The sequence below is a fragment of the Eucalyptus grandis genome, chromosome 5 (genome assembly GCF_016545825.1).
Source record: "Eucalyptus grandis isolate ANBG69807.140 chromosome 5, ASM1654582v1, whole genome shotgun sequence".
Taxonomy (NCBI): domain Eukaryota; kingdom Viridiplantae; phylum Streptophyta; class Magnoliopsida; order Myrtales; family Myrtaceae; genus Eucalyptus; species Eucalyptus grandis.
Genome location: NC_052616.1, coordinates 36,450,500 through 36,594,678, shown reverse-complemented (window position 1 = coordinate 36,594,678; position 144,179 = coordinate 36,450,500). Strand labels below are relative to the sequence as shown.

The window sequence follows — 144,179 nt, the reverse complement described above, 5'->3', positions numbered from 1 at the left end:
TGCCTCGGGAGTGTCAGGATGCCTGGCTAGAAGGGTACGGCCGGTTGCCCGGTGGCCTGGAATGGCCGGATTCCGGAGGGTTCTCGAGAGTTTCGAGATGCCCGGAGAGTGGGGGAGCCGGAAGCTTGACTGGTATTGAGCTGGGGGATGCCTCGTGATGCCAGTTGGGGTACGAGATGCCTGGCAGGTATTGTGTCGGATGCCCGACAGGTATTGTGCCGGATGGTTCTCGCGATGCTAGGTGGGGTGCGAGTGATGAATGTGGCATGCAAACATTGGTCCTGGGAAAGAGAAATGTGGCGGTCCAAAATGAAAGGATGAAATTGAGAAATTGAAATTGAATTATGCATGATGGTATATGCATGACATAATGATGATATGTGAATGGATGCATGGTAATAATGATGGTACATGTGATATATGATGATGGTAAGTGCATGGATGTTTGTGCACCTATGACATGATGATGATATGTGTATGGATGCATGGTAATGATAATGGCACATGTGATATATGATGATGGTAAGTGCATGGATGTTTGTGCACCTATGACATGATGATGATATGTGTATGGATGCATGGTAATGATAATGGCACATGTGATATATGATGATGGTAAGTGCATGGATGTATGTGCACCTATGGCATGATGGTACATGTGATATGATGATGATGAGTGCATGGATGCATGGTAATGATGATGGTACATGCGATATGATGATGGTAAGAGTATGACATTATGATGTATGTACATGAGATATGATGACATGTGCATGATATCAAGGTAAATTGTGCATGGATGCTTTAATGACGTGTGTTATGCTATGTTTGTGATGAGTGTGGGGCATGATGCATTGAGTGGTTTATTGGTCCTTTACCTGCTGAGTGGTTGTATTCACCCATTCGGGGACCAACATTTCAGATTAGTAAGATGCCGCTCCTTGTTGTCACGCGGGGCATCTTTTACGGCCTTCCTTCGGATGTGGAGGTCGAGTGCGTGGAGATTGACTATCCTACCATTCCTGGTCTTACGTTTATTCGGGTTCATGCGATAGTGATGTACGATGTAGGCCTGGCTGAGGGCCCTGTCATTCAGGAGTTCATATTGGTTCACGTTCGACGAGATGGGGCGATGCGAGGGATGTTGCCGCCGCCACCACCGCGTGACGCACCGGGATGGGTGTGAGGGCCCATGTGTGAGAAGTAGGAGTTGCAACTTTTTGGAAAGTAGCCGACACTAGTTGATGGGGGATCTTACACGATAGACATAGTGGGTCGAGTGTTTCTTTTTGGGGTTATGGCCGAGTATAGCTACAAGTCTTGGCCTTTCTTTTGATGTACCGACCCAAGAAAATTCCATCATGAAAATATGTAAATAAAAGTGTCTGGGCTCTATTTTTTCTTATGATGTTTAGGGGTGTGCAATTGTATCATGATTGTTGGGGGGAGAGATGGCGATATAAGTTTTGCTTCCGCTAATGAGTCACGCTGGGACCATTTTAAAAATAATAATAATAATAATAATGCCTAGGAACTAAGGTACTTCTTCGGTAAGATGTGGTGACCTTGGGCGCTTCAGGGTGCCACATAATGAAGATCTCTCGAGGTGCCATGACAGTGATGAAATGGAAGAAAGTGAATACTCTATATCATCTACTAAGAGAGACTGTGACCGAAACCGCTGCAGTTTCTTCAAGTGAGTTAGACTCTAACTTGACTCAGTTATGGCATATGCATTTAGGGCACATGAGTGAGGCAAGTATGACGATGCTAAGTGAAAGGATGTTGTTGAAGGGTCGGAAGACGGGTAAGCTGGACTTATGTGAGCACTGCATCTATGGGAAGCAGCATTGAGTTAAGTTTACTATAGCTACTCATTCGACCAAACGATCAGTTGAATATATTCATTTAAACGCCTGGGGCCTGTCTTCGGTTCCTTTGAAAGGAAGTGCCCAATATATGTTGACATTTATCGATGATTATTTGAAGAAGGTGTGGGTTTGCTTTCTAAAGCACAAATATGATGTGTTTGATCGGTTTAAGAAATTCAAGGCATTGATTGAGAAGCAGTCAGATAAAAAAATTAAGTGCCTGAGAACCGATAATGGCTTGGAGTTCTGTGGTAAAGATTTTACCGAGTTTTGCGAGAAAGAAAGTATTGTGAAACATCGTACAGTACCTAGGACACCTTAGCAAAATGGAAGAATAGAACTTTGCTTGAGCGAGCTCGATGCATGCTTTCGCATGCAAGACTTGGCAAGGAATTTTGGGTCGAAGCAGTGAATACGTCATGTTACCTAGTTAATCGATCTCCATCATCTACTATCAAGTGGAACACTCCTGAGGAAGTATTATCGAGGAAACCTGTTGATTATTCTGAATTACGAATATTCGGATGTCTTGCGTATGCTCATGCGAGTGATAGTAAGCTTGAGCCGAGGGCGAAGAAGTGCATATTTCTGGGTTATGCACATGGGGTGAAAGGCTACCGACTGTGGTGCACCGATCCCAAATCACCCAGTTTTCTAATCAGCAGAGATGTGATCTTCGACGAGACTACAATGCTTTAACGGAGGAGTTCTGAGACACAATCAATAGAGAAGATAGATCATTGTGCCATTAGTGAGGTGGAGCTTCAGGTAAAGACTCTGAAGACCTCGAAGGTAATAAAAGTTGAGACTGCAGATGAAGCTAAAGTTCCTGAAGTCGGGGATAGTGAACAACTAGCAAAGCCGTAGCAGACTATAGCCGTAGATAGATAGAGAAGGCAACTAAACCACTGGTACATTATGGTTATACAGATATTGCTTATGCATTGACTATAGGTGATGAGGTGAAGACAGATGAGCCTCCGTCTTACTCTGAGGCGATGGCTAGTTCGGAGTCGTCACAGTGGCTAGGGGCTATGAGTGAAGAGATGGAATTACTCCATCGAAATCAAACATGGGAGCTGGTCAAAGTACTCAAGAACCAAAAGATTGTCGGAAGTAAATGGGTCTTTAAATGGAAATAGAGCATTCTCGGTGTCGAGGCAGCGAGGTATAACAGACGTGGATATAGTGTACCGGAGGGACATCAATAGCAGTGAGACCACTGGTTTTGTGGATTCGGATCACGTCGGTGACTTGGATAATTGCAAATCTTTAGCAGGGTATGTGTTTACGCTAGCGGGTGGTGCAGTTAGTTGGAAAGCGTCTTTACAAAGATCACATTGCTTTGTCTTCGGCGAGGCGAGTACATGGGACTAACCTTTGTAGCGAAAGAGGCGATATTGTTACAAAATTTGCTCTCGGACTTTGGGTTAGAACAGAAAAGTGTGGATCTACACTGTGATAACCAATGTGCAATATATTTGGCGTATAATCCAGTTTATCACGAGCGAACGAAGCATATCAACGTCAAGTACCATTTCATCCGAGATGTCTTAGTTAGGGGTAATGTTACTGTTAAAAAGATTGCTACAGCAGATAATCCAACAGACATGATGACTAAGTTTATTCCTTTGGCGAAGCTCAAGTTCTACTTGAGCTCTATTGGTGTCTGTGGAGAGTAAATGTCTGTCGGGGCATTGTGAGAGCAGCATGGATAATGAGCACCATAAATTGGTTTCAAACATTGAGCTAAGGTGGAGAATTGTTAAATTATGTATCGAGTTTGAATTCAGATAAATTGAATTTGTCGATAAAGTTTTTCCCAAGTATATTTCAACTTGGATAAAGACAAAAAGAAGAATTTCTTCTTTGGACATATACACATGGACGTTACACCGAAGTCTCCGGGAGGTTTCCTTTTGGGATGGCCGAATTCTTCTTATGCAGGTGGGGCCCAAATGAGCACGCGCAATTCTTCAGCGGATTCTCTTTGCTCGGCCACGGAAACAAAAGAAAGAAAGCCTGCACGTGGATGGGGGGCCCAAGTCAAGAATTTGACTTTTGGGGCACACGTATAAAAAGGAAAACAAAACCCTACATGTGAAGTAGCCATTCAACGTCCACCGAAGCCCTACGTACAACGATCCGCGAGAAGCCGCACGCTGCCGAGAGAGAGATGAGCTACACGAGAAAGCTTGAGATCTTTTTTTTTTGGCGTATGACTTGAATGTGGTATTCTTGTGCTGCGAGTTTTATTCCTAAGTGAGCTGTTTATTTATAAATACTTTGGGTTTTGGTTAAATCTAAGTGTAAAACACTGGAAATGATTGTTTATCAGAACTCGATACCCCGATTATACCTGGATTATTTCTTCCGCTCTTCTACACGTAAGTACCGATATTCAGATTGAATCATGTAAATTTCTGGTGTCCTTATTTTTTAGGTTTATTTCTCTAGCGATTTCGCGTTGATATAAATTGCAAGATCCTGTCGTTTCTGCGTATTATATCTCAACATATGATGTGCTCCACATTGCAGGACTTGCACCACACGAACTCGCTCGATGATTCGGTCTCATCCAGAAGAAGTGCGTCCAGTCCTGGCGTTTTGCCGAGTAAACCGGAGTCGATGACGAGACAGTGGGGTTCAAGAGAGGTACATCACTTGCAAAACCTCTCGAATGCGTGGTGGAGTTTTGGGTTGTTCTTGGCCATTGTGTTTTGGTTGTGGGTTTGTTTGTCGGATATGAAAAGATCCTGTAGCGTTAGTTTCGAAGGAGAAGGCCACCGTGGCCGGTCAATACTTGGAAGCGAATCGATTTACGAGAGCAAACAATAGGGAGGGCATTACTAGTCACTCGGGTAAGAACCAGCGCCATTCACCTCACAGTTATGTCCACGTCCCAGTCCAAAACCCGATCCCCGAGCTGCCTCAGTACTTGACGAATTGATCTATGGAGTTGCTCGCAGCAATTTAGGGAGAAATTTTGGTTTCGGATCGGATATGGACCACTAAATTTATATTGCGAAAAAAAAATGGACAAAAACTAAATAAATAAGTCAATTTGAGTTGGATGGACTATTTTCGATCTGGCCTACTCATTTGATGGGTCTATTAGTTTCAATTCATTAAATTGAGAAAACTTTTGAAAACTTTTCATGTGATTTTTACACAGATTCGGCCAAATTTTGACTGAGTATAGTATTTCCATTGATGTCCCGTTAACTCAATTATTAAACTTAAGGAAAGCCCGTGATAGTCAAATTGGGAAAAATATTTGTGTAAAGTTTTACAAATTTGAACAAACTTTGATTGGACATAACTTTTCCGTCCGACATCTCATCGACTACGTTAAAAGCTAGTGACTTCAATTATCAAATTTAATTTCATGGACGTAGATTTTAAAAGAATTTTCAATTTCATATCGCTGAATATTTTAAACAAAGGTATTATCGATATACTGATTATGTTCCTTAAAACATTTTTTTTTTCAATTTCTATTTAAGTTTTTTAAGATAATATAGGTTTTGAGGTAAAAGAAGTGCCGGTCATGATTTTTATAATATATCAACGTCAAGCTTTTAGAAGGATCTACTTTATTTAAAATATTTATCGTATAGTTTAAAGTGAATTGAACAAATTGCGACAATTTCCATGTTTGATTACTTGAAAAGTGGCATTAAGGATACTATTTGACCAAAAAACAAAAAGAAGCAGCATTATTTAGGAAAAAAAAATTAACGAGACTATAATTATGGATACCATCTATACTTTTAAACTAGTGAACATATATATTATAAGCTTCGCATTGAGTTACTACTGAATTTTTTAATAGAACTCAATCTTCCTAAAACTATAGGATGAACTAGTGGAAATAAATGTTTTTTTACAGTTGAAATCAAGAGTCAATACCATTAAAAATTCAGTTTTCATTATTGAAGTAATTTTAATTTAGATAATCCAGTTTTCAGTCCTATTTCAAAATTTTACATCGTAGAATCATCTTCAATTTATTAACAAAAGATAAAGCGTCCATGCAATCAGACATTCGATATGTTACAGCAAAAAGAAGTTACTAATCACTCAAGACCTTAAACACTACCTTACCAATGTATTTTACATCCCACAGCTTTGGCAGATCACTGACATTGGTGATATTTCAAGCCAACGTGAAGCAAACAAGGCTAATCTAGGAAGGCCTCATGCAGTAACAGCTCATGAGAGGTAGAGTTAGGTCTAATATAGACAATTCACAAAACGCATGTCTTCCAAATAAATCTATATTGCCCCCTTAGTCCCATAATTGGACAAAACAAATATCTAGTTTCCTAGATACTCAAAAACACCAGCCAATTATAGCCTAACGCAAGATTGACTCACATTCAAAGATAGGTCAAATAACATATCAAGTTCCAATCTCAAAACCGATAATACCAACCACAAATAGGCATCAGATCCAGGAATTTGCTCAAATTATAAATCTAATTTGTGCCTTACTCCATTTCAGCTTGAGGGGGATAAATCGACCTCCAGCGCCACGTCTGTTCACAAGTCATCATCCCTTTTCAATGTTGCATTTTTTTTTTGAGGTCTCTACTTAGGAAAAACAAATTTAGAAGCGCGATAAATCCTTTTAGAAATCCAGGCTGTCATACACAATCTTAATCCACATCGATCTCTCTCGGGTACAAGTATAAATAGGGCCTGCTTCTTTTCAAATGCCACACGGTTCGAACGCATACCGGCGAATTCTCTCCCCTTCTGGTCAATCCTGAAAAGCTGCCGTTTGCTCCTTACCTTGAATTTGCAGAAAATGGCAGATCAGACCAGTGGGAGCAATGGAGACAGTGAAGTTGTCTTGAAATAAAAGACAATTCCAGAACCAAGCAAGAGATCAAAGGCATTATGTTCTCTTTTCCTGTGTTCAAAAGGTTACTTTCGTTCTAATGGAGACTCTTTTTCCCCCAAACCCTACCTTCTCGTCTCCTTTTTTGTTTTTTACTTTCTTTTCGCGTGTTCACTTAAAATATAAATGTTCATCAAGAATCTTTTGAGGTGCACATATTGTGTACTGCACTGCCATGGCATTTAGACTCCTCAAACTTATAATAATATGCAGAGAATTTAGGACTTTCGGTACGAAAAGTTTTGATCCCAAATTTCTCAAAATGTTGCAGTTGATCGCGGAGGTCTTTGGGACGTACTTCTTGATATTCGCCGGTTGCGGGTCGGTGGCGGTGAACTTGGACAACGAAAAGGTGGTGACGCTTCCAGGGATATCGATGGTGTGGGGTTTGGCGGTGATGGTGTTGGTGTACTCGGTCGGGCACATCTCCGGCGCCCATTTCAACCCGGCCGTCACCGTTGCTTTCGCCACCTGCAGGAGGTTTCCATGGAATCAGGTGCGACCATATCTCTTCGGAAGTCCAAGCTCCTAACTATTTTTGCCTATCTTCCTTTTATAATAGGTGAACCATAATGCAAAACAATTTGGGATCAATATCTATCGGCTATTTCGACTGTTATGACAATGTCACAATCATGAAAGACATTATATTGCATTGATTATTGCAACAATTTTGTAAGGGCTCGATTTATAAATATCAAGCCGGTTGGTTTAATTTGTTTTTTACCAACCCCTCTTTCATTTGCCTAAATATAAAACCTCAAACTACAATCCATCATATATAACAAAACAAGAAATTCGCTCCTCTCCTTCCTTTCTTTGCTGTGTTTTCCATATAATTTTGTTGTATGTATTTTCTCTATTATCGAATACAAAGTAAAAATGAAGGTTTGTTCTATTCTGAAAGCTGAGCCGCTAAATAGTTTCCTTAAATAATGTTCGCGCCATTCGAAGTTTATTTTATTTTCATCCTGTGCAATAGGATTTCCAATAAAATCGTCCTGTGACCTTTTTGATCAATCCGAGTCACATGATGCTAAGCAGCCACCGGTTTTAGAGCTTGACGGATCAACTTTTTTCAATCAAAGATTTAAATAGCCCTCTTGGGGGTTCATTCGTTTGCAATCTCATTTTTTCTTGATCGGCAAAAGCATTAGTTTAGGCAATTAACGGAGGATTCTTTTTTATGTTTTTGCTAAGCTAAACTTTCCTCTTGGCTGCATTTTGTTCTTGGCGTGTAGGTGCTTCCCTATATAACGGCGCAAGTTATTGGATCGACATTGGCGTGCGGGACGCTGCGGTTGCTCTTCACCGGAAAGCTCAATCATTTCGTGGGGACACAACCGGCCGGTTCGGATGTGCAAGCGCTCGTCTTTGAGTTCATCATCACTTTTTACCTCATGTTCATCGTCTCCGGCGTTGGCACCGACAATAGAGCAGTGAGTTCTAACTTCTTTTTTGAATTACCTGCTGTTTATTGGGGAAATTTCAATGGACATTCGTGGACAAGTAAAATTTTATGCACAATCCCTTTAAGAACCAGCGGGATATGAAAATCTTATAAAAGCACATAAGATTAGTTAGAAATTGTGGGAAATTCTCATGGACATGGAAAATAATTAATGCATTTTGCGCATAGTACCTAGAGGCTAGAGGACCAAGGCCTGTACCAACAATGCTAGGCTATCCTAACAAAAAGGGTCGATCCACTTCTAAGTTCTTACAAGGGCTGGTGAGTTGTGTTCACGTGCCATATTCGAATTTTATAATCACATCGAGTCGTGTCATAGGAAAATGTAATACTTTTCTTAATTGTGCCGTAAAACTTATTATGCTAAATTCGTGTATGCATACTCGGAAAGTGTTAGACATCCTCGAAATCATCCTAAGCAAATCGGACATTATTGAATGAGGAAAAAGATTCATTTTAAATATTAATCAAAGCTAATATTAGTTAATTAATGTTTCGCGATTGATGCAGAGAGGAGAATTCGCCGGTCTTGTTGTTGGTGCAACCGTCTTGCTCAACGTGTTGTTTGCAGGGTAATGACTTCTTCTTCTTATTTGACCATGATTATTTAAATTATTATATTGCGTAAACCGTCTCAATATTGAAATTACTATTTTCGGGGGCACAAAAGAAGAAGCTTTTTGCTTTGCTATGATATTCTAACAAATAGAATAAAAGAACATTTACAATGTAAAAAATGTAAAATTTGTAACGTCCTTTCTCAAGTAAGATGAATAGTATGTGATTGACTACATCTTATAATATGTTGCTGTTCCAAATAATTATTTAAATAACATAAGATACATCTTTATCGAAAAGGCCATCCTCAACCTTTTCTCAAGTAACGCTTGGCCGTCAATTTAAAATGAAAGTTATTTGAATGACTGATATCATTTTTCCCAATAATTGGCTGTCAACCTTTTCTTTTGCTAAGAAACAAAGTACGAATTTGGGCAGAAATTAGGGATTTCGTGATGATTATTTTGTGATTTTTTTCTTTCATCTGATGGTGGCTTAGGCCAATAACGGGAGCATCAATGAACCCGGCAAGGAGCTTGGGTCCGGCGATAGTGTCTCACCATTACGCCAAGCTGTGGATCTACATAGTGGCACCAATAGTCGGGGCAATTTCCGGGGCATGGGTCTACAACCTGATGCGGTTCACCGACAAGCCCATCCGAGAAATCACCGGGTCGTTCCTCCGGAGCTCCGCTTGAACCCCCTCTCTCTTTGACTCAACATTGAAGTCAAACTCCTTTTGTTGTTCTCATTTTCTCTCTCTTGATTTTGCTTTTGATGTACGCATCCATAGTGTAAAGGGTTTAGTTTTCCAAATTCAATTGATGGTTTGTTTTGTTCCCTCTCCCTATCTCTCTTTCTCTCTCTGTCTCTCTTGTTTTTTATACTTGGAAGAGAGCTTCTTTGATTGTGAATGTTGACGGGTAGTTTTCCAGTTACGAAAATAAATATCTTTACACATGGTAAGAATGAATTAACTTTCATGTCATGTGGTAAAAAAATAATATTTTATAAGAATCTAAAATCGGTGACTTGTAGAAGACCGAAAAAATTATTCAATTAGTTCTAAATAAGGATATGCAAATATACCAAATTGAACCGAAAATCGACAGACCCAGAACAAATTGGTTCCAGGCATGAAACAACCCACCTAGACTGGACTGGTGTGTGCATATTAATTTTTATGTTTTTGATGGTTTTATTTATGTAGATGGGCCTAAGTTGGCCCGTCCGCCCATGTTGGGCCTAAGAACTTGACCCGCAAGATTAGGGCCCATGGATGAAAGGGTGTGTTGAGGGGTTGCGTCTTTTGGATGAGATGTTACGTTGAGGGGTTGCGTCCCTTGGAGGACACGCTTTGAGGGAAAGGAATAAAAAGGACGTACCTTTTGAGGGAACGTACGTCCTTTAGACGAAACGTTTTATCCCCCCTCCAAACAACGTAAGAAAAGTACACTATGTTTTTCTCCCCCTAATAGCAACAGCACGCTCCTTGGTAGAATGGGATCAAGATTCTTCCTCAAACTTCAACATTGGTGTTTAATCTGTGGACAATAAGGTACGCTCGATTCCGTGGTGTCTTTGATCGATGATACATGTTATTCTTGGGCTCGTCTTCCGCATTCGTTTTAGGGGTTCGATTTAGTGTCGAATCCATTTTTGGGAATCGGTAATTCCCAACATTGGTATCAGAGCCCTAGTTCATGTTTCCTGATCCCCTTTTATATTATTGAATAATTTTTGTGGTCGAAATTCGAGAAAAGCCACTATCGGTCGATCGGGGATGGAAAAACCCGACACCCGCGCACTGTTCGTCCTGTTTTGTGATTTTCTACAAGTCAAAATTCGTTTTTGATAGCACAGGGTCAAAGCTCTCGTCGATACGAGAAAAACGAGCGGTAGATTGCCGCTGGAGGCCGCCGGATGCGCCGTCACGTGCAATAGCAAGGAACTGGTGTCGTCGGCGCGTGCAACACACGCGCTGATTTGGTCTCTACCGGGCGCGTGCGATGCACACGCCGATTCGTTTCCTAGGTGCGTGCGACGCATGTGCGGAAGCCTGGCGTGTGCCGCGCCAGCTGACGTCTGCGTGACGTCAGCCCGCGCACGCGCGCGGCACGTGCTGGTTAGTTCGTCCTACTCGGCCCGTTCGGTCGAACCAGTCCGACCCGGTCCAACTGGCTCGACTGGTCCGACCCAACCCGACGGCCATTCACTCGACCCGTTGATCGTTGACCACCTTTGACCCATTGACCTGACTCGTTTGACCCGACCCATTGATCCGTTGACTCGACCCGGTCATCCGTTGACTGGAGTTGACCACCGTTGATCAGAGTTGACCGGCCGAAAAAAAGAAGGAAAATGTTGTATTTTCCAATTTTGTTTATTATGGATTATAAGTAATCTTTTTTTTTTTTAATTCTACCATGGAAAATTATGTATTTTCCCTTTTGTTCATTGTTGATTATAAGTAATCCATTTTTGTACTGCATTTGTTGCAGAAACTATGATGTATTATGCATGCATACCTGCATTTCCGAGAACGAACGAAGAAAATGCAAGACTTAAAGGGCTAATAACAGAATTAGCTAATTATCGGTGGAACGGCAGTGATGTAGTATCACACGTGGTTAGGGTCAATCAGATGATACAAGAAATCATCTGGAATGGTTATCCTATGCCGGATTTTGAGAATGTGCCGACTTTAATGAACACTCTTCCACTTGAATGGCAAGTAGTCTTAGATTGCCTATGAAAGGTTAATGTGGTCCTGGATTATATGAGGCTTACAATAGTTTTTGTAAGAGAATACTATAAGATCGAGTTAACTAAAACTTCAACCCTTGGGATGAGTGCCACATGGCACAGAGTGAATGCGCCTTGGAGGTGGCATAAGAGCTCTCCAAAAGTCTTTCCATGGTTGACTAATGTGCCTTCAGATTTCTTAGAGATTTTTACTGATAGATTAGAAAAGACTTTCCCTATTTATTTCTTAGATTAGTTTGAGATGTTTTAGGTGTAGATATATCTTTCTATGTTGATATTTTTTTCCTCTGAATATATTACTTAGTGTAATGGACATGTTTGATTATTGAAAGTTCAATGTTATTTATTGCTGTAAATTAGTATGTTAATTTACAATACATCGTGGGAAGTTCAAGAAAGTTTTAGTGACTTTGCTGAACTTATTTTGTATAGAAGATTATATTAATGGTAGTTTTAAATTATGATTTTTTGGATAATGATTGAAAACATAGTAACATTTTGATTCTGAAACTATACTTAAAATTATTCATTAGTATGATGGGTCTATGCGGAATGGATGCATAAATGATAGGCATTAATAATTCGTGCATATGTGTCCGATATGTTTAGATCGATGACTTCAGCAACTAAGAACATAATTGCTGATTTGAACAAAGAAGACAAAATGAACGGCGAGAATTGTGAAATATTGAATATGAAAATTCAATGTGTGCTTGAAAAGTAAGAAGCACTAGAAACTCTTGACCATGTTATGAAAGAAATTGAGGATGCTGTGTGCCACCTTGAGCTAGCAGAAGACTGCCTCAAGGCATTTGAGAAGGAAACATATATTTGCTATATTGCTTCTAGCTCAGAAGGAGCTTCGAGCTCTAAGCGCAAGCACATTGATTCGTTCAATATGTGGAAATGCAAGGGATCAAGTCCTTCTTGTAAGAAACCAAGAGCTGACCAACATAAGAGAGGAAACGTCCTTGAGTAAAAAGTAATTCAATGGTGAAGTGTTACAACTGTGACTAGAAGGATCACTACGCTCACGATTGTCGCGAGTCAAATAATGTACTCACCCGTCGTACTCTTAAGAGCTTTGCTAATGTGTCAAGTTCTGTATTCTTAGCTGAATCTAATCCTTTGTGGACTATATATTCGGGAGCAACAGACCATGTAGCGAAGGATAGAGAATCCTTCGTGGAATTCCGACGAATACCAACTGGAACTAAGTGGATCTATGTAAGAAACAACTCTAGAGCAGAAGTAATAGGAATTGACACCTGCCAACTGAACATGCGTGGTGGACACACTTTGTTCCTACATTTGTATTTGGATACAAATTACTATGGTTGTGGTTATTTCCTAGATTGTTTCATTGTGTTAAATATTGACATGGTAATGCCAATGTTTGTTATTCTCTTTTCACGTCTCCTAATTCATATAATAATGATGTGAATATATGGCATGCTAAACTTGGTCATATTGGCCAACAACGTATGAATAGACTAGCTAAAGAGGGCTTGTTGGGCAACATTGAAAACGTCAATTTGCCCATATGTGAGCATTGCCTAGTAGGGAAAATAATAAGGAAATCATTTGAAAAAGGTAAAAGAGCTGAATTTCCTTTGCATTTAGTCCATTCTGACGTTTGTGGTTCGATAAATGTGAGAGGAAGGCATGAGACTGTTTATTTCATCACATTTATAGATGATTATACTCGATTCAGATATGTCTATTTGATTTCTCATAAATCTGAAGCATTGAGTTGTTTCAAAAGGTTTATGAACTTGGTAGAAAATCAATTAGACAAGAAAATAAAAGTATTGTGATCCGATCGAGGTCGAGAATATTTATCTGATGAGTTCAGAAAATTATGTGATGAAAAAGGAATAGAAAGACAGTTGTCTATTTCATATACTCCTCAACAAAATGGTGTTGCGGAGAGAAGGAACATAACCTTATTGGAAATGATTAGGTCCATGATGGCGCATGCTAACTTACCTATCACTTTTTGGAGTGATGCGTTGTTAATTGTTGCTTATATACTTAACCGAGTGCCTTCCAAATCAGTTACTTCCACTTCATATGAGTTATGGACAAGCAGAAAATCGGACTTAAGTTTTCTTAAGCCATGGGGTTGTGCTGCTTATACTTATGAGCCCTCTCATAAGTTTGGGAAATTGGGTCCTAGAGGAAAGAAGAGTATTTTCATAAGATACTCTGAACACTTGAAAGGGTATGTGTTCATAGGTGAGCAGGAAAGTGGAAGTATAACTGAGTTCGAATCACGGGATGTCACATTCTTAGAGAATGAATTTCCTAAGAAGGGCGAAATAGGTGAGGATTACTCCCTATTTGAAACATTGGATCAAGATAATGAACTTAATGGAGTTCGTCTAAGTGGGAGCAACATGAGAAGTGATGAATTTAACTCAACTCACTCTCAATTACAACCATATGATGAGATGATATCATCATTATCTAATCCGAGTGGGAGCATGATGGGGAATGATATGCAAAGTGTATAATCTCCCATACGGCGAACAAGTCGCAAAAGTATTCCCTGTCGACGTTTTGACATTGAAGGGGAAACTTTTATGGTTGCTCCACAAGATGAAGATGAGCCAAGAAATGTTAATGAGGTTCTAAATTACCCTAGTAAGGAAAAATGGATTCATGCAATGGAAGAGGAGATGGAGTCAATGAAATCAAACCATGTTTGGGAATAGGTTGATCTTCCAAAAGAACGCAAAGATATTGGGAACAAATGGGTTCTCAAAATAAAGCGTAAAACTGATGGCTCGATAGAAAGGCATAAGGCTCGCCTTGTGGTGAACGGGTATAATCAACAGGAAAGAATTGATTATGAAGAAACATTTTTTCCTGTAGTGAGATTTACCTCGATTCGCATTATTTTGGCAATAGTGGCTAATATGGATCTTGAGTTACATCAAATGGATGTAAAGACTGCTTTCCTCAATGGAGAATTAGAGGAAGATAAATTTATATGGAACAACCTGATGGTTTCATTATGAAAGGCCAAGAACAAAAGGTATGTCGACTTTTGAGATCGATATATGCCTTAAGCAGTCATCGAAACAATGGTATATATGTTTTCATAATGCCATAATAGCATATGATTTTACAATGATTGATGATGATCATTGTGTATATATCAAAAGATCCAAAGATCAATTTGTGATCATATCATTATATGTTAATGATATACTAATTGCCGAAGCAATATGGAGTTTGTTAACATTGTAAAAGTTGGCTATCTTCCAATTTTGAGATGAAAGACATGGGTGAGGTTGTATACATTCTTGGAGTTAAGATTTCAAGAAATCGTTCGAAGAGATCATTGTCTCTTTCGCAAGAAATATACATAAATAGGGTTCTTGAACGATTTCGTATGCAAGATTGTAAAACCATAGATACTCCTATTGTAAAATGCGAAGGGTTGAGCCACAGATTGTGTCCAAGGCCTTCACAAGAGAAGGAACAAATGTTACATGTTCCTTATGCTAGTGCTGTTGAGAGCTTGCTGTACATTATGATGTGTACAAGACCTGACATATGTTTTGCAGTTGGAATGGTGAGTAGATACCAATCTAATCCAGGTCAAGCACATTGGAAAGCGTTAAGAGAATACTAAGGTATCTAAAGGGAACTGCTTATTATACGCTGAGTTATCAAGGAAATGATCTGCGACTTGAAGGCTATTCTGATGCTGATTGGGGAGGAAATTTAGATGAAATGAAATCTACCTCTAGATTTGTTTTCTTACTAAATAATGGCACCATATGTTGGAGCAGTAAGAAACAAATGTGTATAGCCTTGTCCACGATGGAAGCTGAGTTCGTGGCATTATCAGCAGTAATACAATAAGGTGTTTGGCTTAAGAGATTTTTGGATTATTTAGGTGTTATTGAAAATGTTGCAGCCTCATTGTTGGTTAATTGTGATAACTAAGCAATAATAGTGTACACCAAAGATCCAAAATATCATGGCAAGACCAAACATATAGATACCAAGTATAATTTTGTCAAAGATATGGTTGCACGAAAAACTGTGAACTTACAGTATATATCTACGCATAGAATGATAGCATATCCAATGACAAAGCCAATGCTTAGAGATGTGTTTTTTGGCCATGTGAAATCTCTGGAACATCGTAAAGGCTGATGTACTGAATATTGTAATTTCCTTAAGTGTTCACATTTGATGAATTTGTGTTTTTTCATCATTAATGCCTATGAATTTACGTTCGACGTTTATGCATCTTAATGCTCAGTGCATTATATTAAGTTGAGAAAGTATGTCGGACAGATAAAAGATTAGCCCACTCACACGGGTAATCGTCTATATTTACTGTGTGATAAATAGAGATTAGACGGTTTTTAAGCTTATTATCTAGGTGATAATCGAGAGCTCAAGCTTAAAATATATATATGTCGCCTTAATTGAGTGTTAAGATGATGACATAATTTTTACTATATCCGAAAGTAAAATAACCCACATATTTTACTTTATCTGTCTATGATGCCAGATGTGAGTTCTGATGAATTTTGTGAATGAGTAGATATGTGAACTCGAGTTAGACATTATGTATGTCTGAACTATTATCTGAACGGTATTAAAGGTGTAGACATACGCTTCATGGGAAATGAGTTAAATACCGTAATACATATTTCATACTACGTATATATGAGATGACCAATAAGAGTGGCAAAAGTTTGATTTCAACTTTTATGCCGTGTGAAACTCTTGAGGAAAAGAGTTCATCAATTTAGTGCCATCATGACTCTTACTTATTCTTAAGATTTCTATTTAGTGTTTGCTATCTTAGGATGTTGCCAATGATCATGAATTGATTCGATCTAATGGGACATTTCTAGAAAAGCAAGCTAAACTAAAATTGAGAGTTTGAAGAAAAGAGGAAAATCGAATTTGGAGAATCACATATTAGTTTTGTGTTCACTGGTCGACCAATTATGACTATTTTTGGGATAATCATAATTATGAATACAATATATCAATGATTAAAAAGAGATCAAGAGAGAAATATAAATGTGATCGATCGATTTAGGGTACTGCATACTAAATCTACTCAAAGTATAATGCTCATTATGAGCTGTTATATATTCCTAACAGATATATGGCAACGATCTTTCAAAGTATACTGGTCACACGGATTATTCACCGGTATGAACGTTGTAGAGAGGTAAAGAAAATCTTGTTCGGCCTACCATGTGCGAATGGGAGATGATGGTTTTATTTATGTAGATGGGCCTAAGTTGGCCCGTCCGCCCATGTTGGGCCTAAGAACTTGGCCCACAAGATTAGGGCCCATGGATGAAAGGGTGCGTTGAGGGGTTGCGTCTTTTTGATGAGATGTTACGTTGAGGGGTTGTGTCCCTTGGAGGAGAAGCTTTGAGGGAAATGAATAAAAAGGACGTACCTTTTGAGGGAACATACGTCCTTTAGATGAAACGTTTTCTCCCCCCTCCAAACAACGTAAGAAAAGTACGTTATGTTTTTCTTCCCCTAATAGCAACAACACGCTCCTTGGTAGAACGGGATCAAGATTCTTCCTCAAACTTCAACATTGGTGTTTAATCTATGGACAATAAGGTACGCTCGATTCCGTGGTGTGTCTTTTATCGGTGATACATGTTATTCTTGGGCTCGTCTTCCGCATTCGTTTTAGGGGTTCGATCTCGTGTCGAATCCATTTTAGGGAATCAGTAATTCCCAACAGTTTTAAAAACTCTAATTTTGTAATTACTAATTCTAGCTCTCACGCTCCTTAGCCCTTGCCTCTCTAAAAGAACCATAATTCCTTTCATCTCTCTCGCAGTCTTGCTCTCTCTCTCTCTCTCTCGCGGCTTGCACTCATGCTTTCTCCCGCAGCTCGTGAGTCGTTTTGCCCGATCTAATTTTCTCATTCAAGCCCGTATAATACATTTGATCCTTTCCGCAATCTCCTATTTCACTAAAAAGAAGAAAAAAAAATGTCTAGAGACATTTCTCTTTCCTTTGTGTTGGTGCATTGTACCTCATGCCTCTAGATGCAAATTACAATCTACGGGATTGGGAGACAGCGAGGAATTTCATCTCGATTGCACGCAACTTTCATAGAGGAAGAAACCTTCCATTCTAAGGGGTCATTCCGCTAGGAAACAAGCCAGGCTCAAAGTTAGGCATGCAAAAAGATGTTGTGCAACTGAAGCAATGCATCGCTCAAGTGTTGAAATAGAAATTCGGTACCGAAAAAGAGGCCGAGGGAGACTACAACTACATAATTTTGCAAATGTTTTCATTTTGCTTCATAAAATCTCAGAAAAAGACCTCCGGATAAAGTCTTGGGAAACATCTTATGAGGTCTTTACACAAACATATTAAGAGAAGTCCATAAATGTTCATCATGGCAATGTGATGCACACGTAAAGATGAAAACATACGTCTTCTGTCGTGGAATGGAGGACTGTTATATCGTGGCTGATCTCTTGTCTACAGTTTCGAGACAAGAGACAATGATCTTTGAGGACATGGTAGGAGGACGAAGAACGTACCTTTTGACTTTGCATTGGACTACGATGAATGAAGCCGTATGCTTGCGAGTATGAGAGATGGGTAATTTCAATAATCATCTCTTCTCAAATAAGTTCAAATCAGAGCAAAATCAATAAGGACCACAATGAACCAAGCAAAATCCGATGCTTGCCAAAATGAACCTGTGAGTTGGCACCGACTTCAACGACTCCGTGGAACCGTACTCAGGTGGCGACCAAGAGGACATTGGCGAACCCAAAGCCGAGGGGGTGACCACTGAGATGGCCATGTTCGGTCACAATCTAGGGCCTCAAGAAGGAGTTGGCCTCCAAGTTCTCTCGCTTGAGATCTTTCGCAGCCTTGCTGAATTTCTCGTAAAACTCTTCGTAAAAACAAGCTGGTGCGTGACGTGCTTCACATTGCAGGACTTGTGTGACATCCTGAAATTCAACCCCGTTTCAATAAAGTGAAATGGGCATGTCGCCAACGTGCCTATGGTCCTTTTCCCTCTCTCTCTTCTCTCCTTCTCTCTCTCAACGTTCTCTCTCCTTCCCCTGTTCGCTCGACGCCTAGCAAACCAGAAGCGGAAGAAGCCGTGCAACAGCAGCTTGCCTGAAGATCGGAGCTGCCGTCGCCGCTTGTCCCGTCGCCCGCACCACATACCCGCGCACGCCGTGCATCCACCATTCGCCGCCCGTGCGCCCCCTGCGCCTGCTGTCCCTGCCGTGCGACCCAGCTCCTGTTCAGCGTCTATTCAGCCATTGGGAGCGGCTGAGCAGACCGCCAGAGCCGCCGTGCGGCCTCACTGGAGCTCCACCCACTCTCCCGACCTTTTGCCGCCCCAAACCCTCTCTCTTTCTCTCTGTTTTGCAGCCGAATCAGCCACCCATGGAGTGGGTTTCCAGCTGGCTCATAGGCCGTTTTGGGCCGTTTCCGGGCCCCGAACTCGAGCCGTACTTTTGGAAGAATCGTTCCTCGTGTCGTCCCCGTCGGATTGATACGTTTTGCGCGTGATTCCGGTGAGTAATCTCACTAATCCTTGATTAGTTGGCTAATTATGCTTAAGGTTGGTTTAGTTTTAATTAATTAGGTTTAGGTGGTTAGATTAGTATGGATTAGTGTTTATTAGTCAATTGTGATGCGAATTAGCCAAATTGAGTGTGCAATTAGCAAGTAGACGTGGTCTACTATTTATTGAAAGTGTCTCGGGATTTTTCCTGACCCTTACTGGGCTTCAATTAGGCTTTTCGGGCCTAAGTGGAATTTTTGGTATTTAAATATTAATTTTCGGAATTAAATTAAATAATTATTTATTTTCCGAAAATTCAACCGGGATGGCCCAAGACCGGAATATTATGCTGATGACTGTAGTGAAGTCTGTTTATTTAATCGGGCTTTATTTTGAGCTAAATCAATTTTTAATATTAATTATTTAATTTTTGAAATTAATTAATTAATTATTTATTTTCTGAAAATTCAATTGAGATGGCTAGTGACCGGAATATTATGCTGCTAATCATGGTGAAGTCCGTTTATTTAATCGGGCTTTAATTTGAGCTAAATTGAATTTTTAATATTTATTAACTAATTTTCGAAATTAATTAATTAATTAATTATTTTTCGGAAATTAAGATTGAGATGGCCGACGACCGAAATCTCGTGCTGATTGTCGTGGCGTAGTCTGTTTATTTATTTGAGTTCTACGTTGCATGGAATTAAATAAATTGTGATATTTTAGGATTTACCCTAAATTGTTTGAAATTGAGTGAAATGGAATGATTGATTGGTAGATGGCCGAATATGTTTATTTAGCATTTATAATGCTATGATGAGTTGTAAAAAGTGGATGGAATCATGAGAGTGAACTGGAAATACTCTGAGCTATAGCTGATCAGACATGGTGTACGGGCCTACGTGATTTGGTGACTAAGGATGTCACAGGCAAAAACGGCGCCTTAAAGAATGCACGTACCGGTCTAGTACATATCTCATCATGGACATACGTGGTTCGGTGATGTGGGATATCACTGGCGAAAACGGCGCCTTAAAGAACGCACGTAGCTGTCTATTGAATACGTGATTATAGGCATGTGTGGTTCGGTGATTTGGGATATCACTGGCGAAAATGGCGCCTTAAAGAACGCACGCAATTGTCTAGTGGATACGTCACCTTGGCGAACTTGACGCCCGAGAGCATTGATGTGGCTCTATGACTGAGTGTTGAAGAGAGGTTATATGGCGTGGAATCAATGACCTAGAATAGTCCGTTTGACATGTAATCGACTGGTTCGATTTGTTTGGAGTAAATGAGTGTCTATTGTGAATTGTGCTGACTTGCAGGTGGGATCTGAGGCCAAGGTAAGTCCTCTGCCCTGTGTGTGTTTAGACAGCCTATAGTATAATGGTTTACTAATCGGGCCTTAGTAGGGTAGAACTCGCTGAGACATAATCTCATCCCAGTTTAAGGAAATCATTTCAGGACCCCAATGAGGAGCTGAGGAGGAGAAGTCTGAGAAGGAGAACTCGGAGGTGAAACCTAAGGAGAAGGATTTTTGGAAGAAGAAAATAATCCCGAGAGGGATCTTGAGTACGATCTAGATGGACTGAAATTTTATCTTCTTTTGAGATCTCCATTTTGATGTGAATAGAGATAGAGTAAAAAGTTGTGAAGTATTCTGGTTTGTGTTTTGTATAAAAGTTTGGTTATAAGTTTCAATATGAAAAATATGGCCTTGTTTTTCTATCCCATCGATTGATTGTTTGGGGATTTATAACTGCTTCCGCATGTGCTTAATAAATGAAAGGGTCGGCGATACATAGTACTGGGGTATCGCATATTAAAATCGACCAAGAGAGAAGGATGTGTGCGTGCCCGAGGATCGGGCATGACAACTTGCACCAAACGAACTCGCTCGATGACTCAGTCTCATCCGGAAGAAGTGCGCCCAGTCCCGGCATCTTGCCGAGTGAACCGGAGTCGATGACGAGACAGTGAGGTCGAAGAGAGGTACATCACTTGCAAAACCTCTCGAATGCGTGGTGGCGTTTTGGGTTGTTCTTGGCCATTGTGTTTGTTGGAGAAATCTTCTTGAAGTGTTTTGAAGTTGACAAAACGTTTCTATCAGTCTAGTCTGAAGGCCCGGACTCGTTATTTAAAGTCCGAAGACCTCCGGACAGCCGACTCAAGACTCAAAGTCTATCCTCATTGAGTCTCTAATCCGTTGAAGAAAGGCTATCGAGGAACTGAATGTTTCTTTAAGGATTTAACCTTATCATCCGGAGAAGATCTCGTGGCTGGAAAAGACGTAACGAGAATCCTTTGATTGATCGAGATTGATTCGATGATTGAAGATTCGATGATTGTCTAAATATTATTGGAAGGTTCTACTTATGGAAACCGAGATCCCGATTGTATGGGCGAATGTGATTGATGGGCTATCAACACGTTCCTTTAATAGCTCGAACAATCTTCCTAATTGATTCCGTCCAACGGGTAGATTGGAGGAATTCCTTTGGTAAGTGCCAACGGGTATGATGGCATAAAGGAGTATATAAGGAAGACGTTCTTAGTTGTTCGAGGTGTGCGCGATAGAAGAATTCCAAAGTCGAAGCTCCTTTTTGTTTAGACAATTCCTTTGAGCAAATACTTGTATACAAAAGAGAGTCTATATTTGTGAGAAACCTTGAGGAGGTGTGAAAGAACATCTACACCTTGGAATCAAGGCAAAGCTATGCTGTAACTTCTCTTTTGATCATAGTGAAATCCAACCGGTGGGCTGTCAGTGCGGAAGAGTGGACGTAGGCTTGGAATAAGCCGAACCACTATAAATCCTGTGTTCAATTTTCTCTTCCTCACTCTCTCTACCTCGATCGTATTTCATTTTGTTAATCAAGAGAGAATTTCCTTTCTATCGTTTGCCAAGAATAGCTTCCGTATCTCGACAAATTGTTTGTGCACCTATTCACCCCCCTCTAGGTGTTTATACTAGCTATCTCAATTGGTATCAGAGCCTGTGTACTCACTTTGTTTAAAGTGTTTTACTTGAGTTAAAGATCCATGGCTAGTATGCTAGCACCGGGCTGATGGAAGGGCAAAGCAATACCGAGACCACCCTACTTTGATGGAAAGGATTACAACATCTGGAAAAACAAGATGAAAGCTTTCCTACGATCAAAGGATCCTCTGGAATGGGACGTTGTAGAAAAAGGAATTACTCCTACAGCTGCATCAGTCTCTGAAAGAGGGAAAGAAACTGTTGAGACCGGCGGAATGACTCAGGAAGAGATAAACAAGAGACAAGCACTCGATGCAAAAGCAATTTACTCTTTATATTGTGCTTTGTCACCAACTGAATATAATAGAATATCTTCTTATGTTACAGCAAAAGAATTCTGGGACAGATTGCATATCACCTATGAAGGAATAGATCGAGTGAAGGAAACCAGAATTAATATTCTTCTCGGTCAATATGAAGCCTTCAAAATGAAACCAGGAGAATCTATAACTGACATGTTTAGCCGTTTTACAGATATTGTCAATGGTCTTGAGAATCAAGGACAAAAATTTCAGATCCCATGAAGGTAAACAAGCTACTACGTGGACTCTCCAAGGATTGGAATCACATAAAGACTTCGATAAAGAGACGCAAAGAATTATGCCACTATCTGTCGACGAGCTGATTGGAACTCTTTAGTCTTATGAAGTGGAACGGATCAATGAAGATGAAGATCCAAAAGGTAAGAAATCCATTGCATTAAAATCAAATGATGATTCTGATGATACAGATTCTGAAGATGATATGGACGATGAGGAGCTTGCTCTCATGATAAGAAGATTCAGAAAACTGAATAGAAAAGGAAGAAGGTTCAACTCAAAGAAACAAAGCTTTCAAAGACAGCAGACCAAGTCTGTTGATGATGAGGAACCAAACAAAGATGTAGTCTGCTTTGAATGTAAGAAAAATGGACACATCAGACCCAACTGTCCTCTTCTGAAGAAGAAGAGAGGAAAAGCTGAAAAATTTCGAAAAGCTCTCAAAGCCGAAACCTGGAGTGATACGAGTGTGAAGAAAGTGATAATGAATATGCCAATCTATGTCCGATGGCACACAGGACTCGGACTGGATCGACTGCGGATCGACTCGAGACAGTGAATTTGAGGCAAGTGATGTTAAAATTCCTGTCAAAGTTTCTAAATACATTGATGAACTGTGTTTTAGTCTTAAGACTTCTCTCAAAAGAATTTCCGAACTGAAAAAGGAAAACTCAGCTCTAAAACAAAAGGAAAATGTTTTAGTAGAAAGAGTTAAAAGTCTAGACTTGATTGTTTCCATTCTTAAAGAAAATAAAGATAATCTTTTAAAAGAAAATGCTCTTTTAAAACTGACTTATCAAATACTTCAATGAAATTTTCAATAGGGTCTGAAAACTTGAAAAAAATTCTTTCAGCTCAAAGACCTTACTTCAATAAGTCCGGTTTAGGTATGACAGCGAAACAATTCCCTTGATTGATTTTCCTAAAGTAAAAGAAAGAATTAAGAAAAGACCCTCGAGAGAGGCTTACAAAAATCATTTCAAGAAAGTTTTTGTAAAATCCGTAGGTAGAAATGCTCTCGGATGTTCAAAGTGCAACAGTCGGATCACTTTGAAAAAGAGTGTCCTATGGTTTGGAAACCTGTTAAGAAAGTATTTGCTAATACTATTTATCTTACTAACACCAAAGGACCCAAGAAAATTTGGGTACCAAAGAAAGCTTGAGACTTTATTTTAAATGTAGGTCTCCGTCAAGAAAAAGGTAAAGTGGTATCTTGACAGCGGATGCTCAAGACACATGACAGGAGACTCAAATTGTTTTATAAAGCTTGCTCAAGTAAATGGTGAAAAAGTTTCATTTGGAGGAAACATCAAAGGAAGTATTGTGGGATTTGGATCTGTGAAAATTGGAAGTCTCACAATAAGTAATGTTTCCTTAGTGGAATGACTCAATTACAATCTTCTTAGCATTAGTCAATTGTGTGATACTGGTTTCAAGATCTTCTTTCAAGAAGGATCATGTTCGGAATCGATAAAGACTCTACTCGATCTTTCATGGGTCGAAGACATGGAAATATCTATCTTCCGGATGTGAAACCAAATGAATCGCAATGTCTTATCTCAATTCAAGACGAAGCAAGCTTATGGCACAAAAAGCTTGGTCATGTCAATATGAAGCAATTAGCCAAAGTCTCATCAAAACAGCTTGTTCGAGGTCTACCCAAATTGCCATACCAAAAGACTAATCCATGCACTCCATGTATTCTGGGAAAGCAGGTAAGAAATTCATTTAAGCCAATAAATCATGTCTCTACTAATCATGTACTACAGTTGCTGCATATGGATATCTTCGGACCAACCAGAACCCAGAGCATTGGAGGTAAAAAATATTGCCTAGTAATTGTGGACGATTACTCCTGTTTTACTTGGGTATTATTTCTTGCAAGTAAGTCCGAAACCTTCTCGTATTTTGAAAAATTTGCTAAAAAGGTTCAAAATGAAAAAGGATGTGTTATCTCTAGTATAAGAACATATCATGGAGGTGAATTTGAAAATCAAGATTTTACAAAATTTTGTGATGAATCTGGCTTTAAGCATGTGTTTTCCTCTCCATATACTCCTCAGCAAAATGGAGTTGTGGAAAGAAAGAACATATCTCTTCAAGAAATGGCTAGAACTCTTTTAATTGAAAGTAAGATTTCTTCACGATTTTGGGCTGAAGCTGTTTCAACAGCTTGCTATATCATCAATAGAGTCTTCTTAAGACCTATTTTAGAGAAAACCCCTTATGAGATATTCAAAGATAAGAAGCCTATTGTTTCATATTTTCATGTATTCGGTTGCAAATGTTTTATATTGAAAAATGCAAAGATCGAGTTGGTAAGTTTGAAGAAAGATCGGATGAAGGTATCTTCCTTGGATATTCTACATCAAGCAAAGCCTACGAGTCTATAACAAGAAGAGCCGATCGTGGAGGAGTCAATGAATGTCAAATTTCAAGACTCAACGCAAGATGAATCAAGTCGAGACTCATCAAGAAGTACGGAACCATTCCAGACCTTTCAAAGCTTACAACTCAAGAAGCATCTCAGACTCTGGAAAACCAGCATCGGGTTGTTCGTGAAGATCTAAACAAAGAGAGATCATCAACCGGACACATCAACAAGTAACCGGAAGCATAAGTCCGGTCATCCCAAAGATCTTATTATTGGCGAAATTAATGAAGGAATTCGCACAGATCCAAAAGGCGAGAAGAGTCTAGTCTTTGTGGCTCTCGTTTCTGAAATTGAACCAAAGAGCATAGAAGAAGCTTTATCGATGAAAGCTGGATTGAAGCTATGCAAGAAGAGCTCGGGGAGTTTAACATTAATGATGTCTGGGAATTGACATCCAAACCAAAAGGTAAAACTGTTATTGGAGCTAAATGGGTGTTCCGAAACAAGATGAATGAGAAAGGAAAAGTCTTATTAAACAAAGCAAGACTCGTGGCCAAGGGATATACGCAAGAAGAAGGAATAGACTATGATGAGACTTACGCTCCAAAGTAGCAAGGTTAGAAGCTATTCGACTATTACTTGCGTTTGCTTGTTATAAGAATTTCAGGTTATTCCAAATGGACGTCAAAAGCGCTTTCCTAAATGGATTTATCCATGAGGAAGTTTATGTGGAACAACCACCAGGGTTTGAAGACTCAAAGAAGCCAGACTCAGTCTTCAGACTGAAAAAGGCTTTGTATGGTTTAAAGCAAGCACCTCGGGCTTGGTACGACAGATTAAGTAAGTTCTTAATACAAAATGGTTTTGTCAAAGGTAAAGTAGATACGACTTTATTTATCAAAAAGGAAAACAAAAGCTTCTTACTTGTTCAAATATATGTGGATGACATTATTTTTGGATCCTCTAATGAAAATCCGTGCAAGAAATTTTCTAAGTCTATGCAGGATGAGTTTGAAATGAGTATGATGGGAGAGTTAACATTCTTTCTTGGTCTTCAAGTAAAACAATTGAAGGAAGGAACTTTTATTTATCAAGAAAAATATGTTAATGATCTTGTCAAAAGGTTTGGACTGGAAAAGTGCAAAAAGACCGACATACCAATGTCAAGTTCTTTAAAGATAGACAAAGATGAAGAAGGGAAGAAAGTTGATCAAAAGCTGTACGGGAGCATCATTGGATCACTTCTTTATCTTACGCTTCTAGACGACATTTTGTTGAGTGTTTGCATATGTGCTAGGTTTCAATCGATCCTAGAGAATCTCATCTCGGTGCTGCGAAACGTATCATTAAATACATTGCTTCATCATCAAGCATCGGTCTTTGGTATCCTAAGAAGGAGACTTTAATCTTTTGGGATATTCGGACGCAGATCGGCCGGTTGCGAGTTGATAGAAAGAGCACTTCGGGGAACTTGCCGTTGCTTGGAAGCAGGGCAGTGTCTTGGTTTTCAAGGAAACAAAGCACTGTGTCTCTTTCAACAACAGAAGAAGAGTATGTAGCTCTTGGAAGCTGCTGTTCGCAAATTCTATGGATAAAACAACAGCTAAGAGACTTTGAAATTGAAGACTCATGCACGGAGATTAATTGCGACAACACCAGCGCTATCAACCTCACCAAAATCCAATTCTCCATTCAAGAGCAAAGTATATAGAGATTCGACATCACTTTATTAGAGACCATGTTCAAAATGGAGATGTTTCAATTCAATTTGTTGACTCAAAGAATCAACTGGAGGATATATTCACAAAGCCTTTGGAGAAAAATCAATTTGAATCTATACGTTCCAGACTCAACATTTTGAGGCATGAGGATATCAAAGTCTAAAGACTTTCAGACTCAGACTTACAAGACTTTATCTGAAAGATAGTCTTGGCACGGCCAAATCAAGACGTAAGTCTTTCTCTCTCTAATCTTATCTTGAAAAGGTACGATCGTCGACCGTGTTTAAATTGTTGCTATATTTAATTGACGAAAATATTGCATCGTTTCATTTTCAAAAAGGAAGTTATTTTTGAAATGGTTATTTTTGCGGAAAAAGACAGTTATTTTGAAAAGGCATCTTTTTATTTCCTTTGTGACGGTTCGTTTATCTCTCTTTTTAACCGATCGTGCACTGTCGATTCCTCTTCACTTTACTCTCAAAAACCCTAGAAAGCATCGATCCTCCATTCCCGTTTGTCTTCTTCGTTTAATCCTTAAAAAGTTGTCATCTTTCCGGGAAAGTCAAGCAAGGAATCTTCCAAAAGGCGAGAAAGATGTCATCTTCAAGAAAGTCTTCGAGAATCGCAAACGCGGGGACCACGGCGAATGAGTGAGGGGCCTACGCACTTTGATCTTGAAGAAGAAGTGACTCCAAAAACAGCAAGCGAGCCCACAACATTCTCAGCAGCGTCATTCTCCTCCATCTAGTCCTCAAGGCGTTGATCATCAACAACGGGAAGAAATCATCGAGGATGCAGACTCGTAAGAGTTCAAAAGCCCGCTTTTATTTACAAGCTATATCGTGCCTTAAAAAGAATTCGTACTCCTTTGAACTATGTTGATGATTTTCTTAAAGACAAAGGATATAGGAATGAATATATCTTTCTGCGAAAAATGGAAAGTTTGGGAATTGCTCGTAAAGGGGTGGCTAAGGAAACCCTTGCAAATATCCTAAGTGATCCTCGTGACTGGGGGCCGAATCCTGTAGATGGAAATGATGATGACAATCTGTACAGCCTATTTCAACCGAAAATGGGTATTGCGACTGAAATTCAAGGAAAAATGGGAGATTTGTTTAGATCAAAGGAACAAAAGGATCTGTACTCGAAATTGCTTAAGCGTGGGGTAATAAACCCTAGGAGTGTGGATTTTGATTTTCTGGATGCTGTGAATGTGAACTTGAGGGAAAAGTTCAATCATCTTCAACTTGAAAAGTTCAGTTCTGACAATACAAAGGCTTATCTTTGAATTAGCTGCATATTTCTATTCAAATCTTAGCTTTTTGGATGCGAATAGATTCTCCTTCAGCGTTAAAGACCAAGATTATGTTGTGGATATGAATATGCTGGTAGATGTGTTAGGAGTTGAAAGAGGAAGATATCAACCAATTAAAGTTTCCATTGCTCGAGCCACACTTGAACTGGTGAAGGACAAGAGAACAGATGAGAAGATCACCTATTTAAGGATGAGTGCATTCAACATCTTGCTTCACAAGATTGTGATTAATTGCCTCCGACCGAAATCAACTTCCAAGACTCGATGTTTCAAGTTCGGAGGCCAAGCCGATGTATGCCATTCTCTTTGGAAAAAGGTTTTCTCTCCCTCACACTTTGTGATGTTTCACATGTATAGAGCAATGATGAAGGACAGAGGTCAACTCCCTTACCCAAGCCTTGTTACGAAGTTATTGGACATCTGAATATTCAGCCTCCACAAATCTTTTGTGTTCGACCATGCGATCATATGGTGGTAGGACTGAAAATGGTGACCAAAATGCGTGAAGGAAGGCGAGCAAGGAGTTGGAGAAATTCAAGGAGAGGACTCCTTCAAAATCTCATCAAATCTCTTCGCAGCTAAAAGAAAAGGGAAGGAGCCCATGGTTGCTCCATCCAAGAGAAGAAGAGCTCTCCTCGTTGAGGATGAAGATGATGAGGAAGACATCACCATCTACGCATTGGCTTTGAAGAATTTAAGTCGTCTGTTCCACGAAAGAATCGGAACAAATGACGAAAGAAGCGAGAGGAGAAGGAAGAAGAAGAAATAGAAGTTGAAAAAGAAACGAGAGGAGGAAAGACTGAAGAAGAAAGAAGAGAAGGAGGAGAACCTGAGGAACACTCTCCTCCACCTGAAGGCATGAAAACAGGGGGAGATAAGGAGAAAGGAGTGAAGTGTTCATATCCTGATGCAAGTGAAGGAGTTAGTCGCTCACCTGCAGACCCAGAGGATGTTTATGCCTCTCAATTTCCAGAGGAAGGTCATGAAGTTTCATCGCCAAACCTGCGAGATTATGCTGATCTACCATCGTTTGCATTTACTCCATCAGATCGAGCCGAAGCAAGTACTCAGACTGATAATGGAGCAGATTTTCGCAGAATCATGGATATTCTCTTGGAGATGCGAGGTCAAATTTATGCCTTGGGATGCGAAGTTCAAAGCTTGAAGAATGAAGGTCAAGCTTCTTCCTGTTCATTGAATGATAAAATGCAAGCCCTCTCTATTCGAGAATCAGGCCAATGCCAAGAGTGAGGAGATTGCACGGCTAAAGGAAGATTTTAAAAGGCTGGAAGGCATCGTTCGTCTATGGAAGATTTCCAGCTTGTCCGCGTTCCCAAGCAATCTTGACTTCATCTCATCCTTTTTAATGATGACAAAAGGGGAGAGATGCAAGATTTGAGCAACTTTCAAACCTTCAATCATTAAACTTTTAATCGTTTTGTTGGATTATTTTTTAAACTCTGTTTGACTTTGACTTTGTTTTGTGTCTGGATGAGAACTGAACTAGACTTGGACTTGACTGCTTCTATTAAACTAGTATTGATATCTTATGGATGGCTTTATCATATACTAGACTAACCTATTTTCTGTGGTTGCAGATTCTAGTGTTATTCTTTTAGCCATTTATCTCTATAAGATATGCATATGTGTTTGAGAAATGTTTTGCGGGTCAAAGTTATCCAAATCTGCGGGGAAAGTTTTGTCACCATCAAAAAGGGGAGATTGTTGGAGAAATCTTCTTGAAGTGTTTTGAAGTTGACAAAACGTTTCTATCGATCTAGTTTGAAGGCACAGGACTCGTTATTTAAAGTCCGAAGACCTCCGGACAGCCAAACTCAAGACTCAAAGTCTATCCTCATTGACAATCTCTAATCCGTTGAAGAAAGGCTATCCTTAACCGAATGTTTCGTTAAGGATTTAACCTTATCATCCGGAGAAGATCTCGTGGCTGGAAAAGACGTAACAGAATCCTTTGATTGATCGAGATTGATTCGATGATTGAAGATTCGATGATTGTCTAAATATTATTGGAAGGTTCTACTTATGGAAACCGAGATCCCTGATTGTATGGGCGAACAGGATTGATGGGCTATCAACACGTTCCTTTAATAGCTCGAACAATCTTCCTAATTGATTCCGTCCAACGGGTAGATTGGAGGAATTCCTTTGGTAAGTGCCAACGGGTATGATGGCATAAAGGAGTATATAAGGAAGACGTTCTTAGTTGTTCGAGGTGTGCGCGATAGAAGAATTCCAAAGTCTACGAAGCTCCTTTTGTTTAGACAATTCCTTTGAGCAAATACTTGTATACAAAAGAGAGTCTATATTTGTGAGAAACCTTGAGGAGGTGTGAAAGAACATCTACACCTTGGAATCAAGGCAAAGTTGTGCTGTAACTTCTCTTTTGATCATAGTGAAATCCAGCCGGTGGGCTGTCAGTGCGGAAGAGTGGACGTAGGATTGGAATAAGCCGAACCACTATAAATCATGTGTTCAATTTTCTCTTCCTCACTCTCTCTACCTCGATCGTATTTCATTTTGTTAATCAAGAGAGAATTTCCTTTCTATCGTTTGCCAAGAATAGCTTCCGTATCTCGACAAATTGTTTGTGCACCTATTCACCCCCCTCTAGGTGTTTATACTAGCTATCTCAGTGTTTTGGTCGCGGGTTTGTTTCTTGGACCTGAAAAGATCCTCTAGCGTTAGTTTTGAAGGAGATGGTCACCGTGGCCGGTCAATACTTGGAAGCGAATCGATTTACGAGAGCAAATAAGAGGGAGGGCGTTACTAGTCACTCGGGTAAGATCCAACACCATTCACCTCACAGTTATGTCCATGTCCCAGTCCAAAACCCATTCCCTGAGTTGCCCCAGTACTTGACGAATTAATCTATGGAGTTGCCTGCAACAATTTAAGGAGAAAAATTGATTTCGGATTGGATATGGACCACTAAAATTATATTGTGAAAAAATGAATAAAAACTTATTAATTAAGTCAATTTGAGTTGGATGGGCTATTTTTGACCCAACTTACCCATTTAATGGGTCTATCAGTTTCAATTCATTAAATTGAGAAAACTTTTGAAAAGTTTTCATGTGATTTTTATGCAGATTTAGCCAAATTTTGACTGAGTATAGTATTTCCATTGATGTCCCGTTAACTCAATTATTAAACTTAAGGAAAGCCCGTGATAGTCAAATTGGGAAAAATATTTGCGTAAAGTTTTTACAAATTTGACCAAACTTTGATTGGACATAACTTTTCCGTCCGACATCTCATCTCATCGACTACGTTGCGAAAAGCTAGTGACTTCAATTATCAAATTTAATTTCATGGAAGTAGATTTTAAAAGAATTTTCAATTTCATATCGCTGAATATTTTAAACAAAGGTATTATTGATATACTGATTATGTTCCTTAAAACATAATTTTTTTTTTTTCAATTTCTATTTAATTTGTTTAAGATAATATAGGTTTTGAGGTAAAAGAAGTGCCGGTCATGATTTTTATAATATATCAACGTCAAGCTTTTAGAAGGATCTACTTTATTTAAAATATTTATCGTATAGTTTAAAGTGAATTGAACAAATTGCGACAATTTCCGTGTTTGATTACTTGAAAAATGGCATTAAGGATACTATTTGACCAAAAAAAAAACAAAGAAGAAGCAGCATTATTTAGGAAAAAATTAACGAGACTATAATTATGGAGACCATCTATACTTTTAAACTGGTGAACATATAGATTATAAGCTTCGCATTGAGTTACTACTGAATTTTTTTAATATAACTCAATCTTCCTAATACTATAGGATGAACTAATGGAAATAAATGTTTTTTTTACAGTTTAATCAAGAGTCAATACCATTAAAAATTCAGTTTTCATTATTGAAGTAATTTTGATTTAGATAATCCAGTTTTCAGTCCTATTTCAAAATTTTACATCGTAGTATCATCTTCAATTTATTAACAAAAGATAAAGCGTACATGCAATCAGACATTCGATATGTTACGGCAAAAAGAAGTCACTAATCACTCAAGACCTTAAACACTCCCTTACCAATGTATTTTACATCCCACAGCTTTGGGAAATTACTGACACTGATGATATTTCAAGCCAACGTGAAACGAACGAGGCTAATCTATGAAGGCCTCATGCAGTAACAGCTCATGAGAGGTAGAGTTAGGTCTAATATAGATTATTCACAAAACGCATGTCTTCCAAATAAATCTATTTTGCCCCCGTAGTCCCATAATAGGACAAAGCAAATATCTAGTTTCCTAGATACTCAAAAATACCAGCCAATTATAGCCTAATCCAAGATTGACTCACATTCAAAGATAGGTCAAATAACATATCAAGTTCCAATCTCAAAACCGATAATGCCAACCATAAATAGGCATCAGATCCAGGAATTTGCCCAAATTATAAATCTAATTTGTGCCTTACTCTATTTCAGCTTGAGGGGGATAAATCGACCTCCAGTGCCACGTCTGTTGACAGGTCATCATCCCCTTTCAAGGTCGCATTTTTTTGAGGTCTCTACTTAGGAAAAACAAATTTAGAAGCGCGATAAATCCTTTTAGAGATCCAAGCTGTCATACACAATCTTAATCCACATCGATCTCTCTCAGGTACAAGTATAAATAGGGCCTGCTTCTTTTCAAATGCCACACGGTTCGAACGCATACCGGCGAATTCTCTCCCCTTCTGGTCAATCCTGAAAAGCTGCCGTTTGCTCCTTACCTTTAATTTGCAGAAAATGGCAGATCAGACCATTGGGAGCAAAGGAGACAGTGAAGTTGTCTTGGAAATAAAAGACAATTCCAGAACCAAGCAAGAGATCAAAGGCATTATGTTCTCTTTTCCCTGTGTTCAAAAGGTTACTTTCGTTCTAATGGAGACTCTTTTTCCCCCCAAACCCTACCTTCTCGTCTCCTTTTTTGTTTTTTACTTTCTTTTTCGCGTGTTCACTTAAAATATAAATGTTCATCAAGAATCTTTTGAGGTGCACATATTGTGTACTGCACTGCCATGGCAGTAGACTCCTCAAACTTATAATAATATGCAGAGAATTTAGGACTTTCTCTACGAAAAGGTTTGATCCCAAATTTCTCAAAATGTTGCAGTTGATCGCGGAGGTCTTTGGGACGTACTTCTTGATATTCGCCGGTTGCGGGTCGGTGGCGGTGAACTTGGACAACGAAAAGGTGGTGACGCTTCCAGGGATATCGATGGTGTGGGGTTTGGCGGTGATGGTGTTGGTGTACTCGGTCGGGCACATCTCCGGCGCCCATTTCAACCCGGCCGTCACCATTGCTTTCGCCACCTGCAGGAGGTTTCCATGGAATCAGGTGCGATCATATCTCTTCGGAAGTCCAAGCTCCTAACTATTTTTGTCTATCTTCCTTTTAAAATAGGTGAACCATAATGCAAAACAATTTGGGATCAATATCTATTGGCTATTTCAACTGTTATGACAATCATGAAAGACATTATTTTGCATTGATTTGTGCAACAATTTTGTAAGGGCTTGATGTATAAATATCAAGCCGGTTGGTTAGTTTGTTTTATACCAACCCCTCTTTCATTTGCCTAAATATAAAACCTCAAAGTACAATCCAACATATATACCGAAACAAGACATTCTCTCCCCTCCTTCCTTTCTTTGCTGTGTTTTCCATATAATTTTGTTCTATGTATTTTCTCTATTATCCAGTACAAAGTAAAAAGGAAGGTCTTTCTAAAAGGAGAGCCGCTAAATAGTTCCTTAAATAGTGTTTGCGCGATTCGGACAGTTCAATTTTTGTTCATCTTGTCCAACAAATTTTCCAATAATACCGTCCGGTGACCTTTTAATCAACTGAATCATATGTGTAGAATATAAAACGCTCTTTTTAACTAAAAAAGAATATATATATATATATATATATATATATATATATATATATATATATATCCAAATTCCACTTGTCGGATATAGGCCTATCTGGAAAACTTGGCTTTGATCACATGATGCTAAGCAGCCACCGGTTTTAGAGCTTGACGGATCCAAAATTTTCAATCAAAGATTTACATAGATCGCTTGTGGGTTTTTTTTTTTTGGTCGAATAGACGCTTGTGGGTTCATTCGTTTGCAATCTCATTTTTTCTATGTAAATCTTGATCGGCAAAAGCATTAGTTTAAGCAATTAATGGAGGATTCTTTTTTATGTTTTTGCTAAGCTCAACTTTCCTCTTGGCTGCATTTTGTTCTTGGCGTGTAGGTGCTTCCCTATATATCTGCACAAGTTATTGGATCGACATTGGCGTGCGGGACGCTGCGGTTGCTCTTCACCGGAAAGCTCAATCATTTCCTGGGGACACAACCGGCCGGTTCGGATGTGCAAGCGTTCGTCTTTGAGTTCATCATCACTTTTTACCTCATGTTCATCGTCTCCGGCGTTGGCACTGATAATAGAGCAGTGAGTTCTAACTTCTTTCTTTGAATTACCTTCAAGAGGCGGCGGGATATGAAAATCTTATAAAAAAATGCATAAGATTAGTTAGAAATTATGGGAAATTCTCATGGACATGGAAAATAATTAATGCATTTTGCGCATAGTACCTAGAGGCTAGAGGACTGTGGCCCCTGTCAGCAATGCTAGGCCATCCTGAGAAAAAGGGTCGATCCACTTCTAAGTTCTTACAAGGGCTGGTCAATTGTGTTCACGTGCCATATTCGAATTTTATAATCACATTGAGTCGTGTCATAGGATGATGTAATACTTTTGTTAATTGTGCTGTAAAACTTATTATGCTAAATTCGTGTATGCTTCTGGAGTTCGCCGAATAATCATGTTAACATGTCGGACATAGTTGCTTTTCAAGGGATATGGAGAAGATTTAGAGAAGCAAGAGGTGATACTCGGAAAGTGTAGACATCCTTAAAATCATCCTAAGCAAATCGGACATTATTGAATGATGAAAAAGACTCATTTTAAATATTAATCAAATTTAATATTAGTTAATTAACGTTTTGTGATTGGTCCAGATAGGAGAATTCGCCGGTCTTGCTGTCGGTGCAACCGTCTTGCTCAACGTGCTGTTTGCAGGGTAATGACTTCTTCTTATTCGACCATGATTATTTAAAATATTATATTGCGTAAACCGTCTCAATATTAAAATTACTATTTGGGGGCACAAAAGAAGAAGCTTTTTCCTATGATATTCTAACAAATAGAATAAAAGAACATTTACAATGTAAAAAATGTAAAATTTGCAACGTCCTTTATAAAGTAAGATGAATAGTGTGTGATTGACTACATCTTTTAAATAAAGAAAATCATAACTATGGCTTTTATCTTATAATATGTTGCTGTTCCAAATAATTATTTAAGTATCAAAGGTACGTCTTTAACGAAAACGCCATCCTCAACCTTTTCTCAAGTAACTCTTCCACCGTCAATTTAAAAAGAAAGTTATCTGAATAACCGATATCATTTTTCCAAATAATTGGCTGTCAACCTTTCTTTGCTACGACACAAAGTATGAATTTGGCAGAAATTAGGGATTTCGTGATGATTATTTTGTGATTTTTTTTTCTTTCATCTGATGGTGGTTAGACCAATAACGGGAGCATCAATGAACCCGGCAAGGAGCTTGGGTCCAGCGATAGTGTCTCACCATTACGACAAGCTGTGGATCTACATCGTGGCACCAATAGTCGGGGCAATTTCCGGGGCCTGGGTCTACAACCTGATGCGGTTCACCGACAAGCCCATCCGAGAAATCACCGGGTCGTTCCTCCGGAGCTCCGCTTGAACCTCCTCTCTCTTTGACTCAACATTGAAGTCAAACTCCTTTTTTGTTCTCCTTTTTCTCTCTCTTGATTTTGCTCTTGATGTACGCATCCATAGTGTAAAGGGTTTAGTTTTCCAAATTCAATTGATGATTTTTTTTGTTCCCTCTCCCTGTCTCTCTTTCTCTCTCTGTCTCTCTTGTTTTTTTATACTTGGAAGAGAGCTTCTTTGATTGTGAACGTTGATGGGTAGGTTACGAAGATAAATATCTTTACACATGGTAAGAATGAATTAACGTTCATGTCATGTGGTAAAAAAATAAGATCTTAGAAGAATCTAAAATCGGTGACTTGTAGAAGACCGAAAAAATTATTCAATCAGTTCTAAATAAGGATATGCAAATATACCAAATTGGACTGAAGATCGCCAGACCCAGAACAAATTGGTTCCAGACATGAAACCACCCACCTAGACTGGACTGGTGTGTGCATATTAATTTTTATGTTTTAAAAACTCTAATTCTGTAATTACTAATTCTAGCTCTCATGCTCCTTAGCCCTTGCCTCTAATAAAGAACCCTAATTCCTTTCATCTCTCTCGCAGTCTCGCTCTCTCCCTCTCCCGCGCGGCTTGCACTCATGCTTTCTCCCGCAGCTCGTGAGTCGTTTTGCCCGATCTAATCTTCTCATTCAAGCCCGTATAATACATTTGATCCTTTCCACAATCTCCTATTTCACTAAAAAGAAGAAAAAAAATTGTCTAGAGACATTTCTCTTTCCTTTGTGTTGGTGCATTGTACCTCATGCCTCTAGATGCAAATTACAATCTACGGGACTGGGAGAAAGCGAGGAATTTCATCTCGATTGCACGCAACTTTCATAGAGGAAGAAACCTTCCATTATAAGGGGTCATTCCGCTAGGAAACAAGCCAGGCTCAAAGTTAGGCATGCAGAAAGATGTTGTGCAACTGAAGCAACACATCGCTCAAGTGTTGAAATAGAAATTCGGTACCGAAAAAGAGGCCGAGGGAGACTACAACTACATAATTTTGCAAATGTTTTCATTTTGCTTCATAAAATCTCAGAAAAAGACCTCCGGATAAAGTCTTGGGAAACATCTTATGAGGTCTTTACACAAACATATTAAGAGAAGTCCATAAATGTTCATCATGGCAATGTGATGCACACGTAAAGATAAAAACATACGTCTTCTGTCGTGGAATGGAGGACTGTTATGTCATGGCTGATCTCTTGTCTACAGTTTCGAGACAAGAGACAATGATCTTTGAGGAAATCGTAGGAGGACGAAGAACGTACCTTTTGACTTTGCATTGGACTACGATGAATCAAGCCGTATGCTTGCGAGTATGAGAGAAGGGGTAATTTCAATAATCATCTCTTCTCAAATAAGTTCAAATCAGAGCAAAATCAGTAAGGACCAAAATGAACCTGTGAGTTGGCACCGACTTCAACGCCTCCGTCGAACCGTACTCAGGTGGCGAGCAAGAGGACATTGGCGAACCCAAAGCCGAGGGGGTGACCACTGAGATGGCCATGTTCGGTCACAATCTAGGGCCTCAAGAAGGAGTTGGCCTCCAAGTTCTCTCGCTTGAGCTCTTTCGCAGCCTTGCTGAATTTCTCGTAAAACTCTTTGCAAAAACAAGCTGGTGCATGACGTGCTCCACATTGCAGGGACTTGCACCACACGAACTCGCTCGATGATTCGGTCTCATCCAGAAGAAGTGCGCCCAGTCCCGGCATTTTGCCTAGTGAGCCAGAGTCGATGACGAGACTGGGGTTCAAGAGAGGTACATCACTTGCAAAACCTCTCGAATGCGTGGTGGAGTTTTGGGTTGTTCTTGGCCATTGTGTTTTGGTTGTGGGTTTGTTTATCGGATAGGAAAAGATCCTATGGAGTTGCCTGCAACAATTTATGTCCATGTCCCAGTCCAAAACCCGTTCCCTGAGCTGCCCCAGTACTTGAGGAATTGATTTATGGAGTTGCCTGCAACAATTTAAGCATAAAAATTGGTTTTGGATCGGATAAAGACAGCTAAATTTATATTGCGAAAAAATGGATAAAAACTAAATAAATAAGTCAATTTGAGTTGGATGGACTATTTTCGACCCGACCTACTCATTTGATGGGTTTATCAGTTTTCGTTCATTAAATTGAAAAACTTTTGAAAACTTTTCATGTGATTTTTACACAAATTTGGCCAAATTTTGACTGAGTATGATATTTCCATCTGATGTCCCGTTGACTCAATTATTACACTTGTGGAAAGCCCCGGATAGTCAAATTGGGAAAAAATTTCGTGTGAATTGTTTTACAAATTTGACCAAGGTTTGACTGGACATAACTTTTCCGTCTGATGTGCCATTGACTACGTTTACAAAAGCCAGTGACTTCAATTATCAAATTTAATTTCATGGACGTAGATTTTAGAAGAATTTTGAATTTCATATTGCTGAATATTTTAAACAAAGGTATTTGTACCAATTTTTTTTTATTGATATAATGACTATGTTCCTTAAAACATATATATTTTTTCAATTTTTATTTAATTTGTTTGAGAAAATATAGATTTTGAGGTAAAAGAAGTGCCGGTCATGATTTTTATAATATATCAACGTGAAGCTTTGAGAAGGAGCTGCGTTATTTAGAATATTTGTCGCATAGTTTAAAGTGAATTGAACAAATTGCGACAATTTCCATGTTTGATTACTTAGGTGGCAATAAGGATACTATTTGACCAAAAACAAGAAGCATTATCTAGGAAAAAAATTAACGAGAATATAATTATGGAGACCATCTATACTTTTAAACTAGTGAACATATATAAGCTTCGCATCGAGGGACTATTGAATTTTTTTAATAGAACTCAATCTTCCTAATATTATAGGATGAACTAATGGAAATAAATGTTTTTTTTTACAGTTGAAATCAAGAGTCAATACCATTAAAAACTCAGTTTTCATTATTAAAGTAATTTCAATTTGGATAATCCAATTTTCAGTCCTAATTTAAAATTTTACATCGTAGTATCATCTTCCATTTATTAACAAAAGCTAAAGCATCCATGCAATCAGACAGTCGATATGTTATGGCAAAATGAAGTCACTAATCACTCAAGACCTTAAACACTCCCACACTCCCTTACAAGTGTATTTTACATCCCACAGCTTTAACAAATCACTGACATTGATGATATTTCAAGCCAACGTGAAACGAACAAGGCATATCCGGGAAGGCCTCTTGAAGTAACAGCTCATGAGAAGTAGAGTTAGGTCTAATATTGACAATTCACAAAATGCATGTCTTCCAAATGGATCTATTTTGCACCCTTAGTCCCATAATAAGACTAAGCAAATATCTAGTTTCCTAGATACTAAAAAACACTAGCCAATACATCAGTAGAGAAGCACACGGACAATACACTGTTCACAAAATGCTCCCAAGCTGGTCGACTGACTCACTGTTCACGTACAGTTGCTACTGTTGATTCCGGGCGTTTGGCTAGTTCGTTGGAGCTGAGTTTTAGCGGTCCTTCTCTATCATCCACCCTCTCTACCTCCATCGAAGGAATTTGGATATCTCTATCTCTTTGATTTGTGATGCCCGTTTGTTTGGAGCCCCTGTTTCGCCCTATTTCACAATTGTGTTTTTGCTAGTGCGAGTAGCTCGATTGTGTGCTAGAGCTAGGTTTTGGTGGTTTTCCTCTCTTCCCTCCTCCCATTCAATCCTCTAAAGCCTTTTGGCAAGCTCGACTCCTACCAGTATTAATACTCTCTATTTATTAGAGTTTTCTGGTCTCCCTATTCTGTTGTTCTGGGCTTTGCTGAAGAGCGGATGGATTCGTCCAATCCTGCGCTTGCTACTTCAAGTAAGGCCCAGCAAACTTGTGATAGGGGCCGTAGTTGTGGGAGGAGTTCACGTCCTTCTTTGGATAGGGGTAAGGCTGTTGCCTATTTAGCCCAACCTCTGACCGCACGAATTTGCTTGCCTGTTGGAAATACTGTTGCTGGTCCTTCTGGAAAAATCGTGACTGAGCCTCCTAGGTCATGGAAGCCCTCTTGTGGTCATACTACTCCGTTAGACCCTAAGGCCATTAAGGCGCAAGCCCATTCGTGGGCCAATGTAGCTAAGGCAGCTACCAAAGGCTATGACCTTACTTATGTGCCTCTGGACATGGTTGATGGCGAGCCATTTGTTTGTATTCTGACTGAAGTTCTTGAAGACTGCGATCCTAAATGGAAAGAGTGCCTAGTGGGCTACTATGTTGGTAAAAGACTGCCATTCAAGATGACTAAAATCGCAATGAAGCACGCTTGGGGTGCCCAACTGCTGGAATAATGATGATGGTTTTTATTTCTTCCATGTGCCAAACCAAGAATTTCGAAGGAAAATCCTAGATGGTGGGCCTTTCACAGTGGCTAAGGTGCCTCTCGTTCTTCAACAATGGCACCCATTGTTAGAACTAAAGAGGAACAACCATAAAACTGTCCCAGTTTGGATTCGTCTTAGGAATGTTCCTTTTGCTCTATGGTCATCCATGGGCATTAGCACCATTGCTAGTGCTATTGGTTGCCCTTTGTATGTAGACTTGCACACGGAACATGTTAGAACCTTATCTTATGTGATGGTATGTGTGGAAATCAATGCTGAGCATAAATTACCTTACTTGATTCCTATTGGTATTGAGGGAACCACGCACCGAGTGGATGTTCTTTATGAGTGGAAACCTTCAGTATGCTCCTCATGTTGTTCTTTTGGACACGTCTGCAATCCCCTGAAGTCTACTTCTCCTCCTCGTAATTCCTCTCCTTGTACCTCTCTCCCAGTGGCCTCTACTAGTGATGGTGCTAGGTTTGTTTTTAATGAACAATGTACTCGGCTGGACGAAGGTTGGCAGGTGGTTCGGGGTAAGCAAGGCACTCGTGCTGGTTCTTCTACTCCTACTCCTAATGACCATATTGAGCCAACTAGGGACAATCCAATCCCTTTAGTTGGTTAAGATCCTCCTTGGAATTTGGCTAGTCCTATTAAAGGCGGTCTACCCATTCTTCATGCTGTTGGTACTTCCTTAACAGTGAACCTAAATGCCCCTAGAATGCGGGTGGCTATTTCTTTAGTTTCTGAGGACGAATTAGATATTGACGCTTTTGTCACTGACTCTATTGAAGAAGACAGCTTGTTGGGTACTTCCTCTGCCCCCCAGGATCTTGATCCTCCACCAGTACAGGCGATGCATACATCCCCTGTCCAGCAACCAAGCGTTCCTTTGCCTTCGTCTCCAGGTGAAAGCTCCATAGGGAGTCCCAAACCTAAGACCACGGCAAAGAAGAAAAAACGTGGTAAAAAGTAGGTACCTCTGCCTCCTTGTATATATGTATATAGCTATATGGAATATAAGAGGACTAGTTGGTCCTGTTAGATAGGCGGAGATAAGGAACCTCGTTAGAGTTAATAGACTATGTTGTGTTGGCATTTTGGAATCGAAGGTTTCTCCTTCTCTATTCCCTTCTATTTCAAGTGGCCTTGTGCCGGGTTGGATTTGGATTGCTAACTATGAGCACTCTGATAAAGGGAGGATTTGAATTGGTTGGAATCCCATGTTGGCTGATTTTACCTCCCTTTCCTCCTCTCCCCAAGTTATACATGGACATCTGAGATGTCTTTCCACTAGTGATTCCTTTTATCTCTCCGTGGTTTATGCTGAGCACATCTTCATGCATCGGCGCCCTTTGTGGTAAGATCTTATTTGCACTAGCTCTTCTCAGATCAATGCTCCTTGGCTAGTTGCAGGCGATTTCAATGCCATAAGGTTCCCTTCGGATAGATTGGCAGCCTTTCCACCTAGCTTCCGTCATACGATGAGTTTGGAAACTGCCTTCAACAAGCTGAGCTTGACGACTTGTGGTATACCGGTTCTAGATTCTAGGGGCTACATCCTCCGGGGAAAATCGAAAGCGAGAGAAAAATTGATAGAGTCCTCATCAATCCTTGTTGGAGTAATGTATTCTCATTCTCGAGGCCTTGTTCCTCCGGCTGAAATTTCAGACCATTCCCTATGGTTGTAAAGATTTTCCCAACTCCAAAGACAAAGAAGCCTTTCAAGTTCTTTAACTTTTGGATCGAACATCCGACCTTTAACTAGATAATTTGCCAAGCTTGGGACACTCTGGTCAGAGGTACGACCATGTTTATCCTCTATGTTAAATTGAAGCTTGTTAAAGCTAAGCTCAAGAGCCTTAACAAGGAGTCTTATTCAGATATTTCCGCAAGAACCGCATCAGCTCGTGAGGCTCTAAATGCTATGCGGGAAGCTTTTCACTTGGATCCTTTCAATTTGGATCTAGCGGCCAAAGAGTGAGAGTGCATCAAGACCTTCTCGGACTTACGCCTATAGGAAGAAAGCTTTTATAAGCAGAAATCAAGAATTAAATGGCTGGAAGAAGGAGACCTTAGTACCAAATTTTTCCACCACTTGGTGAATAAGAGGGACCTCCTAAATCGAATCCTTTCACTTCGGGATGATGCTGGAAATACGATGCAGGAACCCCCCTAATCCAGCAGTTGGTTGTTTCTCACTTTCGAGATCTCTTGGTTGCTGCTAATCATAATACCCTACCTTCTATTCAGGATGTTCGGTCGGTAATCCCTTGTGCACTAGATGATAGTTAGATTCTACTTCTTTCTAAATCTGTGTCGAAAGTGGAGATTTGAGATTCCTTATTCTCCTTAGCAACTAGAAAGCATTGGGCCCTGATGGCTTTGGAGAGGAATTCTTTCAACATTGCTGGGACATTGTAGGCCTAATGGTTACCTCGGTAGTTTTGGATTTCTTCGATACATGCGAGCTCCTTAAGGAGTTTAACAACACCATCCTTACTCTTCTGCCGAAGTGCCCTAATGCAACTATGGTCAATGACTTCAGACCTATTGCTTGTTGCAATATGGTGTACAAGTGTATCACGAAGATTATTGCAAACCGTTTGGCTACTATTATGCCTAATGTTATTAGCCCTGCTCAAAATGCCTTTGTTAAGGGGAGACATATTAGTGACAATATTCTGCTAGCCCAAGAGTTCTTTGTTGGGTTCCACCATAAGCCGCATAAACCCAAATACGCCATAAAGGTTGATTTCAGGAAGGCCTATGACACCCTTAATTGAGTCTTCCTTGAGGTAACTCTTCGAGTTTTCTGGTTTCCACTTCATTTCTCTTAACTTATTATGAGTTGTGTTCGCTTGCCACACTTCTCTGTTGCGCTGAATGGAGAACTCCATGGTTTTTTCCCATGTGGTAGGGATATTAGACAAGGAGATCCCATGTCACCCTACCTATTTACCTTTGTTATGAAGGTATTTATAGGCATTCTTAATATGCAAACTAGCCATCCCTCGTTCCAATATTTCTGGAGGTGCAAGTCGACTAGACTTTCCCACTTATTCTTTGCCGACGATGTCTTACTTTTTGCGGAAGCAACTACTCCTTCTCTCACTTTATTAAAGGCGGGCATTGACACATTGTCTCGGTAGTCAAGCCTTCATCCGACCTCCACAAGAGTGAGATATATTTTTCAAGGGTTCCCCCTGATTCCCGAAGCACATTCACATCTCTTTTTGGCTTTCGAGAAGGTTCCTTGCCTTTTCAATACTTGGGAATTCCCATTATTTCCTCCAGACTTCGAAAAAATGACTGCATTACTCTAGTCAACATCATTACTTCGAGGGTGCAAACATGGACACAGCATTTTCTTTCCTTTGCGGGTTGTCTACAACTTATAAGGTCAGTGTTACATTCTGTTTAGGTCAATTGGGCAAATGTTTTCATCCTTCCAAGAGTGGTCCTGGACAAAATTGAACAAATATTGCGAAAATTTTTGTGGAAAGGCCCAGGCCTTGGTGCGGGTGGTGTAAAGGTAGCCTGGAGCAATGTTTGCCTTCCGAAATCTGAAGGAGGCCTAGGAATTAGTAAACTTTGGGAAAGCAACATTGCAGCAATGCTTAAGCACATATGGTTACTATTTACAGACAAGAAATCTCTTTGGTGCAGGTGGATACACTCTGTGTTCCTAAAGAATGTCAACTTCTGGTTGGCAACCAAGCCCACTTTTTGTTCTTGGTCTTGAAAGAAAATCCTTGATCTTAGAGGTGACTTTCGTAGGTCTTTTTGCTGGCGTGTGGGAGATGGTACCTCAGTTTCCTTTTGGTTTGATAATTGGCATCCTAAAGGGCTGCTTAACTTGTTGTTCTCCAATACTGAGATCTACCGTTCGTGACTCCCTAAAGGAGCATCCATGGCTGACTTTTTAGCATTCCTAAAGCATACTTTTGGGGTGTTGAATGTTAGTGCCGCTTGGGATGACCCCTTCCTGGAGCTCAATTATGAAACCCGATTGTTTCCTTTGGTTGGGTAACCTGTCTGGCACCTTCTCTGCTACTTCAACATGGGAGGCTATTTGGCCAAGAGGCCAGAAATCACAACGGGCTCCTTTCATTTGGAACAAAGCGCCGATTCCCCGATATCAATTCCTACTTTGATTGATCACCATAAACAAGCTACCCACATGGGTTTTGCTTCTTACTTATGGCCGTATCCTAGCTGTGAATTGTGCCTTTTGTTCTTGTCCTCCGGACTCGGTCGACCGTCTGTTTTTTGGGTGTTCCATTCCTACTGCTCTAGCCACCTTTTGGGTTTCTAGATTCAATTTTGCTTGGATGAACAAATCTTGGGTGGATAACCTGCACTAGGCGATCAAGTATTTGTCTGGGAATTCTTTCTGTTCCACCCTTGGCCGGTTTGATTTTGTAGCCATATGCTACATCATTTGGAAGGAGCGAAATAATATTCTCTTTGGGGAGGCCACCATCCCTCCCAGTTATGAAGTTGCAATTGGAGAAGATTATCGAGACAAAGCATTGTCTTTTAACCAAGTCCCTTCCAACACCACAAATTGTAGATTACTGCATTGCTGGTCTATAAACCCTTCCATTTTGGCGGACTTATCTATCTATCGACCGATAGACCTTTGGAGTAAGGGGTTCTTGATATTGCTAGTATGAGTACCTAGAGGGGGGTGAATAGGTATATAAAATATTTTTCTTTAACAATTGCACAATACTAGACAGTTGAAGGAAACGATAATCAAAGTAAGACTGAGAGAAGAGAAAATTGAACACGCGGTTTATAGTGGTTTGGCTTATATCAAGCCTACGTCCACTCTTCTTCACTGACAGCCTATTGGCTGGATTCCACTATGAACAAAAGAGAAGTTACAGCACAGCTTTGCCTTGATTCCATAGTGTAGATGTTCTACCACACCTCCTCAAGATTTCTCACAAATATAGACTCTCTTTTGTATACAAGTATTCGCTCAAAGGAATTGTCTAAACAAAAAGGAGCTTCAGACTTTGGAATTCTTCTATCGCGCACACCTTGAACAACTAAGACCGTCTTCCTTATATACTCATTTATGCCATCATACCCGTTGGCACTTACCAAATGAATTCCTCCAATCTACCCGTTGGACATAATCAATTAGGAAGATTGTTCAAGCTATTAAAGGAACGTGTTGATAGCCCATCAATCATGTCCGCCCATACAATCAGGATCTCGGTTTCCATAAAGCGTAACCTTCCAATAATATTTAGGCAATCACCGGATCTTCAATTATCGAGTCAATCTTCAATCAATCAAAGGACTCCGTTATGACTTCTCCAGCCACGAGATCTTCTCTAGTTGATAAGGTTAAATCCTTAACGAAACATCCAGTTCCGGATAACCTTTCTTCAACGGATTAGATACGTCGGTGAGGATAGACTTTGAGTCTTGAGTCCGGCTGTCCGGGAGGTCTTCAGACTTTAAATAACAGAGTCTGCAAGCCTTCAGACTAGACTGATAGAAACGTTTTGTCAACTTCAAAACACTTCAAGAAGATTTCTCCAACAGTTCTATCACACCCTCTTCGATTCGGTGGTTCTATTGGTCCTTGTAGCCGAGCCCTGAAGATGCTGTTTTGAATTGAGGAGCCTCTTCGGCGTGGTTTTTTTACTCACCTACCAATCCTACCATCGGGTTCCTTGCTTTACTTGTGTTGTTGTTGGGGTCTTTGTTCTTTTTGCTCCATGTTTAGGCCGTTTGGTTTGCTTTTGCTGCTGTTTTGGCTTTCTTCTACTCCTGTGCAAGTGGTCTTGTTTTACCTTGGCTCCCTTCCACTCACTTTGACTATTGTTCTTGGTGCTGAGTTCTTGTTGTATAGCTTCTTGCTTCTCTTTGGCTTAAGTTAATATTTTTCTTATCATTTACCAAAAAAAAAAAAAACACCAGCCAATTATAGCCTAACCCAAGATTGACTCACATTCAAAGATAGGTCAAATAACATATCAACTGCCAATCTCAAAACCGATAATGCCAACCACAAATAGGCATCAGGTCCAGGAATTTGCTCAAATTATAAATCTACTTTGTGCCTTACTCTATTTCAGCTTGAGGGGGATAAATCGACCTACAGTGCTACGTCTGTTCACAAGTCATCATCCCTTTTCAATGTTGCATTTTTTTTTTGTTTTGAGGTCTCTACTTAGGAAAAACAAATTTAGAAGCTCGATAAATCCTTTTAGAAATCCAAGCTGTCATACACAATCTTAATCCACATCGATGTCTCTCAGGTACAAGTATAAATAGGGCCTGCTTCTTTCCAAATGCCACACGGTTCGAACACATACCAGCGAATTCTCTCCCCTTCTGGTCAATCCTGAAAAGCTGCCGTTTGCTCCTTACCTTGAATTTGCAGAAAATGGCAGATCAGACCAGTGGGAGCAATGGAGACAGTGAAGTTGTCTTGGAAATAAAAGACAATTCCAGAACCAAGCAAGAGATCAAAGGCGTTATGTTCTCTTTTTCCTGTGTTCAAAAGGTTACTTTCGTTCTAATGGAGACTCTTTTTTCCCCCAAACCCTACCTTCTCGTCTCCTTTTTTTTTTTTTTTTGTACTTTCTTTTTCGCGTGTTCACTTAAAATATAAATGCTCATCAAGAATCTTTTGAGGTGCACATATTGTGTACTGCACTGCCATGGCATGTAGACTCCTCAAACTTATGATAATATGCAAATAATTTAGGACTTTCGGTACGAAAAGGTTCGATCCCAAATTGCTCAAATTGTTGCAGTTGATTGCGGAGGTCTTTGGGACGTACTTCTTGATATTCGCCGGTTGCGGGTCGGTGGCGGTGAACTTGGGCAACGAAAAGGTGGTGACGCTTCCAGGGATATCGATGGTGTGGGGTTTGGCAGTGATGGTGTTGGTGTACTCGGTCGGGCACATCTCCGGCGCCCATTTCAACCCGGCCGTCACCATTGCTTTCGCCACCTGCAGGAGGTTTCCATGGAATCAGGTGCGACCATATCTCTTCGGAAGTCCAAGTTCCGGAAGTCCAAGTTCCTAACTATTTTTGTCTATCTTCCTTTTAAAATAGGTGAACCATAATGCAAGACAATTTGAGATCAATAGCTATTCGATATTTCAACTGTTATGACAATCATGAAAGACATTGATTTTTGCTCTAAGTTTGTAAGGGCTTAATTTATAAATATCAAGCCGGTTGGTTTAGTTTGTTTTATACCAACCTCTCTTTCATTTGCCTAAATATAAAACCTCAAACTACAATTCAACATATATACCGAAACAAGACATTCGCTCCCCTCCTTCCTTTCTTTGCTGTGTTTTCCATATAATTTTGTTGTATGTATTTCCTCTATTAGCAAGTACAAAGTAAAAGGAAGGTCTTTCTTAAAGGATAGCCGCTAAATAGTTCCTTGAATAATGTTTGCACAATTCGGACAGTTTAATTTATATTAATCAATCTGAGTCACATGTGTAGAATATAAAACGCTCTTGTTAACTTTAAAAAAAAAGGAAAAATATATATAAAAGTAAATATATCCAATTTCCACTTGTCGGATATAGGCCTATCTGGAAAACTTGGCTTTGATCACATGATGCTAAGCAGCCACCGATTTTAGACCTTTACGGATCCAACTTTTTCAATCAAAGATTTATATAGATCTCTTGTGGGTTCATTCGTTTGCAATCTTATTTTTCCTATCTAAATCTTGATCGGCAAAAGCATTAATTTAAGCAATTAACGGAGGATTCTCTTTTATGTTTTTGCTAAGCTAAACTTTCCTCTTGGCTACATTTTGTTCTTGGCGTGTAGGTGCTTCCCTATATATCGGCGCAAGTTATTGGATCGACATTGGCGTGCGGGACGCTGCGGTTGCTCTTCACCGGAAAGCTCAATCATTTCTTGGGGACACAACCGGCCGGTTCGGATGTGCAAGCGTTCGTCTTTGAGTTCATCATCACTTTTTACCTCATGTTCATCGTCTCCGGCGTTGGCACGGACAATAGAGCAGTGAGTTCTAACTTCTTTCTTTGAATTACCCGCCGTTTATTGGGGAAATTCCAATGGACATTCGTGGAAAATTTTATGCACAATCCCTTCAAGAAGCGGCCGGATATGAAAATCTTATAAAAACGCATAAGCTTAGTTAGAAATTACGTGAAATTCTCGTCGACATGGAAAATAATTAATGCATTTTGCACATAGTACCTAAGGCCAGAAGACAGCGGCCCCTACCAGCAATGCCAGGCTATCCTAACAAAAAGGGTCAAACCCACTTCTAAGTTTTTACAAGGCTAGTCAGTTGTGTTCACGTGTCATATTTGAATTTTATAATCGAATAGAGATTCGTGTCATAGGAAGACGTAATACTTTTGTTAATTGTGCTGTAAAACTTATTATGCTAAATTCGTGTATGCTTCTGGAGTTCGCGAATAATCATGTTAACGTGTCGGACATAGTTGCTCTTCAAGGGATATGGAGAAGATTTTGACGAGCAAGAGGTGATACTCGGAAAGTATAGACATCCTTAACATCATCCTAAGCAAATGGGACATTATTGAATGAGGAAAAAGATTCATTTTAAATATTAATCGAAGCTAATATTAGTTAATTAATGTTTTGCGATTGGTGCAGATAGGAGAATTCGCCGGTCTTGCTGTCGGTGCAACCGTCTTGCTCAACGTGTTGTTTGCAGGGTAATGATTTCTTCTTCTTATTTGACCATGATTATTTAAATTATTATATTGCGTAAACCGTCTCGATATTAAAATTACTATTTTTGGGCGGCACAAAATAAGAAGCTTTTTGCTATGATATTCTAACAAATAGAATAAAAGAATATTTACAATGTAAAAAATGTAAAATTTGCAACGTCCTTAATCAAGTAAGATGAATAGTATGTGATTGACTACATCTTTTAAATAAACAATTTCATAACATATGGCTTTTATCTTATAATATGTTGCTGTTCCAAATAATTATTTAAGTATTAAAGGTACGTCTTTAACGAAAATGCCATCCTCAACCTTTTCTCAAGTAACTCTTCCGCCGTCAATTTAAAAAGAAAGTTATCTGAATAACGGGTATCATTTTTCCAAATAATTGGCTGTCAACCTTTCTTTTTCTACGACACAAAGTATGAATTTGGGCAGAAATTAGGGATTCGGAGATGATTATTTTATGATTTTTTTCTTTCATCTGATGGTGGTTAGACCAATAACGGGAGCATCAATGAACCCAGCAAGAAGCTTGGGTCCGGCGATAGTGTCTCACCATTACGCCAAGCTGTGGATCTACATAGTGGCACCAATAATCGGGGCAATTTCCGGGGCCTGGGTCTACAACCTGATGCGGTTCACCGACAAGCCCATCCGAGAAATCACCGGGTCGTTCCTCCGGAGCTCCGCTTGAACCCCCCTCTCTCTTTGACTCAACATTGAAGTCAAACTCCTTTTTTTGTTTTCGTTCTCCTTTTCTCTCTCTTGATTTTGCTCTTGATGTACGCATCCATAGTGTAAAGGGTTTAGTTTTCCAAATTCAATTGATGGTTTATTTTGTTCCCTCTCCCGGTCTCTCTTTCTCTCTCTGTCTCTCTTGTTTTTTATACTTGGAAGAGAGCTTCTTTGATTGTGAACGTTGACGGGTAGTTTTCCGGTTTACTAAAATAAATATCTTTACACATGGTAAGAATGAATTAACTTTCATGTCATGTGGTAAAAAAATAAGATCTCAGAAGAATCTAAAATCGGTGACTTGTAGAAGACCGAAAAAATTATTCAATCAGTTCTACATAAGGATATGCAAATATACCAAATTGGACCGAAAATCGCCAGACCCAGAACCAATTGGTTCCAGGCATGAAACCACCCACCTAGACTGGACTGGTGTGTGTGTCACGGGCCGAGAGTTTCCTTGGCCTCGGAACGACCCGCGGGTGCCTAGGGAGCGGAATTCGCCAGGATAGCCTTCATTCTTTAGCTGTTTCACGAATGATACGGTAAATAATTTTTCGTGTAAGATTCCACCACGCCCAGCTTCGCTTAGGCGTCTAGTCCATTGAATGAGACAGCAGATCCATTTAGGCACAACAACTGGTTTCGGCCTACCATGGCCTTATCAGGAGAGTGGCATAAGCTTCCGACCAGTTTGTGCACGGGAGGCCTACCCTGTCTTCAGAGCTCCTAAGTGATATAATCATTATATCCTAGAACTCCTAGCACCAACCGTCCCGACACCACTCTCACGGACCAGTTATGTTCTACCCTTCTGCCTCACACTCTTCACCAGATAACCCCAAGCATATCAACGTCAGGTACCATTTCATCCGAGATGTCTTAGTTAGGGGTAATGTTACTGTTAAAAAGATTGCTATAGCAGATAACCCAGAAGACATGATGACTAAGTCTGTTCCTTTGGCGAAGCTTAAGTTCTACTTGGGTTCTATTGGTGTCTGTGGAGAGTAAACGCCCGTCGGGACGTTGGGAAAGGAAGATGGATGATGAGACTATAACTTGGTTTCAAATATTGAGCCAATGTTAATTGTTAAATTATGTCCGAGTTTGAATTCAAATAAATCGAATTTGTCGATAAAGTTTTTCCCAAGTATATTTCAACTCGGATAAAGATAAAAAGAATAATATCTTCTTTGGACATATACACATGGACGTTACGCCGAAGTCTCCAGGAGGTTTCGTTTTTGGGATGGCCGAATTCTTCTTATGCAGGTGGGGCCCAAATGGGCACACACACAATTCTTCAGCGGATTCTCTTTGCTCGGCCATGGAAACAAAAGAAAGAAAGCCTGCACGTGGATGGTGGGCCAAAGTCAAGAATTTGACTTTTGGGGCACACATATAAAAGGAAAACAAAACCCTACATGTGAAGTAGCCGTTCAACGTCCACCGAAGCCCTACGTACAACGATCCGCGAGAAGCCGCACGCTGAGAGAGAGAGAGAGGAGCTGCACGTGAAAGCTTGAGATCTTTTCTTTTTGACGTACGACTTCAGTGTAGTATTCTTGTGCTATGAGTTTATTCCCAAGTGAGCTGTTTATTTATAAACACTTTGGGTTTGGGGTTAAATCTAGGTGTGGAAAACACTTGAGCGATTGCGCGATTGTAAACCATGATACCCTGATTATAGTGGATTATTTGCTGCTGGCTCTCCCAGTAGACGTAGGTACCGATATTCGGACCAAATCACGTAAATTTCTAGTGTCCTTATTTTTTAGGTTTATTTTTCTAGCGATTTCGTGTTGCTATAAATTGCAAGATTCTGTCGTTTCCGCGTATTATATCCCAACAATTGGTATCAGAGCTTGGGGAAGGATTTCTTGATTATGATTTGGAGTTTTTGTTTGTCTAATTATTATCTGGAAATTATGTTATTGCAATTATGTCTTAGAGGAAATCTGAGATTGAGAAGTTTGATGGGAGCAATAACTTTGTGTTATTGAGCATCAAGATGCAGGCATTATTGACAACACAAGGTTTGGTCAATGCACTGGATGGTGAAGATGAGTTGCCGATTATAATGAAAGCCTCTGAGAGGGTATAATTGATTGAAAAAGCAAAGAGCATAATCCTATTAAATTTGACGGATGAGCTCTTAATAGAGGTTGCTGAGGAGAAGGATGCCCCAGCGTTATGGGCAAAACTTCAAGCACTCTATGTGAAGAAAGGTTTGAACAATCGCTTGTATATGCTGAATAAGATGTTTTAGTTTAGATATTCTGAAGGTACGTCTATCAGAACCAACCTAGATGAATTTAATAAACTCATGTTTGATCTGAAGAATGTCGGTAAGATACTTGATGATGAAGAACATGGCATGATGTTGTTAGCCTATTTACTAGAGTCATGTGAGCACTTTACTAATTTGCTGTTGCATGGGTGTACTATTATTACCTTAGAAGAGGTAAAGTCCGTCTTATTCTTTAAGGAGTGGTAGAGAAAGTTGCGAGATGACGGTTTGGCGAAAAGGAGCAGTGCAAGCACCGACGATTCGGGATAGAGAACAACATTGAGAGCCTCGTAGCAGCATAGGTAAAAGCATATCAAAATCACGCCATAGAAAGTCCAAAGGACACGTGAAGTGCTTTGAGTGTCACGGGGAGGGGCACATCAGGAGAGATTGTCCAAAGCGGAGAAATAAAGTTGATAAGCAGAATGCCATAAGCAAAGTGTGGCAAACGTTGCTAAGGGAGCACTATTGATGTAGAAGCCGTCTTATGTGTGATTGCTACTTTATCGGGAGATGAATGGGTGCTAAATTCGGGGTATTCTTATTACATGACGCCTCATAAGAATTGGTTTACTACTTACCAAGCTGCAAATAGTGGTAGGGTTCTTCTGGGGAAAAATACAGTTTGTAAGGTTGTGGGGATAGGGACAATACGGATTTGGATGCACGATGGGGTGGTTCACACATTAATAGATGTGAGGCATGTACCGGAGCTCAAGCAGAACCTTATTTCTCTGGGGACACTTGATGACATCGGGTGTCGGTATATAGTTGAAAGTGGAGTAATGTGTGGCATCCCAAAATTCAAGACAAGTTCTAAGGTGTATTAAAGCCCATAATTAGGTAATGGAATTACCTATGGTTTATGCTTTAGCCATTAGTTTCCTCTTAAGACTAATTGATATAGGCTTGTGTTCATGAGTTTTTAAATTAGTATTATAGGATAAATTAATGAGAATGATTTATTCTTGGTCATGCACCTCATAGACTAAATTCCTATGGATAAAATATTACAAGATTTTGGTCATGTGAAATTTAAAATTTGAAATCTATAAAAGAAAGAATTAAAGATGAATAATTGAAAGTGAAATTGTGGGTTTAATTAGGTTGGGCCTTAGGCCCAAGAGTATGGATCTTGGTGGGCCAAGATGGCCGGCCCATGGGGAGGCTGTCGTCGACCAAGGAGGGGAAGAGTGGCCGGCCCACTTCTTCCAAGCCCAAGCCCAAGCCCATCTTGCATGAGCCATGCCAAGTGGCAAGAGGAGGCTTCATGCATTGGCTATCAAGGGTGGCTACTAATCATTACTAATGATTGTGGCTTAAGGGAAATAAAAGGGGAGAGGGAGTGGCTGGTTGAGGGCTACCATCCAAGTGAGAGTGAGAGAGAGAGAGAGAGAGAGTTGCGAGAGAGAGGAACCGAGAAGGAGGAGAGGAAGGAGTTCGCCGTTGGTCCGCCCGCACGCCGTCCGTTCGTCCGTCGCCGGTGTGCCATTCATGTGCCGCCATCCGCTTGATCTTAGAGGCAAGTTAGGATCGATTTCTACTCTTGCATGTGTGTCTTGCATGTGTGATTGGTTGGTGGTAGGGGTAGGCAAAACCGAAGCTAGAGTGTGACTTGTTCTTGAAAAAGCTTGCTGATTTCGTGTAAACCGCCTGACCCAGAAACTTGTGGAGGCTTTCATGCATGTTTCAAGTTCGATTTTGACTTCGCCTCCTTCATAAAAGTTGTATACAACATCTCAAAGTATAACATACTAAAATTTCAGACAAAAAGGCTGAGTTTTAAGGGGCGAAACGCATCCTCTACGAAAAGGCTAGATCTGGAACGGTTTCGTCGACCTCTTGATGGTTTTGTGTGCTGCATGTCACTTTTTATCGAGGATCTCCCTTCGAATTCTTCATGAAACTTGTAGGTAACATCCTAAAGACTAACATACTCAAATTTGAGGTAAAATGAGCAAGTTTAGCCTAGTGAATCGACTTTCTCTTGAAGACGGTAAATCTGGAAATACGGTACTGGACACCTGAGATTTCTTGGACCCATATGGTGACTTCTTTGGAAATTTCACTTAGATCCCTTAATGGAAGTTGTAGGGCACCTCTTGAGGCACAACATATCCAAGTTTCAGAGGAAACGAAGAAGAATAAGTGGGTGAAAACTCGATATTTCAGAGATAACTATACTGGACGTTTCGGTGCTAGAATCAGGAGCTTCGGACGCCTATAGAAAATTATCTAGAACGAATTGGGCATATATGTCTGCATAAAAAATCTATTTTAGTGTCTTAAATATAACTTGGTAAAATTTCATAATTTTCGGAGGTCATTCGGGTATTTTAATCGAATTATTTCAAAAATTGCGCAATCTGTTTCTATCCGAAATTACATGCTGTATTTGTGTGAATAATATTTTCTTGTGTGAAACTCTTTTGGACATGTGTTTTTCATGAAATTGTTATCTTATTGTCTTGTCTATCATATGTCTTGATTTCATGATTTTTGAGAATCATATGGAATATTTAATTTAAATGTTTCTAAAAAGGTACAAGCTGGAATTTAGTAAACTTCAAAAAGGCATGATAAATGGACTATTCTAAATTGTATGGACTCCATGAATTGTATTGTTAGGATTGATTGTGTCTTGCTGCATGTATGATGATAATTGGAGATGCATGTATGAATCAAAAGATGAAAATGATCTTGATTGCCATCACATCACATGCCATGTTAAAATTGAACTATAATTGAAGATGTGAATTGAAATAAGTGAGAAGGTCGTCGGAGGTGTGAGCCGACGATGCCCTGGGAGTGTCAGGATGCCTGGCTAGAATGGTATAGCTGGTTGCCCAGTGGCCTGGAATGGTCGGATTTCGGAGGGTTCTCGGGAGTTTTGAGATGCCCGGAGAGTGGGGGAGCCGGAAGCCTGGCTAGTATTGAGCCGGGGGATGCCTTGTGATGCCAGTTGGGGTATGAGATGCCTGGCAGGTATTGTGTCGGATGCCCAGCACGTATTGTGCCAGATGGTTCTCGCGATGCCAGGTGGGGTGCAAGTGATGAATGTGGGATGCAAACATTGGTCCTGGGAAAGAGAAATGTGGCGGTCCAAAATGAAAGGATGAAATTGAGAAATTGAAATTGAATTATGCATGATGGTATATGCATGAAATAATGATGATATGTGAATGGATGCATGGTAATAATGATGGTACATGTGATATATGATGATGGTAAGTGCATGGATGTTTGTGCACCTATGACACAATGATGATATGTGTATGGATGCATGGTAATGATAATGGCACATGTGATATATGATGATGGTAAGTGCATGGATGTTTGTGCACCTATGACATGATGATGATATGTGTATGGATGCATAATGATAATGGCACATGTGATATATGATGATGGTAAGTGCATGGATGTATGTGCACCTATGGCATGATGGTACATGTGATATGATGATGATGAGTGCATGGATGCATGGTAATGATGATGGTACATGCGATATGATGGTAAGAGTATGACATGATGATGTATGTACATGAGATATGATGACATGTGCATGATATCAAGGTAAATTGTGCATGGATGCTTTAATGATGTGTGTTATGCTATGTTTGTGATGAGTGTGGGGCATGATGCATTGAGTGGTTTATTGGTCATTTACCTGCTGAGTGGTTGTACTCATCCATTCGGGGACCAACATTTCAGATTAGTAAGATGCTGCTCCCTGTTGTCACGCGGGGCATCTTTTACGGCCTTCCTTCGGATGTGGAGGTCGAGTGCGTGGAGATCGACTGTCCTACCATTCCTGGTCTTACGTTTATTCGGGTTCGTGCGATAGTGATGTACAATGTAGGCCTGGCTGAGAACCCTGTCATTCAGGAGTTCATATCGGTTCACGTTCGACGAGATAGGGCGATGCGAGGGATGTTGCCGCCACCACCGCCTGACGCACCGGGATGGGTGTGAGGGCCTGTGTGAGAAGTAGGAGCTGCAATTTTTTGGAAAGTAGCCGATACTAGTTGATGGGGGATCTTACACGATAGACATAGTGAGTCGAGTGTTTCTTTTTGGGGTTATGGCCGAGTATAGCTACAAGTCTTGGCTTTTCTTTTGATGTACCGACCCAAGAAAAATCCATCATGAAAATATGTAAATAAAAGTGTCTGGGCTCTATTTTTTCTTATGATGTTTAGGGGTGTGCAATTGTATCATGATTGTTGGGGGGAGAGATGGCAATATAAGTTTTGCTTCCACTAATGAGTCGCTGGGACCGTTTTAAAAAAATAATAATAATAATAATAATAATAATAATAATAATGCCTAGGAACTAAGGTACTTCTTCGGTAAGATGTGGTGACCTTGGTCGCTTCGGGGTGCCTGCCACATAATGAAGATCTCTCAAGGTGCTATGACAGTGATGAAATGGAAGAAAGTGAATACTCTCTATCATCTACTAAGAGAAACTGTGACTGGAACCGCTGCAGTTTTTTCAAGTGAGTTAGACTCTAACTTGACTCAGTTATGGCATATGCATTTAGGGCACATGAGTAAGGCAAGTATGACAATGCTAAGTGAAAGGATGTTGTTGAAGGGTCGAAGACAGGTAATTTGGACTTATGTGAGCACTTTGCATCTATGGAAAGCAGAACTGAGTTAAGTTTACTATAGCTACTCATTCGACCAAACGATCTGTGGCATCCCAAAATTCATTGACAAGCCATAAGGTGTGTTAAAGTCTCTAATTATGTGATAAAAATTTCCATAGCTTATGCTTTAGCCATTAGTCTTTTAATTAGATGATTTGTGCTTATGATTTTGAAAATTTAAATTTGATGGATTAATAATTTATGCTTGGCCATGTACTTTATAAAGTAAATTTCAATAAATAAAATGTCACAAGACTTTGGCCAAGATGAAAATTGAAATTTACTAATATTTATAGAAGAAATTCAAAAAAAAAAAAGGAAGGAGGAAAAAGTTAATTTTTGGGATGGGCCTTAGGCCTATTGGCCTAAGCTTAGTGGGCCGAATGGCCGGCCCAATAGAGGCCCAAGAGAAGTGGTCGACCGGCCCAATAAAAGCCCAACTCCAAGGTCCATGATGGATGCAAGTGTTGTAACAAGTGGCACAAAGAAGGGCATGCATTGGCCATGGTTAAGGCAAAGCAATCATTACAAATGATGAGCTTTAGGGGGGATATAAGAGGGAAGAGAGAGAGAAGGGTGGCCAGTCATTTGCTCGCCCAAGGAGAGAGAGAGAGAGAGAGAGTTGTGCGAGAGAGAGAGAGAGAGAGAGAGAGATCGTGCGAGAGAGGGGGAGCGGCCGAGAGAGAGGAGGAGGAACCGCTGTGTGCCGCCGTGTTCACCGCCGTGTTCGCTGTCGACCAACCGATCTAGAGGCAAGTGGGAGTCATCTAGCTTCTATTGCATGCTTGAATGTTGTTTGCATGTTAAATTCTTGGGTGTTAGATGAGAAATACCGAAGCATGGATGAGTTGTATGTGAATGGTGTGACTGTTCTTGCTCGGATCATGTGAGTCAGAATGTTGTTTGAGCTTGCATGTGTGTTTAGAGTCCGATTTTGGCTTCGATTTCTTCATGAGAGTTGTAGCTAACATCTTGAACTACAATATACTGAAATTTCGTGGAAAATGATGGAGATTTGAAGGGTTAAAGTCTCATCCTATGGAGACCTCAGATCTGGAGAGTTTTTACTGACCTCTTGCTGGATTCGTGGTTGCATGTTGGTTTTTGATGAGAATCTCACTTCGATTTCTTCATGAACGTTGTAGTAGATATCTTAAATACAACATACTCAAATTTGAAGTGAAATGAACAAGTATATCCTAGTAAATCAACTAGATCTTGAAGACGATGATTCTGGTGATGTATTCCGAGATACCCGAGACTTCATGGACATAGATGATGACTATACTCTGGTTATATGACTTAGATCTCTTCACGAAACTTGTAGAGGACATCTTAATGTATAACATATCCAAATTTCAGAGGAAAAGAAAGAGAATAGGTAGGTGAAATCTCAATATTTCGGAGATGTGTACACTGGACGATGCGGTAATGGATCCAGAAGCTTCGTGAGACAGTATAAAATAATCTAAAAATAATATGGCTTGGAGTTTTTCATGAAAGTTGTACGAAAATGTCTTGGATATAACTCTGTAAAATTTCGTAATTTTTGGAGGCCATATAGATATTTTAATCGAATTTCTTCGGAAACCATGCATTCTGGTTTCATCCGAAAATTATATGATGCTTTGTGAAAATTGGAAATTTTGTGAAATGTTATTTGGCCATGTATTTTGTATGAAATTATCATCCTATTGGCTTGTTTAATATTTTCTGTAATTTTCATAATTTTGGGAATTTGTTGATATTAAATTTATGGAAATGACAAAAGTTGGAATTTAAATAAATAAATAAAAAGAAAAATAAAATAAAATAGTTTATTTTATTGGCCATAAATTCCATTAAATTCATCTTGTTGCATGTATGATAAAGTCTCGGTATATGTATGACATTGAATCGAGATGCATGTGTGAATCCTATGCCAAGTATGACTTGTTTGATGTCACGCCATATGCCATGTTAAATTGAGATCAAAATAATGGTAAATGTGGATAATGATAAGTGAGGAAGTGGTTGTGGTGGAGGATGAGCCGGAATGTATAGAGATGCATTGCCGGATTTCCCTGGGAGATTCAGGATGCTTGGAATGTGGGGGGCCGGAAGCCCTGTCGGAGGTTTCTGCCCAAAGGGAATGCCTCACGATGCTAGGATTTGGGGTGCGGGATGCCCGGCGAGTGTAAATGCCGGAAGCCCTATCGGAGGTTTTTGCCCGAAGGGAATGCCTCGTGATGCCAGTTGGGATGCAAGATGCTCGGAATGTGGGGGGCCGGATGCCCGGTGGCCCGGGAGGTCAATGCCGAAGCCTCGGAGGTCTTTGCCCAAGGGGATGATGAAATTGATGATTTGAGGAATGGGTGATGTGGTGATCAAATTGAAAGCTAAAAGTGGAAATTAAACCATGATATGATATGCATGATGATGATGATGATGATGATGATGATGATGATGATGATGATGATATGTGATGTGAAATAATGATGATCACTCATGATATGATATGCGTGATGATATGCATGATGATGATGATGATGATGATATGTGATGTGAAATAATGATGATCACCCATGATATGATATGCATGATGATATGCATGATGATGATATGTGATGTGAAATAATGATGATCACCCATGATATGATATGCATGATGACATGCATGACGACGACGACGACGATGATGATATACGATATGGCATTATGATATGCATGATGATTGACGACGGCGATGATGATGATGATGATATATGATATGGCACGATGACATGTGTAATGTGATGATGCCATGACGATGATGACATATATGATATAATGATGCCATGATGATGATGACATGTGTAATGTGATGATGTCATGATGATGATGACATGTATGATACGATGATGATACACATGTATGTGTTATAAATTGATATGATGATGCATGATAGTATGCGCATGGCTTCAAGGTAAGTAACGCCTGCAATGCATGTATGATTTGCATGATGCATTGAGTTGTTATTGGATTCCTTATCTACTGAGTGGTTATACTCACCCCTTTGGGGACCAACATTTCAGATTAGCAATATGCCGTTTCCTGCCGTCACGCGGGGTGCATTTTATGGGTTACCGTCCGACGTCGAGGTAGAGTGTGAGGAGTTCAACTGTCCTTCCGTACCTAGACTCACCTACATACGTGTGCGCTGTTTTGTCTCATACGACATAGGCCTGGCTGGGGGCCCGATTGTCCAAGAGTTTGTTTCTGTCCACATTCGCCGCGATGGGGTGATGAGAGGGATGATGCCGCCTTGCGGCGCTCGACGCACCGGGTGGGTGTGAGGCCTGTGCGTGACGCAGTAGGAGCTGTTTTTTTTGAATAGTTAGCCGACACTTATGATGGGGGTTGTGCACATGTGATGTAGAGGGTCGAGGGATTCTTTTTTAGGTTTTAGGCTGGACATGGCTAAGTCCTAGCTTTTCCTTTTTGATGTACCGACCCAAAAGAAGTCCCATCTTGAAAATATATGTAAATAAAGTGTCGTGGCTTGTCTATAAAATTATGGTGATTAGTGGTGTGTATTTGTATCATGGTTGGAAGGGGGAGAGATAGTGATGTTTTAATTTGCTTCCGCTAATGAGTCGCGTTAGGACCGTTTTGTTTTTAAAAAAAATGTGTTTATAAATTACGATGCATCTTCTAAGGAGAAAGGTAATAAGGTGTAACATTGGCGCTGGTGGCGACCTACGAAGGGTTCGGGGTGTCACACGATAAGTTGAATATATTCATTTAAACGCCTGGGGCCTATCTTCGGTTCCTTTGAAAGGAAGTGCCCAATATATGTTGACATTTATCGATGATTATTTGAAGAAGGTGTGGGTTTGCTTTCTAAAGCACAAATATGATGTGTTTGATCGGTTTAAGAAATTCAAGGCATTGATTGAGAAGCGATCGGATAAACAAATTAAGTGCCCGAGAACCGATAATGGTTTGGAGTTCTGTGGTAAAGATTTTACCGAGTTCTGCGAGAAAGAAAGTATTGTGAAACATCGTACAGTACCTAGGACACCTTAGCAGAATGGTGTGGCAGAACGGAAGAATAGAACTTTGCTTGGGCGAGCTCGATGCATGCTTTCGCATGTAAGACTTGGCAAGGAATTTTGGGTCGAAGCAGTGAATACGTCATGTTACCTAGTTAATCGATCTCCATCATCTGCTATCGAGTGGAAGACTCCTGAGGAAGTATGATCGAGAAAACCTGTTGATTATTCCGAATTACGAATATTCGGATGTCTTGCATATGCTCATGCGAGTGATGGTAAGCTTGAGCCGAGGGCGAAGAAGTGCATATTTCTGGGTTATGCACATGGGATGAAAGGCTACCGACTATGGTGCACCGATCCCAAATCACCCAGTTTTCTAATCAACAGAGATGTGATCTTCGATGAGACTACAATGCTTTAACGGAGGAGTTCTAAGACACAATTAGTAGAGAAGATAGATCATTGTGCCATTAGTGAGGTGGAGCTTTAGGTAAAGACTCTAAAGACCTCGAAGGTAATAGAAGTTGAGACTGCAAATGAAGCTACAGTTCCTGAAGTCGGTGATAGTGAACAACTAGCAAAGCCGTAGCAGACTATAGCCGTAGATAGATAGAGAAGGCAACTAAACCACTGGTACATTATGGTTATACATATATTGCTTATGCATTGACTATAGGTGATGAGGTGAAGATAGATGAGCCTCCGTCTTACTCTAAGGTGATGGCTAGTTCGGAGTCGTCACAGTGGCTAGGGGCTATGAGTGAAGAGATGGAATTACTCCATCGAAATCAGACATGGGAGCTAGTCAAAGTACTCAAGAACCAAAAGATTGTTGGAAGTAAATGGGTAGTTTAATGGAAATAGAGCATTCCCGGTGTCGAGGCAGCGATGTATAACAGACGTGGGTATAGTGTACCGGAGGGACAACAATAGCAGTGAGACCACTGGTTTTGTGGATTCGGATCACGTCGATGACTCGGATAATTGCAAATCTTTAGCAGGGTACGTGTTTACGCTAGCGGGTGGTGCAATTAGTTGGAAAGCGTCTTTACAGGATCACATTGCCTTGTCTTCGACTGAGGCAGAGTACATGGGACTAACCTTTGTAGCGAAAGAGGCGATATTGTTACAAAATTTGCTCTCGGACTTTGGGTTAGAACAGAAAAGTATGGATCTACACTGTGATAACCAAGGTGCGATATATTTGGCGTATAATCCAGTTTATCATGAGCGAACGAAGCATATCAACGTCAAGTATCATTTCATCCAAGATGTCTTAGTTAGGGGTAATGTTACTGTTGAAAAGATTGCTACAACAGATAATCCAACAGACATGATGACTAAGTCTATTCCTTTGGCGAAACTCAAGTTCTACTTGAGCTCTATTGGTGTCTATGGAGAGTAAATGCCTGTCGGGGCATTGTGAGAGTAGCATGGATGATGAGCACCATAACTTGGTTTCAAACACTGAGTTAAGGTGGAGAATTGTTAAATTATGTCTCGAGTTTGAATTCGGATAAATTAAATTTGTCGATAAAGTTTTTCCCAATTATATTTCAACTCGGATAAAGATAAAAAGAAGAATTTCTTCTTTGGACATATACACATGGACGTTACACCGAAGTCTCCAGGAGGTTTCCTTTTTGGGATGGCCGAATTCTTCTTATGCAGGTGGGGCCCAAATGGGCACACACGCAATTCTTCAGCGGATTCTCTTTGCTCGGCCACGGAAACAAAAGAAAGAAAGCCTGCACGTGGATGGTGGGCCCAAGTCAAGAATTTGACTTTTGGGGCACACGTATAAAAGGAAAACAAAACCCTACATGTGAAGTAGCCATTCAACGTCCACCGAAGCCCTACGTACAACGATCCGCGAGAAGCCGCACGCTGCCGAGAGAGATGAGCTACACGTGAAAGCTTGAGATCTTTTTCTTTTTGGCGTACGACTTGAATGTGGTATTCTTGTGCTGTGAGTTTTATTCCTAAGTGAAGCTGTTTATTTATAAATACTTTGGGTTTTTGGTTAAATCTAAGTGTGGAAACACTGGCGATTGATCGATCAGAACTCGATACTGATTATAGTGGATTATTTCTTCGCATTTTCTTACATACGTAAGTCTGATAGATATTCGGATCGAATCGCGTAAATTTCTAGTATCCTTATTTTTAGGTTTATTTTCAGCGATTTCGCGTTGATATAAATCGAGCATCTCGTTATTTCGCGTATTATATCCCAACATATGATGTGCTCCACACAAACTCGCTCGATGATTCGGTCTCATCCAGAAGAAGTGCGTCCAGTCCTAGTGTTTTGCCGAGTAAACCGGAGTCGATGACGAGACAGTGGGGTTCAAGAGAGGTACATCACTTGCAAAACCTCTCGAATGCGTGGTGGAGTTTTGGGTTGTTCTTGGCCATTGTGTTTTGGTTGTGGGTTTGTTTGTCGGATATGAAAAGATCCTATAGCGTTAGTTTCGAAGGAGATGGCCACCGTGGCCGGTCAATACTTGGAAGCGAATCGATTTACGAGAGCAAAGAAGAGGGAGGGCATTACTAGTCACTCGGGTAAGAACCAGCGCCATTCACCTCACAGTTATGTCCACGTCCCAGTCCAAAACCCGATCCCCGAGCTGCCTCAGTACTTGACGAATTGATCTATGGAGTTGCCCGCAACTAATTAAGGAGAAAATTTGGTTTAGGATCGGATAAGGACCACTAAATTTATATTGCGAAAAAAAAGGACAAAAACTAAATAAATAAGTCAATTTGAGTTGGATGGACTATTTTCGTCCCGGCCTACTCATTTGATGGGTCTATTAGTTTCAATTCATTAAATTGAGAAAACTTTTGAAAACTTTTCATGTGATTTTTACACAAATTCGGCCAAATTTTGACTTAATATAGTATTTCCATTGATGTCCCGTTAACTCAATTATTAAACTTAAGGAAAGCCCGTGATAGTCAAATTGGGAAAAATATTTGTGTAAAGTTTTTACAAATTTGACCAAACTTTGATTGAACATAACTTTTTGTCTGACATCTCATTGACTACATTGCGAAAAGCTAGTGACTTCAATTATCAAATTTAATTTCATGGACGTAGATTTTAAAAGAATTTTCAATTTCATATCGCTGAATATTTTAAACAAAGGTATTATGGATATACTGATTATGTTCCTTAAAACATAATTTTTTTTTCAATTTCTATTTAATTTGTTTAAGATAATATAGGTTTTGAGGTAAAAGAAGTGCCGGTCATGATTTTTATAATATATCAACGTCAAGCTTTTAGAAGGATCTACTTTATTTAAAATATTTATCGTATAGTTTAAAGTGAATTGAACAAATTGCGACAATTTCCACGTTTGATTACTTGAAAAGTGGCATTAAGGATACTATTTGACCAAAAAAACAAAAAGAAGCAGCATTATTTAGGAAAAAAAAATTAACGAGACTATAATTATGGAGACCATCTATACTTTTAAACTAGTGAACATATATTATAAGCTTCGCATTGAGTTACTACTGAATTTTTTAATAGAACTCAATCTTCCTAAAACGATAGGATGAACTAATGGAAATAAATGTTTTTTACAGTTGAAATCAAGAGTCAATACCATCAAAAATTCATTTTTCATTATTGAGTAATTTTAAATTAGATAATCCAGCTTTCAGTCCTATTTCAAAATTTTACATCGTAGTATCATCTTTCAATTTATTAACAAAAGATAAAGCGTCCATGCAATCAGACATTCGATATGTTACGACAAAAAGAAGTCACTAATCACTCAAGACCTTAAACACTCCCTTACCAATGGCAAATCACTGACATTGAGGATATTTCAAGCCAACGTGAAGCAAACAAGGCCAATCTAGGAAGGCCTCATGCAGTAACAGCTCATGAGAGGTAGAGTTAGGTCTAATATAGACAATTCACAAAACACGTCTTCAAAATAAATCTATTTTGCCCCCTTAGTCCCATAATTGGACAAAGCAAATATCTAGTTTCCTAGATACTCAAAAACACCAGCCAATTATAGCCTAACCCAAGATTGACTCACATTCAAAGATAGGTCAAATAACATATCAAGTTCCAATCTCAAACCCGATAATGCCAACCACAAATAGGCATCATATCCAGGAATTTGCTCAAATTATAAATCTAATTTGTGCCTTACTCTATTTCAGCTTGAGGGGGATAAATCGACCTCCAGCGCCACGTCTGTTCACAAGTCATCATGCCTTTTCAATGTTGCATTTTTTTTTTAAGTCTCTACTTAGGAAAAACAAATTTAGAAGCGCGATAAATACTTTTAGAAATCCAGGCTGTCATACACAATCTTAATCCACATCGATCTCTCTCAGGTACAAGTATAAATAGGGCCTGCTTCTATTCAAATGTCACACGGTTCGAACGCATACCGGCGAATTCTCTCCCCTTCTGGTCAATCCTGAAAAGCTGCCGTTTGCTCCTTACCTTGAATTTGCAGAAAATGGCAGATCAGACCAGTGGGAGCAATGGAGACAGTGAAGTTGTCTTGGAAATAAAAGACAATTCCAGAACCAAGCAAGAGATCAAAGGCATTATGTTCTCTTTTCCATGTGTTCAAAAGGTTACTTTCGTTCTAATGGAGACTCTTTTTCCCCCCAAACCCTACCTTCTCGTCTCCTTTTTTGTTTTTTACTTTCTTTTTCGCGTGTTCACTTAAAATATAAATGTTCATCAAGAATCCTTTGAGGTGCACATATTGTGTACTGCACTGCCATGGCATTTAGACTCCTCAAACTTATAATAATATGCAGAGAATTTAGGACTTTCGGTACGAAAAGGTTTGATCCCAAATTACTCAAAATGTTGCAGTTGATCGCGGAGGTCTTTGGGACGTACTTCTTGATATTCGCCGGTTGCGGGTCGGTGGCGGTGAACTTGGACAACGAAAGGTGGTGACGCTTCCAGGGATATCGATGGTGTGGGGTTTGGCGGTGATGGTGTTGGTGTACTCGGTCGGGCACATCTCCGGCGCCCATTTCAACCCGGCCGTCACCATTGCTTTCGCCACCTGCAGGAGGTTTCCATGGAATCAGGTGCGATCATATCTCTTCGGAAGTCCAAGCTCCTAACTATTTTTGTCTATCTTCCTTTTAGAATAGGTGAACCATAATGCAAAACAATTTGGGATCAATAACTATTGGCTATTTCAACTGTTATGACAATTCATGAAATACATTATTTTGCATTGATTATTGCAACAATTTTGGAAGGGCTCGATTTATAAATATCAAGCCGGTTGGTTTAATTTGTTCTTTACCAACCCCTCTTTCATTTGCCTAAATATAAAACCTCAAACTACAATCCATCATATATAACAAAACAAGAAATTCGCTCCTCTCCTTCCTTTCTTTGCTGTGTTTTCCATATAATTTTGTTGTATGTATTTTCTCTATTATCGAATACAAAGTAAAAATGAAGGTTTGTTCTATTCTGAAAGCAGAGCCGCTAAATAGTTTCCTTAAATAATGTCTGCGCCATTCGAAGTTTACTTTATTTTCATCCTGTCCAATAGGATTTCCAATAAAATCGTCCTGATACCTTTTGATCAATCCGAGTCACATGATGCTAAGCAGCCACCGGTTTTAGAGCTTGACGGATCCAACTTTTTCAATCAATGATTTAAATAGCCCTCTTGGGGGTTCATTCGTTTGCAATCTCATTTTTTCTATGTAAATCTTGATCGGCAAAAGCATTAGTTTAGGCAATTAACGGAGGATTCTTTTTTATGTTTTTGCTAAGCTAAACTTTCCTCTTGGCTGCATTTTGTTCTTGGCGTGTAGGTGCTTCCCTATATAACGGCGCAAGTTATTGGATCGACATTGGCGTGCGGGACGCTGCGGTTGCTCTTCACCGGAAAGCTCAATCATTTCGTGGGGACACAACCGGCCGGTTCGGATGTGCAAGCGTTCGTCTTTGAGTTCATCATTACTTTTTACCTCATGTTCATCGTCTCTGGCGTTGGCACGGACAATAGAGCCGTGAGTTCTAACTTCTTTCTTTGAATTACCTGCTGTTTATTGGGGAAATTTCAATGGACATTCGTGGACAAGTAAAATTTTATGCACAATCCCTTTAAGAACCAGCGGGATATGAAAATCTCATAAAAACACATAAGATTAGTTAGAAATTATGGGAAATTCTCATGGACATGGAAAATAATTAATGCATTTTGCGCATAGTACCTAGAGGCTCGAGGACCAAGGCCCGTACCAACAATGCTAGGCTATCCTAACAAAAAGGGTCGATCCACTTCTAAGTTCTTACAAGGGCTGGTTAGTTGTGTTCACGTGCCATATTCGAATTTTATAATCACATCGAGTCGTGTCATAGGAAAATGTAATACTTTTGTTAATTGTGCCGTAAAACTTATTATGCTAAATTCGTGTATGCATACTCGGAAAGTGTTAGACATCCTTGAAATCATCCTAAGCAAATCGGACATTATTGAATGAGGAAAAAGATTCATTTTAAATATTAATCAAAGCTAATATTAGTTAATTAATGTTTCGCGATTGATGCAGAGAGGAGAATTCGCCGGTCTTGCTGTCGGTGCAACCGTCTTGCTCAACGTGTTGTTTGCAGGGTAATGACTTCTTCTTCTTATTTGACCATGATTATTTAAATTATTATATTGCGTAAACCGTCTCAATATTGAAATTACGATTTTCGGGGGCACAAAAGAAGAAGCTTTTTGCTTTGCTATGATATTCTAACAAATAGAATAAAAGAACATTTACAATGTAAAAAATGTAAAATTGGTAACGTCCTTTCTCAAGTAAGATGAATGGTATGCGATTGACTACATCTTATAATATGTTGATGTTCCAAATAATTATTTAAATAACATAAGATACATCTTTATCGAAAAGGCCATCCTCAACCTTTTCTCAAGTAACGCTTGGCCGTCAATTTAAAATGAAAGTTATTTGAATGACCGATATCATTTTCCCAATAATTGGCTGTCAACCTTTTCTTTTGCTAAGAAACAAAGTACGAATTTGGGCAGAAATTAGGGATTTTGTGATGATTATTTTGTGATTTTTTTTCTTTCATCTGATGGTGGTTTAGGCCAATAACGGGAGCATCAATGAACCCGGCAAGGAGCTTGGGTCCGGCGATAGTGTCTCACCATTACGCCAAGCTGTGGATCTACATCGTGGCACCAATAGTCGGGGCAATTTCCGGGGCATGGGTCTACAACCTGATCCGGTTCACCGACAAGCCCATCCGATAAATCACCGGGTCGTTCCTCCGGAGCTCCGCTTGAACCCCCTCTCTCTTTGACTCCACATTGAAGTCAAACTCCTTTTTGGGTTTTCGTTCTCCTCTCTCTCGATTTTGCTCTCGATGTATGCATCCATAGTGTAAAGGGTTTAGTTTTCCAAATTCAATTGATGGTTTGTTTTGCTCTCTCTCTCTCTCTCTATCCCACTTTCTTTGACTCAACATTGAAGTCAAACTCCTTTTGTTTTCGTTCTCCTCTCTCTCTCGATTTTGCTCTTGATGTATGCATTCATAGTGTAAAGGGTTTAGTTTTCCGAATTCAATTGATGGTCTCTCTCTCTCTTAATTGTGAACATTGACAGGTTGTATTCCAGTTACAATTGACGGGTCGTATTCCAATTACCAAAGTAAATATCTTTACATGTGGTAAGAATGAATTAGCTTTCATGTCATGCAGGAAAAAAATGACATCTTAGAAGAATCTAAAATTGGCGACTTGTAGAAGAGCCAAAAAATTATTTAATAAGTTCTAAATAGGGGTATGCAAAAGTATCAAATTGGACTGAAAATTGCTCAAACCGGAACGAATTGGTTCCAGGCGTGAAACCCCCAACCAAGACCGGACTAGTGTGCGTACATTAGTTTTTATGTTTTAAAAACTCTAATTTGGTAATTACTAATTCTAGCTCTCACGCTCCTTGGTCCTCTCCTCTCTATAAAAATAACCTAATTCCTCTCATCTCTCGCAGTCCTGCTCTCTCCCTCTCTCGCGGCTCGCACTCATGCTCTCTCCAACAGCTCGTGAGTCGTTTTGCCCGATCTAATTTTTACATTTAAGTTCGTATAATAAATTTGATCCTTTTCGCAATTTCCTAATTTATTAAAAAAAAAAAAAAAATTGTCTAGAGACATTTCTCTTTCCTTTGTGTCGGTGCATTGTACCTCATGCCTCTAGATGCAAATTACAATCTACGGATTGGGAGAAAGCGATGAATTTCATCTCGATTGCACGCAACATTCATAGAGGAAGAAACCTTCCATTCGAAAGGGTCATCACGCTAGGAATCAAGCCTGGCTCAAAGTTAAGACATGGTGAAAGATGTTGTGCAACCGAAGTAACACATCGCTCAAGTGTTGAAATAGAAATTCGGTACCGAAAAAGAGGCCGAGGGAGACTACAACTCCATAACCATGGAGTTCCGTCTGGGTATGACAAGTCCGTTGCTCTACTTATCCACGACTCCATAGACCGTCTCGTATCAGCTTAAACTAGTGCATGGTTCAGTACCCATCTAAGTTACTCCCAGTGTCTTGAATGACAATGCTTTTGAAGTTTTTGAAGTAATGAATCCTGAAACAGTAATGGGAGGAACTTTCGCACTGGCGAAGGACTATTGACACTTTATCATCTAACAATGCCGGAGAAAAGTAAGAAAAGAAAAGTTAAGCCGGATGTAGTTTGCCAAAGATCAGAGGGAGCACCAAAGGATCTATTCGATACCTTTCAAAAATGGACGTTAAGACTCGAGGATAGGAGAGAGAACTCCCAGCTTAACAGAGAATCTGTCCTAATTGCCGAGCTACTACTCTGAGATAAGGTAAACTTATGCCGGACCTGTAATGGAGTTCAATTTCAACAAACATAATCAACAGCTGAGTTCAAACACACCCAGCGGGATAATGCTTGGATTATTGTTGCTATTACTCTTGTATGAGTGTTCTGTGCACCACCAGCAGAGAGTGCACACCCCAGAGAGAGAGAGAGAGAGAGAGAGAGAGAGAGAGAAAGAGAGACCGTCAATGGGAGAGAAAGAGAGACCGTCAATGGGAGAGAAAGGGAGGATATGACCTGAAGACTTACATGTGAGAGACATCAATATGTAACTTTGTATACATCCCTTGAGATAGCATGACAGCACGCCAGAAAGATGAAACAAGGAGTAAGGTATGGGAAAACAACCAAGCAATTGGATCAGCCGCTTGAAGAGACACTCGTGATTCAGTAATCCTGTTCCAAAAAACCAGAGTAGGATCTACAACTGTGATATCGTGACGACCAATCACTAGAACCCAACATGAAACGAAATCACAATGACAATAAATCCTGATGATTTTTCTTATCAAATTTAGATCATGATGATTACTAGGGCGAATAAGCACGTAAGAGAGATTGTGGCTTAAGGTACGTTCAGCGATCAATGGCATTACTCAATGAAGTGCTACTATATTGATTAGAACCATAATCCTAGCAACGGAGAATTGGACCTGATATTGACAACAAGGACTGACGCTGACATACAGCAAATAACAAAAGTACCAATGCTTGCATTAATATCATGTTGTTGGCTTTGATATTCCTATCACAATCACAAATCAAGATTTGGAATAAGATAAAACAAAAGACAGCTTCAGAGCATACTCTCTAGAATCAAACTCCTAACTCTGCAATTCATATGATCAAGTCATTATGCAAATAGAGAATCGAGGCCAAGAAACGAACAACTCTGTTCCCTCTTTGGTATTCACCGCCTCCCCAGGAAACAACTCAAATTCCTTAGAAAAGACAGCTTTTAATCACAAATAAACAGATTAGATGTACCACATCACCCTGCCCATACCTGATCAAGCATCATAGGTTGAAAGCAGACATTGCTTAGAACAACAGCACACTTATGCAAAATAATCCCTACTCTGTCCCCACTAACCGAGTAGCCTAAAGGATAAACGAATCGACGAATGAATGATAGTGCCAGAAACTCCCAAATCCACTCCTAACCCCGACATGCTCGACTCCACACAATCTAAACATTAGAAAAATGACCGCAATGAGTATATCGATTTCACTTCTGCACCGAGTCAAACTATTGCCCATATAGAAAACTGTCACAGCAAAAAACATTATCAACCCGGAACAGATCCAACACTAAAACATTAGCAGTAATAACACATTTCAAGATTGAATGAGATGTCCAAGCTCCAAATTACCCACTACAGCTCGAATCCAGGCTCGCCTCATTCATCGTTCGCTCGATCCACGTATCGAAAACAAAAAGGGATCAAAAATCGAATCTTGCCCCAACCCGACACCGTCCCACGAACGGACCGGACTCAGAACCTGAGCTTGGTGAAGAACCACCTGTTCTTGCCGGTCTTGAACCGCTCCTCGAGCCGCTTCTTGGCCTCCTTGGCGGCGGTGACCTTCTTGTCCTTGCTCTGGAGGGAGTCGACGGCGACGGCGTCCTTGAGGTCGACGTCGAGGGTGTAGCGGGTGGGCATCAGGTGGCGGTAGTTGACGAGCTTCACGAACGCCTTGACCCGCGACTTCTTGGCCGTCTTCTTGGCGGAGTCCTTCTTGACGACCTTGGCCGGGTACTTCTTGATCCCGGCGACGAGGCAGTGGCCGTAGGGGCGGTCCCGCGTGCCGTCGTCGAAGTTCCGGACGATGACGGCCTTCCGGCCGGCGTAACGGCCCTGCAGCACGACCACCGCCTTCCCGGGCTTGAGGAACTTCACCATCTTTGCCGGTTTCCTCCTGGAGATCTCGGCGGGGGTTGTCGGCTAGGGTTTCTTCTCCGCAGCAGGCGAAAGGATGCAAAGGGGATTTATATAGGCTTTTATATGTGGTGGCTTGGCAGAGGAAGAGGAGAGGAACAAGCCTTAGGGCAAGGCAAATTATATGGCAAATATATTAAAATATTTAAATCTAATTTTTTTAATAAATTTTTTGCAACTTCTTTTTATATTTTTTTTAATATTTCACGAGTCACTTTTAAAGTAGCAATTTTCGACACGATAATGATTCCATGGCACATGAATGACCAAAAATGAGCAAATTTGGATTTATGCTAACTATGTTAGTGACGTAACTTTGTTGTTTGACTTGATAAAATCGATAAACAAATCATCTTTAAATTCAATTTGTTCTAACTTGAAATCTACCTATCAACATTTTTAAATTATATGAGTTTGTCAACCTAATTACTAAAGTGACCTATATTGGTATATTTGATTAAGTTAGTGTGCTTATTTATTAGAAAAAAGATATTGCAAGTATCTAAAATTTTTCCCACTTCATAATTGATTGCCCAGCATTTGTTATTTTCAATGAAATACTTAAAAATTTCAAATGCGGGTTAATTGACATCTACTAAAATCATTGGCGAAAAATGTTGAATTAGACAATAGTTCCTATAAATAATTAATACCTATCCACCTTAACATTCGACATGGTGCCGTCATCTAGGTAAAGGGTGTAAATTTTGTTAAGTAGGTCATGTCCGCAATTCGAGTAAACTTTCGCTAAGTAAGTGGGTTATTTCTACAAAATTACATAATACGACAATTTATTTAATGAAAATATCAAATTGAGCTAAATCAAAAAAGTTGAGGTACTTGATTGAAAAAAGAAGTATTTAAGTTTGCTTATTTAATAATATAGACTTAGGTTGTTGTCATAGGAACACAACTTTTAATGCCGACACTAACTCAAAGAAAAAGGAGCAAGGTTGGAAAATTTGTCCTATGATTTAATTCCCAAAAAAACTACCAACTTTAACTTGAATTTCAATTCTCTTCCAATCTTTTTTTATTTCATTAAAATCACCAATTTTCAGTGACTACTTAGGTTAACTTTCTATGTAATGTTGCCTAGAGTTGGACGTGGCAATTCCACATGTACAATAAATCGACATTTCTTGCGGACTCAAATTTAAGGATTGAAAGAAAATCAAAAGAAAATCATTTTCATTGAAGGAAAAAATATCCCGACACATCTTCATCCTCAACCGAACTGACCCTCCCAATGTGCTTGCTGCCGACATTCTGCCGGCGAAGTCCGTCGCCGACGACCCTCTCTCCGTCGGCGTGCGCTCTTTCAACACGGAGTTCGTGCTCGTCGCCATGTAACTTAGGGAAAAAACAAGGGCTTTTCTCAAGAATTCAGAGCTCGATTCTTGCTGATTTCCCTTGGAGGAGCGATCTGCGCTTACTCGAAGGACCTGGAACGGTCGAAGGAACGATCTTGTCTCAGTTCGTCTTCGTTTTAGGGCTCGAACGAACTTCGACAGATATGGGCTTGCTCTTGCTCGACGGAAATGCTTCTTGCTCTAGTTGCTTAAACAGCCCAGACGACGGGTGGTGGTGCGCCGTATCGGGAGAGGGATGGAGGACAAGAGGGCCACGGACGCGAGCATGGAGAGGCTTGCCCCCACGTTCGTCGCCGCCTGCTCGTGATTTTGAGTCAAAATCAGAGGATACGAGGATGTTGCTCGCGGTGCCGTCAAAGTGCGAGATGCTGGTTCTTCTTTCTCGGCCATCGCGAGAAGACCAAACAAGGAAATGAGATATAATTTCTTTTCATACGGGCTATGGCTTAAGGACAGTGGAATCACTTTTGATCTCAATGATTCCTGGTTCTTCTTAGAGAGCTTGCACGGCTACTTTGAGCTCTAGGTGCAGCTTGCTATGTTGAGACAACGCAACAAAAACCCGATATCTTCACATGAGGAAATCGTCAAGTTCGAACAAGTTAATATATCTAATTAGATTTACATTCATTCAAATATTTAATCCATTGAACTATAGGTTAATTTGCTCCGCACTACACCAATTCTTTGATGTGAGATTTCTTTTAGTAAAACTCACACATGTATCTCAAAAAATTATTCCTAACAAATAAGCTCAGTATTAAGTTTGCTCCCTCTTAATTCAAATATCCTTCTATAATGAAATCATCTTAACTTGCATATTCACCAAACACCATAACAAATTGCAGGTGGAGCACTAATCAACAACCGACTCTTCTATTATTTGTTGGGAGCATACTGCAAAAACTCGATGTCTTCACTAGCAAAGATTATTAAAGAAGAGTTCAAGCTCAAGCTTGTCAATATATTTAGTTAAATTCACAGTCATTGAAAAGCTTAAGCTAATAAATTATGAATCGATTATGATGTATTAATTATATATTGCACCAATTTTACAATATGAGTCACACTTCCACCTCAACACTCTTGTGAGCTCAAGCTTCCATGGCCACGAGCACAGGCTCCATTGAAAGAGTGGACGAAAGGCAGAGAGGGTCGTCCGTGAACCAACCCTCTGGCGAGGGGTCCGAAAGTTGGTGGCAACACATGCTGAAGGGTTATTTTATTCTTTTTATTTTTATTTTTTGTCAATGTGAGGGGTTTGTTTAGTTGAGGATGAAGATGAGTTGCCAGTATATATTTTATATCACGGAAATATATATATATATATATATATTTTAAAATCATTAAATTAATATATTAGATCCTTAAAATCCACTTCAATAAGTGAGTTTGCATGTGTAAGTTTTATGAGACAAAAATTAGAATAAAATTAGGGTTCCACCTAGAAGTGGTGGTTTTCTAGAGAATTGGGTCATTATCCTACATAGAAAAGCTCGGCCCACTAACAAGGATGAGGTCCGGTGCAAACGTTGTGTTAATTCATTTAATAGCGGGCTGGCGTCGATGAAAAGGTTAGGCCCGACAATGATGAGGAAAAGAATATGGCCCGAAAACAAAGGAAAACCATCGAGAACTAAATGCATCATAGATATCCCATTATGCGAGTAATAGAATTCTATTTTTAGGTCTTTTCGGTTGGCTGTGGAATTAGATTACCTAAGGAATTGGCCATTCAAAAATCTAGATTTCTCATTTTGGAAAGAAATCTAAACTTCAAATTGGCTGATTCGTGGAATATGCTTCCTTAAAAGAAAGTGAAATTATATTATTAAGTAATAATTGTTACTGAAATTTCACTACCATCACAATATATACATCACCTTCAAAATCATGGAATAAATGAATCTCCAAGGACCCTGAGTGTTGGCTTGGTCTTAGTATATCTGCTTCGTTCGAGAGAAATGCCATTAGTACTATACTTTGTGATACCCAGGACCACAAGGTTGGGCTTGTAACCTCGACACCCTGATTTGGAGACTGTAGGTCAGCCTTGTGACCCTGATGCCTATGCCCTGGACCCCAATCGATCTAGGACCTCAATGATACTGGCCAGACTATGGTCAATCGAAGATTCTATTTCCTTAAGATTGGATTCTTTTGCCATTGTGGATGGCATTGTTGTACTTCATTCCTCTATCTATATTACTTTATAATAACGGTAATATAGTTTATTTTCCTCAATGGTAGCCATTTGGATTACTAAAAGTTAATGAAAGAGCTTCTATCTTGTGGAGAGTGGCTTTCTATTGTTTGATAGCTTGAAACATACCGCCTACCAGTTTGTTCATTTTACTAATGCTTTCAGAAATTACCAAGAGTCTATTTTATTACCAACGTTTATCAGATATGTTTAGAAATTAATAACTGTTTTGGTATTGAACTATTTTTTAAAGTTACCAACGTGTTAAGGTTACTTATTCTGGTGAAAAATTACTAATTGCTAATTTATCAATATTTATTTGTGGAGCTATATAACCAATGCTTATTTGATTTTTAATAATTTACTAATATTGATTAGCTATTCTTTATAGCAATTACCACACAGAAAGGTTAACAAATCCAACCTAAAATTGTCGAATTTTACTTGAATTAATTACTAATGTTTACTTGATTGTTTTGGAAATATCAACTATTTCGATAATTTACTAGCGCTGATGGGAAGAGCTTACCAACATGTTGAAGTCTTTTACGAAATTAGGTTCTCTTTTGAAAATTATCAACAATGTTTTTATTTTTATCAATATTTATTTTTGGAGCTTAAATTACCTAACTCTTATTTAGGACACTTATAAAATTTTATTTGAATATTAAAAAACGTTCGGAAGACATCCTTATGGTGTCTTGCTGATTCCAAAACTTTATTTGATATTAGTATCTATTATGATAAGGACAGATGTTGAGATCAAATTTAATCGCGTTGATACCGATGAAAAATGAGACTAGTGAAGACTAGGACAAAGATCGTGACAAGAGGAGAGCAAGTGTCCAATGACAAGTGGCTCATGGTGACTTGCAGATACCAAGGTCAATCTTGTGTCCATGAAAAGTCTTTGTATGCTGACATACTCAAAAGGGTTATTGAATATGCAATCGCAAGTTACTACATTCAAGCAATTACTGGAAAGCATCTATAGACTGGCCATATGGAGCACATTGATAATGAGTATTGGGACGTGTTGATATCAAGTCTTGAGTGATGATGGTGTGGTATTCGTTTACAGATGACTGTTGACTGTATAAGAAATAGCCCTTACGGGCTAAGAATACATGGCAGAAAAAACAAGAAAATACTTACAAAAAAGTAATGATAGCTTTTCGGGGTGGCGAATCGACAATTAGCAAAGTGACAGTCACAATAGATTCCATTTTAAGAAATCTGATGATATCGATAGGAATGATTGTATGACAATATTGATTTTTGCAAAAGCATCTAATAATTTTGAATTACTCTTTCCTTCTGATAAGAATCTCCAAAGTTGCGATTGATGATGTCTATGTAAAGGATCAAGGAAGTCACAAAAAGGGTTGGACCAAGAAATTGAAAATACCATCACTGTACTCCATCTCTTTCATATGTAATTATGAAGTGTCTTTGTTCTCCATTTGGTATTCCTCATCTAAGGTTTGAGCTTCTTTGGAATCTAGACAAAGTATACAGGTGCCAAGATAGTCATTATATTATGATAACGTGATCTATTGCTTGATAGACACTTGTTGATTGTAACTTGCTTTGAATATTAATGAAATTTAACCTGTGTTATGATTGTTATATGGACAGTAGATATAGGTTTTGGGATAAAGCCAAACTATTATGAATTGTTATGTGTTTTACTTCCTTAGTTCATTATTGTCAACTACTGATTACTAGCACCACTATTACATAATATATCTTATCAATATCTTATGCATACAACTATTATAATTTGCTTCTATTATTGTTGACTTATATTGGAGGAATGTTTTTCATAATCCGCGTACTACTTATTCTACCCTCTTCTAGGTTGTATTGTTAGCTCAACGAAAAAATAGCATATGTTTCATTCACTCAACCACATCAGTTGGGGAGCTTTCCAGCGGATAAGAACTACAAGTAAATATTGATAAGTGGACTCCCATACGAGCAGCTAATTTTTCATATAAGCTAGTAACTTTTAACATGCCCATAACATTCGGAAGTAAACCTTGTTAAAACTGCTATGAAACACGTGTTGTTTCCATGGACATAGCAAACGTTAGGACACGTGTGATTGCGCCGGCATGTCTGCTATTCGGTCGGCGACAGCAGCACACACAGAGACGTGGCAGGCTTCGGTGCTGAAACGTGGGTTATCCACAAAGCGAACGTGTCCGCGGTCCTCTCTCTGGTTTGCCCTCATCTTCTCCTCCATTTGCATCTGCTGCTTGTCTGTGTTGCGGCAGTGGCGCTGGAAATGGGTCAAGGCCAGGAAGTGAAGACCAGAAATGATCCCCATGTCGAAATTCAGGTTCGAAACCTGCTTTGTCTCCTTTTTTACTGCTAATCAAATGGGGTTTGTTAGTTGGTGACGGAGTGGAGTGAGCGAGGGGGCTTGTTGTGGAATTTTTATTGCAGGAAAGAGGGGAGATATTCTTCTTTTATAGGCCCAAGGTGGAGAGAGAAGCAGCTCATGGCGCCGACGACGTGCAGCGCCTTTACATAGTCCTCCGCCCAGAGTCCGGCGAGAGGCCTGTCGAGGAGAAGCAAGATCCCCACTCCGGCAAGGAAGGCACCGATCCCAATTCCAGCGACAAGGCCACCGTGGAAGGTGGTCACGGTAGCCAGGTAATGATGGTCACGAGAACCACACGACCCGACAACTTGCCTATGATCACCTTGTGATTACAAGCCTCTCTGTAAATCCCAAACGCAGGAAGTGAACATCGAGAAGCAGGTGCTGTTGAGGTTGATAGTGATGGGGAAGAAGAGTCTTCCGGACCCGAGCAAACGGAGCCGACCTCACTGGGGGTTTGTGGAGATGGTCACTACCAAGATCGATGATATCAAGTCGGCTCTTAAAGCAGGTGCTCTCTCTCTCTCTCTCTCTCTCTCTGGTCTCCCGTGATTTAAGTAGGACTTGTTGCTTCTTGCAGAGGAGTATGACACTTCCACAAGGGGACACCGCCACACGGCTGCAGCCAGAGCGTTGGGGGAGGAGTGTACCGCATACTTAGACACAAATCCAAGGGGAATAAAGCGCACACGCATCTCATATACAAGCTCGAATTCCCTCCGGAAGATGAGAAGCAGGAGCCCCAGGAGTCGCTCAACGTCGAAAGAGAAGGGTCCTTCCTCATCCAGATCAAGAACCCTGACCAGCACGGTGCCGGCCCTTCCCAGTTCAGGGGACTCCAGAGCAAGCGCAAGGCGGTGTTCCCCGCCCACCTACAGGGACAGTTCGGGCAGTTGAGGTACAGCCCGGCTGACCCGGCCGACTTCCTGAACTACGAAGGGTGTGAGTTGCTGTTGATATCGGCATCAGACGACATAGAGGAAGAGCTGGGGTTAGAGCTCAAAGCGGAAGGAGAGGCCGATCCCTCATGTTCCGATCAGCTCGAGACGTTCGGGGAAACTGCACCCGTGGATGCCCTCCTCAGGGCCACCTGGGTCTGAATTTCAATCTTTCTGATACTTTTTGGTCTGTGTTTAACTAGGAGGACCCGTTTCATGTTTCTACTGCAGTTGGGCATGTGTAATATATTTGGTAGCCCTGATGTCAATCTTTCTGATACTTTCTGGTCTGTGTTTAACTAGGAGGACCCATTTCATGTTTCTACTGCAGTTGGGCATGTGTAATATATTTGGTAGCCCTGATGTCAATCTTGCAATATAATCTGATTTCATCAGCCCAAATGGCTCTAGCCTACTTAGGAATGATAATGATGATTGCATGGCCTAAGTAATGGAAACGGCAATTCCAAGAAGTTGGTGGAATCACCATTATATGATTCACTTATAAATCTAAACATACGAAAAGGGATTGGCCATTCGAATTGTGATCACTTTCCTACTCATTCGTGCAAACCAAACATTCACATGGATCGGTATATTCGAACCTAAAGCATGTGGATGATAAAAGAGAGGGAGAGAGACTGAAAGACTAGCGGTTTTGTGAATGAGGAGTTTGTGAGCTTGTCGACGATGGAGATGGGTGATCGCCATATTCAGCAATAGACCCTTTTGAGATTTTTAAATACTCGTGTCTTTTTTCAAAATTTTCAAAATTCCACTTTAATATCTTTATTTTCACGTTATTATTGGATTGATGTGTTGTTGACTCAACAGGGAAAAAGAGAGAAGAACACAGAAAAGCTCAGGTTTTTGCTGCTTAAAAATGAGGAGCAGAACAAGCCGGAATTTACGGACTATATTACAATAAATTCACGAAATGAAATAGTTGTACTTATTTAGAATTGCATTATTTCGTTGTACTTATTTAGAATTGCATTTGTAGAATTTCGTAGAGTAATTTTTGCAGATGCCTATTACTTATTTATTTCATTGAGGAATCTAACTATACCTAGTTAGATGCCAATTGGCTCTTGTGGGAGAAGCTCTAGCTATGCGGAAAGCCCTCATTTTGAATTGGATGAAGCCTCATCGGCTGAGTCATTTATCCTTTATTTGTTTTTGAAGGTATAAAAAATGTTTGGCTACACAACCATCATATTGGATCAATTCCAACATCCTCTATGACCATAGCCAAAATGTTGATGTGCTTAAAAAAAGACGAGATATTAGATTCTTTTTTATGATATTATTGATTGTACGCAATTGCATGTTTAATTCACTCATTCATACTTGTTTTCATTGATTGTGTCGTCTATGTAGACTCACAAATTTTATGTTTTTCAATCATGCCATCTCGTGATGTTTTATAAATGTTTGATATGATAACAACTTCTATTGTTATCATTATTCATGGAAATTATGTAGTATAAATTGATCCAGCGAAAAAAGAAACTGCATTTGGAAAATTACCTTATTTTATTTTAAAAAGTTGCCGCGCACGGTGTGGATTTTCACTCAAAAAAGAAAGAAAAAGAGACATATATGAGAGAGAGAGAGAGAGAGAGAGAGAGAGAGAGAGAGAGAGAGAGAGAGATTTTGGTACTAATTGTTGTGCTATTCAGTGAAAAATCACAAGAATATTATATTTGTCTAAGTGAATATAAAATAAAATAATCATATTTCAAGCAACATGTCACATTATTAATTGACTCAGAAAAATGTATTAAAAAAAATCATCATTGAAGTACTTTCAACCGAATATAATATGACATGTTGTCTACACATGTATAATTGGTTTGCTTCGCTCCAATAGTGCAACTACTTTTTCCGTAAGTTCGATGCATTGGAGACAATTTTTTATTGAAAATCAGAGTTCTTCCCCAACTAATGAATATAGTATCACCGAATATGGACACCAGCCATTGTTATACTTTGGTAAGGTATTACAATTGTAAATTATTTCCATGTAATCTGACATGGACATCGAGTTCCGCCACAAAATTAAGCCAAAAAAAAAAAAAAAAAGAAGGGAAAAGGGTTTAAGTTTGTCATTTTGTTAACTTTATTATTTGCTTGCATTTAAATAATGATGCTAACTTATAAAGCGCATCAATTAATGAGTAAAGCCACAACAGCTAAATTACATTTAATAAAGCATTTTTTTTTGTTTGCATTTAATAAAGCACTTTACACAAGACATGTTCTCCATTTAACAATGAAGATTTATTAAAGTGTTTTTTCTTAAATTATTTAAGGGGTTGCTAATTTGACGGTGGGCCTCATATGGAAGGGAATAAAGAAATAGTTTGTTTTGCGGAAAATGAATGATTTGAATTATCATTTTAAAAATGATTGTTTGTATTACTTATAAAAATAAATGAACGGAAACATTTCATTGTCAATGATAATGTTTAAATATAAATTATTGTTTAAATGAAAACATTTCTCATTGACTAATTATTTGAAAAAAATGTAATAATTACTTTTTAGAAAATATTTTTCAAATTATTCATTTTTCTCAAAACAAATGAAATCTATATTGACATATCAATATTTACATGTCATCCAACCATTTCTTCACATTTCTCCTAAAAGCAGACAAGCATTCATCCAAGGTCTTTGTCATCTTCCAAAAATTTCCTTTTGATGGATAACCGCTGGTCAACTTCAGCTTGTCACATGGTCTATTATCTATTCTTCTAAAATTTGCCCGAATTTATAAGAATATATAAACAGATTATGATCCAAAATTACCATATTCTTTTCGGCAAATGTTCTGGTATTTCTAGTTTTTACTAGAATTGATTATAAAAAAAACTAAAATTTGGACTTCTCACTACTAGAAGGAAAGAGACATCTTGTTCCCAATTGAAGAATAAGAAAAGCACGTTCAAGTACGAAGCAACTGCCAATTGCCTCTGGACCGAGCAAATCACTGAGATTTTCTCAGTCAACATCGATCAAGACATTAATTGACTCATCAATACTATAGATTCAACTATTTAGAACATAATTGGTATAACTGGGAAGCTCAAATCCAGTCAATGCAATTCTTTCCCAGGAAATCCATGATCATCGTTAGGGATCACACGACATGGTCCCGAACTATAAAGCTCAAAATTATCAATAGTGCGCCTGGAATTACCTCAAAGTTCGAAAAACTCGTATCAAACCACATCACAAAATATGTAGACAAAAATTAACCTCAGAAAACTGATGCTTGCACAGGTTTATGCTGTAAAATTATCTAAACAATCTGATAATCAAGTTAGAGCACAAAATCACTGGTGATCACATCTGCAACCCTCTTTAGACACATGAACATCCTGGCAAAAACTTATATGGACATGTATCACGCTTCCTTCCTCAGATCCCTTGATGAAATTCTACGATTAGAAGAGCAGTAAATGGCACATGCATCATCAATCGGAGTGCATCGAATCATTTGAAGACACTTTGTGGGATGCTAACAACATTTACACAGATCTCTACACTTAAAGGGCTGTTTCTAAAATGTTTTAACATCGTGAGATAAAATAATTAACACTAATTGTTTCTGCCATACCACAAACTAGAGAGAATCTTACTATGCTAAAACCAGCACCAATAGTGTCACATTCAGATTTGTGCTTTATCACAAAACTACAGTTCAAAAGTTATCTTGCAAATAGTTCATTTCAAGAGTGGGAGCCACCTTGAAGTGAAAGTTTGACTTAGCTTATAGTCAAATGAATAGATTAATTGACAGGAATAAGAACAATGAACAATATGATCAGAATAAACCAAGAATCAGTAATGAAGAGCAATGACTTATGTTCTTCCTCATTGTGCTTGACTACCATCATACAAGTAAATCTATAGCTATAGGTATACTCGATCTTAACATGAGCATCCCATCAAACCGTCACAGCAAGAATCATTGCCACATCGCCCAAATTTGGCACAACCTATAATATAAAAGGTCACACCATGTACACACTAGTTATATGCATGAGTAACTGATAATCATTCAATATGCATCAGAGGTGCATCATATCACCATACATGATGTACGTGATGTTCATAAAAGAAAGGATCATAAGTTTAAAGGTTTTACCTAGTTATGCAAAGGCATGAGAGTGTTCAACAGGATGAATTAATGCAGGTAGATCAAATGAGAAGCGTGATTTACCTGTGACCTATGAGGCTTTGAAGCTGAAAATCAAATATGAGCCTTTAGCATATGTATAAGATACTTAAACAAATCATAGATTCCACAATGTCATTAACAAAAAATGAATGGAAAAGAAGGGGAAGAAGGGCAAAGAGAAATGATATACATGGAACAGGGTTCTCCAAAACAGAGAAGAAATATGAACCAAGTTGATTTTATCATTACAAAGACAAATTATTTCAAGGCCATGTTTTCCGTATGCAATGAGTTTCCAAAGTGTACTAATTATCTCAGATGCATGTAAAGATTATGATCTGACTATAACTGAAGAGCTCTTACTAAAGAATTGCTCAACCAAGAACCATGTATGTATAGCGGTTAGGGATCAAGGAAGAAGACATCTCTCTCAAACAAGTCTAATCAAAGAATTCTCAACTATTAAGATACTACACTTCATCTTTTTCCTTAACCGAGGACATGACATCCCATTTCTCATATGGCAATTTGGCTAGGAATACCTAGTCTAAAGTAAAGCCACATGTGATAAACAGGGCAACTGAAAATTAGCAAAAAGAGAGACAGCACATCTGAAACTCAACCTTTTGTTTCCCAGGCCAATTCTACACATTTGCATAGCAATTATTAAATGGTCGAGCATTCTTAGCGTCGGTCTGGGTAAGTGTACTTACCATCTCCAGATAAACACCTTATCCTTGATGGATGCTTGCAATTTCATTAAGCCCCTGTCATTACATGATATTCCACTGGGCCAGCTTCATTTCTCTTGGATGTAAGGATACAACAACATATCTTCAGTACAACAAATGATCTAGAGAGAGAGAGAGAGAGAGTTGTTCAGCATAATATGCAATCACTGAAAGGCCCAGCAACAATTCTTTTCCAGCTTTTTGAGGGAATCGGTTAAAAAGTAAAAACAGAAAGAGGCTTCCCGAACTCTTTTTAATCAATATGGAAGAGGATGAGTACAAGGAAGACAACAGAATTTGAGTTTAAAAGAGAACTTATTCCGAGGAAGGGTCTTTCAAGAAGATGTTACTAGCAGACGCAATGCTCAACTTCATTGATTGAAAAGGTAAACAGAAGGTAGAATTGCTCTATTATGCTCATTGAAGCCTCTTAAAAAGTGTAATTAACTGTGGGTCCATTGAAAAAGAACTATCATTTCCCTTAAGTTATCTCATGTAAATAGGTGCTAACAGCAGTATTATAACATTGTTACACATAATTCAATCGGTTAAAATGGTCGATCGCCGCTCATACCATTAGGGTTTCCTCGTTCATAAAAATCTCGTAGAGGAGAAATTGCTTCTAATGCCGTTATACCTCCACAACATTCGAAACCCTTTGATCCAGAATTCCCATTACTGTAAGAGAAACAAGAATACAGTTGGAAATATTGAAAAATTAGCCAGACTCTTGAAAGGGGGAACATAGATGAAATTTCTGTGGAAACCAGCCAATATTTCCAATGATTCTGCATTTGTACCTAGCTCATCAGCTTGAAACCAGAGACAGGTTCCACTTGCAAAACATTTCCAAATTTCATGCTGGAGATAATTTAGTAGACTAATTGATGAAGCACTTTGCACCACTTCTCAAGGGAATATTTCATGTCCACAAGTTATCAAAATTGAAATCTTGAAAAATCAATTGCCTGCTTTACTATAATTCATCTTGAGTTGAATTTTGTTCACAAGGTCAAACTCGAGATAAATTTTAAGATTGTGTATTAATTGCTCATTGATTCGTGTTGAAATTTCAAGGAGGACATCTATAGATCTGGTTCTTCAGCTTGACAACAAATATAACATAAATAATATAACTTTTGTATTGTGTTCATTTAAATACCATAATTTCTTTTTCGCTTACTTTAGTGCCATTGGCGAATTTGCCTTGTTGGAAAATTTGACATGGTCGTCCTATGATTATTTTTATTATCTTTGATTTATTTTGAATTTTGAATTTTTTATTTTTATTTCCTCTTTTGCTCTTTTCAATGTTGGCGAGGTCGATGGTGAAAAAGGAAAAAGAAAAATACAAAAGAAAACAATTTAAAATAAAAAAAATTAAAATCCAAGTCAAATGAAAAATTGATTAAAACATTTGCGTAAGATGATTTATTAGAAATGACACTCAAACAATTGATTTTACTCCAATGTCGTACTTAAATGAGGGGATAAAAATTTTTTGACATTAAAAAGTTGTGACACTCATACTATACTCATCCCACCAAAAGGACATACGCGGAGACTCAAAAGATTGATTTTCACCACTAAATTGCAACTGGCTTATTAGTTGGACTGTTTGTATTTGTCATTTTTTTTTTTTTTTTGGTAAAAACTATTTGTATTTGTCATTTTTGTCTATTATTTCTATCAAAAGCATACACTGGATCCTTATTAACATTGTATAACTTACATGGGAACCAATCGTTTTCTATTTTGAGATAAACTTTTAGGGTGGCGCCATTTCCACCCCCATTTTGGCTAAGACACTCAATTTTCCCATAAACTTACCGAAGTACCATCTCTTTCTCTCTTCAATTTATTTATTTATTGGGCTAACTCATGAAACTACTTTCATTTCTGTCATCTCTCTTATCTTAATTTGACAATATAAATGTCAAATTACACCAAACAAGATATATCTTATTTTGCATCCTATTACCACTATGCCTAGATTAGATTATTGTTAATTTTAATTTATGATCTTAAATTTTTTTATCACAAAAGTTACATAGAACGTAAAAAATTTCTAGTTATGACGGCCTGTGAGCACAAAATTAATTTCCTTTTTCATTTTAAATAGTTTGAGGGAAACTTTATTTCAAAGTTGAAAGTTAAAATTCAATCTAATTATCTAGCCAATTTTGGCATTGTGGGTGCTTTTCTGGAATAATTTTATAGGTTTTTAAAGTCTTCTTTTGGACTTTTTGTAGGTTTTTAAAGGTAAACGTCGCTGATTTGTGACTCCTTTCGAGCTTTTTACATTTTAATATGAATTGAAAGATGGGGTTTGAAAATTTAGTTACACCTTCTTCACTTTCAAGCTCACATCAAATTTTTTCAAAGGGAAGTTTTAAGTATATTTTAAAGTTTTGATCCACTTGATATGAGATTGACTTTTCAATCGATATTTATTACTTTCTTCATAGTAGGAGTACAACAGCAAAAAAAAAAAAAAAAAAAAAAAAATCACTTTTTTTTTCTTTTATGTGCTTTTCTTTTGTTAATATTTAGATATGATCCAAATATAAATATGTTGACATTAATCATGTTCCTGACAAATCAACCTTTTTTCATATTTTGATCAATTTTCCTTTTCCATTTTTGAACAAGATTCGGCTAGATAATTAAACTGAATATTAATTTTCAACTTTGAAAAATACTCATACTATTTGATAAAAATAAACAACTAATAGCGTGTTCATAAGTTGTCAGATAGAAAAATATTATGTGATTGAAAATAACTTCAGGGACGGTATTTTGGTAAGTTCACTTGAAAAAAAATGAAAAAAGTGTCTTAGTCACAACGTCTTACTCATGCTTTATTCACTCTCTCGTGAATGTAGCGATCTCAAGGGTCGGGAGGCCAAAACTCAGGCTGAGTATCCCCAGACTAGACCGGCCTTAGGTTTGGTCAGTGGGATTTCAACAGGTTCTTCGTTCATTTCGAGCCTTGCGAAGTCGGTTGCCATGATTTATCATGTGTCTCGGGATCTGTTTTAATTATTTCTAAAGCTTAATTGTGGCCATTTTTACGAAAGTATATATGTTGAAACGTTTTAAGGAAATTTAATTTCATAAAATTATTTTGAACCCACAAGGGCATATGATTAGTAACTATTATATACCAAACATGAGATTGAAATTAGACCGGAAATAAGTATTTTCATTTTGGGCTGATTCTCTTCAACCAAACAACTCATTACTACATTTTTGTTTTGTTTTGTTTTTAATGGAAAATGATTGAACTTCAAACATAGTGAGATGACAAGGCCCTCAATCCTTGCATTTATTGCAAGAGAAATAATTGCACATGTTTCCTGCATAAATTTCTGAATAATAACCGATGAATCTCTTTCATTAATGCACAACTTCCCTTAGCTATATAAGTTCTCATCTCTAGATCGACTGCACCATCAAACAATACACAATCTCAAATAATTTTCTAACCCTTCTATCCCCAAAAGACCATTATGGCAACGCTCAAGAACTTGTTTGCTCTCATGATCTTGTTGGTTGTCACTGTTGCATTGCTTCCTAAGGCTAAGGCTACCCTCACCAGATACCTTGATTGTGGAAAGAGAATAACTCACGATTGTGGGCCTGGATTCTTTCAATTCATAAGGTGCGTTTGGAAAGGCTACTGGGGAAAGTTTTCGGGGAAATGCGAAGACCATTGAGTTAAAGGTATTTTCCAAACTGCAAATTGTGTTTGGTAAATTGCATTGTAAAATTCCATTGTGAAGTATCTTTTGAGTAGAATGGTGTTTGGAAGAATTATATTTGCAAAAGGCTTTTGTTATTCATGAAAAAAAAGGTTGGCCAGCTATAAACAAGTAGTCGCTGGCGAGGAGCAGATAGTCCGATGCAAGCTGTCTAACAGAGATAGGCGGTCCGGCGAGGGTTGCGCAACCGTAGGGCAAGTGTCACAGTGACAAGATCTAGTCGTAGCGACCATCGCCGGAGGGTTGTAGGACCCGGATCATGCAGCCTCACTAGAGGTCGCGGGGACCGGATCTGAGGTTGTTTCGATGTTGGCGAGGGTTAATGGTGAAAAATGAAAAAAAAAAAAAATAATACCACCGATTATGGAAGGATCCCAAGATTGGAATATTTGAGAAGTCCACGCCAAGCGAAATTAGGAAAGAAAGTCCAAATTACTAAATTAGGAATTTTTTTTCCTTTAATTTTGTTAGCCGATTCCCACTTCTCATGGGAATATTTCATGTCCACAAGTTACCAAAATTGAAATCTTGAAAAATCAATGTGTGCTTTACTATAATTCATCTTGAGATGAATTTTGTTCACAAGGTCAAATTCGAGATATATTTTAAGATTGTGTATTAATTGCTCATTGATTCGTGTTGAAATTTTGAGGAGGACATCTATAGATTTGGTTCTTTAGCTTGACAACAAATATAACAGAAATATTATAACTTTCGTACTGTGTTCATTTAAATACCATAACTTTTTTTCCTTACTTTCCATTGGCGAATTTGCCTTTTGAAAAATCTAACATGGTCGTCCTATGATTATTTTTATTATTTTTGATTTATTTTGAATTTTTTATTTTTTATTTCCTCTGTTTTGCTCTTTTCCATGTTGGCGAGGGTTAATGGTGAAAAGAAAAAGAAAAATACAAAACAAAAAAAATCTTAAAATCCAAGTCAAATGAAAATTTGATTAAAACATCTACGTAAGAAGATTTATTAGAAATGACACTCAAACAATTGATTTTACTCTAATGTCGTATTTAAATGACATTAAAAAGTTGTGACACTCATACTGTACTTGGCCCACCAAAAGGACATACACAGAGACTCAAAAGATTGATTTTCATCACTAGATCGCAATTGGCCTATTAGTTGGATTGCTTGTATTTGCCATTTTTGTCTATTATTTCTATCGAAAGCATACACTGGATCTTTATTAACATTGCATAACTTACATGGGAGCCAATCATTTTCTATTTTGAGATAAAAACTTTTAGGGCGGCGCTATTTCCACCCCCATTTTGGCTAAGACACTCCATTTTTCCTATAAACTTACTGAATTACCTTCTCTCTCTCTTCAATTTATTTATTTATTTATCGGGCTAACTCATGAAACTACTTTCATTTCTGTCATCTCTCTTATCTTAATTTGACAATATTAATGTCAAATTACACCAAACAAGTATATCTTATTTTGCATCCTTTTACCACTATGCCTAGATTAGGTTATTGTTAATTTTAATTTATGATCTTAAATTTTTTATCATAAAAGTTACATAGAAGGTAAAAAATTTCTAGTTATGACGGCCTATGAACACAAAATTAATTGCCTTTTCGTTTTAAATAGTTTGAGGGAAACTTTACTTTAAAGTTGAAAGTTAAAATTCAATATAATTTTCTAGCCAATTTTGACATTGTGGGTGCTTTTTTGGGATAAGTTTATAAGTTTTTAATGTAACATCTTGAAATTCAAGTTCTACTTTGGACTGATTGAGTTGGGTTTTTCATCTACGCACCGATAGTTCTTTTCTCTGAGTAGGCTACTCACGAGATAATTAGCCTATCGAGTGAAACTATTAAGGAATCGAAACGCAATAGACTTGAGAATTAGACCAAAAATTGATTACTCGACCATGCTAATCTGCAAGGGTCATTACGACATAGATCAATTAGAGACCGTAGATAGGTTGATTTGACAAAGTCATGTGATTAAGTGTGGGTGATTTCATCTAATTTCATAATTCTTGTCGATCGATATTAGACCGATTTCTCTGTTATTTTGGTACTCTGTGTCTATATTTGAAATCTCGAGATTTTCACGACAACTGAGAGTCGCCAATGTATCAAAGATGTACTTTGTGGCTTGAAAATAATCAACCACTTGTCAGTAGCACGAAAAGTTCATAAAAGCTACACAGTAGGTTAAGACACACTAAAATCGTGCCAGATTGAAATTAACTGTAAATTGAAACCGAATTCAAAAATTGGAAGTTCTGTCATGTCATAAATCATTTTAGGACCATCGGTCAAATTTTCAAAGTAAGGGTATTTTGGACTGGAAAAATCCGAGGACTGTTTTTGGTGATGTTTTTGGGATTTGAGTTGGACGAAGAGATGAGGAAAAATGTGAATTGGAGTGTGGACACCTTGGTGGGATTTATGGACTCCAATTTAGGTCCAATTGGAGGTTAATTGGAGGGAAATTGAATCCAAGTTGGGGAAATGGTGCACAAATTCGTAGCCCCCATGCCCCTCAACCTTTTGGACCATTTGGGACTTGTTCTAGGGAGTTTAATGTGCACAAAATTGGCTGAGGATGAAAGCCAAATGGTGGGACCTCTTCAAGGGGGATATAGATAGAGAAGGAAGACTTTGGAGGCAAATGGGACCCTCCTCCTTGACCAGCTGCTTCTTCTTCCTCTTTCCCCCTTCTTTATCCATTGTTGAAGCTTTGTGGGAGCTTAAAGAACTAGAGAGACCAGCCCTCATATCCCTCTCTCTCTCCCTTCTTCAGCCCAAGCAAATTCGTAGCCTTTTTTCCCTTGTTTTCTTCTTCTTCCAGTTTCTATTCCAACTAACATTTCTCCAAAAACCCAAGTTAAAAGTTGCATTCCTGGATGAATTAGCTCATGCTCCACCCACCACTATGACCAGGAGACCGAGTTCATACTGAAGAACCCGACCTCGCGCTGAATGGAGCTGTCGGCCGACTCACCTAGCCATCGGAAGCAGCCCCTTGCTGGTTCGTTGGGCAGCTCATCCGCCTGCACTATTTCACCTGTTTCAACTGTTTTCTTCCCATTTCGACCCTACCTCCACCCATACCAACAACTAGCAAATCCCCTTTGACCCCGGGTGCCGCCAATTGTCGGTTAACCCCTCACGGAGTTCCAATCAGCCCTTCCTCGCCGTTTCAGCCATCGGTTTAGCCCTTTGATTTAGCCAAAAACAGAAGTAGAAAACAGCAAGGCTTTGGGACTTCATGGCCCCTTTTTTAGCCCTTCCATGCCTCTGTTAGTGTCGCCACTAGGAGGATTGTTGCTTGCCTTTGTGTCGCCGTCGCCGTGGACTCACTAGAATGCTAAACTGGTGAGTTTACTCACTAATCTCTGCTTAGGGAGCTAATTATGCTTAAGGGGTGATTAGATTAGCCTAATGATGATTTAGATGGTTAGATTAGTTTATTTAAATGTTAATTATATTAGATGAATGATTAGATTAAGTGATGGTTTAATTAGCCTAATTATGCAATTAGACTTTTAATTAATTAATTATTTGAATTAAATATTATTTAAATTATATTATTTATTATTTAAATTAAATTAAATTTTGGAATTTATTTAATTATTAATTAATGTTTTTCAAAAATTATATCGGGAGAGCCGTTTGTTAGAATTTTGTACTAACTGTAGTGATGTGGTTAGTTTATGCAATTACTTGTTGGATTGTGCAATTGAGTGATGATTGTGAAAATTATGGTATTTGATTAGAAAACCTGGGGTGTCAGATTTTAACACCAAAAATGGTTTTATATACTATATAAAACAGTGGAATTTTAAAAAAGAAGATATCAAATTTTCGGGTTTGATCGACCGTGTACCCACACACGATATTTTCATGGATGCTTTTAATAAGAAGAAAACAGGCCAAGGTCGTTATTTTAATTGAGGCATGTGAGTGCAAAGCACAATGTCCTCCGCCGAAACTGAATGATCATGTGTTGGTTAAGAGAACTCGTCCCTAGCGTGTGTCGGTGGATGTTACCTATCCCCGGCGTGTGTCGATAGATATTACCTATCCTCAGTGTGTGTTGGTGGATATTATATATCCTCGATGTGTGTTGGTGGATATTACCGTCCCTAGCCAATGTCGGTGGACATTATCTATCCCCAGTGCGTGTCGGGTAAAACTGCCTGTGTGGATAGTATTAATTAATTGGAACGCATGTTGATTGAATTGATGAAGCGATATATGTCGGTAATTCTTGCTTGTGTGGGTATTCCAATTAATGGGTGAATTTGCTATATGCACATGATTGTGGTATGAACTGTGCTGATGTGCAGGAAGGAACCGAGGCGAGTTAAGTCCTTTGTCCTAATTGTGTGGATGTGTAGCTAGAGCGCCCTGAGGCATATTACCTTCCTAATAGGGGTTTAGGAGGTGAACTTACTAAGACATTGTCTCACCCCGTCATGGGCTTAAATTTTCAGGTCCCTAGAGGACGAAGCGGCCAGTTCATTTTTGTTGGCCTTGAGGAGTCGTAGAGGTGAAGTTTGAAGGAGTGGAGAACGTGTTCGACTAATAGGTCGTAGGACAGTTCCTTTTTGAGAACTGACATTTTGTAGACTTTTTGATTGTAGACCTCTGTTTGTAAACTCCATTGGTTTTTAAAAGTGTTTTGGTTGTAAATTTGTTGTCCAGCTTTCTATTCCATGCTGTTTGTCGTCAGGGGTATTAATTGTTTACTTCCGCATGTGTACTAAAATGAATGGGTTTGCGATGCATCTTGGGAACGTTGCAAATTTTATCGACCAAGGAAGGGGATGTGTGCGTGCTCGAGGTTCGGGGCATGACATTAAAGTTTCTTTTTGGACTTTTTGTAGGTTTTGAAAGTTAAACTTTGCTGATTTGTGATTCCTTTTGAGCTTTTTACATTTTAATATGAATTGCAAGATGGGGTTTGAAAATTTAGTTACACCTTCTTCACTTTCAAGCTCGCATCAATTTTTTTCAAAGGGAAGTTTTAAGTATATTTTAAAGTTTTGATCCACTTGATATGAGATTGAATCTCCAATCGATATTTATTACTTTCTTCATAGTAGGAGTACAACAGCAAAAAATTTTCACTTTTTTTTTTTTTCTTTTATGTGCTTTTTCTTTTGTCAATATTTAGACATGATCTAAATATAAATATGTTGACATTGGATCATGTTCCTGACAAGTTAACCTTTTTCATATTTTGATCACTTTTCCTTTTCCATTTTTTATAAAGATTCAGCTAGATAATTAAACTGAATATTAATTTTCAACTTTGAAATATAGTTATACTATACTATTTGATAAAAATAAACAACTAATAGCGTGTTCATAAGTTGTCATATATAAAAATATTATGTGATTGAAAATAACTTCAAGGACGGTATTTTGGTAAGTTCACTGGAAAAAAAATGAAAAAAGTGTCTTAGTCACTATGTCTTACTCATGCTTTATTCACTCTCTCGTGAATGTAGCGATCTCAAGGGGTCGGGAGGCCAAAACTCAAGCTGAGTATCCCCAAACTAGACCGGCCTTAGGTTTGGTCAGTGGGATTTCAACAGGTTCTTCGTTCATTTCGAGCCTTGCGAAGTCGGTTGCCATGATTTATCCTCATGTGTCTTGGGTTCTGTTTTAGATTATTTCTAAAGCTTAATTGTGGCCATTTTTATGAAAGTATATATGTTGAAACGTTTTAAGGAAATTTAATTTCATAAAATTATTTTGAACCCACAAGGGCATATGATTAGTTACTATTATATACCAAACATGAGATTGAAAATCAGAACGGAATTGAGTATTTTCATTTTGGACTGATTCATTTTCATTTTGGCCTAATTCTCTTCAACCAGACAACTCATTACTATGTTTTTGTTTTTTTTTTAATGGCAAATGATTGAACTGCAAACATAGTGAGATGACAAGGCCCTCAATCCTTGCATTTATTGCAAGAGAAATAATTGTACATGTTTCCTGCATAAATTTCTGAATAATAACTTATGAATCTTATTCATTAATGCAAAACTTCCCTCAGCTATATAAGTTCTCATCTCTAGATTGACTGCACCATCAAACAATACACAATCTCAAACAATTTTCTAACCCTTCTATCCCCAAAAGACCATTATGGCAATGCCACTTGTTTGCTCTCATGATCTTGTTGGTCGTCACTGTTGCATTGCTTCCTAAGGCTACCTTCACTGGAAACCTTGATTGCGGAAAGGGAATAACTTACGATTGTGGGTCTCGATTCTTTCAAATCATAATCCTTGCCGACACCTTTACACCCACTGATGAATGTTGTCATCAGCGCTTGAGAGAGGGCAAGAATTGCCACAAGCAATTTGTGGAGTCGAGCATCTCCAGCTACAAGAAGATTAGGGGGACAATATCTAATGTCTATAGGAGGAGCAATGAGATGTGGAACAATTGTGTTGTGGTTGTCAGTCCTGTGTCCCCTCCCGAGCTTGCTCATTGAGAGCCATTCCTATTTTGTAGTACACTAAATGTGAAATAAAAAGAACGAAAGAATTATAGTTTCTTTTATTGGATTCTCCTCAAATTTTTTATTTTATTTTTCTCTTCTTAAGCCTTATGGTTAACTATCTGCAAAATTATGGATGAATCATATTTTCAATGTTCAATGTGTGTAGAAATTTGTAATTTTTTAAAAATGATCCGCAAAATACAATATGCCCCTCAAGTTGTTACTACTTTCGAGTCTAAAAACATAGTCCCATACAAAACTATAAGAAAATGTCATTTTATTTCTTATGCTTTTAAGACAACCTTTTGAAACAAATACCTAAGTGATCAAAAGATTAAATGATGGTTTGATAATCATACAATCATCTCTAATAATCACATGAATACGTAGCTAACGCTAGTCAATCTAGCACACTATTATACAAAATAAAGTAGAGAGGACTTCTTACTTTCAAGGTTTTTTGACCAAAAAAAAAAAAAAATCCCCGATAGTTGTTTTATATAATACTCTATTAATGGATAAATGTATAAATTAATAATCGTATATAAATCTTACTTTGAATCTTGTTTTTTTTTTTTTTTGGTGAAAGGTAATTGTATTAAGCTGAGCCAATATGTACAAGCAAATGGCACCAAAGCTTACACTCAAAATGAACAAGGCATACTGAGTGGAAGGGTACCGAAAGAAGAAAAACAGAAGCCTACAAGGCAGAAGAGCAAGAAGGCACGGTCACACAACGACGGTCACAACCAACAGTAGGACCAATACAAAAGAAGGTGACCAGCCAGCCAAACAGAGGCAACCGAAGCCCAAAACCCGGGATTAAAGAACCCCGTCCACAAGCTGCAACGAGAGATTCCACGGTAGCAACAACACACAGCAACGGCACACCTAGCACAAAAAACCAGACAGCACGAATGCTAAGGAAGTACAGAGGAGGAATAGAAAATACAAGGGTCAATCCCCCATGTGCGTTGAAGCCTCCTATTTCTTGGATTGTCTTCAACATTAGTGAAAGTCAGCGCCTTATCTTTGAATCTTGTTAATCCTGTAAACAATCATAAAAAAAATAATTCGAATCTCGAAATATATTTCTCTCTTTATATATGTACGTATTCAATTGCTCCATCAATAACTTCTTTCTTTTCATTAACTGATAATTCAAATAGTTTATCCTAAGATGATTTAGCGAAACCTTTCAAATGCTAACTGTATATTCATGCAAGAACGCGTGTGCAGTTTTGCTAATTATACACTCTGTAAACTGGACTTTTGAACATTTAATGAGGTTTTACTGGGATCAAGAATTGAGAAATATGTAGGGCCCAACATCTTTTGTAAAATGAGTTCGGAATAATTCTGACCATGTTATTATGCAAGAATAGGTTTAATTTAATCAGCCCAAATGAAATGAATGTATGTTGCTTCGCTTGGAAGATGATGGCGACAATTAATATTATCATTATCTTTATTAATATTATTGTTATCAACTTGGCTTCTCTTCATTAATGAAACCTATTAATTATCACTAGTTTTAATGTTTTTTAATAAAAAAATTGTCCTACCCAAATATCTAGTCAACAGTTTAAATAATCAATAAATGTGTTCAGTAAATCTGGAAAACAAAAACTCAAATCTTGTTAAGTTATAATTAGCTAATATATAAGTTCAATTCATGTGGAAAACCAAAGCCAAGTTTGGTTTAGTGATATACGCGGAAAACAACACTTGTTATAACTTTTTTTACCAAAAAAAAAAAAAAAAAAAAAAAACACTTGCTATAACTTTGTAATCTCTTTAACGCAATCTTTTCATTATTTAACCTTTTTTCCACAAGTTGTTAAAGAATAATTTAATATAGTACAAAATAATACCAAAATATCTGGTCAATTTGTTGAATAATTGATAAATAAGTTCACTAAATCTGGAAGACCATAATTAAAATTCCTAGTCAAAGGTTAATTAATCAATGAATAAGCTCAATGAATAAAAAAACTAAAGTTAAATTTGGTTTATTAATAGATGGGAAAAAGATGAAATTAAACAATTCGACGGTGGATACTAGAAAAGCTGATGAGGTATCTATTTTTATGAGGTTGACCCATATTGATAGAATAAGCAGTGTGTAAATGGATTGGGTTAACTTGAGTTAATTGTTGTCGGGTCATCTCGAAAATGTTATGTTTCAATCGAAATGAAAGGACATCCGATCGTCGTATGAATCACGGTTGCGAAGAGATCCATCCTTTCTCCGTTTTCTCTTTTCCTTGAAAAAGGACCACCTTTAGCTTTTGCAGGCCTTTCAAAAAGCCCGATTGAATGCTTCTGTTTAATGGGTTAAGCACACGTGTCACGACGATATCAATTGCGAACCTAAAGCTCTTCCTAGATCCTGAGGTTTGGAAAGGATAAATCATGAATAAACAACGCTTTATTGAGAAGACACGTCTTTGAAATTTGGATGATTCTAAAACCATCCTTGATTTAATATCTCTATAATAATGTAGATGTTCGTCATAATGATGTGGTGAAGATTTCATGAAGACTGTGATCATATCGATGGGCTTCATAAGATCGACAAGAACAAATTACGAGGATGAGAATCTTAATAGGAGGAGAAAAAGTCAAATATGATGACATGGAATCACCATCGGTCTGTCACGAACATATAGTCTTTAGAAGCTTATCTGCTCAAGAGGATGATTAAATGATTAATTGTAAGGTCCTTCCACACAGTTTTACCGTGGGCAATATGTAAAGATAGGTGATAAGGAGCATATGATATTGTCAAGTGACAAAAAGCATTTGATCATGCCGTTGTCAAATCTTGGAAGGTACTAATGAACGGGTAAATTTGCATATGACCGTTGATGGGTAGATAGTTTTAATTACCGAAACAATAATGTAATAGTAGCAACGGATTCCATTTTGGGAAACCATGCTATCGACTAAAGGATAGGTCGTATGGGCGATCTAGACCTCAACGACAACACCAATCACCTCCCCATAGCTCTTAAATCCCAACTGGTGAATTGAAGATGGCTATACTTTCACGACCTACTTACCCAACGAGCCACTCTCATCGAATAGGTTTAGAGGTATCTGTTTGATAAACTATCCAATCAAATGATTTTAAAGGTCCTAATGGTCCAATTCTTACAAATATGATCTCTCCCAAGACTATACCTTGCGTGACATGATATTTCCTGTTATGTTTTTAAAAACTTAAGCATTTTCTAGGAGTCATCACCAATCTATTGGCATTGGCTAGACACCAATCAAGATGCAGGAGACACGTCTTGATTTTTATACGACTACATATTTTAGGATTAATGACTTGATTATGCCAATATCTATTATCGCTCTTTTGGTACCTCTAACTTGTAAAGTTGTTATCTAAGTTGTCTTGCAATCTTGATTACACACTATGCTCTAAAGGTATCAAAATCGTTAGGTGATCATGTAAATGTTTTTGTAGGTTTTCATTCATTTCCTCAGCTAACCCTAACCTATTCCATGAAAGTGATTAACATCCAATTTATTGAAAGACAATGCAATAAACAAACATCTACGTATTGAAAGCAGTTAGATAATTGTACAAAAAGTTAAAACTTGATATGAGTGGGGCAAATAATACACATGGCCTCGTTATAAGTGTCATGACCCCAACTCCATCCTCAAGGTCATGAGTGACGGGAGGTTAATTTCGTGACAACCTAGGCACATCGCCATCCCATTTCTTTTATATTTTCATTAAGTACATGCGAAAGTGTTACAAACAACACCTAGACAATAATAAGTAGCCATGAAAATAACTACTTGCAAATATACAATTATATTAGTTAACATTTACAGGCCCCATTGTCATGGACCATTATATTTACAACCACTACATTTTCTACGCTCCAAAAGCCGGGTAAACCTTAGCTCCTTTAGCAAGATTGCAACTCTAGCACTAATGGGAGACCTCAATGCTTACAATCCTGAAAAACAATGGGGTGAGTCGTAAACTTAGCAAGTAAAACCCACTAATTTCCAGGTAGGATGATGCCTCACCCATCAACAAGCATATAACTCATCCAAACCATTAGTCGATGGCAAATCAATAGCAAAACAAAAACTTTGTCCTGGATGAAACATGAGGAATCCTCAATCAACAATATGCAAGCATAAACCAATATTCACCCACAATACGAGGAATTCACACCTCACTCAATATTATACTAGCATGACCAAAATCCATTCCATAATACGAGAAACTCATGCACACAAGATTCATTTATTAAAAGTCGAAATCCATCGACTCTTTCGAAATCCATCGAGCATCTAAACTTAATCGGGCAATGTCCCCTAATCCAAGGGTAACGGTGGTCCTTCGACTATGCATCCGTCGAGCATCTGAACTTAATCAAGCAACATCCCCTAATCCAAGGGTGACGACAGTCCTCCGACAGTGAGTCCATTAGGCAACGTCGCCGAAATCCATCGGTCGACGGCTATAAATTAGTCCATCGTGTGACCATGCATCAAGCATCACAATTCGGTTCTTATCTTTACTTTTAGTTCAAGGGCCCGAAGGCACGCCATGCATAAGTGTGTGAAATGATTTACCAAAACCGAGATGTTAAGCATGTCGAGCATGAATCAAGGATCGTGACTTGATCTGACATGTTTGAGCATCGATCTAGTACCCAACTTGGCTCGGGAATGACATACCTCAATATCACATCAAGGCCATGATACGACCGTTCTGTCATGACATGTTCACCAATCTAGTACTAGACTTGGCTTGGGAACAATACACCTCAATATCGCATCGAGACCATGAAAGGGCTGGCCTGTCGTGACATGTTCACCGATCTAGTACCAAAGTTGGCTCGGGAATGATAAGCCTTGATATCGCACCAAGACTAAGAAAAGACTGATCCGTCATGATTCCACGTAGGTCAAGGCTGACAAAGCCCTTTTTTTTTTGGAGCTCGGGCGTAAACTAAAACATGCACTTGTGAAAATAGTTTGAAACAGTTTTGTGAGGAAATATCAAGCTTTCACAAAACACTTTTTAAAGTAGGTTTGAGTCAAAGCATATCCAAAATATATCAAACAAGTACACAAATCAGAATTCTTTCAAAGCAATTCAAGCCAACGCATGAGCCAATCTCAACAACCAAGAACTAAACTCAATCAAGAAACAAAGTCACAACCCAACCTCAAGTAACAACAAGTCAATCAACTTCAGTCAATGACTTGTCACACGCTCGGAATAGCATAACACAACGTCCTTGCCAAATATTAGTAAGTTCTACTTACCACATTTTAAGGAATGGCCTAGGTGATTGAGCAATGTGCAAGCTGGCGAATGAGCAAGAGGTCGTGGCCACAAGAAAGAGAGAGGGCGATGGTGAGGGTGAGGTTGAGAGAGTGAGGAAGGAAGAGGAAGTGGTGTGTTGTGTGAATGAGGGAGGGATGCCCCTCCCCTATTTATAGGCAATCCTAACTTGTTCTCCAAGCCTTAAAAGTCAAGACTTCCTCTCTAAGTCAAGAAGCATTAAATGCAAGGTAACTTGGTCACACGCAAGATAGGACTTTAGCCTGGTAGATTGGGATGTCACGCCTCGAACCTCAAGCGCGTGCGCATCCCTTAGTGGTCGATAAAATTGCGACATCCCAGGACGCGTCGCCGACCCTTTTCATTTTTGTGACATCCAGAATTTTCAGTATTGTTTCTATTAAATTTAATTGGGCATTTCATTGACGCGTCTATAGGGTTGTTCTCAGAGCTGATCACTCTCAAGATAACTAGACTAGCTGGGTAAGCCATTAAAGAATATTAAGACAATAGACTTGAGAATTCGACCAGGAATCGGCTTCTCGACCGTGTTCATCTTTAGAGGTCATTACGGCACAGTTAAGAATCGAATTGAGATCAGAGGTAGGTTGGTTCGACCGGGATGTGTGGCCGATCGTGGGTGACTCCACTAAATTGGAAAATTCTCATCGGCCGGCACTAATTTGATTTTTCTATCGTTTTGGTACCCTGTGTCCGTAATTGAATCCTCAAGATTTTCACGATAATCAAGAGTCGCCAATGTGTCGAGTGGGTTCATTGTGGTTCGAAGAAAATCAACCACGAGTCAATTGTCCTGAAATTTTTGAAAACTACCCGGTAGTCTAGGTCACGCTAAAAGCGCGCCGAAGTGAAATTAACCGTCAATTTGAGTTCGATTTCAAAAATTGAAAGTTCTGTGGTGTCACGAGCTATTTTAGGAGCATCGACTCAGTCTCAGAAGATTTTTTGGAGGTTCCGAGATTTTTACGGAAAATGTGTTCGGACGCCGTGAAAAATCAACAGAAAGTTGGATATGCCAAATTAAAGGAAATTTGGATTTTCAGGCTGAGCCTTTGAGTGTCCAGGACTTGTAGAAGATTGTACGAGATTTTCCTTCAGAGAAATTGGACCTCAATTTGGAGAGATTGGAATTGAAATTTAGTTCGAACTTAGTTAAAATCAAATCTTGAGATGGGGTGTGCAACATTGGTATCAATTTGGATTTTGGTGGATTCTTGAGTGAGGAAAAATGCAGACGATCAATGAATGATCAATTGAATTTGTGGGAATCAATTGAGATGAAATCAAGAGGGATTTAGAACCAATTGAGGCCATCTCTCTCTCAATTTCGTGACCCCCCTTTAGCCTAGAAAAATTGGACCCCTTGGGAGGTTATATAGGACATTTGGATGGCCTATTGAAGGCCAAGTATTAATGCATGGCTAAGAATGGCTTTTGGAAGATATTTTGCAAAATATCCAACCAAGTGGAGCTCAACTCTCCCTCATCCTCTCCATCTTGCTGCCGTGAGATGTTTCCCTTCCATCATTCCCAATTCTAGCGACACCTCCATCAACAGCTGAAGAAAACTGGAGCTGCCGTTTGTTCGTGCTCCTCTTTTGGCCACGCCAGCTCGCGAACAAAAACCAAGCTGCTGAAGCGTTGAAGAAACCTTGCAACGACGTCTCTCCAAGATCCATAGCACGCCAGCTGCTCTCCAGTCAACTTCATTCTCCACCGCTCCGTTTCCTCGCACAAGCCAGCGGCGAAGAAACATTGAAAGCGTAAGCGGCCAGCAACACCGCAAGCCGGGCGTCTTCCACTTCTCCAGGTCAACCCTTCCTTTAATTTTTCTGCCGTTGAAACCCACCGAAATTCCACCGTTGTTCCTCTCTCTTCTACCACGAATCAAACTCCACCGAGATTCCATCCTGTTGACTACAGAAGCCTCATCATCCGAAGACCAAAGCGGTTCGTCCTTTTCTTCCACACAGCCCACGAAGTTCTGCCCAGCAGCGACAAAACGCTGCAGCTTCTTGGTCAGATTGTTGACTGCAATTTCCACGCTTGGTTGTCCACGACGCCACCTGGCCCAACGTCTGCGAGCAGCTTCGTCTTCGCTGCTTCGTGCGTCTCCAGCCACGCCGTCCAGAGAAGCCAAGATCTTCGCAGCATCAATTGAAGCCGCACGCCAGCGAAGCCCAGTCCACCGATCCTTCAGCAAGCCCACGCAAACCAGCAGCCCATCTCAGCCCGTGAATTTCAGTCTTCAAGCCCGTAGGATTGAGGCCCAAGTTCAGCCCTCAATTTGAAACTCAAGTTAGTTCAGTCCAGAAATTCAGCAGGCCCAGCCCACCTTGGGTCTGGCCCAAAAGCAAGACCAAATCTCAGTTGGGCTGAGATTTGTTGGGCCAAGTCTTAGGCCCGGTCCAAGCTTGTTTTCAGCTGCCGTTGCGTCATCATCGCCGTGTTCCGGTCTTTGTTTAGTGCAAGTGAGTTTTACTCACTAATGCTTTATTAGTTTGTTAATTATGCTTAGGGTTGGTTAGATTTAATTAAGTGCAATTAGGTGGTTAGATTAGGTTAGAGCAATTAATTTAGTGACTTAATAATGCATGTTAGGTGGTCAGACCTAGTTATTAGCAAGTAGAAATGTTTGGTTATTTATTGAATGCATCTCAGGATTTTCCGACCCGTTTCGGGCTCCAATCAGGCATTACGAGCCTAAATTGGATTTTTAATATTTATTTATTTAATTTTCGAAATTAATTATTTTTTTGGAAATTCAACCGGGATGGCCGGTGATCGAAATTTCGTGTTGATTGTCGTGGTGCAGTCCATTTATTTATTTGAGCTCTACGTTGTGTGGAATTGAATTAATTGTGAAATTTGAGGATTTGTCCTTAATTGTTTGTTATTGAATATTTGATTGGTAATGGCCAAGCATGGGTATATAGCGCCAGTATGTTGATGGGCTATATAGTAGGGAGAATGGTGAGAGCTAACTGAGAACATTATTGGTTGAGACCAATCATGTATGATATTATTGGACATACGTGGTATGGTGATTGGAAGTATCACTGGCGAAAATGGCGCCTTAAAGAACGCACGTAAATGACTTATAGAAAAACGTGGTTTGGTGATTAAGGAAATATCACTGGTGAAAACGACGCCTTAAAGAACTCACGATGTTGTCTATTGCCAATGTCACCTTAGCGAAAACGGCGCCCTAGAAAGGACATGTGGTTCGGTGATCAAGGATATCACTGGTGAAAACGGCACCTTAAAAGAACGCACGGTGTCGGTGATCGGTATGTCATTGGCGAAAACGACACCCGAGAAACACATGTGATTTGGTGAATGAGTACACCACTGGGAAATCGTGGTATGAGTGGGAATGACCTAGAGAGGGTTTGACTGACATGTAATCGACTTAGTTGATTGACCAGTGCTTGATCGTATGTCGTGAATTGTTTGAATATCTGTGTTTAACCTTGAATTGCAGGCTGGAACTGAGGCCAAGGTAAGTCCTCTGACTTGTGTTGTGCTTAGGCAACCGTATGGCGTATTAGTTTACTAATTGAGTCTTAGGGGTAGGACTCGCTGAGACGTGGTCTCATTGGTTATTGAATAACCATTTCAGGACTCTGAGGAAGAACCTGAAGGGGAGAAAGTATTTTGAAGTAGAAGATGATCCAGAGTGGGATCTTGAGTACAACCCAGATGTGGATTGAGATCCCATCCCTTTTGTGAACCCTGTCTAAGTGTAGATAGGTGTGAGACTTTTATGCTGTAAATAGTATTGTAAATATACTATAAGTTGTGCTGTTAATAAAAGTGTGGTTGTGAATTTCAATATGAAAATATGGCCTGCTTTTCTATCCCATTGTTTTATTGTCTGGGGATTTATAACTACTTCTGCATGCGTAATAAATAGAAAGAGTCGGCGATAATTAGTCCTGGGATATCGTACTTTAATAATCGACCAAATTCAAAGATGGGCGCGTCCCCGAGGATTGGGGCGTGACAATTTTATTGCACATGTAGAAGCGAATAAACAAATCCCCTGACAGTAAATAGCATGAGATAGAAAAGCAAGAAAACCATTTTACAAACAAAACCACGCCAAGTACTATTTTTACCCAAGGCTTTGCTACTTTAGGTCTTTTAACTGAAATGCATCAATCCGAAATAGTAGTACCTGCTCTCCAATCCCAATGGTTAATGATGCATGTAAGTAATGATGATATTGGGCTACGCAGCTCTTTTATGTGGATCATTATTATCAGTAGCTCTCTTAGTCATTACATTGCGAAAAGCCATAAGGGTTTTTAGTAAAAAACAATAGAAAGTCCAGATCGAAAATGGGCTACAGAGATTCTAAACTCTAGGCTCTCCAGTCCTTGGCTTCAGGTCCTCCACGACACCATTAAGGGTGTCAATGTCCAGAGGGTGCCTTATCTCCCACTCCCTTGTCTCAACGGGAGGCCCATCAAAACCACCTATAGGACCTTCTTGACTCCCATTGGGCTTGTGAAGGTACCATGCCTTGAAATGATAAGGTACCAGGTGGGGTAGACCCTCATCGACCCAGTCAGTGGACTTAACAAGCTCATGGGTCAGGCCAGTCCCGGGAACTGGGAAATGGGAATGTTGGAAACTACCTCCCTCAGAACCCCATAGCGTACGTGACACTGCTCCATCTAAGGACCTAAAAAGAATTGAGCCCACGACGGGGTGAGACAATGTCTCAGCAAGTTCACCCCCTAAACCCTGATTAGGAAGGAAATACGCTTAGAGGTGTCCTAACCACACAACCATAGAGACTCACCTCGTCTTAGATCCTCCCTGCATGTCAGCACAATTAATATCACAAACATGAGCAATAATGAAGCTTAATCAATTGGAACGCCACATCTCATAGTCACATGGGTCCTGATTATAGGGCCAAATCATTATGACACGTCCCATATTGTGCCACACAATTTTGTCCCTTAAACCAGCGCGTCTATCTCAATCAATCATGCGTTCCTAACTTTAATCTCGGTCCAATGGGCACAACCTACTTGATGCTTGATAGTCTTTTTATGACATCTTGAATTTTTAACCCTGTTTTCTATTGAATTAATCGGGCATTTCATTGACACGCCTATAGGGCTGTTCTCAGAACTAATCACTCTCAAGATAACTAGACTATTTGAGGAAACCATTAAGGAATTTTAAGGCAATAAACTTGAGAATTCGACCAGGAATAAGCTTCTCGACCGTGCTCATCTTTAGATGCAATTACGGCAAAGTGTAAAATCAATTTGAAATCAGAGATAGGTCGATTTGACCGAGATGTGTGGCCGATCATGGGTGACTCCACTAAATTGGTAAATTCTCGTCGATCGGCACTAGTTTGATTTTTTGTCATTTTGGTACTCAATGCACATATTTGAATCATTGAGATTTTCACGATAATTGAGAGTCGCCAATGTGTTGAGTGGGTTCATTGCGGCTCCAAGAAAATCGACCACGAATCATTTACCCTAAAAAGTTTTGAAAGTTACTAGATGGTTTAGGTCACGCTAAAAACGTGCCGCATGGAAATTAACCATGAATTTGAATCCGATTTCAGAAATTGAAGATTCTGTCATATCACAATAAATTCTAGGAACGTCGACTTAGTCTCAGAATATTTTTTTTTGCAACTCGAGACTTTTTGGGAAAAAGTCGAGGTAGGGCCATTTTTATTCAGAAAATGCTGGGGATCGTTTTTGGTCACAAAATTGGGATGGAATATGGATCCATGGGTGAGGAAAAAAGCCGAGATGACTGATGTTGGGTTGATTAAATTTATTGAGGTCAATTGGGATTGAATCAAGAATCAAACTATGTCCATCGAAGCCAAATTTGCTTGAAATTCGTATGCTCCCTTGCCTAGGTTGTTTTGGACCATTTCAATAGTTATAAAGGTAGCATTGCTGGCTAAATTGTAGCCAAGGAAGGTAGCTTGGCTGAGGCTGAGTCAAAGTAGACAATTGAATGAAAAAAAAATGGCTTGTGGACCCCTTGTCTTTCCCTCCTCATCCCCTCTTGTAGCCGCCCAGCCCTCCATCTTCTTCAGTGTGCATTTCGGAACCAGCAGCCTAGGGAGAATACCAACAAAGCCACTGAAGCTCCTCACGCCGTCGCACGCTAGGATTGCTTGCGCTGTTGCCGCTCACTGCCTCCATCCCACGCGAGCGCCACTGTTGCTCCACACACTCACCTAGCGGTCTCGCCATTCCACTATCCCAACCTTTCCTTATTCGACACCTAGCAAGCACCAGAGTCACCGTGAGCAGCTGCTGGAGGTCGTTGAGCCCCGTTTGGACCTAAGAACTATCCCGCTGCCTCCCCCAATTCCTGCCTCATTGAATAAGCTTTGTTCTCTTTGTTGGCAGCCAAGAACGAGAGGAGAACCCAATGGGTGTCTAGCCACCTTGAAGGTCCATTTTGGAGGTGTTCCGGGCCTCGAATCCTAGGCCCACTTTGGAGAGAAGTGACCCTTGTGACGTTCCTATCGATTTGATCAAACCTGCTCGTTAAACAAGGGAGTTTAACTCACTAAACCTCACTTAGTAGATTAATGATGCTTAAGGGTTGATTAGACTTAATTAAGTGTAATTATGTGATTAGATTAGATTAGAGTAATTAAATTAGTGATTTGCCAAGCATGTTAGGTGGTTAGACTAGCCATTAGAAAGTAGATAGGTTCTAGTATTTATTGAACGAATCTCGAAATTTTTTCAAGTCCGTTTCGGCATCCAATTAGGCATCACGAGCTTAAGATTCATTGCTATTTAATAATTATTTTTTGTAATTATTTATTTTCCGGAAATTCAACCGGGATAATCGGTGATCGAAATTTTATGTTGATTATCGTGGTGCAGTCTGTTTATTTATTCAAGCTTTAGTTCATGTGAAATTGATTTAATTATGATTTTTAAAATTTATTCCTAAATTAATTAATTTTGGGTAATTAATTGAAGAACAACCGGGTATCGTTGTCGGTGCAAAAAATATTTTGGTAGACTACGCAAAATAGTGGGTTTTGTGGAAAGTAAATTGATTATGCAATACATCACGCTAGCTCAATGACTAAGGATGTTGTCTCGGAGAAATGCGTTATATTATGTTGGCTTGATGATTAAGTATATGACCTTGGAGAAGGCATGTGGGCTTGGTGATTAGGTATGTAACATTTGAGAATGCACGTGGGCTCGGTGATTAGGTGTGTTGTCTCAGAGAATGCACGTGGACTCAGTGACTAGGAATGTCACATTGGAGAATGCATGTGGGCTCGACGACTAGTTATTCCATCTTGGTGAACGTATGATATTAATTAAAATGACCGGGGAAAGGTCGGGATGATATGTAATCGATTAAGTCGATTAATCGATGCTTCAATCTATGGTGATTGATTGGGTGCCTATTGAACTGTATTGAATTGCAAGTGGAATCTGAGGCCAAGGTAAGTCCTTTGACTCGTGTTGTGCATAGGTAGCCCTTACAGCGTATTGGTCTTCTAATCGAGTCTTAGGAGGGTAAAACTCATTGAGACGTAGTCTCACACCATTGTGGGACAATATTTTAGGCCCATAGATGGCAGCACTTGTACCTCCCCCTCCTCCCGAGCAATTTGGTGTACCAGAGAGTATTTTGAAGATAGCTTACCACATACCGATGGATCACCACCCCGAAGGATTGGAGTATGTTTTGGTGAAGTCCACCATTTGGGTTGATGTGGGTAGAGATGATTTTGTGCCCCACGAGTATAGGTCGTGGTATTGTTACTACCAAGACAGACGAAGGGATGGTCCTATACCCGAGTCTATTGTATCCTTGTACATTTTGGAGAAGGCTTTTGGTGAGGGTACAACAAACCCTAAAGATGGAATGTTGGAAGATGCTAAGGATCCCAAGCTTGGGAGTGAGACAAATTCTCTAGTGTACTTAGTTGAGGGTGTCAACTGGAGTGAAGAAGAAGGAGAGATTGTCGAGCTTGAGGAGGAGGGACCAGAAAAGGATCGAGAGATGGAAGATCTTGAAGAGGAGCTTGAAGAAGAATCGAAAGAGGAGCCAGAGGAGGATCTAGAGGATGATCCCAAATATGACCCGCATGAGGACTGAGACCTCACCTTGTTTGCAAATTCTAAGTTGTGATCTAGCGTGTGATAGATCTGACTTGTTAATAGTATTATAATATGTACTGTGAGGTTTGCTTTGTATAAAAGAGTGGTTGTGATTTTCAGATGTGAAAAATATGGCCTTAGGTTTGCTTTGTATAAAAGAGTGGTTGTGATTTTCAAATGTGAAAAATATGGCCTTACTTTTCTATCCCACTGTTTGATTGTCTGGGGATTGTTTAATTACTTCCGCTTGTGTAATTAAAAAAAGGGTCGGCAATGCGTCATGGGACATCGCTATTAATTCACCAGGTAAGGGATGGGTGTGTGCCCGAGAATCAGTGCGTGACATCCCCTTTTTGTGGTATCAGAGTAATGGTTAAGGATTGAAGTGGTAAGGTGCGATGACCTAGGGGATAGTAGTAGGAAAGACCTTTAAATTTATGACTGGTGCATGTCTATGGTAGCTGAGTGTTAGAATTGCTTGTTGTTTGGATTGCTCTGTTTTTAATTCGATGTGGAATTAGAAACAAGTGTCGATTTTTAAAGTTGAGCTATGAGCGATCCGAAGTAAAGAACTCCTACCAAAAGGACCATTCGTGTCGTGACTCAGGATAGAATGCCGACCAGGGTTGGTACCCGAGGAGGCCATGGTCTCGCGCTAGCTCAAGCTAGCGTGAGTGGAGTGGCACCACCTGCAGTGGGTGCTGGAGTAGCAGCCCCTGGTGATCCCAGGATAGAAGGGATCATGTGGGTGCTAGAGGTTATGGGTAACATAATGGATCAACAGGCTTAGAATCAAGCCCCGCTGTGGAGGTCGCCGCTCAAGCCACCGCTATTGCTGCTGTTGTTGTCGCTACTAAGGCCGCCCTTGTCACCGCACCTATTGTTGCACTTGTTGAAGTTCCACCAGGAGTTGTGGTTGCCGGGAGACCAATCCATAAATTGGTGGAACATTTCTTGAAGCTCAATCTGCTAAGGTTTATGGGCACTAGAGACCTTGAGACCGCATCGCTGTAGATACAGGACTTAGAGAAAGCATTTGCACTCTTGATGTGCAACGAAGAGGAGAAGGCAGTATTGGCTGTGTACCAACTGCAAGGTAATGCCAACATCTGGTGGAGAGCCGCTAAGGACATAGTATTCCCAGAAGGAGTAGCTCAGGTGTGGGACACCTTCCTTAGGGCCTTTAATGATTAGTACTTTTCAGGTACTGCTCGGGAATAGAAGATGGAGGAGTTTCAGCACCTTCGTCAGTGATCGATGACAGTTGACTAGTTCGCTGAACTTTCTCATGCACGCTCCAAGGTTGATTGAGGACTCAGAAGAGAAAGCTGAAAGATTCAAAAATGGTCTTCGTTTTGAGCTGAAGCAACCTCTGCTACCATTGGACTTGATAGATTATCGTGAGGTCTATCATTGAGCTCAGATGATAGAGAGAGGTTTAAATGAGCAGGCTGCCTCATCTGGATCAAGGTTAAGCTTTCATCTAGAGAATATCCACCATGGGAAGAGGCCCATGCCCGGAGGCAAATTTCAAGTACCACCGAATAAGAGAGGTGGAGTTGGCAAGCCTGTGCCAAATAGGAATGAAGTGTGTCATTTTTATGGAAGACGACACAAGTCAGCTCCATGCCCAGCTAGGTCGGGAGTGTGTTTTGAATGTGGCCAACAGGGCCACATAGCTAGAAATTATCCTAGAAAGCCAAAAGGACAACCGCAGTTACCGCCATTGTCGCAAATGGGATAGATAAGAGGATATGCCCTTCAAAATGTGCCACAAGGAGGACAGCTAAGACCTCTAGTTCAGGGTACATTTTATGCTATCACACAGGGTTAGGCAGAAGCTGCGCTTGCCATGATCACAGGTATGGTTTTGTTGAACGACCATCCTGCTTACACTTTATTTGATTCGGGAGCAATTCATTCCTTCATTACCGAGCAATATGTTAAGTTGTTAGGATTGAGTCCTATGTTGTTGGAGTCAGCAGTTTGCATATCTACACCATTGAAAGCTGCTTTGGGTTGTTCTATTTACAAGTTAGAGATTTGTGAGCGAGTGGGGAAAATTGATTTGTTAGTTCTAGCCACGTATGATTTCGATTTAATAATTGGCATGGACTGGCTCACCAAGCAGTGAGCTAAAAGGGATTGTTATCGCAAGGTGATTTAGTTTGACCCATTAGAGGGAAAGAGCTTCGAGTTTTTCAGGAGCTGAGAAGGTCCCTCGATTATCTTGATCTCATCGCTAGAGGCAACTTGTTTGTTAGACGAGAGTTGCTAAGGTTACTTAGCAACTGTCATGGATACGACAGTTGAGGAGCTGAAAATGGAAGACAATTCAGTAGTGCAAGAATTTCTAGATGTTTTTCCTAAGGAATTGCTATGATTACCGCCAGAGAGAGAAATTAAATTTGTGATTGAGCTAGGTCCTGGGACAGAGCCAATCTTTAATGCTTCTTATCGAATGGTGCTATTAGAATTGAAAGAACTAAAGGTGCAGATGCAAGAGTTATTAGATAAATGATTTATTCGTCCTAGTGTATCATTTTGGGAAGCACCATTTCTATTTGTCAAGAAGAAAGATGGTCCGTTGCATTTGTGCATCGACTATTGGCAACTCAATCAAGTCACGATCAAGAATAAGTATCAATTACCAAGAATAGATGACTTGTTTAATCAGTTGCAAGGAGCGCAAATATTCTCTAAGATCGATTTAAGGATAGGATATCATTAGTTGAGAATTAGGAAGGAGGACATTCCTAAGTCAACATTTTGACTCGGTATGGTCATTACAAGTTCACAGTGATGCCGTTCAGGTTAACGAATGCTCCAGCTACTTTTATAAATTTGATGAATAGAGAATTCAATGAATATCTGGATCAATTTATAATCGTGTTCATCGATGATATTCTAGTATATTCGAGAAGTGATGAAGACCACAAGAATCATTTGAGATTAGTAAGTTTAGCAAGTGCGAGTTTTGGTTGACTCGTGTTGCTTTCTTAGGACATGTGATCTAGGGGTGTGCATGGTCTGGGTGGATGGTTCCTGGCCTAGAACCGAGAACCACTTGCTAAGGACCAGTTCCAAAAAATTAGAACCAGGAACCACTCGTTGTTGCATGAATCCACCCGAGAACCGGACCGCCAGTCCGGTCCAGTTCTCGGGTGGATCCTTAGAACTGGTCTCACCAATAATAATACCGTTAATCCCACCGTGAGTACTCACAACGAGTAATATTTTTCTTTAAATCGAACCGGTTTAATTAATGGTACTAGTTTTCTTTATTTTATTGGAAAACACTACCAAAGAAGAGAAATAGTTTTTTTTTTTTCAAATTTTTGAATCATTTTAGTTTTGAAATCTAAAATGTTCTTTAAGTTTAAGATTCTGGATGATTGTCATATGTAGAACATCTTTTCTTTTATCCTCTGACAATGCTCAATCTCTTACAACATTTGCTTTATTAATTTTTTTTTTTTGGTACTCCACATATTCTTGAACATAGTATTATATGTGAGTCCTGAAAGTATTCTTTGAATGAGCCATTTGTTAAGTTGTTGAAAGGTAGCTTACACTAGTTACTAAATTCTTATTAAAACATGGAAACCATGAGAGGACATGGAACCGTAAAATTTAGATTTGCTAATTAGTAATTTTGAAATTTATTTAAATATTAAAAATTAATATATTGTTATAATATAATTGGTCCGGTCTGAGTGGGCAGATCCGCCCATGGAACTGGGAACCGGACCGGTACTTATCGATTCCCAAAAATTGGAACCAGGAACCGGGAATCGGACCAGTTCCCTCTAGAACCATCGATTCCGGGTGGTTTCGATTTAGTTTCGGGCGGTCCGAGCGGGTCCTGGTTCTTTTGCACACCCCTAATGTGATCTCAGGTGAAGGAATTTCTATGGACCCAAGCAAGATAGAAGCCGTGATCAATTGGCCAAGGCCGACTACAGTGATAGAAATTAGAAGTTTTTCAGGTTTGGCAAGTTATTATAGATGGTTTGTGGAAGGGTTCTCATCATTAGCATCACCTCTGACTAAACTCTTGAAGAAAGAAGAGAAATTTGTGTGGATAGACAAGTGCGACCGTAATTTCAAAGAGTTGAAGGAAAAGCTGACTACTGCACCTGTACTGACGATTCCATCTGGTCCTGGAGGATTCAAAATCTATAGTGATGTGTCGTTAAGAGGATTGGGTTGCATGCTAATGCAACATGGCAGAGTTGTTGCATATGCTTCCCGATAGTTGAGACCTCATAAACATAATTACTCGATACACGACTTAGAGCTCACAGCGATTATCTTTGCCCTGAAAATTTGGAGGCATTACTTGTGTGGAGACAAATTCTAAATCTTCACGGACCATCAAAGTCTCAAGTACCTGTTCTCTCAAAAGGAGTTGAATATGAGACAACGTAGATGGATGGAATAACCAAAGGACTATGACTGTGATATTCTATATCACCCAGGAAAGGCGAATAAGGTCGCCGATGCTTTGAGTCGAAAATCATTAGTTGCTCGTATACTGATAAAGGAGTGAAACCTAATCGAGAGAGCTTGAGATTCGGTATTCAAGTTTAAGGTAGACCACCTTTCGAGTCTTATGGCCACCCTAAGAATTGAACCAAATGTTTAGATCATAATCAAACTACTATAACTGACAGATCCAAATGTACAGAAAATTCTAGGGGTGATCGGTTCCCGGTTTGGTCCGGTTCCTAGGTGGAATCGAGAACTGGACCGGGAGAACCGATTCCCAATTTTGGGAATTGTGGACCGGATCGTTTTGTCCTAGGACTAGGAACTGGACTGGACCATCGGTTCCGGTCCAGTCCAGTCCGATCCAACAAAATCAACACTTCCTTTTTTCACTAAAGAACGACCATTGACCAAAGAACAACCATGCTCCGGACCAATTAATCCAATTTAGTTCCCGAGCGATCTAATAAAACTACTCACATGTTTCCATGTGCAAAATATTCAAAGTAAACTTGCGTCACAGTTTATGTTTTTCAAGCTTAATTTTAAGCATAAAAGCCATGAACAAATTGATTAAAGGTGGTGCTTGGTTTAGATTTTATAGACAATCTCTCTTCTATGCTTTCAATGTTTAGTCGATGTGAAACTTTTTTACGCTTGAAGCGCCTTGTCGTTTGCAAGTGAGGGGAGCAAGAGAGAGAGTGTGACCGAACTTCTAAAGCCTTGTTCCACATTGAGTAGAAGATGAAACTAACAAAGAGGAACAACAAGAGCTTTGGTGGTCTCTTGGCCACATAAGAGGTTATTACCTCAATTGCAATTCCAATTGCAATAAGTTTCATATATAATATTAATATATTATGTGTTTATATATTATATGTATATAAATTATATATAAAAAAATTTGATCTAATCCGGTTCTCACCTTGGAACGGGAATCGGACCGACCGGCTGCCGGTTCCAAGATTAAGAATCGGGAACCGGACCGCCAACGGTGTGAACCGCCTAAAACCAGCCGATTCAGTCCGATCCCGGATCGGGCGGTTTCTGTTGCACACCCCTAGAAAATTCTTCAAGCGAACTTTGAGAAAAGAAAGGTTGACTTTCAGATCTCTAATGGAGGAACACTAAGGTTCCGATGACATTTGGTTGTACGACGATGTGGAACTTATAGAGAATATTCTATCGAAAGCGCATCATAGCAGCTACAACATTCATCCTAGAAGTACCAAAATGTATCAGAATCTGCGTCAACACTATTGGTGGTTAGGTATGAAGGTGGATATCGCCAAGCATGTCGCCAAGTGTTTGACGTGTCAACAAGTAAAAGCTCAATATTACAAGCCAATAAGACTTCTGCAACCTCTCGAGATCCCAGAATGGAAATGGGGAAATATCACGATGGATTTTGTGACTGGATTGCCGATGAGTTAGAGATGAAATGATTTGATTTGGGTGGTAGTCGACAAACCGACAAAGTCAACTCACTTCATTGCAGTTCAAAAGGACCTCAGTTTGGATAGACACGCAGATTTGTACGTGTGTCAGGTAGTTTGAATGGATGGAGTGCTGGTTACGATAACTTCAGATCAAGACCCAAGATTTACCGCCGCTTTTTGGAATAGCTTGCAAAGTGCTCTAAGTACAATGCTTTAATACAGTATGGCATATCATCCTCAGACGGATGGCCAGTCTAAGACGACAGTTCAGACCCTCGAGGACATACTGAGAGCTTGTGTACTAGATTTCAAGGGAAGTTGGGAAGATCAGCTACACCTGGTGGAATTTGACTACAATAATAGTTATCAGTAGAACATCTAGATGGCTCCCTTTGAAGCATTATATGGCAGAGTGTGCAAAACACCAGTGTGTTAGGATGAATTTGGGGAAAGAAAGATCACAGGCCCAGAGTTGGTCCAATAATCAGAAGCAGATTAAAGACTGCTTAGAGTAGACAAAAAAGTTATGTAGATAAGCGCCGGAGATTATTGAAATTCCAAGTTGGTGATCACGTTTTTTCTGAAAGTGTCACAAATGAGGGGAACTTCGTGCTTTTGAAAGAAAGGAAAATTGAGTTTGAGGTACATAGGTTCGTTTCACTTGACCCACGTACTCAATTTCAAGGAATTGGACGTGGATGACCGTGTGTCACGCGTTGAAAGCCCGGTTCAGATCATGGATAGAAAAGAACAAGTTCTACATACAAAGACCATTTTGTTGGTAAAAATGGTCTGGCAACACCATGGTATTGAAGGAGCAATGTGAGAGACTAAAGAGTCGATGAGACAGTTGTACCCCCACCTTTTTGCCTGAGTTTTGTAAGGTTTAAATTTTGAGGACGGACTTTTTATAAGAGGGGAAGAGTTGTGACATCTCAAATTTTCAACCCTGTTTTCTATTGAATTAATCGAGCATTTCATTGACGTGCCTATAAGGCTGTTCTTAGAGCTAATCACTCTCGAGATAACTAGACTATCTAGGAAAACCATTAAGGAATTTTAAGGCAATAAACTTGAGAATTCGACTAAGAATCGGCTTCTCGACCGTGCTCATCTTTAGAGACCATTATGGCACAATATAAAATTGATTTGAGATCAAAGATAGGTCAGTTTGACTAAGATGTATGGCCGATCATGGGTGAATCCACTAAATTGGAAAATTCTCATCGATTGGCATTAATTTGATTTTTCTGTTGTTTTAATACCTTGTGTCCGTATTAAAATCCTCGAGCTTTTCATGACAACCGAGAGTCGCCAATGTGTTGAGTGGGTTTATTGTGGTTGACGAAAATCAACCACGGGTCATTTGCCCTAATTTTTTTTAAAAGTTACCGATGGCCTAGGTCACGCTAAAAACGTGCTGAGTGAAAATTAACCATAAATTTGGGTCCGATTTCAGAAATTAATCATAAATTTGTCACGTCACAATAAATTCTAGGAATGTCGACTCAATCTGAGAAGATTTTTCTGCAACTAGAGACTTTTTGGGAAAAAGTCGAGGTATGACTGTTTTTGTTAAAAAAATATCGGGGATCGTTTTTTTTTTTCGCAAAATTTGGATGCAAGATGGATCCATGGGTGAGGAAAAATGCTGAGATGACCGATGTTGGGTTGATTGAATTTATTGAGGTCAATGGGGATTGAATCAAGAATCAAACTATGTCCAATCGAAGCCAAATTTGCTTGAAATTCTTATGCCCCCTTGCCTAGGTTGTTTTGGACCATTTCAAGAGTTATACAGGTAGCATTGCTGGCTAAATTGCAACCAGGGAAGGCAGCTTGGCTGAGGTTGAGTCAAAGGAGACAATTGAATGGAAAAAAGATAGCTTATGGACCCCTTGTCTCTCCCTCCTCATCCCCTCTTGTAGCCGCTCGGCCCTCCATCTTCTTTAGTGTGCATTTTGGAACCAATTGCCCAGGGAGAAGACTAACAAAGCCACCAAAGCTCCTCGCGCTGTCACACACCAGGATTGCCCGCGTCGTCACTGTTCGTCGCCTCCGTCCCGCGCAAGCACTGCTGCTGCTTCGCACGTTCGCCTAGCAGTCTCGCCATTCCACTGTCCTAGCCTCGCCTTGTCCGACGCCTAGCAAGCACTGGACTGGAGTCGTTGTGAGCAACTGTTGGAGTCGTTGAGCCCCGTCTGGACTCAAGAACCATCCCTGCTGCCTTTCCCGATTCCTACCTCACCGAATCAACTTTGTTCTCTTTGTTGGTAGCCAAGAACAAAGGAGAAGCCAGTGGGTTTCCAGCCATTTTGAAGGTCTGCTTTGGAGGTGTTTCGAGCCTTGAATACTAGGCCTACTTTGGATAGAAGTGACCCCCACGACATTCCCGTCGATTTGATCCGACTCGCTCGTTAAACAAGTGAGTCTAACTCACTAAACTCGCTCAGTAGACTAATGATGCTTAATGGTTAATTAAACTTAATTAAGTGTGGTTAAGTGGTCAGATTAGATTAGAGTAATTAAATTAGTGATTTGCCGATGCATGTTAGGTGGTTAGATGTAGCCATTAGCGAGTAGATAGGTTCTAATATTTATTGAATGAACCTTAGAATTTTTTCGGGTCCGTTTCGACGTTCAATTAGGCATTACAGGCCTAAGTTGGATTTATTGCTATTTAATAATTAATTTTTATAATTATTTATTTAATTATTTATTTTTTTTTGAAATTTAACCAGGATGACCGGTGACTGGAATTTTATGCTAATTATTGTGGTATAGTCTGTTTATTTATTCGAGTTTTAGTTCATGCGGAATTGATTTAGTTATGATTTTTAGGATTTATTCCTAAATTAATTAATTTTGGGTAATTAATTGAAGAACAACCAGGTATTGGTTGTCAGTGCCAAAAATATTTTGGTAGACTGTGGACAATAGAGGGATTTGTAGAAAGGAAATTGATTATGCAATAGATCATGCTAGCTCAATGACTAAGGATGTCGTCTCGGAGAAATGCGTTATATTATGTTGGCTTGATGATTAAGTATATTACCTTGGAGAAGGCATGTGGGCTCGGTGATTAGGTGTGTCGTCTCGAAGAATGCATGTGGGCTCGGTGACTAGGAATGTCACATTGGAGAATGCATGTGAGCTTGACGACTAGTTATTCCATCTTGGTGAACGTATGATATTAATTAAAATGACCGGGGAAAGGTCGGGATGATATGTAATCGACTAGGTTGATTGATTGATGCTTCGATCTATGGTGATTGATTGGGTGCTTATTGAATAGTATTGCACGTGGAATTTGAGATCAAGGTAAGTCCTCTGACTCGTGTTGTGTATAGGCAGTCCTTACGGCGTATTGGTTTTCTAATCGAGTCTTAGGAAGGTAGAACTCACTAAGATGTAATTTCACCTCATTGTGGGACAATATTTCAAGCCTATAGATGGCAACACCTATAACTCCCCCTTCTCCCAAGCAATTTGGTGTACCGGGGAGTAACCGATAGATCACCACCCTGAAGGATTGGAGTATGTTTTGGTGAAGTCCATCGTTTGGGTCGATGTGACTAGAGACGATTTTGTGCCCCATGGGTATAGGTCGTGGTATCATTACTACCAGGACGAATGAAGGGATGGTCCTATACCTGAGTCTACTGAACCCTTGTACATTTTGGAGAAGGCTTTTTGTGACGTCCAAGTAGCGTCACGTACTAAGCGCAAGTGGAAATTACAAAGATTATCATCTTGCAGGATTTATAAATTTCAATGGTTAGCCTATAGTGTTCACCTTCAATGGTTAGTCCTGTCGATTCATAATATTAGACAATCTATTAATAATTATAGATAAAGATCATGAGAAGCTTCATTTCTTTCCTTACTAGCATTCAAGCCTACAAAAATCAACCTGGACTACTTACACATTCTCCTACTTATGTATACATCATATCTACAAGTTCCAAAAGTGTAAGATGTAAGTAAATAGCTAGGGAAAAAAGGGTGAGGGGGTATCTAACTCCACTAATCTCACACAAGCCCACGTCTATCAAAAAACAAAAGACGTTCCTCTAGCTTCTACACGATCATAGGCGTCTAGGTGCCATCCGTCCTAGCTCTAGGTCCTCCAGCACCATAAGGAAGAGGGCCAAACATCTCCCCTTCGTGGTTCATGAACCATGCGACAAACCTCATCGGAATCATCTCAGCTCTACCATCATCCATCCACAATGTAGCCTCATACTTGGAGAAAGTCATGTCAACGTTAGGGTCATACACATCATGAAAAGAAACCTCGAGGCATGCTACCACCCTGTAATGAGCTATCAACAGCACGTCCATACTATCAATCTGAAAAATATAAGGAATGAGCAAAAACTATGCCCAATAAAGAAATAATAAGACTCTAACCTAGACAATCCACAGTTACCAAAGTATACAAGAGAAACATAACCAAACAGCTTAAGATATTAAGACAAGATTGTCATAAATGTACCTAACTAATATCGATGTACCAAATGAATGACTACTCCATATCAAATGTGCCAAAAGTATATGTATGTCTCATGTCTCAATCTATATCATTATGGAATGCAACAATGGTATGCTCAACTCACACGCCAAGTAGAGATTATAATTTAGCGTGAATATCAAATCCCCCCCCCAATCAGTTTACCCACCGGAACACAGCTGGCCCGATCAAGTCACTTCCGGAATCCCACATCCGGACTTCCACAATATCTCTATCATGGGCATCTCACTCCGAGGCATCCCAGTATCACACAACCGAGGCATCCCAAGATCACATAGCATGGGGCATCTCACTCCAAGGCATCTCAGTATCACAAGACCAGGGCATCCTTGATCACAGACAAGGGCATCTCACTCCGAGGTATCTTAGTAACACGGGACCAACGCATCCAAGATCACACAGCATGGGCATCCCACTTCCAAGGGGCATCATCGGCATCTCAGTACCAATGAAAATCTCTTACTCATTCAAGCACACATTTCACACATCACATTTTTTATTAATGTAATCACCGTATGCAAAAGACCTCAAAAATACACAACTATCTCAAGTATAATCTATACTCTTAACTCTCATGTATGAAACACACGTGCGTGTCCAAATTATAAGATAAAACCCATTTCGGCACGTCCCATACCGTGCTTAACAAATTTTTACCCTATAATTAAGCACTATGCATCACACTCACTGCACATGCATGCCATTATTGGTATCTATACCATAACCACACTTCAAGTGATAGATGAGGCTTGCTCTTGTACAGACTAACCACTATCATAAGGTCACTAGACTCCATATGTGTCATGCAAGCCAAGTACAAGAGACAACAACTATTGCATATTCTCGGATCAAAACATTCTGTGGACTAAAATGAACAGTTCGAATCACAGACACGGAAAGTATATCAAATCTTGTCGAAATGCTACGAAATTTTAGTATGTTAAAGTAGAGACATAGATTGAATTTTCCATGAAGAAAAATAATTCTATATCTCACTGTATTAAGAGCAGTAATTACTATCTTCTTTCCTAAAATTCTGCAGCAATTTTCCAGATTTAATACCAACAGAAAAAAATCGTTTTACTAGCCAAACCTTGTCCGTTTGTTCTCAAATTTTGATATGTTATTCCTAAGAATATTTCCTACAACTTTCATGAAGGGTTTAAGGTTCAATTATATCTAGAAAATTACAGAAAATTTGTGGAATCATCAAAGGTTCTGTTGTCTTCTACAATACAGCTTACTATTTCAAAGAGAATTACTCCTACCTACATGTTTTCGCATCTATACTGCTATAACTAGAGTTGAACTCAATCTAATGGATGTTTTCTCAAGTAAAATTGTTCTTTTCCTTATCTTCATCATTAGAAATCAAGGCGACATAAAACAAAAGGCTTTTCATCTATATTTCTCTAGAACAGAAACATTTTGCACCGTTTTCTTCATTTCTAGCTCAACCAAACTGTTAGTTTCTCTACCAATCTCTCTTACAGCATCTTGACACTCTTTTACAGCATCTAAGGATAATCACAGTAGGTTTTTACTTACATAGAAACCTTCCACAGTTTGGTACAAAGCAAATATTCACACCTCGGCTCACCTACCACAACATACATCACGTGTCTTCACTCGGCGGTCACATTTCCACCTTGCTTGACAATTACAGCTCACTCACTCTTAAATTTCGAAACATGCAAGACTCTAATGCAACATGCAATGACTTGTAGCTTCAATCTAGGCACCATCTAGCTCAATCCAACACAAAACAACAACATCACATCCAATTCTCCACCATTCAGCTATTTCCTCAAGTTCCTTGACAAAATCAATGGATAACTTCTAGTTTAGAGACTTATCTTTCCTTACCTTAGTTCAGCTACTTGGTGACTCAAAAAGCTTTGAAGATCAGCAACTATTCTCGAATGCAAGAACAAGAAAAATCGCTGGATTTTCTATTGGTTCTTCGTTGCTCGACTGAGAGAGATAAAGAGGAAGAAGAAGAAGATTTCGGTTGCTTTGGAGAGAGAGAGAAAGGCACAAGTTATGAGGGAAAAAGAGTTACAAGTCTAATCCCTAGAGTAGCCTCATCATTAGTAAATCTAATGATTGTAAAGCCCCCCTTCGGCAGCTTTGGTTTTGAGAAAACTGTGGGAGATGAGAGAGAGAATAGAGAAATGAGAGAGAAGTTGTGGCCTCCATGCATGATCCCTTTCAACACTAGTCACTCGATATCGATTAATCTCTAATACACGTTGTTAGTCAATTTATTAGTGTATAATGTGTTTCACTTAATTCCATTCGAAATCTACTAAATTACAATTCTCTTGTAATTTTGCAAATCTATGAAATCATATGACATATTAAGAATTTGACATTAATCTATGAAAGATTTATCATAAGAAATGCTAAGATTAGAAATCAATAGTAGCATTAAAATCACTAATCAAATCATAACTATAACTTAATTGAAAATAAAAACACTTGGGCCTAAATACCCATCTCTAACTCAACTGGCTCAATCTACAACAATTCAGCCCACTAAACTATTCTAATAGATCCGAGCCTTGGCCTGCTCCAAGCCAAGCCCAAATTTTTTATTCGGCTAAACAAGGCCAATTCGTGTGGCCCGCCAATTTCTCAAGCCCACACATTCCTTGTCACGCCCCGAATCTCGAGCACGTGCACATCCCACTGCGGTCGATAGAAATGCGACTTCCCAGGACACGTCGCCGACCCATTCTTTTTAATTACACATGCGGAAGCGGATAAATAATCCCCAGACAAAACTCAATTGGGATAGAAAAGCAGGATCACATTTTCAAAACCAACCACACATCTTTATACATATCAAACCAGTCAATTTACAAGACTAGGCTATTAACAAAAGATCTATAAAAGATCAGTCCTCAAAAACAAAGCTGTCCTAAGACCAGCTAGACAGGTCCATTCGCCAGCTCTTCAGTCTGGATCGGCGAAGTCAAAAATCCTCTCAGCGACCCTCACTGGTCTACCAAAAAGCTCCAGAGGATCCGCCATCTAGGGACCTGAAATATTATCCCACAACCGGGATGAGACGATGTCTCAGCGAGTCCTACCCTCTAAAACTCAATTAGGAAGAAAATAAGCCCCAGGGTGCTCTAGCCACACAAAGAGAATAGAGGACTTACCTCGCCTCAGTCCTTCCTGCACGTCAGTGCAACTCATACGTCGATAAATTCATACCATATATCAATTCATATCATCTATCAATTCATACCATCTATTAATTCATACCATCTATCCATCCATTAATAAATCATGGCTCACACAAGCTGACATGGATGCAATGCTCTCACAAGCTGATATAGATGGTAGCTCGCACAAGCTGATATATACATAGATGATAGCTCGCACAAGCTGATATATACATAGATGATAGCTCGCACAAGCTGATATATACATAGATGATAGCTCGCACAAGCTGATATATGGATCGTTGCTCTCACAAGCTGATAAACGATCATTGCTCTCACAAGCTGACATATAATGCTCACACAAGCTGACATATATAAACCAATTGCTCGCCAAAGCAGTAAATATATTTAAACCATAGAACTGGGTATATAATCCAATAACATCCAACGATTCAAAGCGATCCTACAAACCAATTACGGTGCCAAAAGCCAACAGGGTATTTTCAAGTTAAATACCAAAACTTCTCCAATTTCATTTAATTCCTCACTTTGGAATAATTAACCATAATCATCATTTTCACTCAATTTCGCAATTACGCATACAATTAGCACAAACCGACCGCACCTTTGCGATCGGCGCGAAATTCTAACGGCCATCCCGGCAAAATTTTCGAAATTATTAAATAATTAAATTTAATTCCGAAAATTAAATAATTAAATAATATATTATAATAATATAAAACAATAAAATAATATTTAAAAATTCGAAATAATTATTTAATTAAAAAAAAAAAAAAAATCAATTAGGGCTTAAATTAGATTACACTAATTTAAACATACAATTAGCCCTAATTAAACATCCCTTAAACTAATCATACAACTAATCTAATTTACATTAAAATAATCTAATCTAACCACCTAAACCTAATTAGACTAATCTAAACACCCCTTAAGCATGATTAACTTGCTAAGCAAGGTTTAGAGGATAAACTCACCGGTTTTGCGCGCCGGTGAGTTCACGGCGACCACGACGCCAAGGCGGTCGATAAACCCCGAAGCGGCGACACCAACAAAGGCTGAGAAGATACCAAAAACGGGCCTCGAAGTCTGGAACTTCTTCTTTGTCTTCGGCTACCGATCTTCCGGAGAAGAGCTGTTCGATGGCCCGATTTCTTTGGAAACGGCGAGAGGAGGAACAGCAAGCGGCCGGGCGGTGCAGGCGGAGGTTCCGGCGACCCTGCTGGCTCCGACGATGGCCAGGCGTGGCTGAACGACGGCCTGAACGAGCGGACACAAGCGGAGCGGCTGCTGGACGAACTGGAGGGCGCGACGACTGTTGCTGGTTCCGGTTGGCTTCCACGGGCGAGCGACGGCGATGGGGAGGTCAGACGGGAAAGAGGAAGCTTCGGGCGGCTCCCAGGCGGTGCTGTGGCTGTCGAACGGCGAGCTAGACGGCCAGAGGACGCGGAACGAAGCGCGGCGGCTGGACTCGCGGTTGCACGGGATCGACGCGACGAGCAAGCTAGCTGCTCCCGGTGGGCTTGCGGGGCTTCGGACGGCTGCTGGTCGCTCTCCACTTTGGTTTCTCAAGCTTTTTCCCTTCCTCAACCATGGAGAAAGCTGCCGCACGAGGGATTCAAGGAAGGAGAAGCTTCAGCTGAAGCAAGGGGCCCCAAGAGCTCTTCTAGCTTCAACACTTGTCAATCTCTCTCTCCTTGTCCCCACCATGGCCGGCCCACCTTTCAGCCTCTCTCTCTCCTCTAGCTTCCCTACAAGCTAGTTAATAGGTCCAAATGTGGTGTGCCAAGGGGATTTCTGAATTTTGAACATTTGTTCACTTAATTCATTCAATTGCCAATTAATTCCATCCAATTGAAGCTCAATTAAATCAACCCATGTGTCCTCGGCCTTCTCATGACATTTCCTGTCAAATGATCCAACTTGCATCCCGAAGATTCGATTAAAACGGCTCTCGACAATCCCGAACAAAAACGGCCTTACTTTGCTTTTCCGCCAAAATCTCGGTTTGTAGAAAAAATCTTCGGAGATGAGTCGACGTTCCTAAAATGAATTGTGACATGCAGAACTTTCAATTTCTGAATCCGGGTTTAAAATCACGGTTAATTTCAATCGGGGCGCGATTTGAGCGCGTCCTAATCTACCGGGTAGCTTTTAGGAAATTTTTAGTGCAATTGACCCATGGTTGATTATTTTCAAGCCACGACATAAATCTTCGACACATTAACGACTCCCGATTGTCGTGAAAATCTCAAGGTTTCAAATACGGACACAGGGTACCCAAAACGACAGAATAATCAGTTCAGTGCCGATCGACGAGGATATTGAAATCAGGTGGAATCACCCACACTCTAATTACATATCTCGGTCGAATCGACCTATTGCGATCTCTCGTTCGATTCGACGGTGTCGTAATGATCCTTGCAGATTTATACGGTCGAGCAATGTCGGTTCATGGTCGATTCTCAAGTCTATTGCATTTAAATTCTTAACGGCTTCTCCCGATAGACTAGTTATCTCGTGAGTGATCAGCTCGGAGAATTGAACTATAAGCGCGTCGATGAAAAGTCCGTCTCATTTAATTGAAAACAGAATCAGAAATTTGGGATGTCACATTCCTCACGGTCCATCGGGTTCGTCTTCGGCTTGATTTAAATTTAATTTAAGTCTTTCACGATCCGATTATACTAATAAGGTCGGTGAAATTTTTGGTATGTCACACTTTTGGTGAGGGTACAACATACCCTAAAGACGGAATGGTGGAAGATGCTAAGGATCCCAAGCTCGGGAGTGAGCTTAATTCTCTGGTGTACTCAGCTGAAGGTGCCAATTGGAGTGAAGAAGAAGGAGAGATTGTGGAGCATGAGGAGAAGGGACCAGAAGAGGATCGAGAGATGGAAGACCCTGAAAAGGAGACTAAAGAAGAACTGGAAGAGGAGCTGGAGGAGGATCCAGAGGATGATCCCGAGTATGACCTGGATGATGACTGAGACTTCACCCTATTTGCAAACTCTGAGTTGTGATATGATGTGTGATAGATCTGACTTGTTAATAGTATTATAATATATACTATGAGGTTTGCTTTGTATACAAGTGTGGTTGTGATTTTCAGATGTGAAAAATATAGCCATACTTTTCTATCACATTGTTTGATTGTCTAGGGATTGTTTAATTACTTTTGCTTGCGTAATAAAAAAAAAGGGGTCAGCAATGTGTCATGGGACATGAATATTAATTAACCAGGTAAGGGATGGGTGTGTGCCTAAGGATCAAGGTGTGTCACTTCTGGCATAGCCAGACATCGTCTCACCCCATTGAGCACGACAACATCTCTACTAGATGACAATCCCGAAGGAGCATCAATCTAGAATCTGTTGCGATTGGCTTCTGTTGTCCAAGGGCAACCCATATAGGGGCAACGTTCGGTGTAAACGCTTGCGATGGGTTCTCATAAACAACACATGATCATTCAATTATGACTAATTGCACTCAAATGTCTCAATTAAGATAATGAGCTTGGCTAATTTTCTTCATATTAAAAACACTCGATGAAAATAATCGTGTGTGGGTACACGGTTAGATCGAACCAGAAAAATTGATATCATTCCTTTTAAAATCTCACTATTTGATATAGTATTTAAAAGCATTTTTGGTGTCAAAACCCGACACTCAGGATTTTCTAATTCAATACCAAAATTTCACAATTTTGGAATAAATAACAAAATTTTCAATCACCATTCGATTTGCACAAATTAACACTCAATCGTATAAACTAAGCACACCATTGCAATTAGCACGAAACTCAGGTCACCAGCTATCCCGGTATAATTTATAGAAAATATTAAATAATTAAATAAATTACAAAAATAATTAAATAACGCAATTTAAATTCAATAAATACTAACTTAGGCTGGAAATGTTAATCTAACTACCTAAACGGGCCTAGAAAAATAATGCGCCTATCCATATAAATAATACACCCTATCTAGGCCTTAATTTATCTAATCTAACCACCTAACATACATAATTAAGCAATTAAATCATTAATCTAATCTAATTAACCACATAAACCATACTTAGCCTAAACTAATCACCCCTTAAGCATCATTAACTCGTTAAGCAGAGTTTAGCAAGTAAACTCACTGGTTTAGCGATCTGGTGAGTCCACAATGACGGTGACACAGAGGTGAGCGATAGCCAAGCCTACAACAACACCAACCAAGGCCCAGAAGAGATATAAAATGGGCCTCGAAGTCCAAGGGCCCTTGCTATCTTCAGCCTTTACTCTTGGGTCGAAGGGGCTAGCACCGGGCTCGACTTGGGTTGAAATGACCACAGCAGAACGCATGGGATGGCGAGGACGACAAGCACAACGTGCAGGGGCTCGGGTGGCGTGATGGGCACACAAGTAGCGACGAAGGGGCGTTAACGGGCAAGGGTGGAGGAGTGCTGGCTATTCTCTAGTTTTTGAGCTCTCCAAACTTCGACAACAATGGATAAAGGAGCTTCAAAGAGAAAGAAGAAGTGCTGGCTAAAGAGGGACCACCATTTGGCCCCAAAGTCAAGCTAAATATCTCATCCACAGTAGCTATTTCCCCTTCAATCTTCCTCTACAAGCTTCATTTGATGCCTCAAACTTTGCACACCCCCTTGGCCAACGAATTTGGACAATTGTCCCTCCATTTCAATCTATTTCAACTCCAATTGGACCAAAATTGATGACCATAAATTCAACTAAGGTGCCCACACTTAAATTCACATTTTTCCTCACCAATTAAACCAACTTGACCGATGGCGTGATAAAAAATGGTCCTCTAATTTTCCTGGTCCAAAACGGCTCTACTTTGAATTTTCGCCAAAAATCTTGGTTTGTAGAAAAATCTTTGGAGGGTGAGTCAACGTTCCTAAAATGAATTGCGACATGAAATCGGTTTTAAATTCACAGTTAATTATAATCTAACACAATTTTAGCGTAACCTAGCCTACTACGTAGCTTTTAGGATTTTTTAGTGCAATTGACCCGTGATCAATTATTTTCAAGCCACATCGTACATCTTTGACACATTGGCGACCCTCGGTTGTTGTGAAAATGTCGAGGTTTCAAATGCCGACACAAGGTACAGGTTTGACAGAAAAATCGATCTAATGCCATTCGATAGAAAATTTGCAATAAGGTGGAATCACCCACACTTTAATCACATATCTTTGTCGAATTGACCTATCTTCCGTCCTGATCGATTTTGACGGTGTCGTAATGACCATTGCAGGTTAACAGCCGATTCCTGGTTGAATTCTCATGTCTATTGCATTTAGATTTCTTAACGGCTTCACCCGATAGAATAGTTATCTCGAGAGTGATCAGTTTAGGGAAAAGAACTATAGGCACGTCGATGAAAAACTCAACTTATTCGATTGAAAAAAAAATCTGAAAATCAGGATGTCACATGGGACACCTCAACATGGCATTTAAAGACTTGAGTCCAAACTTGGGCATGACTCACACCTCCTAGGTGAGAAAAATAGTTTTGACCGATTTTCGAAATCAGTGTCATTACTTTATCAAACGGAATCGAAAAATTATGATATTTTAATATGTTGTAGAAAGTACCTCAAATAATTTTTTTTTTATGGAGGAAGTCATGTCAAATTCGTGTTATAGAAAGAACAGCAAATCATTGAACACAACCCAATAATCTACTTGTCAAGCAGATTCAATGGTTGGAGAGAGAGACTCATTTCGAAATCTAAATCTTCACAATTTTTTTTTTGAAATTTCTATATGTTGTAGAAATGGATGTCCTTTAAATTTTTTATGAAGGAAGCATGGTTAAATTTGAAAGGAAATATTTTATAAAAATTCGAGAAGGCAACCTGATCACCGTTTTCACTACACATGATAGGTTCCACACGGTGAATGATTGGGCCTTCGTCCCTACCATTTCACCTCAGAAAAATATGAAATTTAAACATATTATATATCAAGATATTTTGAACAACTTTCATGAGGAAAGCTTCTCCAAATTCGTAACATAAAAAGCTCTGTAAAATTGGCAAATAACAAAGGTCCAGAAATTTCGAAAATTAAATGAGGCAAATTCTAGTTGAAAAGAGGAGTTTTCACACTTGGCCTTGAATCAAGGGTCATTCATGGTTGTACAGTCTTATCTCCCAAGATCCCAAGTAGGCTCTATACTAGCTTGGGCACTTGTCCCGGTTATTTATTGGCTAATGTCCAAAAGAGATAAGATAAACTTGTCTTGGTCCAAAGTTGGATTTGTCTTAGCCTTCTCCTCTCTCTCTCTCTCTCTCTCTCTCTCTCTCTCTCTCTCTCTCTACATGTGACTCCTCCTTTGTAGGTTGGAAAGTCTACCATTCACACTTAAATCTTAGGATATTAATGAGCCTAGCCTATAGAGATATATTTTTCACCACTTTATTTAATACGTTCACATTTGTTCACACTTTCTCACACTTATTTTCTGGGAAGGTTTAACTAACCTAAGGCCTATCTTAGCTTCCTAGTTGGGACCAAAATAAGGGTCAAAATCGAGAATGTTACAATAAGTCTCTAGACATGATCCCTCAGAAACTTGAATCCCTCAAGACTAATACCAAATGTCGAGCTAGACTAGTGCAACCCTAACTCTACTCATTTTAATGTTTGATTAAACTAAACTAAACTAAATTGAAGTAATCATTATTCTAATAGTAATTCTAATGTCTACTCTTTTTTTTTTTTAAATGGAAACCAGACTAATGAGTTTGTAAGAACATAAGTCCAATAGCTAAATTGGCCTAATTAGAACTAAACCTGCCTAACCAAGGCTAAGCTAGCCTAAATCGGGCTAAACCAAGGGTTGCATTGGACCAACACTCTCAGCCTCCGATGTTCGGGAAGTTCATGACTGTCACCATTCTCGTTGGCTTCAAATGCCTATATCATCCAATGTTTATATCATGCACTCAATCAGCAAATTCATCAATCAACAACATACAATCAAACGGTTCGTATTGAGAATTTGAATTCACCTATGCAATTCAATTAGCCTCAACCACCTCCTAATTGAACTATGGGTTAATTAAATGGGTTAGTCAACAACATACAATCAAACGATTCGTAACGATCAATAGCCCTCGATTGTGTTGCACAAGGGCATGATTGGTTGCAGGTTCGAGGCGACTAATGGAGGTCTTCAGAGGGTGTCAGATGGGAATCTGTCGAGAAGGAGAAGAAATCATGCCCTTTTTTTGATAAAATCACGCTCACCTCTTTCTCTCCCTCTAGAAAGAATTGCCAGGATTGCCGCTAGAGAGAGAAATTGAGTTCGTGATTGAGTTAGCTCCCGGGATAGAGCTAATCTCTAAGGCTCCTTACTGAATGATCCTATCAGAATTGAAGGAACTAAATGTGCAGATGTAGGAATTGTTGGATAAGGGATTCATACATCCCAGTGCATCACTTTGGGGAGCACCAGTTCTCTTTGTAAAGAAGAAGGATGGTTCGTTGTGCTTGTGTATCAACTATTGCCAACTCAATCAAGTGACAATCAAGAACAAGTATCCACTCCCGATGATTGACGACTTGTTTGATTAATTACAAAGAGTGTCGATATTTTCGAAAATCAACGTGAGGACATGATATCATTAGCTAAGGATCAGGAAATAGGACATTCCAAAGTCAACATTTCGTACTCGGTATGGTCATTACGAGGTTATTGTGGTGCCATTCAGGTTGACGAATGCTCTAGCTACTTTCATGGATATGATGAACCAAGTATTCAAGGAATATTTAGATCAGTTCGTGATTGTGTTTATCGATGATATTCTAGTGTATTCAAGGAGCACTGAAGAGCATGAGGATCATTTGAGATTAGTGCTTCAAACCTTGAGGATTCATCAGCTGTATGCTAAGTTTAGCAAATGCGAGTTTTGGCTGACTCGTGTTGCGTTTTTAGGTCACATGATTTTAGGTGAAGGAATCTCTATGGACCCATCCAAGATTGAAGCAGTTATCAACTAGCTGAGACTGACTACCGTGACAAAGATAAGAAGTTTTCTAGGTTTGGTAGGTTACTACAGACGGTCCGTGGAAGGGTTTTAAGCTTTAACGTCACATTTGACAAAACTCCTTAAGAAAGATGAGAAATTTGTATGGTCAAATAAGTGCGAGTGTAGTTTCCAAGAGCTAAAGCAAAAGCTAACTACCGCACCTGTGCTGACGATTCCATATAGCCCTGGAGGGTACGAGATCTATAGTGATGCATCGTTCAGAGGACTGGGTTGCGTGCTGATGCAATATGGTAAGGTTGTTGCATACGCCTCTCGCCGGTTGAGATCTCATGAATTGAACTACCTGATGCATGACCTAGAACTTGCAGTAATCATATTTATGTTAAAGATTTGGAGACATTACTTGTGTGGAGAAATATTCCAGATCTTCACGAACCATTAGAGTCTCAATTACCTATTCTCTTAGAAGGAGTTGATTATGAGACAGTGCCGATGGATGGAACTTCTGAAGGGTTACGATTGTGATATTTTATATCACTCAGGAAAGGCGAACAAGGTCGCCGACACTTTGAGCCAAAAGTCTTCAGTCGCTCACTTGTCGGTTAAGTAGTTGAATCTAATCAAGAGGGCTAGAGATTCGGTTTTCAAATTTGATATAGGCCACCTTTCTCATCTTATGGCCATCCTCAAAATGGAGCCAGATGTGCAAATCGGGATAAAACTACTTCATCTGACAAACCTCGACGTTCAAAAAATGTTGCAAGAGGATATCGAAGAAAGAAAAGGTAACCTTTAGGTTTCTAATGATGGAATACTGAAGTTCCGAGGACATTTGGTTGTACCTGATGATGCGAAGCTTAGAGATGATATTTTATCAGAAGCTCATTATAACAGTTATAGCATTCATCTTAGAAGTACCAAGATGTATCAAAATTTGCATCAACACTATTGGTGGTCTAATATGAAGATGAATATTGTTAAACATGTTGCCAAGTGTGTAACGTGTCAGCAGGTCAAAGCTCAACATTACTAGCCAAGAGGACTTTTGCAACCTCTTGAGATCCCAGAATGGAAGTGGGAGCACATCACGATGGACTTTGTGACCAGATTACCAACGAGTCAGAGAGGTAATGATTCTATTTGGGTAGTAGTCAACAGGTTGACAAAGTCGGCTCACTTTATTACAGTATGAAAGAATTTTGACTTGGATAGGCACGTTGAGTTGTACATGCGCTAGATAGTCCGATTGCATGGAGTGCCGGTCATAATAACTTCAGATGGAGACCCGAGATTCACCGCCGCTTTTCAGAAGAGCTTGCAGAGTGCTCTAGGTACAAAGCTGCAGCACCAACGTCATATCATCCTCAGATGGATGGCCAGTCTGAGAGGACAATTCAGACCCTTAAAGACATGCTGTGAGCTTGTGTATTGGATTTTAAAGGAAGCTGGGAAGAACAATTTCATCTTGTGAAGTTTGCCTACAACAACAGTTATCAGCATAGCATCAAGATGGCTCCTTTTGAAGCGTTATATGGCAGAGCGTGCAGAACACCCATGTGTTGGGATGAAGTTGGAGAGAGAAAGATTACAGGCCTAGAGTTGATTTAGCAGTCAGCGAATGCAGTTGCAGTGATTAGAAGTAGACTAAAAATCGCTTAGAGTCGTTAGAAAAGCTACACATATAAGCATTGAAGGCTTTTGGAATTCCAAGTTGGTGATCATGTTTTTCTGAAGGTGTCACGGATGAGGGGAACTTCATGCTTTAGCAAGAAAGGAAAACTAAATCCGAGGTACGTAGGTCCGTTTGAGATTCTTGAGAGAATCGAGACTCTACCGTATCATCTTACGTTGCCACCAAGACTAGCGCAAATGCATGACGTCTTTCACATGTCGATGTTGAGGAAGTACGAGCCTAACCCGACCCACGTGCTAAATTTCGAGGAATTGGACATGGACGACCGAGTGTCGTACAATGAAAGCTTGGTTCAGATTGTGGACAGAAAATAACAAGTTCTGCGTACAAAAACCATTCCGTTGGTCAAAGTGGTCTAGCAACACCATGGCATCAAAGGAGAAACCTAGGAGACCGAAGAGCCAATGAGACATTTGTACCCCACCTTTTTGCTTAAGTATTGTAAAGGTTTAAATTTCGAGGACGAAATTTTTATAAGAGGGGAAGAGTTGTGACATCCTAGAATTTTAGTTTTGTTTTCAATTACATAAATCGAGCATTTCATTGCCGTGCCTATAGTGCTATTCTTAGAGCTAATCACTCATGAGATAACTAGATTATCTAGGAAAGCTATTAAGAAATTTTAATGTAACAGACTTGAGGATTTGACCAGGAATCGGCTACTTAACTGTACTTATTCGCCGAGATCATTACGACACAGTTAAAAATTGATTAGAGATCAGAGATAGGTCGGTTCGATTGAAATATGTGGTTAAATGTGGGTGATCCCACTAAATTGAAAAAAATTCTCATCGATCGGCACTAGATTAATTTGTTTATCGTTTTGGTATCCTGTGTCCATATTTGAAATCTTGACATGCTTATGACCACTGAGAGTCACCAATGTGTCAAAGAGGTTCATTGTGGCTCGAAGAAAATCGACCATAGGTTATTTGCATTAAAAGTTCTGAAAGCTACTCGGTAGTCTAGGTCACGCTAAAATTGTGCCAAAATAAAATTAACTGCAAATTTGAATTTGATTTCAAAAATTGAAAGTTATGTCATGTCACGAGTCATTTTAGGAATGTCAACTCAGCCTCCGAAGATTTTTCTGCAAACCAAGACTTTTTGGGAAAAAGTCATCATAGAGCCTTTTTGTCTAGAAAATGTTAGGGACCATTTTTTATCGTGCAATTGGGATGCAAGTAGGATCAACTGGTGAGGAAAAATATCAATTCGATCAAGGGTTTGATAATTTAATTTTGAGAAGCCAAATTGAATTAAATTGAGAAGCATTAAGGTCTAAATGAGGGAGTTTTTGTACAAATTCATATGCCCCCATCCATGACTTGTGGCCCACTTCAAATGAGCTTCTAGAAGGGCATTGGTGGTTGATTTTTTACCATGGAAGCTAGCTGATGGAGGGCAAGGGTCAAGGGAACATGAAGATGAGGATGAAGACCAAAGGGACCCTCCATAAGCTTTTGGTCCCCCCTTTCCCCTTGTGGCCATCGAGCAGGTCCTCCTCCTTCTTCATTGTGCTTTGAGGACTTCAAAATTTCCAAAGAAGACAAGCCGAGCCGTCGACCCCGCAAGCCGTCTTCGCCGCATGTTGCCGTTCACCGCCCCCGCCTTGCTCGAGCGATGTCACGCCTCGCTCGAACGACTTTGACTTCCCAGCTGGACCGTGTCGCTTATCTCACGTTCCAAATGCTGCCTTAGGCCGTGCTTGAGCCGTTCAGCCGCCGTGTGATGTTGCCAGAGCTCCTACCACCACCGCCTGGACTGGTTCAACCCATCTCAGCCCGTCTCCACCTCAACCAGGCCTCTAGCCTTCATTTTCAGCCTTCAACCAGCACTGGACAGAGGTAGAACCGAGTGGGTCTCGTAGCTGCTGTCTTGGCCAGTTTTGGTATCTTCCGGGCCTATGTTAGCAAGCTCGTTTTGGAGATAGTTGATCCTCGCCGCGTCCCCATCGTTTCAATCCGAGTGGATCATTAAACAAGTGAGTTTAACTCACTAATTCATGCTTAGTAGGTTAATTACACTTAAAGGTTGATTAGTTTAGGTTAAGTATTGATTATGTGGATAATTAGATTAGATTAGCAATTTAATTAATTGTGATTGCATGTTAGGTGGTTAGGGTAGTGTAGTTAGGGCCTAGAAAAGCTCTAGCTAGAGTAGTTCAAAAAAATTTCGGGCTCATCTCGGCTTCCAATTAGGCTTTTCTGGGCCTAAGTCATATTTATGGAATTTAATAATTAATTTTTCGTAATTATTTAATTATTTATTTATTTTCCGAAAAAATAGGCTGGGATAGTCGGTGATCGAAATTTGATGCTGATTGTAGTGGTATGATATGCTTATTTAATTGAGTTATAATTTGTGCTGATTGTACATGATTTGTGTTTTAGGAATTTATTCTTAAATTGAATCGATTTCAGTAACTAAGTGGGAAATAACCAAGCGTCGGTTTATAACGCCAAAAATATTTTGTTGGACCATATAAATTGGTGGGATTTTCAAGTGGCAAAAAATGGTATTTCGGTTAAGGCCGACCGTGTACCCATACACGAGTATTTTTATCGGGTATGATAAAAATGGGAAAATGGTTAGTTGATTAGACCATTAATTGCGATTACTTCTAATGAACATAAATAGTATACTCTATGAGGATAATTGTGACAGCTTCTAGTGAGCATAACTAGTATACTATATGAGGATAATTGCGGCAGCTTCTTGTGAGCATAAATAGTATACTATATGAGAATAATTGCGGCAGCTTCTGGTGAGCATAAATAGTATATATATGGGTATAATCGCGACAGCTTTTGGTGAGTTATATAAAATATTTGCGGCAACTTCTGGTGAGTTATATAAAGTATTTGCGGCAGCTTCTGGTGAGCTATATAAAGTATTTGTGGTTGCTTCTAGTGAGCTATATAAAGTATTTGAGGTAGTTTCTTGTGAGTTATACTATTTATATATCAGTTAAAGTGAGCAGTCTGGACTATGGTCGGACTTATAGATAGTATTGATTGAAATGACTGGGGAATGATTTTGTTGACATGTAATTGACTGAGTCGATTGGTCGATAGTTTGATCTGGTTGGATTGGAAGATATGATTGTCAGTATTTATTAATTTAAGTAACTTGCAAAAAGGAGTGGAGGCCAAGGTAAGTTTTTTGACTCATGGTTGTGCTTAAGCAGCCCTTAAGGCATATTTTCTTCCTAATCAGGTTTTAGGGGGTAAACTTGATGAGACATTGTCTTACCCCGTTATGGGATACAATTTTAGGCCCATAAATGGTAGCTCCTCCTAAGCATTTTGGATAACCAAAGAAGATAACATAACAGATGAACTACATTTTAATGCATGGGCATCTCGAGAGACTACAATACGAACTTGTGAAAACCATAGTTTAGGTTGATGCAGGTTTACCCAAAAAAGTACCCCATCAATACAAGGCATGGTATCGCCTGTATCGTAATGGGCAGAGAGAGGGCCCCGTGCTGGAATGTGAGGTACCTCTGTATGTGATGGAGGTTACTTTTGGAAAGGACACGGCAGACCCTAAAGATGGATCGATGGACACGAAGGATTCTAAGCTTGAGGAACCAGAGTCCTCGATGTACTCGGCAAAAGGCTCCAATGAGAACGAGGAAGTGGAGCAAGAGGAGTTTGAGGAGGACGAGTAGCCGTAGTTTGCGAAAACCCCACCCCTGTTTGTAGACCCTATTTTCTGAAATGGTTTTGAGTAGGACCTAACTTAGGTAGTTTGTGATGTATATAAGTGTGGTTGTGGTTTTCATGTTCGAAATTTGTGGCGCTACTTTCCTATTCCATTATTTTATTGTTTGAGGATTTTATTTCTACTTCCGCATGCGTATTTAAAAGAATGGGTCGACGATGCGTCCTGGGACATTACTATTATATCGACCAAGCAAGGATGGGCATGAGTTTGGAAGATTAGGACGTGACATTTATGGCCCTTGCCAAAATGTTGATGTGCTTAAAAAAAAGACGAGGGATTAGATTCTTTGTGATATTATTGATTGTATGAAATTGCATGTTTAATTCATTCATTCATACTTGTTTTCATTGATTGTGTCGTCTCTGTACACTCACAAGTTTTATGTTTTTCAATCATGCCATCTCGTGATGTTTTATAAATGTTTGATATGATAACAACTTCTATTGTTGTGATGATTCATGGAAATTATGTAGTATAAATTTATCTAGTGAAAAAAAGAAACTGTATTTGGAAAATCACCGTATTTTATTTGAAAAAGTGTTCGCGCATTGTGCGGATTTTCAATCATTAGAAAATGAAAGAAAAATAGAAATATATGAGAACCACTTGTGCTGACTCCTTTGGGTCGGGGCCAAGTATAGCCCTTTCTCACTCGGGCCACTATCTTGACTGTTGCCAGATGCCAGATGCCAGAGAGAGAGAGAGAGAGAGAGAGAGAGAGAGAGAGAGAGAGAGAGAGAGAGAGAGAGAGAGAGAGAGAGAGATTATTGTGATTATCGTTAAATTCGTTAAATTCGTTAAAACACATCAAAAGAGTTCAATGTTATTATAATAGAATTGCAGAACAATGTTATCACTATGTAAACTACAAAGAATTGACATTGTGAAGCAATGCTTGAATTATAAGATTTTACAGAAAAATCATATCTAGTAAGTGACTTTGGTACTAATTGTTGTGCTATTCAATGAAAAATCACAAGAATACTGTATTTGTCTATGTGAATATAAAATAAAATAATCATATTTCAAGCATAAATGACATTTAACATGTCACATTATCAATGACTCAGTAAAATGTATTAAACAAATTCATCATTGAAGTACTTCAAACCGAATATAATATGACATGTTGTCTACACGTGTATAATTAGTTTGCTTTGCTCCAATAGTGTGAGTATGTTTCCATAAGTTCGATGCATTGGAGACTACTTTGTATTGAAAATCACATATGTGAGTATACTTCGGTAAAGTGAGCATTTTCCTAATAGAGTTCTTCCCCAACTAATGAATATAGCATCATTGAATATTGACACCAGCCATTGTTATAGTTTGGTAAGGTAATACAATTGTAAATTGTTTCCATGTAATCTGACATGGACATCGAGTTCTTCCACAAATTGAGCCAAAAAAAAAAGAAAAAAAAAGAAACAGGAAAAGAGTTTAAGTTTGATATTTTGTTAACTTTCCTATATTATTTAATTGCACTTAAATAATGATGCTAACTTATAAAGCACATCAATTAATGAGTAAAGCCACAATAGCTAAATTACATTTAATAAAGCAATATTTTTTGTCTGAATTTAATAAAGCACTTTACACAAGGCATGTTCAGATTGTCCATTTAACAATCAAGATGTATTAAGGTTTATTTTTAAAAATTATTTAAGGGGTTGCTAATTTGACGGTGGGCCTCATATGTAAGGAAATTAAAATTGTTTTTTTTTTCTGCGGAAAATGAATGATTTTGAATTATCTTCTTAAAAATGATTATTTGTATTACTTACAAAAATAAATGAAGGAAAATATTTTCATCGTCAACAATAATGACAATAATTTTTAGATATAAATTATTGTTAATGATGAAAATATTTTCTATCGACTAATTATTTGAAGTAATGTAAGTGATTACATTTCGGAAAATATTTTTCAAAATTTTCATTTTCTCATAACAAATAAAGTTTATATTGATGTATCAATATTTACATGTCATCCAACAGTTTCTTCACATTTCTCCTAAAGGTAGACAAGCACTCATACAAGGTCTTGTTATCTTCAACAAATTTCCTTTTGATGGATAACTGCCGGTCAACTTCAAAATTGTCACATGGTCGATTATCTATTCTTCTAATATTTGCCCAAATTTATAAGAATATATAAACATATTATGATCCAAAATTACCATCTTATTTTCGACAAATGTTCAGGTATTTCTAGTTTTTACTAGAATTGATTTTAAAAAACAAACTCAAATTTGGACTTCTCATTACCAGAAGAAAAGAGGCATCTTGTTCCCAACTGAAGAATAAGAAAAGCACGTTTAGGTAAGAAGCAACAACCAATTGCCTCTGGACTGAGCAAATAATTAAGATTTTAATATACTCCTGGAGCCACACGTGACTAACATGGTCTCCACGTGACCTATCAAATCACTGAGATTTTCTTAGTCAACAACGATCAAGACATTAATTGACTCATCAATACAATAGATTCACCGACCAAAAAATAAAATAAAATAGATTCAACTATTTAAGACATAATTGGTATAACTGGGAAGCTCAAATCCAATCAATGCAATTCTTTCCCAGGAAATCCATGATCATCGTTAGGGATCACACATGACATAGTCCAGAAAACCGATGCATGTACAGGTTTATGCTGTAAAATTATCTAAACAATCTGATAATCGAGTTAGAGCATGAAATCACTGGTGATTACATCTGCAACCCTCTATAGACACATGAACATCCTGGCAAAAACTGATATGGACATGCATCACGCTTCCTTCCTCAGATCCCTTGATGAAATTCTGCGATTAGAAGAGCAGTAAAAGGCACATGCATCATCAGTCGAAGTGCATCGAATCATTTGAAGACATTTTGTGGGATGCTAACAACATTTACATAGATCTCTACACTTAAAAGGGCTGTTTCTAAAATGTTTTAACATTTTGAGACAAAATAATTAACACTAATTGTTTTTGCCATATCACAAACTAGTATGCTAGAACCAGCACCAATAATGTCACATTTTAGATTTGTGCTTTATCACAAAACTACAGTTCAAAAGTTATCTTGCAAATAGTTCACTTCAAGAGTGGGAGCTACCTTGAAGTGAAAGTTTGAAATACCAATCATTTTAATTAGCAAATAACATAACATATCTAAAATGCACATGTTTACCAAAAACCAGTTTCTTACCTAGGTGGAACTTCAAGGCCATCCAAAGCAAGTTTCGCCTTATATAAAAATAGCAAATAGGTCTTGTAAGTTGTTTAGAGAAAACAATATGAGGATAAGAGTCAGAAATTATCTCATGAATGCATGAATGCATACAGGCAATTCAAGAAAAAGAACAGCATCAAGTTGCCCGCAGTAGATATATTTCATTATCAATAAGCAGCTACTTATGGAATGAATGCATGTCTCATAGCTATATGATCAAGATCTTGCAGGTCCTGTTTAATTTTCTGGTCACAAACTTCCAAGCAACGATCGTCACCGCATACTTAACCTTTAACTCAGATGCAAATCCCACCTACTGTTGAGTGATATAGCTCTAACAACACCAAAGCAAAAACAGCAAATAATTTGAGAAATTACATGTTGCTCATTCCAGCATGTCCTATCATTGGTTCCTTAGAAGCTTATGTTTCATTATTAGGTTTTCAAAATTTCAAGAAGCTTACAGGAGTTTTAGCTTCGAGGTCATTTTCCTTCATAAAAGCTATGGCAGATAAGGATAAAAAGGGAACCCTAAATTGTTGCGAAGGCGTCAAAAATCAGAATTCACAATCAGCTTCATTGTGCTTTTGTCTCTATTCCACCGAGGAACTAATAATGTAAACTCCGTGTTTCTAGTGATTTTTTCTTTTTTATATCCAGAGGCCACAGGACTAAAGAAAATAAGCACCTAACCAGTCCAATGTTCCTGTTACTCTCACGCTCCAAGTAGATATGGTTAAGTATTGAATTCAAAATCCAGCTAAAGTATTGCATCGACTCGATACAATCTGGATGTGCCAGGCGTTACCTGATCTATATAGCAAGCCGCACGAAGCCAGGAACCTCAGGAGAGAATCGTTCTCCCGAAGAAGCTACGTCACCGGTAGTCCGTCACCTCCACACGTTGGCCTCTGTCGCCTGTCGGTTCGCTAGGGACTTCTTCTGTCGGTCGCCTCCGCTTGCCAAGCGGCAATCTTGCATTTGTTAGAGATCACCAGTGTCCGACGGAAGATGGTGGAGCTCGAAGTTCGGCTAGGGCAGAGAAAAGAGGATTTAGCCAAAAGGAAGAACTACAAACAAGTAAAAGAGATCAAAGAGAAGGCTGATTACAGAATTTTATTTATAAGTTTTTTTTTTTTCGTGAAGAAAGGAAAACGAGAAGGAACGAGAAGAAATGAGGCATTGTAATGAAGATCAGTTCACTCACCGTACGAATTACTTCATTGGCAAGTTTCCATCATTCTTCCAACCAAAGCTTGTACTTTTTGTTCCGGCTGCGCGGGTCTCCAGGAAAAAAGTATCCAGGAAAAGGAAACTCACGAAATCCAATGTCAAACGCTTCACCAAGCACGTAAGAACTCGGTGGACAATCTAGATCAAATTCGATCAGTCTACTTTCGAGCATACGTGAACTCTCTTGCAAGTTTCTTGATAGACCTATTTCGGTTGGATTGTCCTCATGTATATGTGAACTCTGGACTTCTAGGTCTGTTGAGTCATGGCCAACCTCATAGAGGAAAGCTGGATCAATTAACTTGTGGTCTCGGATCGTAGCCTTTAAATTGTCATCTAGTTGCTTGGATATTATTCGGAATCCCAACTTTTCCAAGCCCTTCTGTGATGTAAAGCCATTTGATGTAAAGCCCTCTAATGTAATGCTGAATTGTGCATAACTCCCATCAATTTGATCAAAATGGACTGCTTTCCATAAGTGAGATGGTGCGAAATAGGTTATCAAGATGCCACTTGAATCCCATATGCAGTAAAATGGGCGATAGGTACCCTCTTTTTTGCCATTAAAATATGCGCTAAAGTTAAGTTCGCAATAATCACCTTTATCGTAAGGTACAGCACAAAAAATCAATCCAAGAAACTTGTCATATAAGTCCTTTGAAGCCATGAAAGATACAGAACTATCTTCAACTGGTTGAAACCACTTTGGCATCTCTCCTTTAGGGAGATAAATACTGCAAGGAGAATTCTGTTACAAAAATAGACCATTAGAAAGCACCATAGAAGAATTCAATTTGAGTTTAATTAGTAATCCTAGTGAATAAAGAGCTCCGTAAACGAGTATGGATCCATTGATCCCAACTTGTGTTAAGATAGAAGTCTCATGTGATAAAAATCATTCCCATAAAAACTATGCTAGCCACCTTCATTACATGCATATTAGTGTAGGATCACTTTATATTTGTTTGGTTTTTCTCAAACCTCCGATTTTGCATTTTCAGCTATTGCAATATAAAAGAACATATTGTTTTGCGCATATTATCCGCACCGATATGTGTGCGCACGAGAGAGAGAATCGACCTTGGCAATTGAAGCGGTGTCAACCATGGTCAACCCTCGATGGACCCACTGGTCAATTGAAGTTAAATGTCCATTTGTTTGCAGAGATTCACACCCATTCGCGAGCAATAATTTTAAAAATGGCGGAAGCTTGGGAATCTCTTGTAATTGATGGCAATAATTAATTAATAATTCGGACAAACGATCACGCTTACTGATGGATATAGGGAGGCTAGTAATATTGTTCCCCGATAGAATTAAGTTTTCCAACATGGGAAAACAAGAAAGATCCTCAAGAAACTCTACTTCAGACAGATTACAATTGAGAAGGTCTAAGACTTTTAAATTTGAAAGTTCAACCTTCATGCATGGATTAGCTGAATCTGTGAGGTTTGGAAACTCGATTGGGCCAAAAGAAGATTTGAAGCATTGAAGTCTTTGTAACTTGTAAATGTTAGATGGAATGTTTACCGAGTATTTGCAAATATCTAAAAGCATTTCCTCTAAAGAGACAAGATTTTCTATTGATGTGGGAAGTTCTTTAATAGCAGTATATAGTATGGAAAGTTTTTTTAGGCATTCAAGTTCATGTGGGATATGGGGATATCTTTCAAATTTTGAGCACATAGAAAAGTTGAGATCTCGAAGATTTTTTGACTTGAGCACATTTGGAAAAACATGAAGTTCAGGGCACCATTTAAAATGCAAGACTTGGAGCTTGTCATGATATGCAATTGACTCATGGGCTTCTACCAAGTTTTTGCAATTCCAGAGTTTCAATTCTTTGAGATTTGGAACACATGAGATGTTGGGTGTACTCACGAGCGACTCACAATCACGCAATTTAATGTACGTCAAATGTTCGAAGTCCTGCAAAAACAAGAAAACCAACTACCATAAACATTCCGAAAGGGAAAGAAGGGCATTTGTATAATGCCGTTGCCACTTTTAATGATTTTCATCCTTAGGCCACAATTCTCTTCATGATAAAGGAGGCAAGGATCATCGTTAGATTAGGCAACTTGAAACCTACTATATAGGGTGCTAAGCAAATTTCTTAACCTATTAATAACTTTTCATTCAAAGTTATCATATATAGAGTATTGAGAAATTACTAAACCCTTTGAAACTTTACCAGTATATACAAATTTTTATGTATATATAGTAAAGCTTATGCGAGATTAAGTCATATGGCACGCTCACAAGTGAGTTCTACCTAGCAATTTAGTTTTTATGATCCCATTAGCGAATAAGAGACAACTCTTACCATTTTATTTTTAGATATTATTTTGAAGAATTATATAATATATAATACACAATATTAAAAGATTTCAAATAAATTATTCTAGACAATCATCAAAACAGTTAGATATAACATGATACTCCATACTTGACCAATAAAGATATATCGTGATTACTAGAAAATTAAATGTCAGTTTTACAAACAAAGAAATACTATATATCAAACAAAAGATAATTCTAGCAAATAACAAAATCATACCATATAATGTTTCGATACATTAAATATGACCATTCTTTTTATATATATTTCAGATAATTACATTCCGTATTAAAGAATTGTGCGTTAACAAACATGGAAAAAAATTAAGGGCTAGTTAATTTAAATTTCTAAATTGCTCCAATATGATCAAAGACTCCTCCTATTACTATATAGTTGATGGAGATAATTTATATCACCGTATAATTGGGGAGAACAAATATTGAATTAAGGATTGCCAAAAGTTTTTGAATAATTTAGTTATAATTTATATCACCTTATAATTGGTGACAATTCCTGGTGGCATGCCCCTACGGGATCACTTATATCAAATTATTTGTACACGCATTACTAGCAAGATGTCTAATAGATATTTAATTACATGAACTTAGAAATGTTGCTCCTTCATAACTGATTTGAGCAGTTAATGATGCCTTTTTTACAGCACAGTGCAAGACAAATCCCGCCCTTTACGACATACATTGAATAAGCCTCCATAACTTGGAGACTACGTGGCCTCTAAGGTTATTTTGAATGCGACATATTGTGATTACGATATCCAACCAACCATATCTAAATCAAATGCTTGACCATTCAGCCAGCTATTCCTTGGGTGTATTTTCTTTTGTATATGTGATAACGGGTTGGTTCATCATGTTTTTTTTTTTTCCTTTTATCTGATCATTAGACAATTTTTTTTTATATATATATAATTGTTCATATGTAAACTAGTGACATAGAAATAGCTTATAGTAGCATATTTGCATTTTGAATTTCTTCCCTAGGTAGATTTGATTTTGAAATAAGACTACATCAATGGTTAGAGATATTAGGTTTAGAAAGTATTTGAGATTCATCTACACACACCTAGAGATATTAGATTTAGAAAGTATATGAGATTCATCTACACACACACACACACACACACACACATATATATATATATATATAATATGTATATATTTGTCCTCGTACATAACGTAATAAAAAACTTCTAATTGTGAGGGATTTCAACCACTTTTTTGTTCCTTCCATCCGTGAGCCTCAATTGTATTTTACAAATATAATACCCATGGACAACTACATGAAATTGGTTATTTTATTTTATCTCTCACATATTTCAATATATTTAAAATTTGAATCTGCTCTTTCTGCATATTATAATGAAATTTCTTTGTATTGTGTATTTTATCAGCAAAATGTTTACAATGGATATATCTAGTAAAGTTGTTTCCCTCAGTTTTTCAAATGCCAATTTGCTGCACGTTATTTCCAACACAAGTAGTTAACGTCATTCTGAAAGAAAATAGAGAAACACCATTTCCGTACGAATAATAGTACATCTAACATGCATATGTCCATCCAAATGAAGTAGCATAATAAAACAATCTATGTAGATAAATGCTCACCTTAAAGTGTTTTACGATTTCTGTGATACTGCCTTCACTCATATCAATATTTACTAATTTCTTTTGACCAAAAGGAAATTTTGGAATCCAAGTACCACTTCCAGCAAATTCCATCCATCTTAGCCCATTAGGAAGACATATAGGGCCATGAAAAGAAATATGAACATTGCGTAGGATGAGCAATCTCAACTTTCTCATTTTTGGAAAAGCATTAGGATGGATACTTAGCTCTTTCAGCTGAGGTGGCTCCAATACAATGGCTTTTATAGCACAATCTCCCTGGATATACAAGACTATTTCAGCTTATGCATTTTCAATAATTAGTGTAAAAAATAAGGAGCAATATTTTGGTCATGTTCGCAAGTCTTACCACATCACTTGACAAAACATCGGCAACATCATCATACCGCCATAGTCTGCTGCGACTTTTGGGATCATCGCGACATTCTTGTCTCACAATATCCATACCCATCGATTGAATCAAGTCATGCATATTTAGTCTTCCATAGTCAATGCTTATCAAGGACCTCTCGATGAGTATATCAAATCCTACAGTTGTCTGAACATCACAACTATCAAGGACTTTCTTTATGTACTCACTATTATTGCTCTCAAAAAAGCAGGCAATGTCGAGAAAAATCTCTTGCTCATTTTCCTCTAGTCCATCGTAACTTATTTTGAGAACATCATTAATGGTTTTGTTGGGAATCCTAGAAACTTTCTCTAGTGTACTTTCCCATACATCTTCTCTTTTACCACATAAGCAGGAACCGAGAACTTCAAGTGCTAAAGGAAGCCCTCCAGCATGATTTAGAACACTATCCACCAAATTTGTCTTGATTTCTAATTTTTGGAGTGTCAAAAAAGCGTGATTGCTAAGCAGCTCACGAGCTTCATGGTAACTCAGTGGTTTAACTTCATACACATGATCTTGATCAATTCCATAACAAGTTAGCAAATGTTTATCTCTTGTAGTAACAATGATCCTACTTCCATTACCAAAACATTTGCCTTCTCCTGCTAAAGCATGTAACTGGTGCAAGTCATCCACATCATCAAGGACAATGAGAACTTTTTTGTGACGAAGTCTATGTTGTATGATATTGATACCTCTATTAACATTGGTCACTGCCAATCCATTTTGCAGTGATAAAATATCGGATAGTAATTTATTTTGCAATGGAACTAAATCCTTGGAATCTTTCGAAGCTTCTCGAACATTTTCAAGAAAACATGAACCGTCAAATTGTCTAAACATAGAATTGTAAAGAACTTTTGCTAACGTTGTTTTCCCTATCCCTCCTTGTCCCCATAACCCCACAATGACAACATCATTATCAGACGCAAGGTTTAACATCTCTTTCAACTTAACAACTGGAGACTCTATCCCAACCAGATGCTTAGTAACATACAACGGTGTTAGGTTAAGGTGAGTGGAAATCTCCTTCACAATTTGCAGTATAAGCTTTGACTCATCTCTGTCAAAAATGGAAAAAGAGGTTGGAGCATCTATTGAGCAATTTGAATAAGC

At 39.1% G+C, this 144,179-nt stretch overlaps 4 protein-coding genes, 1 long non-coding RNA gene, 1 other non-coding gene and 2 pseudogenes across 15 annotated transcripts in view; 5 read left to right on the top strand and 3 right to left on the bottom strand.

Annotated features, from left to right (window-relative positions):
- Positions 1-931: 931 nt before the first annotated feature.
- On the top strand, positions 932-16,771 carry LOC120293875 (aquaporin NIP1-1-like). Its single transcript, XM_039313654.1, has 9 exons — positions 932-1,066; positions 4,410-4,526; positions 6,001-6,095; positions 6,991-7,273; positions 8,019-8,216; positions 8,759-8,820; positions 9,306-9,482; positions 15,181-15,199; positions 16,715-16,771. Exons 1-9 carry the CDS (start codon positions 932-934, stop codon positions 16,769-16,771), a joined length of 1,143 nt encoding a protein of 380 aa, XP_039169588.1.
- Positions 16,772-32,881: 16,110 nt separating this feature from the next.
- On the top strand, positions 32,882-37,891 carry LOC120293874 (annotated as a pseudogene).
- Positions 37,892-46,704: 8,813 nt separating this feature from the next.
- LOC120293873 (aquaporin NIP1-1-like) lies at positions 46,705-49,723 on the top strand. The gene is made up of 5 exons (XM_039313653.1): positions 46,705-46,799; positions 47,029-47,302; positions 48,125-48,322; positions 48,947-49,008; positions 49,525-49,723. The coding sequence occupies exons 1-5, from the start codon at positions 46,705-46,707 to the stop codon at positions 49,721-49,723; spliced, it is 828 nt and encodes a 275-aa protein (XP_039169587.1).
- Positions 49,724-50,565: 842 nt separating this feature from the next.
- On the top strand, positions 50,566-68,010 carry LOC104446830 (annotated as a pseudogene).
- Positions 68,011-70,817: 2,807 nt separating this feature from the next.
- Positions 70,818-71,599, bottom strand: LOC104444793 (60S ribosomal protein L27). The gene has a single exon (XM_010058532.3). It carries the CDS (start codon positions 71,514-71,516, stop codon positions 71,109-71,111), a length of 408 nt encoding a protein of 135 aa, XP_010056834.2. The 5' UTR covers positions 71,517-71,599; the 3' UTR covers positions 70,818-71,108.
- A 6,281-nt stretch (positions 71,600-77,880) lies between these two features.
- LOC104446829 lies at positions 77,881-78,700 on the top strand. The gene is made up of 2 exons (XR_005550846.1): positions 77,881-78,028; positions 78,098-78,700. It is a non-coding gene; the product is annotated as an uncharacterized LOC104446829 (transcript).
- A 4,684-nt stretch (positions 78,701-83,384) lies between these two features.
- On the bottom strand, positions 83,385-84,243 carry LOC108959770. Its single transcript, XR_001987254.2, has 3 exons — positions 84,176-84,243; positions 83,950-84,053; positions 83,385-83,497 (listed from the first exon to the last, which is right to left on the bottom strand). It is a non-coding gene; the product is annotated as an uncharacterized LOC108959770 (long non-coding RNA).
- Positions 84,244-136,783: 52,540 nt separating this feature from the next.
- LOC104444961 (TMV resistance protein N) overlaps positions 136,784-144,179 on the bottom strand; it is an 87,739-nt gene continuing 80,343 nt past the window's right edge. For 2 of the 10 annotated variants that reach the window (XM_039311914.1, XM_039311913.1), the window contains exons 2-9: positions 144,061-144,126; positions 143,019-143,207; positions 142,649-142,927; positions 139,763-140,611; positions 138,657-139,430; positions 138,258-138,481; positions 137,426-137,463; positions 136,784-137,034 (exon numbers count right to left, since the gene is read on the bottom strand). In XM_039311914.1, coding sequence (XP_039167848.1) covers positions 138,687-139,430; positions 139,763-140,611; positions 142,649-142,927; positions 143,019-143,141 — 1,995 coding nt within the window. In that variant the 5' untranslated portion in view covers positions 143,142-143,207; positions 144,061-144,126 and the 3' untranslated portion in view covers positions 136,784-137,034; positions 137,426-137,463; positions 138,258-138,481; positions 138,657-138,686. Of the gene's footprint in view, positions 137,035-137,425; positions 137,488-138,257; positions 138,482-138,656; positions 139,431-139,762; positions 140,612-142,648; positions 142,928-143,018; positions 144,127-144,179 lie in introns of those variants that run through there. The other 8 variants (XM_039311911.1, XM_039311908.1, XM_039311909.1 and 5 more) reach the window with 7 other exon arrangements.

Coding starts and splice junctions, on each gene's coding strand:
- LOC120293875 (XM_039313654.1), top strand. CDS start 932: ATGCCGCTCCTTGTTGTCACGCGGGGCATCTTTTACGGCCTTCCTTCG. Junction 6,096..6,990: donor GCAGTAACAGCTCATGAGAG/GTAGAGTTAGGT, acceptor AATAATATGCAG/AGAATTTAGGACTTTCGGTA. Junction 7,274..8,018: donor GGAGGTTTCCATGGAATCAG/GTGCGACCATAT, acceptor CTTGGCGTGTAG/GTGCTTCCCTATATAACGGC.
- LOC120293873 (XM_039313653.1), top strand. CDS start 46,705: ATGGCAGATCAGACCAGTGGGAGCAATGGAGACAGTGAAGTTGTCTTG. Junction 47,303..48,124: donor GGAGGTTTCCATGGAATCAG/GTGCGACCATAT, acceptor CTTGGCGTGTAG/GTGCTTCCCTATATATCGGC. Junction 49,009..49,524: donor CTCAACGTGTTGTTTGCAGG/GTAATGATTTCT, acceptor GATGGTGGTTAG/ACCAATAACGGGAGCATCAA.
- LOC104444793 (XM_010058532.3), bottom strand. CDS start 71,516: ATGGTGAAGTTCCTCAAGCCCGGGAAGGCGGTGGTCGTGCTGCAGGGC.